Source organism: Nomascus leucogenys, chromosome 15 (genome assembly GCF_006542625.1).
Source record: "Nomascus leucogenys isolate Asia chromosome 15, Asia_NLE_v1, whole genome shotgun sequence".
In the NCBI taxonomy this organism is placed as follows: Eukaryota; Metazoa; Chordata; class Mammalia; order Primates; family Hylobatidae; genus Nomascus; species Nomascus leucogenys.
This window is the reverse complement of record NC_044395.1, coordinates 9343338-9486414: the sequence shown is the minus strand read 5'-3', so window position 1 is coordinate 9486414 and position 143077 is coordinate 9343338. Positions and strand designations below refer to the sequence as shown.

The following is a 143077-nucleotide window of genomic DNA, read 5'->3' as shown; positions in this document are numbered from 1 at the left end:
CTGTGGGGAGATGGGCCCGAAGGGACCCGTGGACTCAGAGGCAGCCCGTGGAGCCCCGTGGGAACTGAGGATGTTTACCTTCCCTGTACCTGGAGTGGGCTACCACAGCTTCCTGTTTGCCGAGACTTGGGTTTAGTGACTTAGAAATAAAAGTGCAGGGCTGTGCCTCAGCAGATGCTTATTAGCTTCGAATGACTTAGGAATTTAATGGCATTTGTATTTCCAGGTTTGAGAGGTTATTTGTCCATGGGATGCTCGTGTTAAAACAAAAATCTTCATTGCAAAGCTTAAGTAAAAACAAGTCTCGACCGAGGTAACGTTAGGACACCGGGTTCTGAGGTTCACTGTAGCTGCCATTCATTTGCTGTCAGTCTGGGCAAGTCATTTAACTTCTGAGACTGGGTTCTGTCACCTGTTAAATGAACCAGATGCATCTTCATCTGTCTAGCTCAGCTGTAGGATTCCCCCTGTGTCATTCAGTCTGTGTGTGTGTTCTCAAATTGTGGCAGGTTATTTTTCCCCATGCCTCAGCTATTTGTCAGACTGGGTAATTCACCAAATATTCCTGTAGGAAGGATGTTAGGATCTAAGTATAAAAGCGAAGTGATTTATCCTTCATAGGTCACTCTTAGGAGGTGTCCTGCCACTTGGTACATGCAGAAACCAGGTGTTAGCTGGCCAGGGATCAAATGACACAGCTGTTGTGGACTGAGACAGAATGTTTCAGGTTCCCTGTGAGAAATCCAGGCCAAGTAATGGGCTTCCTTAAACCTCCAAGCTGGCTCACTTTAGTGGGGTTGTGTTTATATAGAATTTTAAGTTTTTTTCATGCTGTTGTGCCCTATTAGATGCAAGAAACCTATGAAGAAGTTTAGTACCCTTAATTTATAGATGAGCAAGTGGCAGGTTAAGGGAGTGGATCTGTGAGTCTTTACAAACTAGTGTCATGCGTATCACTGAGCCTTTGCTAGTTATCTAGCTCAGTTGCCATCACCTCAACCCTGAGAACATGTCTGTATGGCTGTACCTACGCGACTGGAACCCTGAGGTGTTTGTTTTCAGGAGGAAACAGTGGGAGTATTAACAGAAGTTTCTTACCCTAGAGACTTCTATCCGAAGTGAGCCTATCTGTGTAGGATTTGACCTAAGGAGCAGAGGGTATATACAATGTTGGGCAAATTGCCTTCCTACTGCCATATCCCCTGTTCTTCCAGTTCTGAATGGCATTAGTCCAGTTGGGTCAATGAGGAGCAGTTTGGTGAAGTGGTTAAAGGTCGGGGAAAGTGTGCTTATATTTTGAAATTTAAGGTTTGTACAAGCTGCTTGTGAAATTCTGTCTTTGTATTATGGTCATACCTCTTAAACTGAGAATACTGCAACTTGATTTAGTGAGTGTTGAGAACTTTAGAATATCAGGTTCTTAAAAAATGCCTGAAAGTGGGTTTTCTATTCATCTTAGAAGTCACCATAGATTAAATGAGAGAATAGTATATTAAAAGTATTTATACACATGAACTCTCAAGTTCTTAATTTTTGAAACTAGATATCCCATTCACCTGAGAAATAAAATGGGAAAGCCTTACTGTTTTAAAGACTGTTTATACATACGAACTTTTTTGAGGCCTAGTTTAAAATCCACTATTTATTGCATATTTATTAAAATTATATCTATATATATTTAAAGTTAGAAAACAGAAAAGACCAGCCGGGCGTGGTGGCTCATGCCTGTAATCCTAGCACTTGGGGAGGCTGAGATGGATGGATCACCTGAGATCAGGAGTTTGAGATCAACCTGGCCAACATGGTGAAACCCCATCTCTACTAAAAATACACAAAATTAGCTGGGCGTGGTGGCGGGTGCCTGTAATCTCAGCTACTCTGGAGGCTGAGGCAAGAGAATCGCTTGAACCCGGGAGGTAGAGGTTGCAGTGAGCCGAGCCCAGTGTTGCACTCCAGCCTGGGCAACAAGAGCGAGACTCCATCTCAAAAAAATAAAATAAAATAAAAAAGACCTATTTGGAGGTTTTGGTATGCAGTTTCATGTCATACCTTAAACTTTACTGTGTGCCTGAGGGCTCTGTATGACTGAAGCATGTATTTAGTAATTTTTGTAAGAACTTTTATCTTGCTCTTGTATTTTCATTCAAGTATTTGAAGGTATCCAGCAAACATAAAAATTGCTTAAGAAGATATTGAAATGTAATTATCATCCATCTCCAAACCCTCAAAAGTGCTTAGAATGTGTAGGAGGGATAGTTAGGGGCATTGAGGCTCAGAGGAGGTTACTGGTCAAGAGCACATTGTAAAAATGTAAAATGTAAAAATGAGAGGGTGTAAAATGTAAAACCCCATGTAAAAATGAAAGGGTGTGAGTGGTTTCGAAAAAAATTAGGGATTTTAGGTTTCAGCTGTACAGAAATAGCTTCATTTGATTCACTCTATTAGTGCTAGAATCTACCGCTATCTTATTAGAGCTACAAGTATGTGAGGTCATCATGTGGAAATGTGCATGAAGTAACTTATCTTTAAAATAAATATTTGCCTCCATTATGTGCCATCTGTTTCCAGATCCTTCATGATGAGAGATTTGGGGACACGTCTCTCTCCTGTGTGTAGTTGATAGTTTGGTGGTGAAGAGATGGCTGACAGTGTCAAAACCTTTCTCCAGGACCTTGCCAGAGTGAGTACATCTTGTTTATAGGAATTCATCTCTTGGCCTTTTTTTTTTGGCTAAAGGAACTATCTAGGAAATCCTATAGGGTTTTTGGAACTTTTATCATATTTCTTGGGTTCTTTACATACAGGTTGTTATTCTAGACCACACTACTCAAGAGATAGGTATTGTTCTACATCTTGCAGACAGTCTTGCAGGTGCTTGGAAGACCTCTTCAGTGGATGTCTCCAGTATTGGGACCCTGGTCATCTTGGCTTCAGAGCTTTTTTTTTTTTTTTTAACTTTTTATTTTGGAATGTGTTTAGATTTACAGAAAAGTTATAAGATAGTACAGAGAGTTCCCGTATATCTTTCATCAGCTTCCCTTAATGTTAACATATAACCGTGGTACATTTGTCAACTAAGAAATGAACATTGGTTCAGTACTATCACCTAAACTAATTAATTCAGATTTAAATTAGAGAACCTATCTTTTTTTTTTTTCCCAATTTTTCATATATTTAAAAATTTTTCTTTTAAAAGTAGAGATGAGGTTTTGGCATGTTGCCCAGGCTGGTCTCAAACTCCTGGGCTCAAGTGATCCGCCCGCCTTGTCCTCCCAAAGTGCCGGGATTATAGGCGTGAGCCACTGCACCCAGCCAGAACCGTTTTTCTCCCCATTCTACAAGCTGTGCACGTGAGGGGGATACTCTAGGAAAATGCCCTATAAAGATTTGGTTAGGACCCAGTCATCCAAATTACCAACAGCACAAAAGTCTGCTACTTTTAATGTATGTCTGAAGCCTAATAATGTCCCATTTGTAACCCCCTCTTATATTTCCACTAGCATGAGAGAAGCCAATTCTTGGAGTGGGGAGGTTCTTTCTTTAGTGGAAGAGTTTAAAAGGTTGCCTTTATGGCCAGGGGAGGTGGCTCACACCTGTAATCTCAGCACTGTGGGAGACCAAGGAGGGAGGGTTGCTTGAGTCCAGGAGTATGAAGCAGCAGTGAGCTATGATGGTACCAGTGCACTCTAGCAGGGCAAGAAAGTAAAAAGGTTATTACTTTTGAGTAAAAGAGGGAGGATTGAAGGAGTATCTTACAAGGTCTAAAAATACTTTATGCATATGATCTACTTTTTTTTTTTTTTTTTTTGACAGAGTCTCACTGTGTCGCCCAGGCTGGAGTGCAGTGGTGCAATCTCGGCTCACTGCAACCTCCACTTCTTGGGTTCCAGCAATTCTCCTGCCTCAGCCTCCCAGGTAGCTGGGATTACAAGCACACACCACCACGCCTGGCTAATTTTTATATTTTTAGTAGAGATGGGGTTTCACCATGTTGGCCAGGCTGGTCTTGAACTCCTGACCTCAGGTGATCTGCCCACCTTAGCCTCCCAAAGTGCTAGGATTACAGGCATAAGCCACCGTGCTCAGCAGCATATGATCTACTTTTAACATCTTTACCTTGTTGTCTTGCCATTCATGTGCTATAAAATTTCAACCCTCCCAGCCTGGCCAACACAGCAAAACCCCCTCTCTACTAAAAATACAAAAAAAATTTAGCCAGGCATGGTGCACATGCCTGTAATTCCAGCTACTCAGGAGGCTGAGGCAGGAGAATCGTTTGAACCTGGGAGGTAGAGGTTGCAATGAACTGAGATCATGCCACCGCACTCCAGCCTGGGCGACAGAGCAAGACTCTGTTTAAAAAAAAAAATTCAACCCTGTGTTGGTTTTACAGTGTGCTATTTACATGTTTGTCTGCCCCACTGGACTGTAGATGTCTTAGAGGTGGGGATCCTATCATCCTAGCATGTACTAGGCCCTCAGCCATTTGAACTTAACTATCTTAGATAGTTGGAGTTTCCTGTGTTAAAAGCAAAATTAAGAGCAAAAATTATTCAGACAAAGATCAAAGGCACACCGTGCCAATTTATGCTCCTGTCAACAGATAATACATCAACTTGCCCATTTCTCTGTATCCCAGCTATTATTTCTAAAATTCGTTTTGTCTGATAACAGTAGGCGAGAATGCTATCCATTCTTAAATCCAGCTTGGCCATTGCTTCCAGAGTAACTTTTTCTGCCTTCTCATGAAGTTGAATGCCCCAGTGCTAACACTCTACTTGGGTCATACATCTGTTGTGGCACTTATTAAACTATGCTGCTTGCTTCTGTAGCACATGTACTAAAATTGGAACAATATAGAGATTACCATGGCTCCTGTGCATGACACACAAATTCATGAAATGTTTCATATTTAAAAACTTTCTTTAAAAAAACCTTTAATGTAATTTTTTGGTTTACTTGTATGCTTTTCCTACTAAGTTATAAGCTTCTTGAGCATTTCTATATGACAATATATAGCTTATTGAAGATACTGAGTACGTGGGTGGGAGATGGATGCATGAGTGAATTCTTAGGCTTTGGGAGGCTGAGGCAGGAGGATTGCTTGAGGCCAGGAGTATGAAACCAGCCTGATAAATATGGTGAGATCCCCATCGCTGCAGAAGAAAAATTTAAAAGCCAGGTGTGGTGGCGCACATCTGTATTCATAGCTCTTTGGGAGGCTGAGGCAGGAGGATCATTTGAACCCAGGAGTTGGAGGCTGCAGTGAGCTATGATTGAGTCACTGCACTGTAGCCTGGGTGACAGAGCAAGACCCTGTCTCAATAATAATAATAATAATAATAATAATAATAATAATGATATCCTTTTCTATAGGGAATCAAAGACTCCATCTGGGGTATTTGTACCATCTCAAAGCTTGATGCTCGAATCCAGCAAAAGAGAGAGGAGCAGCGTCGAAGAAGGGCAAGTAGTGTCTTGGCACAGAGAAGAGCCCAGAGTATAGAGCGGAAGCAAGAGAGGTAAGGAGTGCATGCCTGATATCAAAATGTCCAAGGGAGGGAAGACCCTACATAGTGACTTGATGTTTCATTTTATTTCTTTTGTGCTTTTTCCTATAAAAATGTTGCAAGTGATTTCTCCCCCACAACATTGACTTAAACTAGGGTCTAACAATAATCCTTGCTAAAAATGTCATGGTGTTAAATCAGAAAGCTGAATAGAGAATCACAAAATATTATTTGGTTTGATAGATACTTCTAGGGAAGCCTGTGTGGATTTACGTATTAATAGAAGAACCCCAGCCCCACACTTTCTCTTTTAATCTTTTCCAACATCAGACTTTAGAAAATAAATTACTTTTCTTTTAAAAGCTGGTTCCCCAGAAAAAAAAAAAAAAAACATATGTATATATTGTTTGTTTGTTTGTTTGTTTGTTTTTGTTTTTGAGACGGAGTCTTGCCCTGTCACCAAGCTGTCACCCGAGATTGCCATGGTGCAATCTCGGCTTACTGCAGCCTCTGCCTCCCAGGTCCAAGCAATTCTTCTGCCTCAGCGTCCCGGCTAGCTGGAAGTACAGTTGCGCACCACCACGCCTGGCTAATTTTTTGTATTCTTTAGAGGAGACAGGGTTTCGCCATGTTGGCCAGGCTGGTCTCGAACTCCTGACCTCAGTTGATCGCCTACCTCGGCCTCCCAAAGTGTTAGGATTACAGCCGTGAACCACTGCGCTTGACCATTTTTTTAGTCTTTTCTCATTGACTGACATTAGAACATTGGGAGAACATGAGGTACTGAAAAATAATATAGTACCCACAAAAGATAAGATATAAAACGAACTACTGAATGACAATTAGGAAATAACTTATGCTTTATAAACTAAATACATGTGATCTTTTCCAGTGAGCCACGTATTGTTAGTAGAATTTTCCAGTGTTGTGCTTGGAATGGTGGAGTGTTCTGGGTAAGTTCTTAAAATTCCAGGTGCCTTATAAGCATCTTCAGATTATTGCTGGGTTGATAGCTATGAACTGTTTTCTTGAAACACTGAGACAAATAGTTTTCATCTGCTGATGTACACTTAGGAATATAACTCAGGAGTCTGTGCATCTGCAGAGATTTTATTCCCACTCAGGAAAGCACACTTGTATGTAAGCAAACGTCACAGTTAGCCCTGAATATACACTTGAATTTTGTTTCTAAAATGACTCATTCACAAGTATTAGAGGTAGCAGTTTCTCTTGACACTGTCTAGACATTTTAAAATGCTAACGGCAACTATGGGGAATCAGGGGAAGGGCAGATATGGCTAGACAAGAACAGGGTTCTCCCTGCTTCTGCTTATAGTCATCAACAAGAATTAATTTGCATTGAAACCTATAGCAGAAAAGATTGCCTACCATTTACTGAGAATCCCAGTGCAGGCTTAACTGAAATTTGGGTACTTTGAAGAATGGATAAATATTTACTTTGATTTAGAATTTAGAGTAATTCATCACATCTTAATCTAAACAATTCACAGATGTTTTCAGATGTTAGCTTTAAATTTAATTAATATGTATTCCTGTGTACTTAGTACATGCCTATATTTTGGCCTGAATACTATTTGAAATGTTCCTGTATGCCCCCAAAAGTTTCATTGTTTTATAGGCAGTATCAAGTTTGTATCTCTCAATTGGAGTGTTGGGAAATAGAAATGGATCCAGTTTTGGTGCTTTTTCAGGCCTCCTGATTTATTTTATTTATTTATTTATTTATTTATTTATTTATTTGAGATGGAGTCTTGCTCTGTTGCTCAGGCTGGAGTGCAGTGGCGTGATCTTGGCTCACTGCAACCTCTGCCTCCTGGGTTCAAGTGATCCTCCTGCCTCAGCCTTCCCAGTAGCTGGGATTACAGGCGTACACCACCACACCCGACCAATTGTATTTTTAGTAGTGACGGGGTTTCACCATCTTGGCCAGGCTGGTCTCGAACTCCTGACCTCAAGTGATCTGCCTGCCTCGGCCTCCCAAAGTGAACCACCGCGCGTGAGCCACCGCGCCCAGTCTAGGCCTCCTTATTTATAAAAGGCACTTCCATCTATAAAATCATTACACTAAAAATTGAAGCTCTTGTTTTAAAGACTGGATTTTGATGTTTGCCTGTTGCTTCTTTTCTTTAGTTCAGTCTCCTCTTGTTTTATCGAGTATTTATTCCTGTGCTTCAGTCAGTAACAGCCCGAATTATCGGTAAGTGTATACCCTGCTCCTTGTCTGTTGGGGACGGAGTGGGAGATGATGTTTCAGTCTCCCTCAGTTTACTGAACATTTTCTGTGTACCAGGAGCTTTCGCTGTTTATTTTTTTTTGTTTTATTCTTTTTAAAAATTTAGTTATTCTCCTAGAGCCTTCAGATGAGAGCGTTAGCTGTTTTTTAACTCAGGCCTTTCAACAGCCCTTTAAGAATGGATACTGTTATTCTATCCATTTTATGAATGAGGAAATGGAAGTTACCAAGGTTAAACCATTAGTAAGAGGCAAAGCTGAGAATTAAACCCAGATGGTATCCTGCAAATAGTGTACTGGTAATCACTGTGGCATCTCGTTACCATCACGTAAGCAGGTTTGTGTCAAGCAGCACATATCTATGGTTTCTTTGAATTGGAATTGTGGCCAGAATGTGTGTCTATTATGAATTAGACTCTCTGAGATAGGTATAGTGATGTGCTGGCAAGAACTAGAAAGATCCAGGAGGAGACAGAGAATAGTCACGAGATGGGGGTTCCGCATTTGGTCTTCTGGATTTCCATTTCTGCATTTCTAGTGACTCGTTTCCTCTTTCTTAGGTGACCCATCACTACATGGAGATGTTTGGTCGTGGCTGGAATTCTTCCTCACGTCAATTTTCAGTGCTCTTTGGGTGCTCCCCTTGTTTGTGCTTAGCAAAGTGGTGAATGCCATTTGGTTTCAGGTAGGTCCAGGGCAGAATGGAATCTGGGTCCCGCAGCATGATTGGTTGACAGGTGACAAGTTTCAGCCTGTGAAGTTAGTGGGCATGTAGGGGGTCCTGTTTTTCAGCCTTAATGTTTCTTGGCCAGGTAGCCAGTAGCTGATCTTTGTGTTCTTATTAGAATGGAATTATTGTCTCAGCGTCTCATTGGCAGGTGTCTGGTGTCTTTTCTTTTTTTTTTTGAGACAGAGTCTTACTCTGTCACCCAGGCTAGAGTGCACTGCAACCTCTGCCTCCCGGGTTCAAGCAATTCTCCTGCCGCAGTCTTCCAAGTAGCTGGGACTACAAGCACGCGCCACCATGCTTGGCTAATTTTTTTTGTATTTTTATTAGTGACAGGGTTTCACCATGTTGGCCAGGCTGGTCTCAAACTTCTGACCTCCTGATCTGCCTGCCTTGGCCTCCCAAAGTGCTGGGATTATAGGCGTGAGCCACCGCATAAGGCAGCAATCCTCCTACCTTAGCCTCCTGAGTAGCTGGGACTATAGACACATGCCATCATGCCTTATTTTTAAATAAGCCTTTTCTTAACTGGCAGCTCTAGTGGCAGACCAGTGGCCTTAGCTTTGGGGATGTATATCAAGGCCATTTAATTCATGTTTTGGTACACTTTCTCTGTTACAGGATATAGCTGACCTGGCATTTGAGGTATCAGGGAGGAAGCCTCACCCATTCCCTAGTGTCAGCAAAATAATTGCTGACATGCTGTTCAACCTTTTGCTGCAGGCTCTTTTCCTCATTCAGGTGAGACTGACCTTCTGGGCATATGGGCAGCTTTATTAAAAAGAAAAACTGTTTCACTAGAGGGAGCTTCACAAAGACAGAGTATTATATTTATACAGAGTATTATATATATGCTGGTGGGAGGTAATGATTTTTAAATCTTTTTTTTCCACAGAAAGGAGAATTTTAAAATTACATTATAAAATTATAAGAAACATGAATTTACCTGCTTTTTTCTGCTACTGTGGTTATTCTCCAGTCCTGCCAGCTGGAAACTGTTTTTTTCTTTAAAGTTATGCCTAATTTTTTTTTTTTTTTTTTTAAAGAGACAGGGTCGGCTGGGCGTGGTAGTTCATGCCTGTGATCCCAGCACTTTGGGAGGCCGAGGTGGGCGGATCACCTAAGGTCAGGCATTTGAGACCAGCCTGGCCAACATGGTGAAACCCCGTCTCTACTAAAAATACAAAAATTAGCTGCGCGTGGTGGCAACATGCCTATAATCCCAGCTACTCGGGAGGCTGAGGCAGGAGAATCGCTTGAACCCAGGAGGCAGAGATTGTAGTGAGCCGAGATCACACCATTGCACTCCAGCCTGGGCGACAAGAGCAAAACTGTCTCAAAAAAAATAAATAAAAGACAGGGTCTTATTTTGTCACCTAGGCTGGAGTGCAGTGGCACAATCATACCTCACTGCAGCCTCAAACTCTGGGCTCAAGCAATCCTCCTGCCTTAGCCTCCTGAGTAGCTGGGACTACAGGCACATGCCATCATGCTCATTTTAAAAATTTTGTTGTAGTGACAGGGTCTCAGTATGTTGCCCAGTCTGGTCTTTAACTCCTGGCCTCAAGAGATCCTCCCACCTCATCCTCCCAAACTGTTGGGATTACAGGAATGAGTCACTGTGCCCACCCTGCACCCGGCCTTTTAGAAACTTGAGAAGCAACTAGGAAACTATCTCAGACAGTGATGATTGGAGAGTGGCAGGTGAATGGTGCTAGGTTTCTGAGGCTTTGGGATTAAGATTTTCCATATTTGTTCTTCAGGGAATGTTTGTGAGTCTCTTTCCCATCCATCTTGTCGGTCAGCTGGTTAGTCTCCTGCATATGTCCCTTCTCTACTCACTGTACTGCTTTGAATATCGTTGGTTCAATAAAGGTAAGTCCATCTAAAGAAATGCAGAAAATGGAGGCCCAGTTTGGAAATGCTACTGCTAAGCAGACTTCTTAAACTACTCATAGGCTCTTGGCAGACAATCCTTTGAGGGAAGCAGCCTCATTGGCAAGAGGGAGCTTACCTTCGGCTTAGTGGGTTTAACTCTCAACTTTGAGGCTGGGGGATGTGGTAGTATAGCATTATCTTTTTGGTGCTTAACGTGGTATATCTGACTGGGTTGTAAGATGGCATAAAGGAGCATGAGTTGCTCTAAATTAGAGAAATCAAATTGATATCAGCATCTGGATCCTTTTGGGGGTGTTTTAGAAAGACCTTCAGATATTTACCAGGGTGTGGGTGGTTGAAAGAGGTTAACTGATACTTACAGGATGGCATCCTTTTGATTTGCTATCTTGCTTAGTTCCAGACTAATCCTGATGAAGGATGCTGGTGCTGAAATTCTTAATTCACTTAGCCTGTCAGCTTTGAAATTATGATTATGGAATTCTAAGAAACTTTGCATGCTTTATATCAGATTTGTACACTTCTAATTTATATGCTGTAGCTCTGTTCTAAATCTGTACCTGGGCTGGGTGTGGTGGCCCACACCTGTAATCCCAACTCTTTGGGAGGCCGAGGTGGGTGGATTGCCTGAGGTCAGGAGTTCAAGACCAGCCTGGCCAATATGGTGAAACCCTGTCTCTACTAAAAATACAAAAATTAGCCGGGTGAGGTGGCAGGCGCCTGTAATCGCAGCTACTCCGGAGGCTGAGGTGGGAGAATCGCTTGAAACCGGGAGGTGGAGGTTGCAGTGAGCTGAGATTGCACCACTGCACTCCCGCCTGGGCATCAAAGCAAGACTCCATCTCAAATAATTAATAATAATAATAATAAAAAAATCTGTACCTAAAACTCATGGTTTGTCTACCATAGTTATTTAGTCACTTGACTAAAAGGAAATATAATATCTAATTGTATTGGCTTTCTTGTTTTAGGAATTGAAATGCACCAGCGGTTGTCTAACATAGAAAGGAATTGGCCTTACTACTTTGGGTTTGGTTTGCCCTTGGCTTTTCTCACAGCAATGCAGTCCTCATATATTATCAGGTAATTTGGCTAGAGGGATTTGAAGGAGACTAGTAAAAATAAAAATTCACGAAGTCAGTGCCTTTTGTTTGCTTGGTTCTGTTTCGCATTCTGCATTGTCATTTGTCCATCAGGAGACCTGCAGGCTATTTCTATATTTGTTAGGATGAAGATCTAGTCTGAATGTCCCTATATCCCATATACTTTTTCTATGTTGCCTCCTGGAGCAATTATTCTTTTTTTTTGAAACAGAGTCTCACTCTGTTGCCCAGGCTGGAGTGCAGTGGCGTAATCTCAGCTCACTGCAACCTCTGCCTCCTGGGTTTAACTGATTCTCCTGCCTCAGCCTCCCAAGCAGCTGGGATTACAGGTGCCCACCATCATGCCTGGCTAATTTTTGTGTTTTTAGTAGAGATGGGGTTTCACTATGTTGGCCAGGCTGGTCTTGAACTCCTGACCTCGAGTGATCCACCCACCTTGGCCTCCCAAAGTGCTCAGATTATAGATGTGAGCTACCACGCCCAGCCCTGCAGCAATGTTAAACATGCCCACTGCTTAGAAAAATCTTCTGTTCTTTTTGAAAGATGTGTTTGATGGGCTGGGCGCCACGGCTCATGCCTATAATCCCAGCACTTTGGGAGGCTGAGGTGGGCAGATCACCTGAGGTCAGGAGTTCGAGACCAGCCTGGCCAACATGGTGAAACCCCATCTCTACTGAAAATACAAAAATTAGCTGGGTGTGGTGGCACACACCTGTAATCCCAGCTACTTGGGAGGCTGAGGCAGGAGAATCGCTTGAACACAGGAGGCAGAGGTTGCAGTGAGTTGAGATCTTGCCACTGTACTCCAGCCTGGGCGACAAGAACGCGACTCTGTCTCAAAAAAAAAAAAAAAAGTTTGAAATATTGAGGTTTCATCAAGCCATAATGTTTACACTGGAAGCAAAAGAACTTGGAGCTTCTAATATCTTCTTCAAAGTCATGTCTGTTATAAAGGTAACTAATTATTATTATTATTTTTTTTTAAACAGTGGCTGCCTTTTCTCTATCCTCTTTCCTTTATTCATTATCAGCGCCAATGAAGCAAAGACCCCTGGCAAAGCGTAGTAAGTATTAGCCAGTGATGAAATGTTTGCTGTGTAAAGGATTGGGGCTGTAACACCACAGTTATGTCAGTGAGGCTTTAAAAAAAAAAAAAATTCTTACATTGTAGGAAAATCTTAATATAAGGTTTAATGAGAGAGAAACACTTCTGGGATATAACCCAAACTTTTCTCCATGCATATATGCACATGAGTATATATATATTTCCAAAACTGATCCCATTATACATATTCAAGTAGAGGGCTGTATGACCTGGCCACATGAGTTTATTGATAACAGTAGTAAAATACACTTTAAAATGAGTTTTTAGCAATAATAATAGCATTCTAAAAGTTTTATCACTTCAAAGAAAAGCTCAATCAATCTTTGATCAATTTTGGTTAAGTCAGTGTGGATACTTGTATTAGAGACTTAGGTCTGCTTTGGGTTTTTGTATGCTCTTGCTGTACAGCAGAGCTCACTGTTTATCTTAAGAGGAATATTTGACTTTCTTTTGAAACTCTTTTTCCTGCAACCACAGATAGCATATGATACCTTCAGAAATAGCTTGAAGTCTGTACCCCGAAGTCAGCCATAGAAAAGTACTTCTCAAAGTTAATCTAAAATATAACTATTTCCTGTAAGAGCCACAATACTTCAGCGCTGGTGACTGCATTATGTTCATGGCAGCAGCAGGGCCCAATGCATTCTTTTTTTTTGAGACGGAGTCTCGCTCTGTCACCCAAGCTGGAGTGCAGTGGCGTGATCTCGGCTCACTGCAACCTCCGCCTACCAGGTTCAAGCGATTCTCCGCCTCAGCCTCCTGGGTAGCTGGGATTGCAGGCGCATGCTACCATGCCCTGCTAATTTTTTTCTCAAGTGATCCACCTGCTTCAGCCTCCCAAAGTGCTGGGATTACAGGTATGAGGCACCACGCCCGGCTCCAATGTATTCTTTAGTTGCCTGTTCCATCCATGTATCTAATATCTGTATTTCCTTGATCAAGTTTCATTTGTCTTGTCTTTCCCTGTGTAGTTTTAAATTTAATGTCAAGTTGTCAAATAATGGAAATAATTCTGAGTAACTGGGGAGCTAACAAGTTGGGTTTCTTGCCTTTTAGTCTCTTCCAGTTGCGCCTCTTCTCTTTGGTGGTCTTCTTAAGCAACAGACTCTTCCACAAGACAGTCTACCTGCAGTCAGCCCTGAGCAGCTCCACTTCTGCAGAGAAGTTTCCTTCACCACATCCGTCACCTGCCAAACTCAAGGCTGCTGCAGGTCACTGAGTTGCCTGCCATCCAAAGGGGATGGGCGGGATTGGAAGAAGGCTGTGGCAGCTCTTTTCCCTGTTCACCTCCCCCTGCCAGGGAAGGCAGGACCCACTCTGCCAAGGGCCCTCTGCGTATTCCCTTCTCTCTGAGGAATTGAAATTTTTGTCTCTGGTGCACGTAAGGCAGAATGTTCCCTGACACCAGTGTGTGGATTTTTAACATCACCGTGAGTCTAAAAGGACCACAGGTTTTTCTGCAGCTATTTTCTAGCATTTGCCAGTCCCTGTGCCTGGAATGATTGGAATACTTTGTTTTTCTCCTTGTGCCATTTACCCTTCCACCTTTCCATCCTGCCTTCTATCACCCTTGGATGAATGGATTTTGTAATTCTAGCTGTTGTATTTTGTGGATTTGTTATTTTTGTTGTTTTTCTGTGAAACACATACATTGGATATGGGAGGTAAAGGAGTGTCCCAGTTGCTCCTGGTCACTCCCTTTATAGCCATTACTGTCTTGTTTCTTGTAACTCAGGTTAGGTTTTGGTCTCTCTTGCTCCACTGCAAAAAAAAAAAAAAAAAAAAAAAAAAAAAGGCCTGAAGAGATGAGATAGGAGGAAAGACCTCACAGCCAGATCTGCTGGGTTTTGAGGAGTGATTTTCTTTCTTCCCCTTGAAGGGGAAAAAGCTATTTTCACTGGTACATTTAAAGTCCCCCAACTATGGGGAGGTACCAATTCTGGACAAGTGCCACTGCAACAACACTAAACCTGAACTTTTCAACTCCGTTGGGGGTGGGAGGCGGCGGGCAGAAATTTACTGTTGGCCACTGCCAGGTCTGTTTCATATTTCAAAGGAATATTGGATGCTGCAAATAGGAACTGAAGGGGTTAATGTATTAAACCTGTGATTGGTTGTTTTCCTGTCATTTTGAGAGACGTGGGGGGCAGATGTCAAAATACTTGTACAATTTTAAAATGTCACAATTAAACGTGAGCTGGTTTCCCACAAAGTTGTCTGATGGTTGAATTTGCAAATCATGATCTCGAGAAACGTATTCATGGAATATAAGACTTTGTCTTGGATAATTTAGTTATAGTTTTGAGAAATTAGCCCTGAGAAAGCCTGGATTATATGACTTAATCACATTTATATTTGGTAGAAGACTCAGATTATCACCTGTTCTAAAGTCTATATGTATATTGCTACTGTGTATTCATGAAGGGAGAAAGACCCTCCTAGATAGTGGTGTACTGAGTAATAATCGAGGGAAGCCATTAAACATCTGGTTGAGACCTTTACTGTGTGCAAGACAAAATATGGAATTAAAAATTGTTGCTGGGGCCAGGCATGGTAACTGATGGCTGGGATTCCAGCACTTTGGCAGCGGCCAAGGCAGGAGGATCACTTGAGTCCAGGAGTTCGAGACCAATCTGGGCAACATAGTAAAACCCCGTCTCTATTAAATATAAAAGAGGTTAGGCTGGGCATGGTGGCTCATGCCTGTAATCCCAGCACTTTGGGAGGCTGAGGCGGGTGGATCACCTGAGGTTAGGAGTTCAAGACGAGCCTGGCCAGCACGGTGAAATCTCATCTCTACTAAAAATACAAAAAATTAGCCGGGCGTGGTGACACACACCTGTAATCCCAGCGGCTCAGAAGGCTGAGGCAGGAGAATCGCTTGAACCCAGGAGGCAGAGGTTGCAGTGAACTGAGATCATGCCATTGCACTCTAGCCTGGGCAAGAAGAGCAAAACTCCATTTCAAAAAAAAAAGGTCAAAAAAAAAATTGTTGCTGGGAGTTGTAAACCAAGTTTGAAGGTTTATGCAGTTGATGGAGGGTTTTTAAGTGGTGGGCATCTTTGAAGTGAACACTTTCCAGCTTGGGCAGAAAAAAATTGTAAAAGACATGGTTTAAAGTAAGGTTTACTTCCAACATTCTCCTATGACATCTCTGGTCATTTAACAATAGTATTGCAGACAACTACTTCCAGATTGCTATGGGTGTGGTTTGTAGAAGACTTCAGTATTATTTCATCAGCTTGTAAGTGATAAGTGATTGTCTTATTTAAGCTTAGTTCCTTAAAACTAAGTTTTAAAAGTAGGCTTAGTTATTTAAGCAGTCACATCTTTGCTACCTGAAATTTATATTTGTACCATTTAGAAGCATCTCATAAACTATTGGAATAAAAAAAAAAAAGGAACATCTCAGTTTGGTTTAAAAGGGTGAAGGAGGCTGGGCATGGTGGCTCACGCATGTAATCCCAGCACTTTGGGAGGCTCGAGGCGGGTGGATCATGAGGTCAGGAATCCAAGACCAGCCTGGCCAACATGGTGAAATCCTGTCTCTACTAAAAATACAAAAATTAGCTGGGCATGGTGGCGTATGCCTCTAGTCCCAGCTACTTGGGAGGCTGAGGCAGGAGAATCACTTCAACCTGGGAGGTGGAGGTTGCAGTAAGCCAAGACCGCACCACTGCACACCAGCCTGGGTGACAGAGTGAGACTCTGTTTTGGGGGGGAGAAAAGGGTGAGGGACGTTGAGTGGATGAAGGTATATGATTTTTATCCCCAGCACTGTGCCTGGCTGAAGAAAATGTGTAAAGGTTTAAATGACTGGAAGTGAGGAATCTCGAGTTTTATTAGCATAGTTGAGCAGCCAAGCCTTTTGTATAAAGGCTAGATTAGGCATATCTGTGATAAGAGAAATGTGACAATCTCAAATGAGTTATATACACAAAGCAGTGTAAATTTTTCTTGCCTTTCACGAGGGTATTGTCACTGAGAGCAGTGATTAGGAAATGGGTCAAAAAGAGACTAGACTATTTTTGCCAAGTTCAGAATACCTGTTTGAGGCAGACTAATAATTAGTAACCAAAAACAAGGGAGCTCACAAAACTAAAAGTGAAAATTTGGTTGAGTTTTAATCACAAAACCAGTAGGATCTGAGGAACTGTTCCCAGAAGCACTTTTCAAGGGATAGACATCACAGCTTGGGCAGGTATATGTAATAGAAAACACAACTCTTTTGATTCTATCTATAGAGCTGAGTTGTCTGTTATAGCAACTCTCAAAATTAGAAAGTAGATGCTTTAGATCTAAGTACATTAAGTCTGCTAGAAACTTAAATGACACATTCATGTACTGATGTGTTAACTGCTCTGCACTTAATAAAAGGATAGCATCTATGAGAGAAAAGGCAACTATAGTTGTCCATTCACTGTCCTCATTTTCCACCCACAAATATTACTTTATTTTCTGATTATAGCAGTAGTACGTTCATTCTGCTCCTTTATGTGTGTTTACCTCCATCATTGATATTGCTCTGGTGAAGGTTATCTGTTCATCAGTAGTGGGGTGGAATAGATAGTTTAGCAGTCATCTCACCTTTTATTAACATATTCTGGGCTGGGTGCAAGTGGTTCACGCCTGTAATCCCAGCACTTTGGGAGGCCGAGGCGGGTGGATCATGGGGTCAGGAGATCGAGGCCATCCTGGCTAACATGGTGAAACCCCGTCTCTACTAAAAATAAAAAAAATTAGCCGGGCAAGGTGGCATGTGCCTGTGGTCCCAGCTACTCAGGAGTCTGAGGCAGGAGAATTGCTTGAAACTGCGAGGCAGAGGTTGCAGTGAGCCGAGATCACACCACTGCACTCCAGCCTGGGCGACAGGGTGATCTCAAAATAAAAAAAACAAAACGATATTCTGCCTAAGTTGCATAACCTACAGCAGTTAAAAGGAAGCTGACTTTAGATCAGCGTAATTTACACCTTTGTAACAACGAGAGCCATACACCAGTACAAATTTTGGATGGACCTAAAATGAGTCTGCAGAACCACTGAAGGATCAAGTGAGGGAATTATGATTTAATCATGTAACAAGCATTTGAGCACCTTCTCTGTCAGGTACTAAGCAAGGGACTGGGGACTCAAGGTTGAACCAGAAAGATATGAATACTGCCTTCTAGGACCTGACGGTCCAGTGAGAGAGACTGACAAGCAAATGACTATGCAAAAATTTCAAGAATTACATGATCAGCTATTTTTCCATAGGTCTCAAAGCTGGATCAAACACTGGAATTCAGGGAATCTTTGAGTAAGATGAGCAATTAGGCCATATGTTCAGCCTGTCCTTGTACTCATTCTGATTTCAAATTTAGATATTCTGTAGTGCTTTGAGACCTAGAGAAAAAAAATAATGACCATTTAATCATTTAGGTAAGTTCCTCTAATCATTCCTCTTCACGAGGAATCAACATCGGAATCAGCTCAGCAGCTTTTCCAACACACAAATAACAACACCTGGCTCTGGAGGAAATTTAAGTAATTGTGGAAACAAAAGGTGATTTAAAAAATTATAATAACTATTTTCCCAGGGATTTCAGAAGCTACTGCATCCATAACGTAAGAACAGATTTGGCTGGGCGCGGTGGCTCACGCCTGTAATCCCAGCCCTTTGGGAGGCCGAGGTGGGCAGATCACGAGGTCAGGAGATCGAGACCATCCTGGCTAACATGGTGAAACCCCATCTCTACTAAAAATACAAATAATTAGCCGGGTGTGGTGGCGGGCACCTGTAGTCCCAGGTACTTGGGAGGCTGAGGCAGGAGAATGGCGTGAACCCGGGAGGTGGAGCTTGCAGTGAGCCGAGATTCTGCCACTGGACTCCAGCCTGGGCAACAGAGTGAGACTCCATCTCAAAAAAAAAAAAAAGAACAGATTATTGTAAAAGAACAGAATAGGAAAGCTCTTGGAAATTAAAGCAGTTATGGAAATTTTTAAAAATGAGATGGCTTATAAAAGTGACACTGGCCAGGTGTGGTGGCTCAAGCCTGTAGTCCCAGCACTTTGGGAGGCTGAGGTGGGCAGATCACAAGGTCAGGAGACCAAGACCATCCTGTCTAACACGGTGAAACCCTGTCTCTACAAAAAGTACAAAAAATTAGCTGGGCGTGGTGGCACAAGCCTGTAGTCCCAGCTACTCGGGAGGCTGAGGCAGAAGAGTCGCTTGAACCCAGGAGGCAGAGGTTGCAGTGAGCCGAGATCACACCACTGCACTCCAGCCTGGGCGACAGAGAGAGACTCCGTCCCCGCCCCCCACCAAATAAAAAGTGGCACTGGCCGGGTGTGGTGGCTCATGCCTGTAATCCCAGCACTTTGGGAGGCCGAGGTGGGTGGACTGCTTGAACTCAGGAGTTTGAGACCAGCCTGGGCAACATGGTGAAACCCTGTCTCTACAAAAAAATACAAAAATTAGCCATGGTGGCTCCCGCCTGTGTTTTCCGCTACTCGAGGGCTGAGGCAGGAGGATCCTTTGAGCCCAGGAGGTTGAGGCTGCAGTGAGCTGAGATTGTACCACTGCACTCCAGCCTGGGTGACAGAATGAGACCCTGTCTCAAGGAAAAAAAAAAAAAAGTGACACTGAAGAGGCTAAATTAGTGAACTGCAAGATAATATTGAGGAAATCTTCCAGAACATATAGCAAAAAGATCAAGAAAAAGTTAAGAATGGTAGAGGTATCCAAGAACCAGAAGATAAAACATTTGTCCAACAGCAACTTCAGAAAATGAGAATAGAAAAATGGAGATGAATAAAATCAAAGAACACTTCCTGAACTGATGATACAAATTGTAGTTTTCAGACTGAAACGGCCTGCCAAATGTAAAGCAGAAAAAAATGAAAGAAGACGAAACACATAGATGAAATCTCTAAGGAAAGACAATTTATCAGAGAGGGAAATAGATTACCCATAAAAGAATGTGACTCAGATTGGCATCGGGTTTCTTAAGGCACAGTGGCTCACAAGACAATATAGTCACAACGCCTTGAAAGTGTGCTTTTATGTGTCTGTGTGCATACGGGGTGGGGTGGGTAGGTCCCAATTTTGTTTCTAAAATTCTAAACCCAGCCATGCTATTAAGGACAAAATACAGATATTTTCTAACACGCAAAAGCAATGTTTGCTTCCATTCAGCTTTTCTAAAACACTTAAAAAAAATTCATCAAAAGTGAAAAATAAATCTCAGAAATAGCAAGATGGCTTATCAGATGATAATCTATGAAAAAAAAAAGAACTATGTCTTATTAAGGCAAAACACCCAACCAAATAACATGAAACAGTGGAATCCAGAAGTGCATTCAGGGGAAATCCCAGTAATAGAACTTTGCACACACTAGAAACGTGGTTTCTGGAGAGAACCGCTTCGAGAACACAGATACTATTACTCTGGTTGCTACAGATGAGATGAAGGCATGAGTTTCATTTGATCAATGATATACAAGAAAGGTAAACTGATACTTTAAGAAAAATCAAAAGCTCTACAAAAAAGTTCTAACTTCTACATCAAAACATTCCTTTTAAGCAACTGATGAAATAGTAAAAGCATTGCTTTCTGAAACAACCAATTCAAAACTTTTGGACTTATAAATCAGGAGGGAGGAGGATTAACTGATACACTATAATTCATGTATAAACTGTAGGTTTATTTTATTTTATTTTGAGACGAAGTTTCACTCTTGTTGCCTAGGCCGGAGTGCAATGGCACAATCTCGGCTCACCTAGACCTGCGCCTCCCAGGTTCAAGAGATTCGCCTGCCTCAGCCTCCCGAGTAGCTGGAATCACAGGAATGCGCCACCACACCCAGCTAATTTTGTATTTTGAGTAGAGACGGGGTTTCTCCATGTTGGTCAGGCTGGTCTTGAACTCCCGATCTCAGGTGATCTGCCAGCCTTGGCGCCCCAAAGTGCTGGGATTACAGGCATGAGCCACGGTGCCCGGCCTATTTATTATTTTATTTAGAGATAGAGTCTTTCTTGCTCTGTTGCCCAGGCTGGAGTGAAGTGGCATGATCACAGCTCATTGCCGCCTAACTTCTGGGCTCAAGCAATCCTCCTGCCTCAGCCTCCTCAGTAGTTGGGATTACAGGCCAGCACGACCATGTCCAGCTAATTTTTAAAAATTATTTTTGTAGACACTGCATCTCATCATGTTGCCCAGGCTGACCCCCGGCCTCAAGCCATCCTCTCGCCTCAACCTCCCAAAGTGCTCGGATTACAATCTTGAGCCACGAGGCCTGGACCTCAAGGTTTGTTTATAATAATTATAAAGATTTTCCTGAGTTTGTTTTCCTTTGATTTTATTCACAAATAAGCCTTTCCTCATGGACTGGTATCAAAGACTCATCCTAAAAATAGGATTAGATTTTCAAACTTTGTTCTTTTTTTTTTTTTGAGACAGAGTCTCGCTCTGTTGCCCAGGCTGGAGTGTGATGGCGCGATCTCAGCTCACTGCAACCTCCGCCTCCCGGGTTCAAGCGGTTCTCCTGCCTCAGCCTCCCGAGTAGCTGGGATTACAGGCGCACGCCACCAGGCCCGGCTGATTTTTGTATATTTAGTAGAGACAGGGTTTCGCCATGTTGGTCAGGCTGGTCTCGAAATCCTGACCTCGTGATCCGCCCGCCTCGGCCTCCCAAAATGCTGGGATTACAGGCGTGAGCCACCACACCCGGCCCCAAACTTTATTCTTTAATAGTACATTTTGACGTGAAAAGGTTTACTTAATTTCATCACTTGGAAGCTTAAATGTATTCTCTTTAAGAAACATGTTTAATACTTTTTTTTTTTTTTGGTGGCGGAGTCTTGCTCTGTTGTCCAGGCTGGAGTGCAATGGCACGATCTCAGCTCACTGCAACCTCTGCCTCCTGGGTTGAAGCAATTCTCCTGCCTCAGCCTCCTGAGTAGCTGAGATTACAGGAGCCCACCATCTCGCCTGGCCTTTGAAAAAAATTAATAAAAAATCTAACATCTTAATATTCTTTTACTTTTTTTGAGACGGAGTTTCGCTCTTGCTGCCCAGACTTAAGTGCAATGGCACGATCTTGGCTCACTGCAACCTCTGCCTCCTGGGTTCAAGCGATTCTCCTGCCTCAGCCTCCCAAGTAGCTGGGATTACAGGATCCTGACACCAAGCCCAGCTAATTTTTGTATTTTTAGTAGAGATGGGGTTTCACCGTGTTGGTGAGGCTGTTCTCGAACTCCTGACCTCAGGTGATCCACCCGTCTCAGCCTCCCAAAGTACTGGGATTACAGGCGTGAGCCACCACGACCGGCGTTAATATTCTTAGGGTAGTACTTAAAAAAAAAACAAAACAAAAAAACACAGTCTTTCTAATTTTAATGCCCACCCCCCATCCGCTTTTTTTTTTTTTTTTAAAGAGAAAAAACTTTTTTTTTTAGACGGAGTCTACCTCTGTCGCCAGGCTTTAGCGCAGTGGCGCGATCTCGGCTCACTGCAACCTCCGACTCCCTGGTTCAAGTGATTCTGTGTCAGCCTCCCGAGTAGCTGGGACTACAGGCGCGCGCCACCAAGCCCAGCTAATTTTTGTATTTTTAGTAGAGATGGGGTTTCACCATGTTGGCCAGGATGGTCTCCATCTCCTGACCTCGTGATCCGCCCGCCTTGGCCTCCCAAAGTGCTGGGATTACAGGCGTGAGCCACCGCGCCCCACCGAAACTCCTATTTTGAAGAAGCATTTACTTCAAGTTCTGTAATTCCTTCAGGCTCAGCTTCAGTTTCCTTTTGTTAAAGTAAAATTACATCGAACACTTACTATTAAAAACAAAACAAAACAAAAAGCAGATCTATTGAATCACAACGTCCTGGGGCGAGCCTGGTCATGTGAATTTTTAAAAAAATACATGTGATTCTGAAGCACTTATTTAAATAATGACCTTTCAATAAGTGGTGGGTTCCGTTCATGGGAGAATAGGAAGCTGCGTGAGTGGCAGAGGCAACAAGTTCGAAGAGCTGCGGGACGTTCCCACTCTCTCTGGTGTAGCCTTGGCTCACCGAGGCGCGCAGGGAGTGGAAGTGCCTGAGGATAAAGGTGTATATGTGCGAGTCTGAGATGATGGAATTGCTGCTGAAACTTCGTCCCCTTCTCTGCCCTCGGCAAACTTATTGGGGGTCGGGGAGCGCGTGGGGTGCGAGAGAAGAGAGGCAAGTTAGGATAGGGAGAGCGGCTCTCTGGCGGGTATCTTAACAAAGGGCTGAACTGACTAAGCATGGCCGGGCTGCCTCCCGGTCTCCCGAGGAAGCCCGCTTGCTGCTAGGGAGGGCTGTGCCTCCGCGGCGGTGGCTGTCTCAGCCGGCAGTAGAGACGCTTCCAGCTTAGCCCCGACAACCCCTTTAGGCCTAGGCACGCTCTTTCACAAAGCCAGGGGCTGTGAACTCTGTCAAGGTTCCCAGGTCCATCGCAGTCACCAGAGAACAGTAAAAGCTCGAGTCAACTATGAGGCACATCCTGCAAAAGAACTGTCTGGACCAGAGTAAGCGTTTGAGTTTTAATTGAGAATAAACAGGTAGAAAATGCTTCCCTCCTCTCCTTTCACCTTGTATTAGGTAACAATTTCTGCCTTAAAAAAGACGGAGACGAGCGGCTCCGCATTTCGAATTACTGGGACTTGGAGCAACAGCCTATTGCAGCGTAGTTTCCGCTTCTTGTCACATGACGGGAGCCAGCGAGCCACGCCTTTCCACCGCGACTCCCCGTGGGTCCGCAAACCGACACGTCACTCCTCGGCCCTCAACCAAACTGCTTGGGGCGCGTTCTTTCCGCGCTCTTGACTCCTACGCGCCGGCCTATGACAGCTCGGCGGGAGCATACAGACCCGCCTCTAGACTGCTAAGTGATAGCTGTAATGACCAATTAACAACTGGAATCGCAGCCCGGTTTGCGCCTCCGGATTTGACAAACAATTCCGGGATCCTATCGCTCTCCCGAAGCGTCCTATTGGCCTGGAGCCAGCCAACGGGGGAGCGGTCCGGGAGGCTGACCCGGCTGCTGCCAGGGTTGGGTGCGCCGCTGAACGGATGGCTGAGGGAGCCCCGCGGATCGTTTAGGAAAGCCGGCCAGGTGAGAAGGCCGTAGAACGTAACTTGAAAATCAGCGGCAGGTACAGTCCATGGCGTTGATGGGGCTGAACGAAGTGCAGGAGGCAAAACTCTAAATGGGGTTGGAGAGCAGAGCTTAGGGCCTTGCAGAGGAGAGGGCGTGGGGCGTGGTGTGGGGGCTTCCTGGATGGAAGGATGTGAAGGTCTGGGGAGGGAGGGTAAGGTGGGTCTTGAGGACAGAGCGTGGGAAAGACTGGGTCCTGGGACTAGTTATGGAGGGGAAGTCGCGTAGGATGCTGGGGTGATGAGTGTCCCGCGCTGAGGGGTATCAGAGATGGTCAGTTCTTTGAGAGTAGGAAGAAGAGGGAGGTGGGACCCGCTGGAGAGACCAGAAGGGAGAAGAGAGTAAAAGGTTGTGAGAGGGTGTGGAAACGTGTGTAGGAAAACGGGGCTGGGGAAATTGCAGTCTGGGAAACTAGAGGTAGGGTGGCAGGAGATGCCACAGTTTGCAGGGCACAGTTGAGGAGAGCAGATTGGTAAGTGTTTTAAGAAAGGTGTCTTTGCTCTTATTTGCTTGGCGGTGTGCGAAAGTGACCAAAGAGCACGAGATGAAATCTCCCTTACGGCCCTGCCCTAAATGACTAGCTCGTTTACTCAGTTTTCAGGTAGAGATCCTAGCAGTCTCATTTTGGTGTGTGGCTTATATCAACGCAGTGGTGTTAAGTTTGTTCCTATTTCAGGCATTCCAGAAAACAGCTGCAAACCCTGAGAGATACGGCTGGATTGTTGACCTCCTGGAGTAGTTAGGCCTTTATTTTTAGTTGCAAAATAAGGTTTCCCTTTGGGACTATACTTAAACACATTTCTAAAACTGCTCTTCTGGAGCAGTTAATTATGGAAAACATGCTTGACTTCTCAGTGTTGGGGCTAGCATTCTATATGCCTTCCACCTAGTCCAGTGTTGTTGCTGTTGTTGTTTTTCTCCTTTATTCCAATAATAGTGGGAGAAAAGATTCACGGAGGAGGACAGACAAAGGTCTGTTAAGAGATACACAAGTACAACTAGACAGGAATAATTTCTTGTGTTCTATAGGATAACTATTATTAGGAGTATAATTAACAAAAATACACAATTTATTGTATATTTTCAGATAGCTAGAAGAGTGGATTTTGAATATTCCTAAGACAAAAAAATAGGTCGGGCACAGTGGCTGATGCCTGTAATCCCAGCACTTTGGGAGGCCGAGGCAGGTGGATCACGAGGTCACGAGATCAAGACCAGCCTGACCAACATGGTGAAACCCCGTCTCTACTAAAAACAGAAAAATTAGCAGGGCGTGGTGGCACGCGCCTGTAATCCCAGCTACTCGGGAGGCTGAGGCAGGAGAATTGCTTGAACCTGGGAAGCGGAGGTTGCACTGAGCCGAGATCGTGCCACTTCACTCCAGCCTGGTGAAGGAGCGAGACTCCGTCTCAAAAAATAAATAAATAAATAAATAAATAAATAAATAAGGTGAAGAATCTACTAATTATCCTGACTTGATCATTACACATTATATACATGTACCAAAGTGTCACACTGTACTCCATAAATATGTACAATTATATGTCAGTCAATAAGAATAAAAGCAAAACGTCTTGAACGATGTTACATATCCTTTGTTATAGTCGTTATAACTTAGCCTTTGATCACCTTGTAATTTTAGAAAGTAGGGCCAGGCGTGGTAGCTCATGCCTGTAATCCCAGCACTTTGGGAGGCTGAGGTGGACAGATCATGAGGTCAAGAGATCCAGAACACCCTGGCCAACATGGTAAAACCCCGTCTCTACTAAAAATACAAAAATTAGCTGGATGTGGTGGCGCACACCTGTAGTCCCAGCTTCTCAGGAGGCTGAGGCAGGAGAATCGCTTGAACCCAGGAGGTGGAGGTTGCAGTGAGCCGAGATGCCACCACTGCACTCTAGCCTGGCGACAGAGTGAGACTGCGTCTCAAAAAAAAAAAAAAAAGAGAGTAGTACTGTCTTATACAAGAATAACTAACCTATGGTAGATTAATGCTATATTGCTATATAAATAATTCATATCTGTCATGTGATTTCCATTTTGAACTGCCTACAGATAGTGTCCCTCAACATTTTAATCTACTTTTTTTAATCCCCTGACTCTTCTGCTTCAGTAGGAAAAATTCGTTTTCTTTCCCTCTAGATGATCATCTGATGCCATCAGACTGTCTCTGTGTAATTTAATCAGTCTCTTAAATCAGCATTGTCAGTTACAGAGATGCCTTGAGAAAGATGATTGGAAGCGGGTATAGATCTGAGCAGTCGTTACAGTCTGATATATGGGATTGAGAGCACAGTGGATCTGTGTTTGTGTACCTCCTCCTGTTCGTGAGTGCATGATTGTACCTGCATTAGTTATCAGTTATGCTCTTAGTTGACCCGACAGCCCCATTGGGATTTGGAAAAGAAAAAAGTTTATAGCCATTCAGTTGAAGTTTAAATTTAGGGCTCGAAATTGTGTTGATTCAGTCGTGACTTCTATTTTTCCTCTTAATGCCTTTCACTTTTTTTTTTTTTTCCTTTTTAAAGAGAGGAGGTCTGGCTCCGTTGTCCAGGCTGGAGTGCAGTGGTGTGATCCTAGCTCACTGCAGCCTCCAACTCCTGCCTCAGCCTCCTGAATAGCTGGGACTGCAGGTGCAGACCACAAGCCTGCATAATTTTATACAATTTTTTTTGTGGAGATGGGGTTTTGCTGTATTGCTCAGATTGGTCTTGAACTCCTGGCTTCAAGCGATCCTCCCTCCTTAGCCTCCGAAATTGCTGGGGCTTGCACTTCTGGTCTCATTGTTCCTGCCTTCCCCCCCACCCCCCATACAGTCCTGCCTTTTCCTGAGTGCTCTCTTTCTCCATTTTATTATTTTTCAGTATTTCCAATCTTTCCTGTTTATTTTTTATCTCTTCCTTGTGCTATACTATTGCTAATTGTGCTTATGTACTTGTTAGCTGTGAAGGAGTGGGAAATAGAATTATGGATGGTTTATTCTGACCACTCCATTTTAGTCTTGACACATAGACCTGACTTATGCCTACTTCCTTGCAAGTTGATCATACTTTAGGCCAGGCTTGGATATTAGTCTTAGCCTTGACCCTCCCTGGTGTTTTTGCTAGCTCTTATGTCCTTTATGATTCCCTCTCGTCATAAAATATGAAAATTAAGTAAATTGAAGGTGTTCAATATCTTGTGGTCTTGACTTTTTCATTTTAGCTGATCGTCGTGTGTTGCCACCCATTCATGTCAAGATGACTAAATTTGGATTTTTGCGATTGTCCTATGAGAAGCAGGACACACTTCTGAAGCTTCTCATTCTGTCAATGGCTGCTGTATTATGTGAGTGTGCATGTGAACCTCTCTTTGGGGATAGAAAGAAGAAAGTCTAGAAAAAAATTGAAAATCGCTATCTTAAAATGCCTTGTTCTTTTTAGCAGATTGTTATGTTTTTCCATTCCTCATCAGTATGATTTTATGAAGGCAAAATAAAAGGAATATAAAAGTCAGGGCTATGGGCCATGCGTGGTGGCTCATGCCTGTAATCCCAGCACTTTGGGAGACTGGGGCGGGTGGATCACTTGAGGCTGGGAGTTTGAGACCAGCCTGGCCAACATGATGAAACCCTGTCTCTATTAAAAATACAAAAACTAGTTGAGTGTGGTGGTGGATGCCTGTATTCCCAGCTACTTGGGAGGCTGAGGCACGAGAATCGCTCAAGCCTGGGAGGCAGAGGTTGCAGTAAACCGAGATTGCACCACTGCACTCTAGCCTGGGCAACAGAGCAAGACTCTGTCTCAAAAAAAAAAAAAAAGAGGGCTATGATCATCTTTGAAATAATGGGAAGCATGCTGTGCCAATTCTATTTTCTCACAGGGCTGAAAGTGATATTGGGGACCCTTGGATAACTGATTTTTGTAAAAGACAATTATCTTCAATTTAGGTGCCTCCTATAGTATTTTCGAAAGTCTCTTGAGAGTTTACTCTGTATTTTAGATTTTCTGGCGCTTCATGAGTCCTAGGTATAGTTTTGCTTGCCATACCTATTACTTTGCTCCAAGGTTAAGTTTAGTTATGTGTGTATGGTGGGGGAGTCAGCATATATAAAAGATGACCATGTAAGTTGAGTTTGGTATTAGTAGGTGAATGTAATGTTATAGGCTTTTATAGTTAACTGTGACCTATGAAAGTGGAAAATGCAGATGCCATTGTCAGGGGAAAGTAAACTTCTCTTGTTTCCTTTATGTGGGGAGAGATGGATAAAGACTTTATTCAGGGATTATTTTATATTTTCTGTGACCTCTCTACTGGATAATACTGTCTTCATTATAATACTATATCTGCTGTTCTTTCATGGCACATTACCAATAAAATATTAACTCTCTGGTTTTTGCAGCCTTCTCCACTCGTCTCTTTGCTGTCCTGAGATTTGAAAGTGTTATCCATGAGTTTGATCCGTGAGTACCTTTGCTTGATCTGGTATTATTTCCTTTGGGAGGCATTCAGGTTCATGGGTTTCAGATTCAAATTTCAGTCAGCTCTCAGTGATAGAGATGTGCTTTCAGTACATTTAACGGAAAAAAAAAAACCTTAAAGGCTTCCAAAGGAGATAATTATCTCCTTTTAAGACCCATGTGTTGGAGTCCAGGCACAGTGGCTCACACCTGTAATCCCAGCACTTTGGGAGGCCGAGGTGGAGGGATCACTTGAGCTCAGGAGTTCGAGACCAGCCTGGGCAACATGGTGAAACCCCATCTCTCAAAAAAAAAAAAAAAAAAAGTGTGTGTGTTGGAATTGACCAAGTCTCTGAAACTCAAAAAATGTGAGAAGCATTGCTAGTATGTCTGCCTATCACTTAAGATCTGGCTAGGCTAAGAGAATTCTGGCTGCTCAGTTTGGTAAAAGTTTGCAGATTGAAGGAAAGGGTCCTGGTGTGTATTCCAGGCTCAGAAGAGAATCACAAATGATGAACTTGAGATTCATGACATTTTGCTGTTTGTTTGTTTAGCAATTTATGTGATAGAAATTGGGCTTCTTAGTTAAATTCTAGGGCGATGAAAAAAACTCGAAGTTATCAGTTTGATTAGGAATTTTGTTCAATAGATGAAAAAGATATAGTGGAAGTCCTTAGTGGTATTAATAACTAGCAGTTACTTTGTTCCAAGTGCTAATTTGCAGATTATCTCTAAATCCTTTCAGCAACCCTTTAAGACGTAGGTACTATTATTCCCTTCTTAGAAATGAGGCGACTCCACTGGGCACAGTGGCTCACGCCTGTAATCCCAGCACTGTGGGAGGCCAAGGCGGGCGGATCACAAGGTCAGGAGTTCGAGATCAGCCTGGCCAACACAGTAAAACCCCATCTCTACTAAAAATACAAAAATTAGCTGGACATGGTGGCATGTGCCTGTAATCCCAGCTACTCTAGAGACTGAGGCAGGAGAATCGCTTGAACCCAGGAGGTGGAGGTTGCAGTGAGCCAAGATCGTGCCACTGTACTCCAGGCTGGGCTACAGAGTAAGGCTCCATCTCAAAAAAAAAAAAAAAAAAAAAAACAAAAAAAAACAAAAGAAAAGAAATGAGGAGACTCAGGCTGGGAGTGGTTATCTAAGGTTGCTTATTCAGTACATGGAGAAACCATGATTTGAATGTTGGTTTGTCTGACTCCAGAGACTGCAGTCACTGTGTTATATTGCCTAAAGTTAAGGCTTATAACGAATTTGGAGGGGCAAAATCATAGGTTCTTGAAATATTATTGATATCTTAAAAATAGTATATTCAGTCTTGTGGAGTATTGATTGAAAATGCCTGCCTCTATTTGCAAATTTATAATTTTGTTTTTGTGTAGATATTTGAAAGCATTTTGGAAGCATTACAAATATTCTGTTTGGGGCCTCCCAAATTCAGTTTATATTTTTTCTCATGAATGAGGAAACATGTCCTTTCGTTTTTTCTTTTTTTGTTTGAGATTGGGTCTGACTCTGTCACCCAAGCTGAAGTGCAGTGGTGTGATTACGGCTTACTGCAGCCTTGACTTGTGGGGCCCAAGTGATCCTCCCACCTCAGTTTCCCAAGTAGCTGGGACCACAGGCATGTGCCACCATACCTAGCTAATTTTTAAAAAATTTTTTGTAGAGATGGAGTCTCACTATGTTGCCCAGGCTGGTCTCAAACTCCTGGGCTCAAGCAATCCTCCCTCCTCAGCCTCCCCAAGTACTGGAATTACAGGCATGGGCCTCCATGCCCAGCCTCCTTTTGTTTCTTGATCCCAATCTGTTAGGCTTCTTTCTCAGACCCTCTGAATGAACAAATATTGATGTTAGATAATCAGGGAATGCAAGAGCATCTGCTTTGTCGTCAAGAGCTGCTAGGGAACATAAGGGACTTGGCACTTCCTTTTGCAGAGGAGGAAACTGATTCCCAGAGTGGTGAACGCAGTCCAGACCTATTCCTACTAACTTATACTTCCTCTGTCACTCTGCCTCTCTTACTGGTAGGTAAAGGACACAATTCTGACACATACTGATGTCTGCAACCCTCATCTCTTCTGTTTCTGACAGTCACCAAAATAACATCAGTGACAAACAGAAAGAGAGATTTCTGCCATCTGTTGCTTCTGTTTACTTCAGCTTTCAAAACTTGACTGACCAAGGAGGAAATAGGGTTAGAGAGGTGGGCAGAGAGGACGGTTAGTCATGATTATCCATAGTAATTAAACTGTCTCTAGTTTGAGACTCTTTTTGTTTATTTTTGTCTGTCTTCCTTTTTTTTGGAAACAGGGTCTTGCTGTGTCACCCAGGCTGAAGTTCAGTGGCTCAATTATGGCTTATGCAGCCTCAACTTCCTGGGCTCAAGTGATCCTCCCACCTCAGCCTACCGAGTAGCTGGGACTACAGGCACGCGCCACCACGCCTGGCTAATTTTTGTATTTTTTGTAGATTGGGTCTTGTCATGTTATACAGGCTGGTCTCAGACTTCTGTGCTCAAGCGATCCATCCACCTCTGCCTCCCAAAGTGCTGGGATAACAGGCATGGACTACTACGCCGGCCTCTTACTTATTTTTATTTATTATTATTATTAATTTTTTTTGAGATGGAGTTTCGCTCTTGTTGCCCAGGCTGGAGTGCAATGGCACACTCTGAGCTCACCACAACCTCTGCCTCCTGGGTTCAAGTGATTCTCCTGCCTCAGCCTCCCAAGTAGCTAGGATTACAGGCATGTGCCACCACGCGTGTCTAATTTTGTATTTTTAGTAAAGACGGGGTTTCTCCATGTTGGTCAGGCTGGTCTCGAACTCCTGACCTCAGGTGATCCACCCGCGTTGGCCTCCCAAAATGCTGAGATTACAGGAGTGAGCCACCACGCCTGGCCTTATTATTATTATTATTTATTTTATTTTTTGAGACAGGGTCTTGCTCTGTCACCAGGCTGGAGTGCAGTGTCATGATCAGGGCTCACTGAAGCTTCAACCTCCCTGGGCACAGGTGATCCTCTTATTTCAGCCTCCTGAGTAGCTGGGACTACAGGCGTGTGCCACTAAGTCCTGCTGATTTTTGTATTTTTTTTTTTTTTTAGAAACAGGGTCTCGCTATGTTGCCCAGGCTGATCTTGAATGCCTGAGCTCAAGTGATCCACCTGCCTTGGCCTACTAAAGTACTGGGATTACAGGTGTTAGCTACCTCATCCAGCCTTCTTTCTTTTTAAATAAGAAACTTAAGGACTTATATATTTTGGGCCTAAAGAACTATCTTTCCATTTATAGCTCTTAAGCATTTTATATCAAATATTTTTCATGTGGTCTACATATCTGTGTATCTTTCTATATTTTTTTGAGAAAGGGTCTTGCTCTGTTGCCCAGTCTGGAGCACAGTGTTGCGATCATGGCTCACTGTAGCCTTGACCTCCTGGGCTCAAGCAGTCATCCCACTTCAACCTCCTGAGTAGCTGGGAGTATAGGTGTGTGCCACCATGCCTGGCTAATTTTTAAAAAATGTTTTGTAGAGACGGAGTCTCACTGTGTTGCCCAGGCTGGTCTTGAACTGGGCTTAAGTGATCCTCTCGCCTCAGTCGTCCAAAGTGCTGGGCTTACAGGCATGAGCTGTCATGCCTGGCTGGAATCTATATTTTTATGCTACTATGTAGGTGACATAAGAAGCATTTTAGATAACCACATGAGTAGACCTTGTTAAAAGTTTAAACACTGATTAAGAAAGTTGTGTTATGAAGTAGGTTAAAATTTTTTCATCCTGCATATAATGGTATACCAACATCTTTAAAGATTCTCATCAGTGGAAATTATTCACGTGTCTTTGTGTGCGGTATAGATTTTTAAAAATATGTTCCTGTCACTTGAAAGCCAGAATCTGGCCAGGCATGGTGGCTCATGCCTGTAATCCGAGCACTTTGGGAGGCCAGGGCAGGTGGATCACCTGAGGTCAGGAGTTTGAGACCAGCCTGGCCAATATGGTGAAACCCTGCCTCTACTGAAAATACAAAAATTAGCTGGGCGTTGTGGCGAGCGCCTGTAATCCCAGTTACTTTCAGAAGGCTGAGGCAGGAGAATGGCTTGAACTCCGTAGGCAGAGGTTGCAGTGAGCCAAGATCGTGCCATTGTGCTCCAGCCTGGGCAACAAGAGCGAAACTCCGTCTCAAAAAAAAAAAAAAAAAAGCCAAAATCTATTGGTGCCCACATCTCAGTGGCTTTGTCTTCATGGTGCTTGAATTCTCTGACCGGTCCTAATGCTTACCACATGTCAGCTTGATGAAGTATCCCATTTGATTGCTTTGTTACAATGTTAGGCTCCAGTTTCTTTTTTTTTTTTTTTTTTTGCACACAAAACAATAAACATTCTCCAAAAGTACATACAAACAAAAAGATGCATATCAAACATATTAGGAAGGCTGCACATGGGAAGACCGGGAATAGAAATGGGGGGTGGGAATTAAAATAAATGAGAGAGGGACTTTGCATGGATCAATGATAACAACTCAATCCTCTATTTGACAAAGAAGAAGGAGAAGGAAGAGGAAGAAAAAGAAAGTGGGATAAAGGATCAGAAAGGGAGGAAAATAGAAAAAATTAGAGTATGACTCCAGGGTAGACCTGCCTTGCCGTCGCTTGGTTGGTTGGTTGGTCAGTTGTAATTTTTCACATGTTTCGCCATGTTGGCCAGGCTGGTCCCGAACTCCCAGCCTCAAGTGATCAACCCGCCTCGGCCTCCCAGAGTACTGGGACTACAGGAGTGAGCCACCATGCCCAGCCCCCACATTGCTTCTGGCCTCTGTGGTAGACCTCCCAGACGGGGCGGCCGGGCAGAGGCGCTCCCCACATCCCAGACGGGGCAGCCAGGCAGAGGTGCTCCTCACTTCCCAGACAGGGCGGCCGGACAGAGGCGCTCCTCACATCCCAGACGGGGCGGCCGGCAGAGGCGCTCCTCACTTCCCAGACGGGCGGCCGCGCAGAGGCGCTCCTCACTTCCCAGACGGGGCGGCCGCGCAGAGGCGCTCCTCACTTCCCAGACGGGGCGGCCGCGCAGAGGCGCTCCTCACTTCTTCCCAGACGGGGCGGCCGGGCAGAGGCCTCCTCACTTCTACCCAGACGGGGCGGCCGGGCAGAGACGCTCCTCACTTCCCGGATGGGGTGGCGGCTGGGCAGAGATGCTCCTCACTTCCGGATGGGGTGGTGGCCGGGCAGAGGGCTCCTCGCTTCCCGGACGGGGCGGCCGGGCAGAGGCGCTCCTCACATCCCAGACGATGGGTGGCCGGGCAGAGGCGCTCGTCACATCTCAGACATGGGTGGCCGGGCAGAGGCGCTCCTCACTTCCCAGAAGGGGCGGTCGGGCAGAGGGCTCCTCACATCCCAGAGGGGCGGCCGGGCAGAGGCGCTCCTCACTTCCCAGACGGGGCGGCCGCGCAGAGGAGCTCCTCACTTCCCAGACGGGGCGGCCGGGCAGAGGCGCTCCTCACTTCCCAGACGGGGCGGCCGGGCAGAGGCGCTCCTCACTTCCCAGAAGGGGCGGCCGGGCAGAGGCGCTCCTCACATCCCAGAAGGGGCGGCCGGGCAGAGGCGCTCCTCACTTCCCAGACGGGGCGGCCGGGCAGAGGCGCTCCTCACTTCCCAGACGGGGCGGCCGCGCAGCGGCGCTCCTCACTTCCCAGACGGGGTGTAGGCTCCAGTTTCATTTCCTTTTTATTTATTTTTTTTTCTGAGGCGGAGTCTTGCTCTGTTGCCCAGGCTGGAGTGCGGTGGCGATCTCGGCTCACTGTAACCTCCGCCTCCCAGCTTCTAGCCATTCTCCTGCCTCAGCCTCCTGAGTAGCTGGGATTACAGGCACGTGCCACCATGCCCAGCTAATTTTTGTATTTTTAGTAGAGACGGGATTTCACCATGTTCGTCAGGCTGGTCTCGAACTCCTGACCTTGTGATCCACCTGCCTCGGCCTCCCAAAGTGCTGGGATTACAGGCGTGAGCCACTGCACCCGGCTCATTTCCTTATGAGAGAAGCAGTGCTTTAGTTGAGACAAGCATGGAGATAGAAGTAAACAGACTTATGGTAGAGTAAAATGATTTTCATGGCATAATATTTGATGCTAAACTGATTTTTCATTGAGTAATGCTGAATTTCTCAATGGTGTATCCTGAGGAGCAAAATTCACCACAAATTTACAACAAAGTTTATTTCTTGCTATAGGTACTTTAATTATCGGACTACCAGGTTCCTGGCTGAAGAGGGGTTTTATAAATTCCATAACTGGTTTGATGACCGAGCCTGGTACCCTTTGGGACGAATCATTGGAGGAACAATTTACCCAGGTAAGGAGACCAGATGTGTTTTTTAAAAAAAAAACAAAAAAACCACAAATATTTGTATGCTAGAGAACCAGTTTCTTTTCTTTTTTTTTTTTTGAGACGGAGTCTCACTCTGTCACCCAGGCTGGAGTGCAGTGATGCAATCTCGGCTCACTGCAAGCTCTGCCTCCCGGGTTCACGCCATTCTCCTGCCTCAGCCCCCTGAGTAGCTGGGACTACAGGCGCCCGCCACCCCGCCCGGCTAATTTTTTGTATTTTTAGTAGAGACGGGGTTTCACCGTGGTCTCGATCTCCTGACCTCGTAATCCGCCCGCCTTGGCCTCCCAAAGTGCTGGGATTACAGGCTTGAGCCACCGCGCAGTTTCTTTTATTTCTAATAGCTTTGTCTTGTGACACTTGTAATTTCATCCTGATTACAGGTTCCTAAAAGTGCATCTTATATAAACAGGAGTACATTTGTAGTAGAGTGGAGATGGGTGGTTTTTATACATTCTAGACTTCTGATTGAATCCTTAGGAGAGAAATTTATAGGCTTACTGCAGTTGCTGTGTTAGTATTTCTGGTGATTTGTTAAGACTTTAACATAGTCACTTTATTGTATCTGGGATTTTCCCTTTCTTTTTCCCTTAAGTTCTGGTAAGACAACCTAATGGAGTTTCTTCTTCCTGTTACAGGTTTAATGATCACCTCTGCTGCAATCTACCATGTACTCCATTTTTTCCACATCACCATCGACATTCGGAATGTCTGTGTGTTCCTGGCCCCTCTCTTCTCCTCCTTCACTACCATCGTCACGTACCACCTTACCAAAGAGCTCAAGGTGAAGGATTTGGGGTGACAGGAGGCTTGGGAATGAATGTTATTGAGCCTCTCTAATAAATGCTGGAGGGTGGGGGACAGAGCCTTAGAAAGGAAGGGAGCCAGAGGGTAAAGACAGCTTTTACTGGGCCAGATTAATTGGGTTCATTCCAACCCCTTTCTGGAATATGTGTTTTTTTTATCATTAGCAACTGTTTGTCCTTATGAGAGTACAGTTGAAAGTGAAATGTAAATTGCTACATGAAGAAAAAAAACCATTTAAATGCAAAATGTGAGGTTTGGATTTTGAAGTCCTCACAATATAAGGGAGAGGAAAAAAACACAACATGAAACATTCCAGGGGAGAACAAAAAAAAAAAAAAAAAAAAAGGAACATTCCAAAATGGTTAGTTTTTCCTACCAGGAATGTACTCAGCAATCATTTGTTGATTTAAAAAAATTTTTTTTTTATTTTAAAATTCTTAAACCATTTGGCTTCCGTAGTAGACTCCATAACGCTGACTCTCTTTTTCCAGGTTTCAGCATTGCTGACCTTGGCTTCCTAGATGCTATTCTTAGTTTGTGCTGTGGTGTTAGAGAGATACCTGAGAGGTGATAAACTAGTAGGGGGTTTGGGAAGCCTGAATTTAGTTTGGAAAACTTTTTCATCCTTCTCCTTGCTGCCCTTTCCCAAATTTGACTCTTTCAACAGACAAGTCTTTACTTTTTTGGAATGTGGCTTATATCTGTTCCTTTCTCCTGAGCTCAAAGGGTGCCTGGTGATATTTAAGCTTTATTGCCTAAGCTCCTGGCATCTTCAGTTTAGGTAGATTATCACTTAGCTTTCTTGGCTTTTTAACTGAAATCATAATTTTCTTCCTTTGATTGTCCTTGCATGGCTTTTAGAGGTGTGACTGGTGTTCCAATGATATACAGATATTGTTAGGGTTAGAGACTTATGAGCTTGGGGAGATTGGTAGCCAAACAGCCCATTCTGGGACAGCATTGATGTTTGACATCTCACTTGATTTGTCTGTCCTCAGCATATGTGTTTTCAGTGTCAGGTTTGGTGTCATCATGGGGAATTGGTCATGAAGTTTTTAGCTTTCTTGTGCTGTGAGCATTTCTAGCATTTCTAACATCTCACATCTACCTTCGATATTGTTGGACTGTTTTCTGGGCCCCTTATAAAGAGAATGGACTAGTGGATCCTCTATTCTTTCTCAGCATTGTATTGGTGTTAAAGTCTTACTACCTTTTTTTCTTACAGGATGCAGGGGCTGGGCTTCTTGCTGCTGCCATGATTGCTGTAGTTCCTGGATATATCTCCCGATCTGTGGCTGGCTCCTATGATAATGAAGGTAAGACTTTTAAAATGCTGAAGAAGATCTTCTCGCCTCATTATCCAACAGAGCTTCACAAAGTGCAGTCTATGGTTTAGCAATAATAAAAATGGTAACTGGGTGAGAAGATTAGAAATGGGCAGGAACGGATCTTGGACAAGCTCATGTTCTCTTCCCATCATCCTTTCCAGAAAGGTAGTTGGTAACTTTTCTTACAAGTCTTTGGTTCATCTCTGCAGTCATAAAATAGTTAACTGTTGTTTTAACATTATAATCATTTGCTTTATTTTCCTACATAAAGGGAATAGATGTCCTTAAAATTTTAATGACTTATTGACTTATTTTCAATTCAACATACATTTGTTTAATGTTATTGGGAAAACATAGTATTAAGTGTTAGATAATGAATAAGATTACTTTGTGCATAATTATAAGAAATTAAAGAGATAGATAATGAATAAGGTTATATTGACCCATCATCTATTAAGGAAGATTAAAATGGACATATAAATATAACTCCAGTGACAGGAGATAGTACTATGTGCCATGATAAAAATTTGAACAGAGTACTTCAGGAATGTAGTGAAAGGAGAGATTTGGGGCTGTGCTTGGTGGCTCACGCCCTGTTATCCAGTACTTTCGGAGGCTGAGGTGGGTGGATCATTTGAGCTCAGGAGTTTGAGACCAGCCTGGGCAACCCTGTCACTATAAGAAATACAAAAATTAGCTGGGCATGGTAGTATGCGCCTGTAGTCCCAACTACTCTGGAGACTGAAGTAGGAGGATCACTTGAGCCTGGGAGGTTGAGGCTGTAGTGAGCTGTGATTGCCACTGCACTTCAGCCTAGTAATAGAGCAAGACCCTGTTTTTTTTGTTGTTGTTGTTGTTTTTATTTTTATTTTTTTAAGAAAAAAAAAAAAAAAAAAGCAGATTCGGGAATCAAGGAAGGCTTTCTGGAAGTGGCTGAGGGTCAACTAGGTCCTGAAGTTGGGACTTCATTAGGGAGATATCAAGGAAAGGGGCAATTGGGGCATGAGTATTATATGTTAAGACATAGAGGCAGGATGATGAATGATAGTATAAGATGTCTTTAGAACTATACTAGCAGGATGTTCAGTGCTTGGAAAGAATGATAATAATGGCCAATATTTACTTAATGTTTATTATATGCTAGGTACTCTTCTAAGTGCTTTACAGGCATTAATTATATTTGTTTTCAGAACACTTTTATGAAGTAGATATTCTTCTTACATGAAACTGAAACAAAAGGAAGTAAATAATTTGCCTAAAATTACACTATTACTTGGTAGTAGATCCAGGCAGTCTGTTCCAGAACAGTATTCTTAATGACTATACTAGCCTGGCCTCTTGTTGAATTTTTGGTGTGTCCTTTCTGCAGGGATTGCCATCTTTTGCATGCTACTCACCTACTACATGTGGATCAAGGCAGTAAAGACTGGTTCCATCTGTTGGGCAGCTAAGTGTGCCCTTGCTTATTTCTACATGGTAACTTTTTCTACATGTTTTTAATTTTTAAAGTTCTCTCAATACTGTATTTCCTATGGGTACTTATTGTTTTACCAACTTTCTTTTCTGGTAGGTTCCCCTAAATTTTTTTCTTTTCCAGTATATTTTTTCTGTTCATACTTACATATACATGTAGACTTCCTTAATTGCTTCTACTTGCTCACATATCCCTAAATCCTCTGTATGATCTTACAGTAGATTGCATTTAGATTAATTCTGAGGCTTGAGTCCCTCTCGTTATGTGATCATGACACCAGCAACCACAAGGGAGCAGGGGATTGAGTTACAGTGATGGGTTTGAACTTGATTTTATATTTTCTTTTTTAAAATTTATTTTATTTTGTGTGACCTGTACATGTAAGGACTTGATTTTCCTGGTTAAAAAAAAAAATCAGTTATTTGAACTCTTTAAGCCATTTGGCATAAATAAAGTTGTAGTTACTATAAGTGTTCTTTAAAAAGTCACAGGTAATATCCTACAATATAGTGGTGGTGGTCTGAGGAGGCATACTCAAAGGAACTGTTTTTTTCTATTCCATCATAGGTCTCGTCATGGGGAGGTTATGTGTTCCTGATCAACTTGATTCCTCTCCACGTCCTGGTGCTGATGCTCACAGGCCGTTTCTCCCACCGGATCTACGTGGCCTACTGTACTGTTTACTGCCTGGGCACTATACTTTCTATGCAGATCTCCTTTGTGGGTTTCCAGGTGAGCCCTTGACTGAGTAGGGTTTTCAGCTGCTACTTTTTCTATGCAGCCCCAACTAGACTGATTTATCTTAGATTCTGTTAAGAATAGCACGACTTATTCACAGCCTTTATATTGAACTACTTGTGTTAATTGAAGCAACAGAATTACTGGTCATTAAAGTTTGCATCCGGGAGTGTGCTAATATTTGCTCCGTGGAGTTTGAATTCCACGGCTCTTACTTTGGCTTTAAGTTTGTGGGAAGGGGAGGGATATTTAGTTGAGTTGAGTTCAGATGAGTGATCAAAGTTAAAATTTCCAGTCCTTTTAATGCAGATGACCCCATGTAGTAGCAGAGAATCCTAATCTTAATGGCATCTAATTGTAAGTGCTTCAGGAAGTAAAGCACAAACCTTTAACCACATTGCTCCACAGGGTTAACAGACAACTGTTAAATCAAAGAATAATGTGGTGTGTTTGATTTCTCTTGTGAAATTATCATGAAAGTGCAAACCTTATCTAGAGGTCAACAAGTATTTCTTTACTGATCACCTACTGCAGATTGTCCCCAACTTATGAAGTGTGACTTAGGATTTTTTGACTCTAGAATGGTGTGAAAGTGATCTGCATTGAGTAGAAACCGTACTTCCAGTTCTGTTTTTCACTTTCAGTACAGTAGTCAATAAATTACATGAGATTCTCAGCACTTTATTATAAAATAGGCTTTGTGTTAGATGATTTTGCCCAACTGTAGGCTAATGTTAAATGTTCTGAGCATGTTTAAGGTAGTCTACGCTAAGCTGTGATGTTCCATAGGCTAGGTGTATTAAATGCATTTTCTACTTAAGATATTTTCAACTTAAAATGGGTTTATGGGGATGTAACCCAATCATAAGTTGAAAAGCATTTGTATATGCAGTTTGCTAATCACTTGAACATGTTAAAAGAATAAAAATATGGTCATAGTCCTTAAGGCAGTTTTGGTCTTCTTGCAGGGAAAGAAATACATGCAGTTGTCTATATCCGATAGGCTACAGTTCTGGAAGTGTGGTTCTTGAATCATCATCACCAGCAGCAGCAGCTAGGAACTTGTTAGAAATAAATGCAAATTCTAGAGCCCCAACACAGACCTACTGAATCAGAAACTCTGGAGGTGGGGCTCAGCAATCTGTGTTTTAACACTCCTACCCCCTTGGTGATTATGATGCCCACTAGCATTTGAGAACCACCAATCTAAGGCAAAGAATGATTAAGTGCTAGAAGAGAACTAATGTTATATGGAACATAGAGAGGAGTGATTGATTTCAGTTTGGCAGATTAGGAAGAGATGATATTTGAGTTGGACCTTGAATGATGAGAATTTTAGTGGATGGGAATTTGGGGACAATTACAGTCTAGGCTAAGGAAATAACCTGAGCAAAAGCCAGAGATGTGATAATGATAGTGTATCTTATGCTTTAGGGGGCTGCAAATATTCTGTAGAAAATATGGCTGGTGAATTAAACCCTTCCCTAGATTGGCCCTGATGCCTTTGGGGCCTCAGAACTCATTTGACCATTTGGTTTGAACTAGATAAGAATAATGCAGGCCTGCACTGGACTTACTCATTTTTTTTCCTTAGTGTTAACATATATATCCTTTTACCTACAGCCTGTCCTTTCATCAGAGCACATGGCAGCCTTTGGGGTCTTTGGTCTCTGCCAGATCCATGCCTTTGTGGATTACCTGCGCAGCAAGTTGAATCCACAACAATTTGAAGTTCTTTTCCGGAGCGTCATCTCTCTGGTAGGCTTTGTCCTTCTCACCGTGGGAGCTCTCCTCATGCTGACAGGTAGGGAAGGCTCACAGCTTTTTTTCTTTTTTTTTTTTTTAAGATGGAGTTTCGCTGTTGTTGCCCAGGCTGGAGTGCAGTGGTGCGATCTCAGCTCAGCCTTTCAAGCGATTCTCCTGCCTCAGCCTCCTGAGTAGCTGGGATTACAGGCACCCGCCACCATGCCCGCCACCACGCCCGGCCAATTTTGTATTTTTAGTAGAGACGGTTTCTCCATGTTTGTCAGGCTGGTCTCAAACTCCTGACCTCAGGTGATCCACCTGCCTCAGCCTCCCAAATTGCTGGGATTACAGGTGTGAGCACTGCACCCGGTCAGGCTCAGAGCTTTTACTATTAAATGCAGATGGGTACAGACATAGAATAAACTCCAAAAGACAGGGTATTTTCTGAACACAAAAGATTATTTTTTTATTTCTTTTTTCATAGGAAGCATGTACAATCCCACAATTTTACATTCAATCCACTTTTCAGCCCAGTGTTTGGATTCAGCATAGCAGAAAATGTCTTGTTGGAGCTGCTCTTAATCACACCTGCTGAAAGGACTATATGTTACCTTGTGAATCTTTCTCCTTTTTCTTTCCTTTTTTTCTTTCCTATTGGTTGGGTGGGAGAAGTCATTATATTGCTTACCATATCCTCCAAGGTGGCACTCATCTAATCCCATGAAAACTAAATCATGGCTGTTTAGTTGGTTGGAAAGCCAAATTTTCCTTCTTTTTCCCTACTTTGATTTCTCAGAGATTAATTTGATTTTGCTCAAGTCTACCTATTGACTAATTCAGAGCAGGACTCGAGGATATAGTTGATATAATCTCTACAGTTGGCCTTGGTTTGACCAAATTTGGCCTAAAACCCTTTCAGGTAGCATTTCTGCCTCTATTCTTCTCTCCAAGTTTATATACAGCCTGGCTTTATTCTGCTGGCAGTGCTGACAAAAGTACTCTCAGGTTTGAAAGAAAGGAAGGAGTGAAACTCTTAAGTATTGGTGGCAATTAAGCAAAAACCTAATCCTTCTCTGTCACTGAGAATCTTATTAAAATGGGAAGTTGTGATTAATTTGGATCAGATGTTTGTTTGAAGAGTGTGTATGGAATATTTATTGCCTCTTTGCTGCTAGGAAAAATATCTCCCTGGACGGGGCGTTTCTACTCACTGCTGGATCCTTCTTATGCTAAGAACAACATCCCCATCATTGCTTCTGTGTCTGAGCATCAGCCCACAACCTGGTCCTCATACTATTTTGACCTGCAGCTCCTCGTCTTCATGTTTCCAGGTATGTGGCCTTGTGTTCTGAAATGGCCTTGTTTGTAAGAATCACGATTTGATTCCAAATTTGCAAGCTACCCTCATTCGTGTTTTGTTTTTCTTTGCCCGTTTATGTTGTGTAATACAGAGGACGGCTAAGCAAATTTTCTCATGTATGAAGCTGAGCAGAAGTCAGAAGTTCAACAGTTGTAGATATTGGCAAGTTCAGCCTCACAGTTTTCTGTTCATTTGTCATTTGTGTTATAAGTTAAAACTTAACCATAATTTTTACTCAGGTTTTGTTTTGTTTTGTTTGAGTACTTCTATCGTACTCCTTCCCCTTTACCCTTGTTTTTCCTCTTGGCAGTACTGAAATCCCATAATGAGTACTGCTGATTGTAAAGCCTCATCAATCTCTTATCTTCTGGCCAATCCAGATGTGTTTTAGAATTTACCAGTGTTAGTGGTCTTTTTCTCTTAAAAAATAACTTCTACCTTTTTTTTTTTTTTTTTGGAGATAGAGTCTTTCTCTGTTGCCTAGGCTGGAGGGCAGTGGTACGATCTCAGCTTACTGCAGCCTCTGCCTCCTGGGCTCAAGCCATCCTTCCACCTCACCCTCCTGAGTAGCTGGGACTACAGGTGCACGCCACCATGCCCGGGTAATTTTTTTTTTATTTTTTTTTGTAGAGATGGGGTTTTGCCATGTTGCCCAGGCTGGTCTTGAACTCATGGGCTCAAGCAGTCTGCTCACCTTGGCCTCTCATAGTGCTGGGATTACAGGCGTGAGCCACTGTGCCTGGCCAACTTTTACTTTTTTCCTATTGTGAAAGTAATTTGTGTATTGTAAAAAAAATATAAATAAATAGAAAAAGATGCTGGGCACAATGGCTCATGCCTATAATCCTAGCCAGTTAGGAGGCTGAGGTGAGAAAATCACTTAAGGTCAGGAATTTGAGATCAACCTGGGCAACATAGTGAGACCCACATCTAAAAAAACAAGAACAGGCCTGGAGTTGTAGCTCACATCAGTAATCCCAGCACTTTGGGAGGATGAGATGGGAGGATTGCTTGAGGCGAGGAGTTCAAGACCAGCCTGGGCAATATAGCGAGACCCCTGTCTCTACTTAAAAGAAAAAAAAAAACCATGATGTGCGCACACACCCATACCCCCACACACACACATACACACATATAAAATAAATAAAATTAGCTGGGCATGGTAGTGTGCACCTTCAGTCCCAGCTACTTGGAAGGCTGAGGTGGAAGGATTATTTGAGCCCAGGAGTTTGAGACCAGCCTCGGTTATACAGCAAGACCCCCATCTCAAAAAAGGTAAATATTAAAGAGCTCTCACTACCCATCTCTAGCCACTGTTAACATTTTGATGTATATTTATCAAATAAGAATGAGATCATAATTTTTTTCCCTGATTTTTTTCACTTCATAAAGAATCAAATTTCTCTGTTACTTAGTATTATTTTATAGAAATATTTAAAATATATCATTTACTAGTTTTTTTAAGTACAGAGATGTATCAAGATGTGTAAGAAGGCAAGTAGTCCATAATCTCATGCAGCAATATTTTAATATATTCCATTTTATAAATATACTATAATTAGCTCCTTGTTTTTGGACATTTGGGTTGTTTCTGATTCTTTTGCTACTTTAAAGTGTGCTGTAGTAAACATCTTTGCATGTTTCTATGATTGTTTTTTTAGGATAAATTCCTGGAAGTGGAATTGCTGGGTTAAATGTGTGGAATCATCCAGTGATATAATGAAGATGCCTTTACCTTGTAGGTTTCAACCTACAGGACTCAGCTGTTTATTTCTCCTTCCCTCTTTTGTAGTTGGCCTCTATTACTGCTTTAGCAACCTGTCTGATGCCCGGATTTTTATCATCATGTATGGTGTGACCAGCATGTACTTTTCAGCTGTAATGGTGAGGATGCCCTCAGTCTGGTAGACTTTTTCACTCTAACTCTGAGGTGCTTTTTTATCTGCCTGGCAGAATTCAGAAAGTACTGATGATTGTGCACATGCTTCCCTCTGAGCATTTGAGGGAATGAGTTGTAAGTTGTTGATCCTTTCCAGGAACGTATGGGACACTCATACATTCTGGTTGTGGGGTCCAACTTTCTTGGATTCATAACTTTGTATTATAGAAGCATTTTTGCACTTTGTTGGATAATATGACCCTGAGTGTCTTAAAACGGGAGATGATATTTTTTTTCTTGAAGGCGTGGGAGTATTACCCAGTGCTAGATCGTTAAAAGAGAGGAGGGATTTGATTTTTTTTGTTGTTTTTTGAGACAGAGTTTCACTCTTGTTGCCCAGGCTGGAGAGCAGTGGCTTGGTCTCGGCTCACCTCAACCTCTGCCTCCTGGGTTCAAGCAGTTCTCCTGCCTCAGCCTCCCGAGTAGCTGGGATTACTGGCATGCACCACCACACCCAGCTAATTTTGTATTTTTAGTAGAGATGGGGTTTCTCCATGTTCGTCAGGCTGATCTTGAACTCCCAACCTCAGGTGATCCACCTGCCTCGGCCTCCCAAAGTGCTGAGATTACAGGCATGAGCCACTGAGAATACACACATTCTCTTATATACTTTAAATCATCTCTAGATTGTACTACTAATAACTAATACTAGGTAAATGGTTGATAATACTGTATTGTTTAGGGAATGATGACAAGAAAAAAGAGAGGAGAGATTTTATATATTGTATTAAAATAGTGTTTCTCATACTTTTTTGGTCTCAAACCACAGTTAGGAAATATACTTTATATCATTCTTCAAGACGCACATATATATGTACATGCATATAATTGAAACAAAGTTTAAGAAATATATACTTCTACTGTAACTGTTTCAAGTATTTTCTCTTTCACTTTTTATGGAAGTCATGTTTGATGAAAACCCCTAAATTGATGTCTTGATCTACTAGTAGGCTGAAATCTGTAAATTGTGGAACACTGATTAGACTGATCATGCTTCCTGTCTCTGTTAGGTGCGTCTAATGCTAGTGTTGGCACCTGTTATGTGCATTCTCTCTGGCATTGGAGTCTCCCAGGTGCTGTCCACATACATGAAGAATTTGGACATAAGTCGTCCAGACAAGAAGAGCAAGAAGCAACAGGATTCTACCTACCCTATTAAGAATGAAGTGAGAAGCAATGTTAAGAGTAGACTTGGGAAACTCTGTGTGTGTGTGTATGTGTGTATGTGGGCAGCAGGGGGTGGGAGGAGTAAAGTAGAGCACTGTCCTAGGTGGTCAGAATTAACTCATATAGCCTCTGACTTATTTTGATCAATCTCATCTATATGAATGTGTCTAAGAAGTTGTCCTGTGTTGTGTGAATTTAGTCTGGTTAACTACACAATTAATTCTTTTTCCTTGTTTAGGTGGCAAGTGGGATGATACTGGTCATGGCTTTCTTTCTCATCACCTACACCTTTCATTCAACCTGGGTGACCAGCGAGGCCTACTCTTCTCCGTCCATTGTACTATCTGCCCGTGGTGGGGATGGCAGTAGGATCATATTTGATGACTTCCGAGAAGCATATTATTGGCTTCGTCACAATACTCCAGAGGTGAAGATTTGGGAGGAGTGGGAATTGTGGGTTAGGGGCAAAGGGGGAGACATTTGATGTTACAGTGAATCATACAGCTTTTAGATGGGTGGAAAGCTTGGTGAAATTGGAACTTTGCAACTCTAGTCTTGAATAAGCCTTAAAGGTGAACCTCCATTCAATTCAGGGATCTTTTATAGTTACTCTTACTAGTAATTATCTAGACTTTGCATGGACACTTTTATTGATATGATGATTTTTAACATGAGGTAGAACATCCCAGTTATAAAAGAAGAAAAAAGTTATAGATAAATAATACATGTTCACTTTAGAAAAATCAGAAAATTGAATAAAGAAGAAAGATATAAATCTTGTGTAAAGTGATCACCTTATGATAACTGCTTTTAACAATTTATACCTTTTGAGAATCTGAAATGATTTCCTTTACAATAACTATTAGGAATATCATTTCTGAGACAATTTGTTAGGAATAAAAACTTTTAAGAGTCTCTTAATTCTTGTCCATCATATCCTGTGATTTGAGTTTCCACGGCATCTTTATAATAAGTGATTTTTGCAATTCTGTTAAAAGGTTATTTAAGAAAATTGTCTAATGACACTAGGCTATTGATGTGGCTACATTGCACAGTCTCCCACACCTCCCACCCCATTATGTTTGTATAAAGTGACCTGGGATGAAGTGTTGGGAATGTTGGTTTGTTATTTGTGCTGAGATTTTATTGTATATAAATGGAAGACCAGGTGCCAGGATTTATTTTCTGGTTTGACATGCATTACTTTGTGAAGAAATTGATTAGTTAGCCAGGTGTCACTTCTGTCAGACCAAAGATGCCTTCTCTGTTGCATTTGATTTTTAGAGACAGTGAGAAGCTTGTTATTTCCATTTCCCATTCTACTTTCAGGATGCGAAGGTCATGTCCTGGTGGGATTATGGCTATCAGATTACAGCTATGGCAAATCGAACAATTTTAGTGGACAATAACACATGGAATAATACCCATATTTCTCGAGTAGGGCAGGTAAGATAAAAGGGATCTTGGAGTGTTTGGTGTGCAAGGTATAGTGGGAAATGTGTCTGCATGAGGGGATCACATGACTTCGGATTTTGCTCTGAGAATTGCACATTTGTTTTTCCAGGCAATGGCGTCCACAGAGGAAAAAGCCTATGAGATCATGAGGGAGCTTGATGTCAGCTATGTGCTGGTCATTTTTGGAGGCCTCACTGGGTATTCCTCTGATGGTAATATACTTGATTCTGTTTCTAGCTGCAGGACATAGATTCTAAGAAAACTAGATGAATATCCTAGTTTTCTGTACTTTTACAAATATTTTACTAAGATATTTTTCTTTCATGGGAAGTTCCTAAGTATTTGCAACCTGAGGTTTGGGTATTTTGATTTTTTTCCTTTTGCAACAAGAGGACATAAATATAAACAATTCTTGTGTAGGTACAGCATGCTATATGATTGTCTAAGGCATAGAAGTAGTTCCACAACCAGTAATAAAACCAAGCTGAACATAAGGCTCGTGACAATGAACTTAAGAATTAGCATTTTTTTAGTAGTTTTGAGCCATATAATCATTGACCAGCTTAGAAATGTTTTATATGGCCTGACAGCATGTGAAAAAAGAGAACATTTTATATATATATAAAATATATATAAATAAAAGTATGTGTAAAGTGGAGGTTACCATGTGCCCTATGATTATTGGCACAAAGATTTTTAGAAGAAACATCCAAATATAGTTATCTGCCTTAAAAGTGAATGTAATGCCTGTTTATACTTTAAAAAGTTAAGTAGTTCACAGCCGGATGTGGTGGCTCACACCTGTAATCCCAGCACTTTGGGAGGCCGAGGCGGGCAGATCACTTGAGATCAGGAGTTCATGACCAGCCTGGGCAACATAGTGAAACCTTGTCTCTATAAAAATTAGCCAGGCGTGGTGGCACATGCCTGTAGTCTTAGCTACTCAGGAGGCTGAATCAGGAGAATCGCTTGAACTCAGGAGGGAGAGGTTGCAGTGGGCTGAGATTGCGCCATTGGACTCCAGTCTGGGCAGCAGAGTGAGGCTGTTTCAAAAAAAAAAGTTAAACAGTTCTGAAGGTTTATAATAAAAAGTGATAGTTCACTGCCCGAAAATCTAAGTCCCCTTAACATCAGTCCCCAGAAGCTATTATTCCTGCAGCTATTTCTTCTAGTACTTACGTGCATATTTCTAAATACTGTGTATACAGTTTCCCCTCCATATCCATGGGTTCTGCATCTGTGGGTTCAACCAACTACAAATGGAAAATATTTGTGAAAAAAAAAAATCATAATACAACAATAAAAATAATACAAATAAAAAATACAGTATAACAACTATTTACATGGCATCTACACTGTATTAGGTGTTATAGGTAATCTAGACATGATTTAAAGTATATGGACAGATGTGCATAGGTTATATACAAATACTATACCATTTTATATAAGGGACTTCAGCATTTGTGAATTTTTTTTTTTTTTTTTTTTTTTTGAGACGGAGTCTCGCTCTGTCGCCCAGGCTGGAGTGCAGTGGCGCAATCTCGGCTCACTGCAAGCTCCGCCTCCCGGGTTCACGCCATTCTCCTGCCTCAGCCTCTCCGAGTAGCTGGGACTACAGGCGCCCGCCACCACGCCCGGCTAATTTTTTGTATTTTTAGTAGAGACGAGGTTTCACTGTGGCCTCGATCTCCTGACCTCGTGATCCGCCTGCCTCGGCCTCCCAAAGTGCTGGGATTACAAGCGTGAGCCACCGCGCCCGGCGCATTTGTGAATTTTGATATTCTGGTGGGAGGGGATATGTAAGTTAGACTTTTTATTTTTTAAAGAAGATAATATGATAACCATTAAAAAACAATGCAGAGTCCGGGTGTGATGGCTCATGCCTGTAATCCCAGCACTTTGGGAAGACTCTTGAGGTCAGGAGTTTGAGACCAGCCTGCCCAACATGATAAAACCCCGTCTCTACTAAAAAAAACACAAAAATTAGCCACGTGTGGTGGCACATGCCTGTAATCTCAGCTACTTGGGAGTCTGAGGCCAGATAATCACTTGAACCCGGGTGGCAGAGGTTGCAGTGAGTTGAGATTGCGCCACTGCACTCCAGCCTGGGTGACAGAGCGAGACTCCATCTCAAAGAAAAAAGAAAAATGCAAAACACTGTTACTGTCTAGATCCATGAAAACATGTATGTGAAGATCATAAAAGAAGATAGTGTAGTTGTCCTTCTGTTTCCATGGAGGATTGTTTCCAGGACACCCCCACCCCACCCCTACCCCTCACCAGGATAACCAGAATTTGTGGATGCTCAGGTCCCTTATATAAAATGGTTTAGTATTTGTATATAATATACACACATTCTCTTATATACTTTAAATCATCTCTAGATTGTAATACTAATCCCTAATACTAGGTAAATGGTTGTTAATACTGTATTGTTTAGGTAACAATGACAAGAAAAATCTTCATTACAGATGCAGTCATCTATTTTTTTGTTTTGTGAATATTTTTGATTAGAGTTTGTTGAATTTATGGATGTCAAACCCACAGATATGGAAGGCCAACTGTTTTGATTAATTTGTTACACTGAATTTATTTTTCAAGGTCAAATTATTAATTGGGCTTTACTAATAGGAGTTCTGTAACATTTGAGAGGCATAATAAAAATAAGAAAAGTTGGGCCTGGCCCAGCTTCTTTTTTTGTAGACAACCATATCTTTTGAACAATGGGCTGTCCTTGATGCAGTTCCTATCATCATCATCATTATTGTTTTTGAGACAGTTTCACTTTGTCACCCAGGCTGGAGTTCAGTGGCACGATGTCTGCTCACTGCAGCCTCTGCTTCCCATGCTCAAGTGATCTTCCCACCTCAGCCTCCTGAGTAGCTGGGACTACAGCCACACACCACCATGCCCGGCCAATTTTTGTACCTTTTGTAGAGATTGGGTTTTGCCACATTGCCCAGGCTGGTCTTGAACTCCTGTGCTCAAGTGATCCGCCCATCTCAGCCTCCCAAAGTGCTAGGATTATAGGTGTGAGCCATCACACCCGGCCATTCCTATTATTTTCACTCTTCATAGAGCTTATGAGGTTTTTGCTTCAGACATACCTGCCACGCGGCTACAATACTATTGTTCTATGATAGCTGAGCTGATGTTCTGGGGGTTTATTTTTGTTCCTGTTTCTGGCGCTATGATCTAGGGAAGTCTCTGTGCCTCAGTTTTTCCATTTGTAATATGAAGATAAGAATGCAGACACTGAACAAGATAGTAATATTATTCATTGGATGTTTACCATGTGACAAACAACTTATTAAATGCTTTACCCGTTGTTACTCATAGTAACAGCCCTATTGTTGTAGATACTCTTATTTTTCTAATTTGACAGATGAGAAAACTGAAGCACAGAGAGGTTAAATAACTTGCCCAAGGTCACCCAGCTAGAATTGGCAGTGCTGGAATTCAAACTTAGGCAGTTTGGATCCAGAGTCTGTTCTTAACCACCGTGATATCCCCTCAAACTCTTTGCAGTAGTGCAATAGGAATCTTATCTTTTTTTATGCATTAGAAATATTTTTAATACTAACCATCCAGTGAAACATGTAGCAACTGATTTCCCTAAAGTCTGTGCAAGCAATACAGTAAATGATGAACCCTAAAAGAGATATCATGAGTTGATGGTAGTGTCAATATTTATTAAGCATGGGAGTGTGTTTGACACAGAAGTGTTGACTTCTCATATACATGCTTTGGAGGTCTATAATTATGCAACTGTTGGTCAAGAAGGAGAACACTCATGTCTTGTCTACCTTTTTGGTAAAGCTACTACTCTTTAGATCAGTCCTGCCCACTGTCTAATAGAAATAATGGAAACCACATTATCATTTTAAGCTTTATATTCGTCACATCAAACTAAGTATAAAGAAACAGGTGAAAGTAATTTTAATAATTTTATTTAACTGAATAGTCATATCAAAACATTATTTAATTTAACATGTAACCAGTATACCCCCTTTTGGAGTTTTTTTTTTTTACTAACTTTTCAAAATCTAATGTGTATTTCATACTTCTAGTGTGTATTTTATACTTACAGTACATCTTAATTTGGACTAGCCACATTTCAGCTGCTCAGCAGCTATATGTAGCTAATTGCTACTATATTTGATAGCCTAGCCCTAGCTAATCTATAGGACCAATTTCAGTTGTGGCTTAAGTCTGGACTAGTAGCGTAGGATTTCAGGAGTATAATAATTTCTCAGAAAAGTTGTATATTTTGACGAAAAATGCTTTGCCCGTATGTTGTCCTCACTATTTTTACAAATTAGAGTTAAATGATACCAATCCCCATTAAAAAAATGTTGAGGAATTTTCTTAGAAACACTAACCTGCTTTAACTCCAGCAACCTTTGTGATGCAGCAGTTCTTTTTTTTTTTTTCTCCTAGATATCAACAAGTTTCTTTGGATGGTCCGGATTGGAGGGAGCACAGATACAGGCAAACATATCAAGGAGAATGACTATTATACTCCAACTGGGGAGTTCCGTGTGGACCGTGAAGGTTCTCCAGTGCTGCTCAACTGCCTCATGTACAAGATGTGTTACTATCGCTTTGGACAGGTTTACACAGAAGCCAGTGAGTGATTCATAATAATATTAATAACAGTAGTAATAATAGTGATCACTAATGCACAGTGTTTTCCATATGCCAAGCACTAGTAAGTGCTTTGTGTCTGTTAACTCATTTAATCCTCACAGCAACCCAAAAGGCATATACTGATATTATTGTCATATTATCTTTATTTTTGTTGTTTGTATATTTATTTGAGACAGGGTTTTTGCTCTGACACCCAGGCTGGAGTGCAGTGGTGCAGTCATGGCTCACTGCAGCCTTGATTTCCTGGGCTGAAGGAGTCCTCCTGATTCAGCCTCTTGAGTAGCTGGGACTAAGGTGCACACCACAACGCCTGGCTGTTTTTAAACTTTTTGTAGAGATGAGGTCTCACTGTGTAGCCTGGGCTGGTCTGGAACTCCTGAGCTCAAGCAATCTTCTTGTCATGGCCTCCTGAAGTACTGGGATTACAGACATGAGCTACTGCACCTAGCTATTGTTATTTTTGTTTTCTTTTCTTTTTTTTGAGATGAAGTCTTGTTCTGTTACCCAGGCTGGAGTGCAGTGGCACGATCTTGGCTCACTGCAACCTCCACCTCCCAGGTTCAAGTGATTCTCCTGCCTCAGCCTCCCAAGTAGCTAGAATTACAGGTGCGCTCCACCATCCCCAGCTAATTTTTTTTTTTTTTTTGTATTTTTAGTAGAGACATTGTTTCACTGTGTTGGCCAGGCTGGTCTCGAACTCCTGACCTCAAGTAATCCACCCACCTTGGCCTCCCAAAGTGCTGGGATTACAGGCATGAGCCACTGCACCCGGCCTGTTATTTTATATATGAGGAAATTGAGGTACAAATAGGTTATTTAACTGCCTAGTGTCACATAATTAATGACAGAGTCAGGATTCGAACTGACAAAGACTGGCTCCAAATTCTGTGCTTTTGACCATTACTTTTTATTGTCCTTAAGGGTATTACAGTGAAGACAGGAACAAAGGGGTAAGAAAGTGACTTTTCGTATCTTCTGATGACTATATTGAGAGTTATTTGATTAGGTTAAGTCTCTCCTTCTGACTTCAATTTCTTGGTTCTGCACTAGGGAGAATTTCTGACATGAATGCAGGTCTTTGACTTCTGGTAGGCTTTTTTCTCTGATCCATGCAAGGGTTGCTAATGTATTAGAGGCTCTGAATGACAATCCTCAGGAATAGAGGGCCTTGGAAGTCGGCTCCCTATGTCTGTCTTATCAGAGATAAGACATTGACTGGCAAGCATCATCTTGCATAGAACTTAAGTTAGGGTAACACTTGATTTGCCCTTACTACCTGATGCCCTTTTTTGCAGGCTCTACTCTCACCAAATTGCAGGCTGAGGAATAATCATTCAATTAGTAGATGGTTTACTGAATCCATATACTGTCTCTAGGAAATTAGCACTGTAGAAAGAAGTGTGTTCTTTTTCATCCCTCTCTAGAGCGTCCTCCAGGCTTTGACCGTGTCCGAAATGCCGAGATTGGGAATAAAGACTTTGAGCTTGATGTCCTGGAGGAAGCATATACCACAGAACATTGGCTGGTCAGGATATACAAGGTAAGCAGATGCTATACATCTCAGGAAGCAACTTTTATTTTTGCAGATTGGTTTCAGTGCTTATAAAATGGGCCACATATTTCTCAAATAGGGAAATTTCTCATGACATCTGTGTTTGAAAAGTAGTTTGCAAACTCATTGAAAATTTTACTTTTTATTTTAGATTGTTCTTAGAGAGTAGATGATCCCAGTCTGCCATCATTTTGGCAGTTGTTGCAGTGATACTTTTCCATCTGGGGCTTGACTCAACCAGTTTCTGTGATTATCAGGCTCACGGGTGGGGAGAGTGTAGGAAATAGAGAAAAAGTTCACATGTTTATATTTAACTGCATTTTCTTCTCTCTCTGAAGAACTTAAGGTATATAGAGTCACATAGAACCACATAGGAGTATATCTCTCATATAAGAAAAGATTGAGAACCCTTGATCTACGTGGAGGGTAGATCAGTAATATTGCTCCTCACAGGGGTATTCCAAAAGGCTAAGCAGAGAGAATCTAGTCTCTAATCAGTGCTTGTGTATTCACAGCACTAAACCAGGCTGCAGAACCCAACATAATCCTGCCCACTCTGGGTGAATCCATTTTAGTAGAAAATTTCTCCAAAGTTGATCTGATTGTAAATATTAAACTGACATCTTTATGTTGCAGGTAAAGGACCTGGATAATCGAGGCTTGTCAAGGACATAAATGTCACGTCCAGCTCTGATATGCTTCGCACTGAGCACATCACATTTAGGACGTTGAAGACTTTTTTTTTTTTTTTTTTTTTTTATGCAGTTTGTAAGAACAAAACTGGATGGCATCAGAATTGTCTGGAAGTTTTGTCCTGGGCAGTATGGGCTGGGCCAAATGAAATGATTTTTATAATTCTAAACAGGTTACCAAATGAAATGTCATGGCTTTACTTTGGTCGATTAAAGGGGGGAATTTTTTAAAAAAATGTGCCTTATTTGTTTTGACTTATAACTGATTTGAGGAAGGCAAAAGCTATGTTAGGCTGCCAGAAGGACATAAGCAGACCTTGTCAATTCTCTTAGCTCCCTAAATTAGCCAAATAGAGACTTCTTTCTCAAATCAGGAAAACTATCAAAGACCAATTCAGATCCTACATTTACAGACAGTTTTGTCATACTCTTTGCATTGCAGCACCTAGTACAATTCCTTGCAAATAGCGTGGCTCAATAAATTTTTATTGAATGAATAAATGTGGGACTAGAAGAGTGCCTTTCTGGGCTGCTATGTCTCTGTTCTCAATGTCTCTTATCCTTAGACGCTCTTTGACTTTATAAATCGGCAGTTTTGAAGACTCAAGACAAACAGTGAAATTATTGGTTTATCAATGGAGAGGAAGAAACTCTTCCAGCATTACATATAGAGCTTGATGGTCAGTAGGTGTTTTTGAATCAGCTTAAATATAATCATACATATCGATTTGAAATGGAGCTTTTCAGTACTCTCACTTACTCATGACACAGGAATGACCCTTTACTCAAAACTCTTGTGGTTATTCAAAGGTGAGCTTCTTTTTCCCTTAGTCTTAGCCTATGTGTTGCTATTATATATTGCTAACAAGTTTAACTACCTAATTTTGAAGCTCTTTCCAAATAAGATACAAATTAAAAAGGGAAGCATTGCCAGTAACAGGTCCCTAGAGAGTAGTGCCAGCCTGCCTGCAAGAAAAGAGAGGAGAAACTTCTTGAAAAGTTTTAAGCCTGGGCAACATAAGGAGATTGTTTCTATGAAAAATAAAAATTAGCCAGGTGTGGTGTACACTGTAGTCCCAGCTACTTGGGAAGATGAGATTGGAGGATCACTTGGGCCTGGGAGGTTGAGGCTACAGTGAACTGTGATTGTGCCACTGTACTCCAGTCTGGGTGACAGTGAAATCCTGTCTAAAAAACAAAAAAAAATTTAACTGGAAAGCACAGTGGTCCTTGAGGACAATTTAATATCAGGACAAAGAGCCTACGAATATATCACTGATGTATATAAACCCTAAGTCATTAATAAAAGCTAACTGTTTAGTGTTATCCATTTAAGGGAACAGGAGGAATTGCATAACTTTTAGATTAGTCATAGTGGTGCTCCTAAGGGATATGCTGTTGTATATTTGTATAGCCAGGGCACTTAGCCTTCCAAACCAATTTATATACCATGTTCTTCAACTGTGGGTGAGATTTAGCCTCAAGATTTGATTTACTGTATGTAAGTACATTACTTGATTTATATAAAGAATCTTTAGTGGAAGAGGTTATTCTGAATTATTTATCAATATGATTAATACCAGTTAGAAATTATTAATGATCTTCCTTTATACTATAAATAGGATAACTTTTAACTTGTTGCTACAGTTGTTGCTCTGAGGATCTTAATTTTGTTACTTTCTAGGCTACATGAAGCTATCTTTCTAAAAAGTGTACTTTTCATTTTCACTGTTACTGTGCACTTAGCATAAAAAACTCAAATCTAGGCCAGGTGCAGTAGCTCATGCCTGTAATCCCAGCACTTTGGGAGGCTGAAGCATGCAGATCACTTCAGCACAGGAGTTCAAGACCAGCCTGGGCAACATGGCAAAATCCCATCTCTACAAAAAATACAAAAACTAGCTGGGCATGGTGGCACATGCCTGTAGTCCCAGCTACGTGGAAGGCTGAGGTGGGAAGATTCCTTGAGCCTGGGAGGCGGAGGTTGCAGTGAGCCAAGATCACGTGCACTCCAGCCTGGGAGACAGAGTGAGACATTGTCTTAAAAAAAAAACAACAAAACAAAAACTCAATTCTAAAAGGCAGTAATGCTGTTTTCTACTCCCTAGTGGCAATCACTTTAAACTCTGATTCTCACATTACTTACTTTCAATACCATAAATAATTGCTTTATTTTTCTATGTTTGGTATTTCAATTTTAGGCATCATGTGTAGAATCTGTGGTAAGGAAACTGTAGAGTTAGCTTTTTCACCATCCCATTACTTCTACAGACAGACATATTCGTGCTATGTATTACAGTTTTGTTTGTTTGTTTGTTTTTTGAGATGGAGTCTCGCTCCCTGTCGCCCAGACTGGAGTACAGTGGCATGATCTTGGCTCACTGCAGCCTCTGCCTCCCAGTTTCAAGCGATTCTCCTTCCTTAGCCTCCTGAGTAGCTGGGATTATAGGTGTGTGCCAGCACACCCAGGTCATTTTTGTATTTTTAGTAGAGATGGGGTTTTGCCATGTTGGCCAGGCTGGTCTAAAACTCCTGGCCTTAGGTGATCTGCCTGCCTTGGCCTCCCAAATGTTCTGGGATTACAGGTGTGAGCCATTGCACCCAGCCTATAGTTCTAATAGTTATTTTTCTATTATCATGATTCTATTTATTATTTGATTTAGTTAAAATTTAGGTTAGATCTGTATTTTGCCTTATGGCTATTCACAACTAGGCCATGTAGTTTATTTACTATTACTACTTTTCCTGCATAACTTTTTTTTTTTTTTTTTGAGACGGAGTTTCGCTCTTGTTGCTCAGGCTGGAATGCAATGGTGCAACCTTCGCTCACCACAACCTCCACCTCCTGGGTTCAAGCGATTCTCCTGCCCCAGCCTCCCGAGTAGCTGGGATTACAGGCATGTGCCACCACGCCCACCTAATTTTGTATTTTTAGTAGAGACAGGGTTTCTCCATGTTGCTCAGCCTGGTCTCGAACTCCCGACCTCAGGTGATCTGCCTGCCTCAGCCTCCCAAAGTGCTGGGATTACAGAAATGAGTCACTGCACCCAGCCCACCTGCATAACTTTTTTAAGGGAGTTTTTTCATTTCTTTTTTGTACTTATCACTAATTTGTCCCCCAATTCTTCATTTGTGTCAACTTTTAATATGTTCAGACACATGAGGCATTTTCTTACATAAAAGTCTTTATGTTCCGTTTGGACTGGTTTACTCAAGGTTTGCTGCACGCCTCTTGGGTTGATGTATCTTTTCATTGTCACATTGTGTGTTAATCTCCTGACTTCTTTCTTATCATCTTTAAGTGCCTTTCTGAGAAAATGTTTGTGAGAGATAAATTTCTTGAGAACTTTTCATGTCTCTTGTCATACTCCATTGATAGGTTGGCTGGGTACAGAATTCTAGATTGCGAATGATTTTTCCTTAGGACTAGGAAGGCATTGACCCATTGTTTTCTATCTTCCATATGTTGAGAAATGTAATGCTGTTCCAATTTTTTTTTTTTAATGTATCCATTCCTTCTCACCTTCAACCCAGACCTCTTAGGATCTTCTCTTTATAATGTTTTGAAATTTTCCCAATGTTGTATCTTGAGTGGGTCACCTATTGTGCTGAGCAGTTTGGAATTTTATGTATGGAAAGTCAAGTTCCTCAGTTCTGGAAAATATTCTTGCATTATATATGCAAGATATTAAGAGAGGAAAGAGGATAGAAATCCCAACCTTCTTTTTCTTTCTGAAAAATAGTTATTTGGATGGTGGACTTCCTGAATTTATCTCCTAATGGTCTTATATTTACTCTTCTATTTACTTTTCTTCCTTCTCAGAGATTTCCTCAACTTTATTTTCTAATCTATTTAAAATAGCTTCCTTTTTTTCTTCTATACTTTTAATGCCCAGAGGGGTTGGATTTTTGTTGTTGTTTGACTATTCCTTTGTTTTGATGTCTTTCATATTAAAGACTTTCTCAAATTCTTGCTAGTCTGTTCCTCTTTAAGAGTGGGACCCTAGGCTGGGCGCAGTGGATCATGCCTGTAATCCCAGCACTTTGGGAGGCCGAAGCAGGCAGATCACTTGAGGCCAGGAGTTCGAGACCGGCCTGGCAACGTGGCAAAATCCTGTCCCTACTAAAAATACAAAAATTAGCTGGGTATGGGGTACACACCTGTAATCCCAGCTACTGGGGAGGCTGAGGCATGAGAATTGCTTGAACCCAGGAGGCGGAGGTTGCAGTGAGCAGACATCATGCCACTGCACTCCAACCTGGGAGACAGAGCAAGACTCTGTCTAAAAAAAAAAACAAGAGTGGGACCCAAAAAAGCTGATTGAAAGGTCTGTTTGTAGGGGGTGTAGATGGGGATTAATAATGTGGGTTTCAATGTACTGTGATCTGGCTGGGCTGTTACATTGGGAAATCCATGATACTGATTTTTAGATTTTTATCTTTTGCATAGGTAAGATTTCCCTTGAGAAGGCTTGCATATTCTCTTACTCAAGGATCGAAGCCAGGCAGTCAGCTTTCTGGGAGTAGAGTAGGGAAAGAAGTTTTAACAGGCTCAACCTTCAGTGGATAAAACTTAAACTTAATCCCTCTGTTTTCAGTAAGGTGCCCAAGCTTTTAACTGTGCCTAATGGTCTCCAGTTCACATACTGTGCATTTACCCTCTTAAATCTTGTACCAGCTTTGGGAAGGGACAGTTCCTTGGTTACATAGAAAGGGAAGGGATACGGGGATCTATTTGTTTTTTTATGTAGCCTTTAAACCTACCCCTTTTAGCCCCATTTTTACCTCCACCTTCAGTTACCTCGTGTCACCAGTTCAACTTGAGCTTTTTGAGAGTTCTGTGATGTTAATTCTGCTTTCCATTGCTAGCTTTGGGATTCACCTTCATTACCTTTCATCTAAAGGCTGCTTTCCAAAATGTGCCTCATACTCTGTTCTTATGGGTTCTTTTAAATATTGGTATCCTTTACTATTAAAATATTTTAGTAAGCTTTCAGAAGAGAATAGAGGCTATTTCCATGTATTCTGTCTTTAACTGGTATTCTGCTGGAGTCTGTATATCTTATTTTTTTTCAGGCTAAAAAGACTCCATCAGACACAGGAAATTTGCAGGTCTTCTCTTCATATTCTGTGTTTTCAGCACACAGTGGGGAAACAAGAGAAAATGGGATAAATGATATAAAAACTTGCTTTTATTTTTATACCAGGCCCTGTGGCTCGCTTCTGTAATCCCAGCGACTTGGGATGCTGAGGTAGGAGGATCACTTGAGCTCAGGAGTTCCAGGCTGCAGTGAGCTAAGACTGCCCAATTGCACTCCAGCCTGGGTGACAGAGCAACATACCTTGTCTCCAAAAACAATAAACTGTAAAAAGATTACCTGAAGCCTAATCTGTGATGTCATGATTCAAAACTATACACATAAGCATTTTAAGAGTTTTTTCCTTGATTTTTGTTCCTGACTTTGCTTCTTTAAAAGAAATGTGTTTTTGTTGTTGGTTGATTGTTTTTGAGACGCAGTCTTGCTCTGTCACCCAGGCTGGAGTGCAGTGGCGCAATCTCTGCTCACTGCAGCCTCCGCCTCCTGGGTAGCTGGGATTACAGGCACTCGCCATCATGCCCTGCTAATTTTTGTATTTTTAGTAGAGATGGGGGTTTCACCATGTTGGCCAGGCTGGTCTTGAACTGCTGACCTCAGGTGATCCACCCGCCTCAGCTTCCCAAAGTGTTGGGATTACAGGCCTGAGCCACCAGTCCCCGGCCTTGAATAACATTTTATACTTGTTTCACTTTACTATTATCATAATAGCCAGTTATGCTTAGTGTTTGTATGCGGCCCAGTCTTAAGGACTAAGAAAATATATATGTATATATATAAAATATACGAATATAAAAATAAAAAATATATATATGTTCTTTTCCTACAGAATCATGCTGTTGCTCAGGCTGGAGTGCAGTAGTGCTCACTAACCTCTAATGCTGGACTCAAACGTTTATTCTGCCTAGGCCTCCCAAGTAGCTAGGGCTACAGGGACACACCACCAAGCCGAACTAATTCCTAAATTTTTTTATTTGTAGAGATGGGGGTCTCCCTATGTTCCCCAGGCTGGTCCTGAACTCCTGGCCTTAAGCCATTCTCCTGCCTCGCCTTCCCAAAGTGCTGGAATTACAGGCAGGAGCCACTGCGCCCGGCCAGTGCTGGAGAATGTAATGGAGATGATCCTGCCTATCCTTTTCCAGTCTAGTTTACCGTCGGAGAATACTTATTTCCATTTTTCCTATTTTGTTGAGTCTCTTCCCTCAGAATTTACTTTTCCGTTTAAATGACGTACGCAGCTTTTAAATTTGCACTGTAAAATTTATTTTGGCTCTCCCCGCCTGTTTTTTGCACATTAAAAATGAAAAAGTTTGTAGAACTAAGCTAAGCAGATGGTCTTCCTGCAAAAAGATTAGGCTGAAGTAAAGCATTGTTTTGGAGCTGGTTCACAGAAAAAAGGCAAAACTGGTTATCCTGACTTCAAGCTCCAAAATAAACTGCTTGCTTTCTCCGGGAAACTTCCCCCGCCACACACACTTGACTGCGTGGCCAGTCCTTTCGAAGCCTCTCGCTCCCAACACGGAGTTCCTCTCATTTCTTCAGTCGGCTCTCAGCAGCTGCTGCTGGTTTCTCGGCTCCAGCACCACGGGTACCGCACTCTGAAATTTACAAAGCACTTTACAGCACCGACTGTGATCCTCACAGTACTGTCCGGTGGCCTCACGCACGTGGCGGTGCAGCCTTTCAGGCCCAGAGCGGCCGGGAGCGAAGCCCGCAGACCTGCCTGGAAGCGCAGCGCGGTCGGTCGCGCGCCCCCGCGGCCTGGAGGCCTGGGCTTCGCCCAGCAGCGCTCGAGCACCGCTCAGTCGAGCCTCACACCGGATGCCACTTCATATTTGGGCCCAGAGCTCAATTCGCGCCGATGCGGTCGGCCGTCCTTAAATCACTTCAGCCAAGATCTCTCCCCGACTGCAAAGCAACCCTGAGCGGGAGCAGCAACCTCTCCGCGTCAGTCTTTTGGAGCCGCCGACATTCAGAGGGGCAGGACACGGGAATGCGCGCTGTCTTGCTTTACGGCGCGAGTGCGCGAGTTTGCGGCAGCGTGACGCCAGCAAGTTTTGGCGGGAAAAGCGCTGCATTTGGATTCCTGCAGCGGTGGGCAAAGCACAGTCCGGTGAGGAGGGGCGGCCGGTAGAGTAGGAAAGGCTTCTAAAGAAGGAGTTCAGGGTCTAGATTAGTGAGGGAGGGTACGGTGGGAGAAAGTTAGCATTAACTAGCGCAGGGGATTGGAGAGACTCCTGCGGAGGGGCGGTTTCGGAGGGTGGAGGGATGGTACCAGGAGGTTCCCGTTGTAGAGGGTGGGGGTGGGCAGGAGGGACTAACCCGCTGCTAGCTAAGAACCCCAAGGAAGGGTCCCAGCCCTTCCTTCCGCCTCTGGGGGCAGTTTGGCCCCGCCCCGGCCTTTGGGACAGGTGGGGCTGTGGATAGGGATGGGAATTGGAATTGAGCAATTGGGAGGAGGCGCTGCCGCAGGCGTCTTCTGCTCCGTTCCGCTCCCTGTATCCCCTTCCTCTCTTCCCCAGACCCCCACCTCTCCCTCCTCCTTCCCCAGTCGTTCACCGGAAAGCATTTATCTCCCACCTCTTCATCACAACAATTAATTTCCTCTGAGGCCTGAGGAGGGCAGAATTTCAACCTTCGGTGTGCGTGGGAGTGGCGATTGTGATTTACACGACAAAATGGCCAAGTTTAGAATAGTTGTTCGTGATTGAAAGACTTGGATAAATGTGGATGAGATATAAGGGGAAGGCAAGAGCTGTTATTTTTCGTGGGGAATCCTGGGGAGAGGCGGGGCGCAGTGGCTTCACAGGTGACCTTACACTCGCTCTCCATCTTTTCTGGATTCCTACCTTTTACAGCCGAAGTGCTCGGTGGAGTCATGGCAGTGCCCTTTGTGGAAGACTGGGACTTGGTGCAAACCCTGGGAGAAGGTGCCTATGGAGAGTGAGTTCTTTTAAGCTTGCCTCGTTTTCTTCTGAGTGCATATTCATTGTTTTGGAGTCTCATACTCTGGTGATTTAGAAAGTAAATGTTTGAGATTCAAGGGTTTTGGCAACTGAAGTTACACAGCCTTTTGCTAGGGTTAAAAATTTTTCCTTCCCTTTAAAAAAAAAAGTTTTCTTTGTAACGAGCTGGAAGGGACACGAAGTTGTTTCCGTGCCCACAAATTGCTTCTCAGGGTTTAAGCATCAAGGTTAATGAGCAAATGAGCAGACTCTGGAGATTGCCTGCCTGGTTTCAGATCCTTGCTCTATCACATACTGTCATTGTTTTGTGATCTTAGGCAAGCTTCTTAATGTCATTGTGTATCTCTCCTTCACTACCTTTTAGGATGGCAATAATAGTATCTACCCTATAGGAGCTTAGGACAGTCAGTTACACAAGCACATATAGTATTGGATTAATGCTCTTAAAAGTATATGAGTAGAATATGTATATATGTGATGTGGCTTAGAATTATCTCAATCTATTTTGTGAAGCGTTTATTAAATGACTTGTGTGACAGCATAATGACATCTTTGGAGGGTTAGCTATTGTATTTCACATTTTAGAAAGGAGTAGTGTGTGTTGAGAACATGGCAGAAACCACTTCCTTGGTTTCTCCTTTGTGGAAAAAGTAATAAAGGTAAAATAGTTTTGTATGAGTCATGTTTAATCTTTGGAAGTTTTAGAAGAAATGGAATTCTGTAATGTTAAAACTCTTTTCCTTTTTAGAGTTCAACTTGCGGTGAATAGAGTAACTGAAGAAGCAGTCGCAGTGAAGATTGTAGATATGAAGCGTGCCGTAGACTGTCCAGAAAATATTAAGAAAGAGATCTGTATCAATAAAATGCTAAATCATGAAAATGTAGTAAAATTCTATGGTCACAGGAGAGAAGGCAATATCCAATATTTATTTCTGGAGTACTGTAGTGGAGGAGAGCTTTTTGACAGAATAGGTATGGAAGAAATTTAAGATAATTATTTTAAACAAGTTTTTAAATTTGTTTTTTAAATCTTAGGCATGCTATTTGGTCGTTGTCCTTTCAAAATTGCTCATGCAACAGTGAAATTGGAATAAATTATCTTTAAAAAATTTTTCCACCTGGTGTTAATAACATAAAAGCATATATAGAGTCAATGAAAGAAAACTTCTTTCCCAAGTTATGTAAGTGATTTTGATTTAAGATTGGTGTCTTACAGAATTTAAGAGTGACAAACAAGTTTTATGCTACATCATAAATGCAATGTATCCTAAATGCAATGTATTGCCTACACAATTTTTTCTTTGTAGACATTCTAGTTACATGAAATCATTGTATACATTTACAGATCTAAAATAGCATGCTGTTTCCTCTTGGTTTACATGAAATAATTGAGAATTTTCTAGGATTGCTTTTTGTATATTAAGTAAATTATATGTTTGCTATTAATACTTAAACATTCTATGTAGAATCAAAGGATTGATATTTCAGAACACTGAGAAGTCCATAAAATCTTGATCTAAATTTATAATTTAAATTTATAATTTAAAGCTATTGTATTAGATAAGTTTATCAGTTAAAAACTGATAAACAGGTATTAGGATCTCCATTGTGACTCAGGGGAGAGTTGAGGGTAAAAGAAATGGAGTTAATGAGAGAGATCAAAATATAAAAAGATAAAAGAACTTTCATAATAAAACTGTGTTTGATGAAGGACCTCACAGGCATTCGTGGTTTTATACTGAGACTATATGAAGTTTAAATCTGAGCCAGGTGTGGTGGTACATGCCTGTAATCCTAGCTACTCAGGAGGCAGGAGGATTGCTTGAGCTCAAGAGTTCCAGGTTACAGTGAGTTATGATCTCACGCTAGGGTACTCCAGCCTGGGTGAAAGAACAAGACTCTATCTAAAAAAAAGTTAAATAATAAAAGAAGTATAATCTGTAAAATATTTAGTGAAATTGGCTTAGATTTGCCCAGACTTCCCCTTTGGCATTATATTTCAGGAATGAGAAAAATAATTAGCGTAGCACTTAGAAGTAAAGGGGGGAATTTGAAGGTTACTAAATAAATCAGGGTTAGTATAAGAGGAAGCAGAGGCTTTCAAGGCATGGCTTGCATTCTTGATTTGGATATTGGTTTTCTCTTTATAATTTTTCTGTGATGACTCCTTTTGCCATCTAACAGAGGTAAATGTGAGTTAAGCCCTGTATGTGTTAGTGGACTGCTGAATCGTTTGTTGGCATTTGCTTCTGTTTGCCTAAGCACATTTGTAAATGTCTAAGCTTCAAATTAAGAAGCTATGTGGTTGCTACCTGATTATATTTAGTCAATAAACTTACATTCATATTTGTTTTAGAGCCAGACATAGGCATGCCTGAACCAGATGCTCAGAGGTTCTTCCATCAACTCATGGCAGGGGTGGTAGGTATAGTTGTCTATTTCCCTTTTACTTAAAATTAGTATGAATACATTACATTACCAAATTCTAGTGTGTTTCTCTCTGTATCCCTCTTAGGTTTATCTGCATGGTATTGGAATAACTCACAGGGATATTAAACCAGAAAATCTTCTGTTGGATGAAAGGGGTAAGTTTAGCATTTTATCACTACCTAAAATGAAACAAAATAATTACCTAAATTATTTTAATTACCTAATTATTTTAATATAGCCATACAAGGCAAAATCAAGTCTTTTTGCATTACTGGAATTTCAAGACAAAATCTGAAAAATCAAGGAAATTTTGGAGACTTCGTATATTTGGAAATCACAAATCTCATTTGGCAATACAATTGCAGATGAGGTAGAGAAATCTGACCTAGGTGCAAGCCTAGCTCACTATATGTATAATAGTAATTTTTTTTTTTTTTGATACAGGGTCTCACTCTGTTATCCAGTCTGGGGTGTACTATATTATCACGGCTCATTGTAGCCTTGATCTCCTAGGCTCAAGCGATCCTACCATCTCAGCTTCCCGAGTAGCTAGGACTAACCACAGGCAGGTGCCACCATACCTGGCTAATTTTTAATTTTTTGTAGAGATGGAGTCTTCTTGTGTTGCTCAGGCTAGTCTTGAACTCCTAGACTCAAGCAGTTTACCGGCCTTAGCCTCCCAGAATGTTGGGATTATAGACATGAGCCACCATGCCTGGCCAAGAATAGTTTAAAATAATTCTTTAATGGATTAATAAAGTGAAGTTCCTGTGGAATACCCTGGACCTTAGTCTTGTCCTGTTCACTTTTTTTTTATGTATGACTTGGATAAATATGTAAGAAATTTAGTTATATTTTCTGAATGTCATCAAATTGAGAAGGATGGATAGTGAAAGCAGCTTTAGCTTACAGGGTCAGAATCAAAAAAGAAATGTCAGCTGTATGAGGCAGTAGTTTTTGTCTGGTTTAATGCTTTATTCTTAGTATTAGAATAGTGCTTAACAAATGGTGGGCTTTTTTTTTTTTTTTTTTTAAACCGAGTCTTGCTCTGTTGCCCAGGCTTGATCTTGATCTGTTGCCCAGTGACATGATCTCGGCTCACTGTAACCTCTACCTCCCTGGTGTAGGTGATTCCTGTGCCTTAGGCCCCTGAGTCGCTGGGATTACAAGCCTGAGCCACCACACCTGGCTAATTTTTATATTTTTAGTAGAGACGGGGTTTTGTCATGTTGGTCAGGCTGGTCTCGAGCTCCTGGCCTCGAGTGATCTGCCCTCCCTTGGCCTCCCAGAGTGCTGAGATTATAGGTGTGAGTCACCGCACCCAGCCTATACATGCTTTTTTCTTATGTGCATATGGATTTTACTTTTTACCCCTTTAAATTGAGCTTATATAACATAAAAATCTTTATTTTTATTTAAAACTTTAAAAATTCAGGCACACAAAAATTCTTATATATAATATTATAATGAAATGTAAATACATATATATCAACCCACCTGGTTTAAAAATACAACATTATTCGTATATAAGAATGCTCACAGTGGTGATGTTTTTAATATAGCAGACAACTAACCCAAATGTCTGTCAACAATAAATTTATGAAATGCATGACTTTTCAAGCCATGTCACAAGCAGTGACATGGATGAATTTCAGGTATATAATGATGTAGAGCAAGAAGAGACAGTTGCAAAAGAATTCATATGGTCTGATTCTGTTTATACAAAGTTCAAAAATATGTAAAACCTAGTATATTGTTCAAGGATGTAAACATGGAGAAAAAAACACGCAGAAAAGCAAGGGTATAATACAACCAAATTCAGAATGGTCTAAGAAAGTAGGGGAGGGAATGTATTTAAGGAAGTATTTACAGATTTCAAAGGAAATAGAACATTGTTTTTCTAAAGTGAGTGGGTGTTTATTACATTGTTATTCTTTATATCTTGTATTAATATACAAGATATAATGGAGTCTTTTAAAAAAAGAAATAAAATGTTACCAGTATTTAATGTCCTCCTGTTTATTTCATCACAAATATATTCTTCCTTTGTTTTTCTAAGAGCTAAACACATTCCTAAATTTAAATTTTATTATGTGCAGTTCTCTAACATAGCTGAGTATTATGTTACAGATGTAACAAAGTCCAAGGAATATTATAGTTATCCATTAGTATTTTAAGTGATTACTACTCATAAGTAATTTGGAACTCAGTCTCAGTGGTTTGTCCAATAGTGTCATATTTAACTATTGAAAAGATAATCAACTGGGTGCAGTAGCTCATGCCTGTAATCCCAGCATTTCAGGAGGCTGAGGCGGGAAGATTGAGTGATCCTAGGAGTTTGAGACCAGCCTGGACAACACAGACCCTGTCTTTATGAAAAATTAAAAGAAAAAATTAGCTAGACATGGTGGTGCACACCTGGAGTCCCAGCTACTTGGAAGGCTGAAGCAGGAGGATTGATCACTTCAGCCTAGGAGGTCAAGGCGGCAGTAAGCTGTGATCACATCATTACACTCTAGTCTGGGCAGCAGAGTGAGACACTTGCTCAAAAAAAAAAAAAAAAGGATAATCATAGTAGCTACCTCCTAAGTCAGATAGAGGTAAACATTTCGTTGGTTTACATATTGTGTGAATGTACTTGATTTTTAAAGAAATCAGTCCTCTATTTTGAGACATTTAAGTTGTTTCTAACTTAAAAAATACAATAGGACAGTGATGACTTTTATCAATTTGTGTAAAAGGCCAATGTAAAAATTGCGTCATGCTATAATATTTTTTATGCCATTAGCCTTTTTGTGCCACTTACGCACTATTTCATGTCAGTATTTATAGATATACCTTGTTGATTGTTTTCAAAACCTACCTCCACATTTTCCATTGTACAAATTTGGACATTTATTTACAAATAATATTGCTATGAATATTCTTATGTTTGTGAATTTGTGGGATTATTTCTATGGATATAGAAGTGGGAATTGCTATTTCAAAGAGTGAGTGTTTCACAGTTTAGTAAGTTTTGCCAAATTGCCCTCTGATAATAGAGGGCCTTTTCTAACGCTTAAGACTGGGTTAGATTCCTTTAGCTGTAAGATCCTGTAGTGCTCTATATTTTTATAACCTTCATAAAAGTTTTCTATCGTCAGTCTTCACTAATTTATCTGTTACCTGCATTGGATGGCATAGTGTCTGTCACTAAGTTACAGTAGATATTCACTAAATATAAGTTAAGTCCTTCCTGCAGTTTTTGTGTGTTGAAAATGGGAAGTTAGGGTGGAAGTTTGGTCTTCTGATTTTTTTTTTTTTTTTTTTTGTACAGAGTTTTTCCTCTTTTTCTCAGACTCCCTACTTTGAAGAAAAAAATTACTGTGGTTTGTTGAATTTTGGTGTGTCTTCACATATTTTCTTCTGCCAACTGGGTTTGTTTGCTGCTGAGAAAGTTGTGCCTAACATATTACTGATGTTTCCTTCCTGCCCTCCACCCTACTTGATGAGGGCCCTTGCTTTACTTTCAGCTCAGGTTTAGAGTGCTCTTTTCCAGAAGGGCAGCCCCTTCTGACTCCAGCCTCTTTCTTTAATCTGGTCCAGACTGTTCTGCGTGTTGATAATACTTCTTTTAAGTTAATAGAAGAGGTGAGGCCTTTTTCTACTTTTAGCATAGATGATTTATTTTATTTTTTTAAATTTCTTTTTGTCTATTTTGCTTATTTTAAGAGAAGTTCTACAAACCTTAAGAAACACCAGTGATTTTTTCTCAATAAAACTTAATTCCTGTAAGTATATCTATTTGCAAAACATTTTTATTCAGTGCCATCTTTTTTTCTTTTGGTTTAGATAACCTCAAAATCTCAGACTTTGGCTTGGCAACAGTATTTCGGTATAATAATCGTGAGCGTTTGTTGAACAAGATGTGTGGTACTTTACCATATGTTGCTCCAGAACTTCTGAAGAGAAGAGAATTTCATGCAGAACCAGTTGATGTTTGGTCCTGTGGAATAGTACTTACTGCAATGCTCGCTGGAGGTAAGAGCTATTTAATCATGGTAAAACTCCTATAAAAAGTCAGATTAGTTATACTGAAATAAATGAAATAAACCAAGGAATTCATGTTTATATAATAGTTTTTGTTTTCTTCTTTAAGAGACAGGGTCTCACTCTTGGCCAGATTGGAGTACAGTGAGCTATTATAGCTCACTGCAGCCTCAAACTTCTAGGCTCAAGCAATCCTCTGGCCTCACTCTTCCAAGTAGGTAGGACCAGTGGTGCCTGCTACAAGACATCTGGCTAAGTTTTAAAAATTTATTGTAGAGATGGGATCTTGCTGTGTTGTCCAGGCTGGTCTTAAACACCTGGTCTCAAGCAAGCCTTCTGTCTTGGCCTCCAAACTGTTAGGATTAAAGGCATGAGCCATGGTACCCAGCTTCTATAGTAGTATTTTAGATCAGTTTGGTAACTGCTGTAACAAAGTATCATAGACTGCATAGCTTATAAACAGCAAATTTATTTCTCACAGTTCTGGAGGCTGAAAGTGTGATATTAGGGGTGCCAACCTGGTCATGTTTCAGTGAGGGCCCTCTTCGTGATTTGCAGATGGCTGTCTTGCTGTGCTCTCTCATGGTGGACAGCCAAGAGAGCAGAAGCAAGCTCTACTGGTTGTTTTTTTTTTTTTTTTTTAAGACCAGAGTCTTGCTCTGTCACCCAGGCTGGAGTGCAGTGGTGCGATCTCAGCTCACTGCAACCTCTGCCTCCCAGGTTCTAGCAATTCTATCCCAGGCTCCCATGTAGCTGGGATTACAGGCATGTATCATCACACCCGGCTAATTTTTGTATTTTGAGTAGAGAGACAGGGTTTCACCATGTTGGCCAGACTGGTCTCAAACTCCTGACCTCAAGTGATCCCCCAACCTCAGCCTCCCAAAGTGCTGTTTTTTGGTTTTGTTTTTTTTTTTTAAATGACCAGATGTTGTGAGATATTGTGTCTGTTTTTTTGTTTTTTGTGTTTTTTTTTTGAGACAGGGTCTCACTCTTTTGCCCAGGCTGGAGTGCAGTGGCACAATTCAAGGCTCACTGCAGCCTTGAGCTCCCAGGCTCAAGCGATCCTCCTGCCTCAGTCCCTTCAGTATCTGGGACTACAGGCGTGCACCACCACGCCTGGCTAATTTTTTGTGGGTTTTTTTTTGTTTTTTTTTGTTTTGTTTTGTTTTGTTTTTTTCAGAGATGGTCTCTCCATGTTATCTAGGCTGGTCTTAAACTCCTGGGCTCAAGTAATCTGCCTACCTCGGCCTCCCAAAGTGCTGGGATTATATAAGTAGTGCCCTATAAAGACACAATATTGGCTGGGCACACAAGCCCTTATTAGACATTAGTAAGCTCTTAATAAGAGCACTAATACTATTTTTTGAGGGGTTCCATCACCAGGACCTAATTACATCTCAAAGGCCCCACCTCCGAATGCCATTGCATTATGAGTTAGGATTTCAACATGACTTTTGAGGGGGATACAAATATTTAGCACATTGCAAATAGTAACTTATTTATAATCCCAAAGATTTTTTAAGATGAGGCATGCATAGTTACTAAATATCACAACACTTAACTCTCCTGTGAATCATGTAAACATTTGTGAAAACAAGACTAGAGCAAGAAATGATTCATCTGGTTTTTTTTATTATTATTTTATTTTTTGAGACAAAGTCTTGCTCTGTCGCCCAGGCTGCAGTGCAGTGGTGTGATCTTGGCTCACTGCAGCCTTGACCTCTTTGGTTCAAGTGATCCTCTCCCTTTAGCCTCCTGAGGAGCCAGGACTATAGATGCACACCATCACACCCAGCTAATTTTATTTTTTTTTTGTAGAGATGGGGTCTCACTGTGTTGCCCAGGCTGGTCTTGAACCCTTGGGCTCAAGCAGTCCTTCTGCCTCAGCCTCCCAAAGTGCTATGATTACAGGCCTGAGCTGCCGTGCCTGTCCTGATTCATCTGTCTTTGAAGTGCCTCTAAAGTTTCCAAGTTGGGATTCTTAGTGTGAAAACCATATTGAATTAATTCAAAAGAAACTTTTCATGGATTTATATTATTATTTTTCCTTGAAATCTTTATAATAAGAACACTAAAAAAACTGGGACTTGCTTTGTTTTTAGAATTGCCATGGGACCAACCCAGTGACAGCTGTCAGGAATATTCTGACTGGAAAGAAAAAAAAACATACCTCAACCCTTGGAAAAAAATCGATTCTGCTCCTCTAGGTAACTGAATTATCTTGAGTGAAAGAGTACTGATTTCTAGGATATGAAGTCTTGTGCTATTTGAATTTTTTCTTACTTTTTTTTTATTTTAAACTTACAAATAATTCATGATCCTTGCAGACAAAATAGTAACTATAAGTAAAAATTAAGGAAAAAATAACTCTTTAGTCCCAGAACTCTTCAATAGATTTTTAAAAATATTTTGGGGAGTGTATATTCACAGCAACTTCAATCTGTGCTCTTAGGTGGCTTTTTACTTAAAAAAAAGTTTTCATATGTGCTATACTTTGTTGCAAATACACTCGTTTGTTGCTTAATTATAGGGATACACTCTAACAAATGTTTCATTAGGTGATTTCATCATTGTGTGAACATCATAGAGTATATTTACATAAATCTAGATAGTATAGCTTACTATAAATCTAGGCTATTTGGTATAGCCTATTGATCTTAGGCTCAGGCTGCAAACCTGTACAGCATGTTACTATACTGAGCACTGTAAGGAATTGTAACATAATGGTATTCGTGTATCTAAATATAGAAAAAGTATAGTAAAAATACAGTATTATAATCTAATGGGACTGTCTGTTATACATGTGGTCCGTTCTTGACTGAAACATCATTAATGTGGCCCATGAGTATGTAAAATGAATATATGTATATTATTTATATGTGTTTTTATACAAAATGAGATCACACTAATAATATTTTGTAACTGTTTTTGGTTTTAATGCACAGTGAACATTCTTCCATGACTATAATTGTAGGTCTACATCATTGTTTCAAAGGCTGTGATAATATTCTGCCATGTGCACATGCCTTACTATACTCTTAATCACTTTGTTGGAGATTTTTCTAAATTTTCACAGATACAAAAGAGATACAAGTATCTGTGTAACTTAATCGTGACACATACCCTTAAATTGTTCGTTAAAATCCCCAGAAGCAAAATTGCATGATCAAGGATGTAGTTTTTATTATTATGGCTTATTTTGTCAAATTGCTTCCCAAAATTTCGAACCATTTCATCACAGTCTCATCAATTTACATTAAGGAAAAAAACTAACAGGCCTTTAAATAATAGTTTTTCATTTTCATTTTAAATTTAATACTAATGAAGTTGTATACCCTTTATATAGGTATTAGTTTTGTGTCTATTTTGCTCATTTTTGTCAAGGATATTATTGTTTTTCTTACCACTTTGAAGTTTTTTTTTCCTTGATAACACATTGACCTTTGCACTTGTTACAAATACTTTTCACAATTTATCATTTGTTTTCGTTTTGTTTTGCTATATTGACATTCAAATCTATTATCTTGTCCTTTGTGGTCCCTGACTATAATGTCTTTGGAAAGGTCTTCTACCTCTACTATTTAAAAGTTCCCTATGTTTTCATTTAGTGTTTTAATGGCTTCATTTTTACCTTTAAATCTTCGGTCCATTAGGAAACAATTTTCACATAGGAAGATACATGAATTTTTTCTCAAGAAAATCAGGATACCGTAGGATGGTTAGTTAGATTACTGTCTCTTAAAAAGTTATTGGTAAGTAAATGTTCATTATAAAACTGTGTAAATAAGGAGGTCACGTGAGAACATGACATTGAAGTAATGAGATTTGGTACTGAAAATGGATAAGAGGGGTTTCTGTATCTTTTTGTTAATGTTGTCACATGAGGAGAAACATTTCCATCTAGCTCTTGTTCTCAGTTGCAAACAGTTGAGAATCAGATCAGGGAAGACTATTTCAAGATACAGACAGCAGAGAAAAACTGCATGAAATTAAAGCAGTAATTTAGTAGCTTTAATTCTTTCTCTTCCCCAGAAATAATATTTAGACATAAGTAGGCTAACAGAAAATGTGTTTCTTACCACAAGCCATAGGCTTCTCTAACATGACTCTTTCGTGAATGTTGTCTTAATGTTTGTTTTTAGCTCTGCTGCATAAAATCCTAGTTGAGAATCCATCAGCAAGAATTATCATTCCAGACATCAAAAAAGACAGATGGTACAACAAACCCCTCAAGAAAGGTAATATCGTTAAACTACAAGTTTGTTTGTTTTTCTGTGGAAGAAAAGGTAATTGCAAAGTCATTATCACAAGTCAACAACACATGATAGCTATGATCTCTGTCCTCATGGAGATTATAATGTCTAGTAGAAAAAAATATAAAAATAATTTTGTTTATTAAAAATTATAAAGGGGAAAGTCAGGGTACTATAGCTAAGTGTTTGACGAAGTCTAAGGGACAGGGAAGACTTTTCTTCTGGAAGAAATTACATTAAATCTAAGATTTGAAGATTAAAGTGAAGCTAGCCAGGCAAAGTAAGTGGCAGATTTGATTCTGAACAGGGGAAGCAATATTTGAAAAATCTTAGATTTTAGAAAGTCTGATGCTTTTGAGAAACTTGAAAGATCAGTATGGCACGAGCCATGTCTGTTGTGTTCATCATGGTATCATCAGTGCTTAGCACAGTATATGGTGCACCATAGGCACTCATTAAATATTTGTTGAGTGAATGAGTGAACAGCGAAGTGGGAGAGGAAGAGAGGTTTGAGATAAGGCCAGAGAGGTCGCTAGTGGCCAGTTCGTGGAAGAAGACCGTGTAAGCCATGTTAAGGATTTTGGGCTTTAACTTAAGACCACTGGGGAGACCTTTGAGAGATTTTAAGCAAGAATATGACATAGTCATATCTTTGGTTTAAAAATATCTGACTTTTTTTTTTCCATTGTTTTTTATGAATAGGGAAATATTCAGGGTGCTGTAGGTTTTTCTGCTAGTTGTCTAGATGTGGGAGGATGGTGGCTTGGAATAGGTTAGGGCAATGGTATTGGAGAAATAAGATTATTCCAAAGAAATTTAATAACTAGTATTGATAGGACTGTTAGGCTGTGAATGGGAGGAGAGAGGACAATGACTAGAGATGATGAATGAAAAACATTCAGAGAGTTATTAAAGAATAATTAATGTTTAACTCTGTCCTCATGGATAGAAAAGAGTTAATGTTTAAACATTCACTTTTCTTTAATACCTCTCTGCATGTTTCTTTCTCCTGGTTCTAACTTAAAGTCCAATTCTCTCCTGAGGACACTGCTTCCTCTGAAGCGGTAGGTGTTTTCTTTCCCATACCCTCATGTCCTTTGATCTGGACATGGTACAGGTGTCCTCCTTATTCTTCATTGTTACTTTCTCCCATCTTCCTGTATGTCTCTCCCCTCTAACTTTTGAACCCCAGATTAAAATTTGTGCCATACTATCACAGTCTCCAAAATGACTCTTGATGTTATTTTCGTCACGATTCTTGGTGATTTAAATATTTATTTGGATCATCCTCCTGATATCCTGACTTCACTGTTACTTCACCCTCTCTCCTGTAGTGGTCACTCTGCAGTGATCACCAGTATAATTTTTTCTGACTTCCTCCCTTAATATTCTAACTTAAACAGTCTTTTGTATCTGGACTTGCAATTTATTAATTCTATCTCTTCAGTCTCTTACCTGCTTCCTCTCTAGGTCCTTGATTTCAACTTTACCTATCTTAAATCTTTAGGTTAGTCATTATAAATGACTGCTTTGCGTTCATCATCTTCAACTTCCTTGTCTCCTTCTCTCTTCATCATACTTAGTGGGTAAAACCCAGTAAGTAGTTTCTGGGTTTGATCTAGTAGTTTTCTACATACTCCACACTTGTACCTGCACAACAGATTGCAGCAGGAGAAAAATACCCAAAAATGCTCTCTTTAAATTCAGGATTACTAATCTCAAGTGGGCCCTTAATGCTTCCTGGCATTTGGCCTTCATTTCCCCACATCTTTTTCTATCCTGTTCTCCTAAATCATGTTTTTATAATACTTTTCTCCTTTTTTTTTTTTTTTTTCGAGACGGTCTTACATTCACCTAGGCTGGAGTGCAGTGGCGCCATCTCGGCTCACTTCAACCTCTGCCTCTCAGGTTCAAGCGATTCTCGTGCCTTAGCCACCCGAGTAGCTGGGATTACAGGTGTGAACCACCACACCTGGCTAATTTTTATATTTTTAGTAGAGGTTTTGCCATGCTGGCCAGGCTGATCTCAAACTCCTAGCCTCAAGTGATCCCCCTGCCTCGGCCTCCCAAAGTTCTGGGTTTATAGGTGTGAGCCACTGTGCCTGGTCCCTTAACTTTTATTATCTTCCTCCCCATCCTCACTCTCAGTTGTTCTCTTTGCTTCCTGTGTCACTGGGAAATGAAAGCCACAAGAGAACTTATGCAAGCTCCCACCACCATCTACCCCACACTAACTGCCTCTGTGCTCATGTGTTCTCGTTCATCCTGTATTGCTGTGGATAGATTGCTCCGGATGTAAGCCAGGTCTTTCTCTTACCCAGTCAAGGACTTTGTCTAGCAATTTTTCTCTCTCTCCTACATTATTAATTTTTCCTTCTCTACCGGGTCTTTCTCATCAGCATACCTACATGCTTTTTCTCCCATTTTAAAATCAAATCATAATGGTAATAAAATTTCTCTTAACTCCACTTTTCCCTACCATTCCATCTTCTTCACAATTGAACATTCCTAAAATTGCTTCTCATTTCTGACACCTCAAAACTAGTTTTCAATTTCATCTATTTTGTTGTCAAAAGTCAGTGATTTTTGGAACATGTTGCCAAGTTCAGTGTAATAGTCCACTGTGGTCAACCGAGATCTGAAAAGATTAAATGGAAAGTACCAGAAGTAAACAATTCATGGATTTTATTTATTTATTTAATTTGAGACAGGATCTCGCTCTGTTGCCCACACTGGAGTGCAGTGGCGTGGTCTTGGCTTACTGAAACCTCTGCCTCCTGAGCTTAAATGATCCTCCTATCTCAGCTTCCCGAGTAGCTGGGACTACAGGTGTGAGCCACTATGCCCGGCTAATTTTTGTATTTTTGGTAGAGATGAGGTCTCGCCATGTTGCCTATGCTGTTCTACCAAAAATACAAAAATTAGCCAGGTGTGGTGGTTTACGCCTGTAATCCCAGCTGTTCTCAAACTCCTGGGTTTAAGCAATCCACCCACCCCAGCCTCCCAAAGTACTGGGATTATAGGCATGAGCCACGATGCCCTGCCATAGGTTTTAAATTGTGTGCTATTCTGAGTAGCATGATAAAATCTTGTGTTGTCCTCCTTCATCTCACTTGGGATGTGACTCATTCCTTTTTCCAGTGTATTCACGTTCCATGTGCTACCTGCTTGTAACTCACTTAGTAGCTGTTTTGGTTATTAGATTGAAAGAACGTATATAGGGTTTGGTACTATTTGTATTTTCAGGCATCCAATTGAACATATCCCTCCATGGATAAGGGGGGTACTGCTGTAGTCAGTTCTCAGACCTCTTGTTTTATCTCATCAGTATTTTATACAGTTGATCGTGCCCTCCTCCTTTAAACACTTTCTTCATTTGGCTTCCAGGCATTACACTCTTCTGATTTTCGTCCTTCTCACTAGTCGCTCTTTTCAGTCTCTTTTGGTGTTTTTTTTTTTCATCTTCTCAGCCTCCTACTATTGGAGTTCTCCAGGGCTGAATCTATGGATCTCCTTCGTTTTCTTCTCCACACTCACTCCATTAGTGATATTACTTGGTTTCATGGCTCTAAATAAAACTATATGTTGATAGTCACATTTATATCAACCTAGACCTTTCCTCTGAATTCCAAACTTACATGTCTTAACTGCCTTCTGAAATTTCACTTGAATATTAAGAGGCATCTCAAACTTGATGAATTCCAAACTGAGTTACTGATCTTTTCCTTTCAAACCCATTCCTTTTCAGTCTTTCCCATGTTGGTTAATGGCAACTGCATTATTCTTATTATGCATATCAGAAACTTTGGAATCATCCTTCATTTTTCTCATTCTCTTTTACTTCACATCCAGTCCACCAGGTAATTCTGTTAACCTCTATCTTTAAAAAAATCTTAGAATCTGATTACCTTTTTTTACCTCTACTGCTACCCTATCATTCCAAACTATCATGATATCTTTCCAAAATGTTCTGATTTAAAAGTAAATTAGAATATATCACTGTTCTACCCAAATCCTTCAAAGCTTTAGTTCTCACCCATAGTGTAAGCTAAAATCAGTTCATGACCTGTGAGTTCTTACACAATTTTGTCCCTTACATTACCTCTCAAACCTCAATTCTGCTTTGCTCCCCCTTGGTCATATTGTTGGTCTTCTCATTGTTCCCCAAGTGCTCTAGGCACACTTCTACCTCACTGGTTTTGTAATGACTGTTCCTATGCCTGAAAATGCTTTTTCCCATGGGACTTATTTGCATGTCTTATTCTCTCACTTTCTTTGGATATTGACTTCAATGTCATCTTTCCAATAAGCCTTGCCTGGCCATGTTATTTAAAACGGTATCCTCTTCCCTCTAACACATTTCTTAAATTTTTAAAATTTTTACTATCTTATGGACATATGCAATCCAACACATTTCTTCATTTTATTTTCCTCCATTGTACTTACCACCATTTAGCTTATTGATTTTTTTTTTTTTTTTTTTTTTTTTTTTTTGAGACGGAGTCTTGCTCTGTCACCCAGGCTGGAGTGCAGTGGCGCAGTCTCGGCTCACTGCAAGCTCCGCCTCCCGGGTTCACGCCATTCTCCTGCCTCAGCCTCTCCGAGTAGCTGGGACTACAGGCGGCCGCCACCACGCCCGGCTGATTTTTTGTATTTTTAGTAGAGACGGGGTTTCACCGTGGTCTCGATCTCTTGACCTCGTGATCCGCCCGCCTCGGCCTCCCAAAGTGCTGGGATTACAAGCGTGAGCCACCGCGCCCGGCCTGCTTATTGATTTTTAACTGTATTTGAATTTATTTTATGTTATTTTGTCTCTCCTCAGTAGAATGTAGGATTTAAGAGGTCAAGAGTTTTTTTTCTATTTTGCTCACTGCTGAATACCTAATACCTAGAATAATGCCTGGCACAGAGTAGACCTAATAAAATATTTGAATGAATGGATTAATAAATAAAAAGCAGGTTTAAAAAAAAACTTAAGCATGTTTAAAAAAAAAAAAAACTTAAGCATGTTTAAGTGGTTTGGGTACAGATCCTGTAGAGAGGAAGAGGCTGACAGTCTAAGAGAAAGGAAATAAATAACAGAGATCAAGATCCCTAAGGAGGTAGAAGGGTATGGGCTCCAGAGCATGAGTAGAGAGATGAACATTCGATAGGAGAATGGAAGGGATGAAAGGATGTATAATAATACAAATAATTTAGCTTTGGTAGGGATAAGTTGATGTAGTTTCTGTCTAATGGCTTTATTTTCTCTCTGAAATGGGAGGTGGTAGTATAGGTACTGGATGGTAGTCTTGGGAATTACAGAAAAGTGTAGTTTTGAAATGATCCTTGTGGAGAAAAGGAAAGGAAACTAGAGAAACAAATATTATCTAGCAGTATTGAGGTGTGGCTAGGGATTGTAACCATAAATTTACAGTGGCGTCATTTTCCATATAATATTCTTCTTTATAAAGCTTTTCCAAGGAATCAAAGAATATTGGCTATAGCAGATTCATAATGTTTATTGCTATTATCATAAATTATTTTTTATTTTAAAAAGTTCTAGTCCTTTAGCCAGGTCTGTCATCTTCATAGAACATTGTTCTGTTACCCATAAAAGATGCCATTAAGATTGTGGCCTGGGCCGGGCGCGGTGGCTCACGCCTGTAATCCCAGCACTTTGGGAGGCCGAGGCAGGCGGATCACGAGGTCAGGAGATCAACACCATCCTGGCTAACACGGTGAAACCCCGTCTCTCCTAAAAATACAAAAAAAAAAAAAATTAGCTGGGCGTGTTGGCGGGCACCTGTAGTCCCAGCTACTAGGGAGGCTGAGGCAGGAGAATGGCGTGAACCCGGGAGACGGAGCTTGTAGTGAGCCAAGATTGCACCACTGCACTCCAGCCTGGGTGAGAGAGCGAGAATCTGTCTCAAAAAAAGAAAAAAATAATATTGTGGTCCACACTTTGAACATGTCTACAGATCATACTTAGGTATTATAAAATACCTAATTTGACAAATGAGTCTTAGTAATTTTATAACTTGGCCATATTTTTTATAAAATCATATAGGAAGACTTTGTTTTATATCTTACAAAAATTTTGTGTTAAATAAATAGATTTAGACATAGTTTTACTTCTTCAAGTTGCCAGTTGGGTTAATTTAAAAACATACTTGCATAGAAGACTTGAAAACATTTGTATTTGTTTTCTTTTTTAGGGGCAAAAAGGCCCCGAGTCACTTCAGGTGGTGTGTCAGAGTCTCCCAGTGGATTCTCTAAGCACATTCAATCAAATTTGGACTTCTCTCCAGTAAACAGTGCTTCTAGGTAAGACTGATAAAGATTGAGTAGTTTTTGATTGTAGTATTCCCCATGAAGAATAATACATGTATGTGTTTTTTCATAATAATCGACATTAACATAATACTGTAAGCGTGAGAACTTTTGTGTGATATAAGAAAGGCCTGATAGATTTTATTTTATTAAATGTATGTTTCTTTCTGTCTTAATGCCTCAGTGAAGAAAATGTGAAGTACTCCAGTTCTCAGCCAGAACCCCGCACAGGTCTTTCCTTATGGGATACCAGCCCCTCATACATTGATAAATTGGTACAAGGGATCAGCTTTTCCCAGCCCACATGTCCTGATCATATGCTTCTGAATAGTCAGTTACTTGGCACCCCAGGATCCTCACAGGTGAGGGAATTTAATTTTTTAAAAGTAATGGCAGCTCTGTATTTTTTTATTGTCTTAAAGTCCTTTTTTAATGTGTAAATCTTAGATATATAACTTTTAAATCACATGTATTTTTTTTTGGTCAAGGAAGAAAGAGAGGAGGGAGGCCTTCATGCAATATAATTTTAAGTCAGACTAAATAGCTATGATATTACTGTCTTTAGTCATAATGGATTTATTCAGTTGTCTTCTGTTTGACATGTAGAACCCCTGGCAGCGGTTGGTCAAAAGAATGACACGATTCTTTACCAAATTGGATGCAGACAAATCTTATCAGTGCCTGAAAGAGACTTGTGAGAAGTTGGGCTATCAATGGAAGAAGAGTTGTATGAATCAGGTGTGTTCATTGATTTTCATTATACCTTTTCCTGAAGAAGACTTTAAATATTTGAGTAAAAGCTATTATTAGTATATTGTTTAAATATAGGCTGTGGCTCACACCTGTAATCCCAGCTTTTTGGGAGGCCGGGGTGGGCGGATCACCTGAGGTCAGGAGTTCGAGACCAGCCTGGCCAACATGGTGAAACCCTGTCTCTACTAAAAGTACAAAAATTAGCGTCCTGGTGGTGCATGGCTGTAATCCCAGCTTCTCAGGAGGCTGAGGCAGGAGAATTGCTTGAACCTGGAAGACGGAAGTTGCAGTGAGCTGAGATCCTGCCAGTGCACTCCTGCGTGGCCAACAGAGTGAGACTGTCTCAAAAAAAACCAAACAAACATAAAAATACAAAGTAATTAGTTAGTTTGAAAAAGAAACTATTTAAGTAAAATGTTCTTTACCTTAAGAAATAATACATATTTTTTTCTTTTAAGTTTTGTTTATTATTATTTTTTAATTTTTAGCCACTGTGCCTGGCCTAAGAAATAATATTTCTTAAAAGACCTTTTTATTGTTATTAAAAATAGTAGGGAGCTGGAATCATTATCTTCTTAAAAACTATGTATACTTAAACTGTAGACCATAACAGTTTACTGCCTGCTATGAAAGACGAATACATTAGCAATCCCACACTTTCTCCCATCTCCCTTGATTGCACCCGTCAATTTTTATTGTTTATATTATTAGAGCATAGTTATAACATTGGTATTCTAAACTGCCTTTAAGGCTTTTCAAAAAATTGTTAATGTCAATGAAAGACAAATAGGGGAGCTGTTTTATACTGAAGGAGACTAAAGAGGCCTGATAACTAAGTGCAATGCATGATCTTTCACTAGATCATGTATTTGAATCAAAACTATAACAGACATTATTGGAACAATTGGGGAAATCTGAATATGGACTGTATATTAATTAGGTAATGTTTTTGTATCAGCGTCAGATTTCTTGGGTGTGATAATACCGTGGTTTGTAGGAGAATGCCCTTGTTCAAAGGAGAAACGTGTCAAAGCAAAGTTGAAGTGAAGTGATATCTTCATTCAGCTTAAAATTAAAAAAAAAAAGGGCAAACAACTACATAAAGGCAAATAAACACACATATATCTGGTACATAAGGCCAATGAAGAGTATATGGTTATTTATTATACTCGTCTTTCAGTTTTTCTGTAGATTTGAGTTTTCAAAATTAAAAGTTAGGGGGAACTGTTACTGTGTAGAAATCTGAGGTCAGCCTGATAGTCTTCTCACTCACATAGGTGATTCACTTTCTTTCAGGTAGACCCAGAGATAAAATTTGCATAACCATTTTAAAATGTAAAATGCAGTGCTTTTTAGTATATTCACAAGGTTGTGCAACCATTGCCCCTAATTCCAGAACGTTGCATCACCACAGGGGAAAAAAAACAAACAAAAAACCTCTGTACCACCTAGAGTCACTCTTTATTCCTTTCTTGCTCCATTCCCAGGCAACCTTGAATCTACTTTCTGTCTTTAGGGATTGCCTTTTTGGACATTTTATATAAATGGAATCATATAACATGTAGTCCTTTGGGTCTGTTTGCTTTCATTTAGCATAATGTTTTCAAGGTTCATAGCATTTATCAGTACTTTATTCCTTTTTATGGCTGAATAATATTCCATTGTGTGTATGTGTTACATTTTGTTTATCCATTCATCCATTGATGGACATTTGGGTTGTTTCTACTTTTTGGTCATTATGAATAATACTGCTATGAACAATCTTGTACCAGTTTTTGTGTGACCATATGTTTTCAATTTCTTAGATATATATGGAGGAGTAGAATTGTTGGAGCATATGGTAACTCTTCATTTAACTTTTTGAGAAACTGTGAAATGATTTTTCCAAAGCACCTGTACCATTTTACATTCCCATCAGTAATGTGAGAGGGTTCCAATTTCTCTACATCCTTGCCAACACTTAACTGCCTCCCCTTTTTACTGTAGCCATCCTAGTGTGTATGAAGTGTTATCTCATTTTGCTTTTGATTTTCATTTCTCTAAAGACTAATGATCTTGAGCATATTCTTATATGCTTATTGGCCATTTCTTTATAACAATATCCGGATATTTGTCCATACTTTAACTGGATTGTTTTTATTGTTGAGTTGTTAGAGTTCTTTGTACATTCTGGACACTAGAACCTTCTCAGTTACCTGATTTGCAAATATTTTATCCCATTCTGTGGGAGAAAATTCCCCCATTCTTTTGTTTTCTTGTCAGTGTCGTTTGATGTACACAAGTTTTAGATTTTGATGAATTCCAGTGGATCTATAATTTCTCTTTTGTTGCCTATGCTTTTAGTGTCAAATTTAAGAAACTGTTGCCTAATATAAGATTGTAAAGATTTATATTTTATTTTTTCTTTTAGGAGTCCCAGCCTCCTAAGTAGCTGGGACTACAGTCTTAAAGTTTAGCTCTTATATTTAGGTCTTTGTCCATTTTGAGTTAATATTTGTATATAGTATGAGGTAGGGTGCAAATTCAAATGTTTGTATGTGAATATTCAGTTTTTCCAGCACCATTTGTTGAAGATATCTTTTCCTATTAGATGGTCTTGGCACCTTTGTTGAAAATAAATAGGTCATAGATGTATAGGTTTATTTCTGGACTCTCAATTCTTTTTTTTTTTTCCTTTTATTTTTCTTCCCCCGTGGACTCAATTCTTTATTTCATGGATCTGTATGTCTATGCTATGCCATTACCACACTATTTTGATTACTGTAGCTTTATAGTGAATTTTGACATTAGAAAGTATGAGTTGTCCAAGTTTGTTCTTTTTTTCAAGGTATTTTGGTTATTTGTGGCCCCTTGTTTTTCTGTCTTTTAGGATTATCTTATTTCTGCAAGAAAAAAATTCGGAATTTTAAAAGAGATTACATTGGGGAGTATTTCCATTTTAGTACATATTGAGTATTCCTTATTCAGGTGCTTGGGACCAAAAGTTTTGTGGATTTTACATTTGTTTGGATTTTGGAATATTTGCATATGCATATTGAGATAACTTACAGATGGGACTCAAGTTGAAACATGAGTAATTTTATTTATGCTTCATATATACCTGATACAGATAGCCTGAAGGTAATTTTATACAATATTTTAAATAATTTTGTGCATGAAACAAAGTTTGTACATTGAACTATCAGAAAGCAAACCTATCAGGTATGAAATTTTCAATTTGTCGCACGATATCAGCACCTGAAGAGTTTTGGAGTTTGGAACATTTTGGATTTCAGATTTTAGATTAAGGATGCTAAACCTCTAATAGTAACTCTTCCAATCCAATAACATGGGGCCTTTTTTTTTCCATTTTTTTAGGGTCTTTAATTTCTTTCAAGAATATTTTGTAGTTTTCAGTGTTCAAGTCTTGCACTTCCTAGGTTAAATGTAATCCTGTTTATTCTTTTTTTTTATCCTGATGCTGATGTACATGGAATTAAAAAAAATTTTTTTTCAAATTGTTCATTGCTAGTATATATGCAAATGAATTTTGTGTATTGATCTTGTATCCTGAAAATTTGCTGAATTCATTAACTCCAGTAGTTTTTTTGACAAATTCTTTAGGCTTTTTAATATATTAAGATTACATTATTTGGCAAGGCGTGGTGGCTCATGCCTGTAATCCCAGCACTTTGGGAGGCCAATGTGGGTGGATCATGAGGTCAAGCGTTCAAGACCTGCCTGGCCCACCTAGTGAAACCCCGTCTCTACTAAAAATACAAAAAATTAGCTGGGCGTGGTGGCGGGTTCCGGTAATCCCAGGTACTCAGGAGGCTGAGGCTGGAGAATCGCTTGAACCTGGGAGGCGGAGGTTGCAGTGAGCCGAGATCGCGCCACTGCACTCCAGCCTGGGCGACAGAGCGAGACTCCATCCCCCCCAAAAAAAAAAAAAAAATTACATTGTTTATCAATAGAGATACAGGAAATTGTTTTACTTTTTTTTTTTTTTTAAACCCAGGTGCCTTTTAATTCTTTTTGTTTAGTTGTCCTGGCTAGGACTTCCAACATTATGTTGAACGGAAATAGAGTCTTTGTCTTGTTCTTGATCTTAGGGGAGTTTCGAGTCTTTCAGCATTAAGTATGATCTTAGCTGTGGGGTTTTTGTTTTTATGATGAAAGAGTATTGGATTTTGTCCAATGTTTTCTCCGTCTGTTGAGATAATCATGTGGGATTCTTTTTCCCATTATTAATATAGTGTATTAATACCTTGATCTCCTGTGCCCAAGTGATCCTCTCATCTCAGCCTCCTAAGTAGCTGGGACTACAGGTGTACACTATCATACCCAGCTAACTTTTTAAAAGTGTCTTTGTAGAGATGCAGTCTCTGTGTGTTTACCAGGCTGGCCTTGACTTTCTGGGCTCAAGTGATCCTCCTAAGTAGTAGGTACTACAGGTGTGCACCACCATGTCCAGCTAAATTGACAGTTTTCATCAGTCTGTTTATTTTGTCTAATGTTAGTATATCCACATCAGCTCACCAGCTATCTTGTGTATTTTCCTTTTTTTAGTTGGAGTCTCACTATGTTGCCTAGGCTAGAGTGTAGTGGCTACTTACAGGCACGATCATAGTGCAGTGCAGCCTCAAATTCCTGGGCTCAAGTGACCCTCCTGCCTTGGCCTCCCAAGTAGGTGGGACTGCAGGCTTACGCCACCATACCCAGCTACCAGCTCTCTTTTGGTTATTGTTTCCATGGTCTATTTTTTTTTCCTTTTCCTTTTAACCTATTTGTGTCTTTGAATCTAAAGTGCCTTAGCCAGGTGTCATGGCTCACACCTGTAATTCCAGCATTTTAGGAGGCTGAGGTGGGCAGATCACTTGAGGCCAGGAGTTTGAGACCAGCCTGGCCAACATGGTGAAACCCCATCTCTACTAAAAATATTTTAAAAATTAGTTGGGCATTGTGGTGTGCACCTGTAATGCCAGCTACTGGGGAGGCTTTAGGTGGGAGGATAGCCTGAGCCATGGGAGATCAAGGCTGCAGTGAGTCGTGATCTGATTGCGTGACTGCTCTCCAGCCTGGGTGACAGAGCAAGACTGTCTCAAAAAAAAAAAAAAAAAAAATCGCTTCTTAGCCTTTTGGCTAAGATCAAGTGTAGTATCTATTCCTATCAGTTTGAAGTGCCTTAATTTCTCTTCCACTTTTTGGACAGGTAGTTTTGCTGGATATAGAATTCTTATTAGCTTTTGTCTTTGAGTACTTTGATTATGCCACTGCTGCCTTCTAGCCTTTGTGGTTTCTGGTGAGAAATCAGCTGTTAATCTTACTGAGGATCTCTTTTATGTGAGACGTTGCTGCTCTCTTGCTTTTATGTTTCTCTGTTGACCACAGTTTGACTATGATGTATCTTGGTGTGGATTTCTTTGTTCATTCTATTTGGAGTTCATTGAGCTTCTTGGATATATAAATTAATGTTTTTAATCACACTTGGGAAGCTTTTGGCCGCTATTTCTTCAGATTTTTTTTTTTTTGTATCTAACTCTCCTCTCCCTCTTGGACTCATTATGTTTATTGTTGGTATACTTGATGTACCACAGTTCTTAGACTGTTCATTGTTCTTTATTCTTCTTTCTTTATGTTTCTCAGGGACAGTTTTGGTTGCTGTTTTTCCTTTATATGGGCCATACTTTGTTTCCTTATATGCTTTGTAATTTTTTGTTGAAAACTGGACATATTGTGGCAATATGTGGCAACTCTAGAAGTCAGATTTTCCCCTCTTGCCAGTGTTTGTTACTGCTTGATGTAGTTGTTTGTTTTTTTAGTGTTTTTTTTGTTTTGTTTTTTGTTTTTGATATGGAGTTTTGCTCTTGTTGCCCAGGCTGGAGTGCAGTGGTGTGATCTTGGCTCACTGCAACCTCCACCTCCTGGGTTCAAGTGAGTCTCCTGCCTCAGCCTTCCAAGTAGCTGGGATTACAGGCACCTGCCACCGTGCCCGGCTAACTTTTTGTATTTTTATTAGAGATGGGGTTTCATCATGTTGGCCAGGCTGGTCTCGAACTCCTGACCTCAGGTGGATTCATCCGCCTCAGCCTGCAAAGTACTGGGATTACAGGTGTGAGCTACCATGCCCTGCCCTAGTGATTTTTCTGATATAATTTTTTAAAGTTGGTATTGTTTGTCATGCATGGCTGTACAGTTTCTGTCCCATTAGTTTAGTGGTCAGCTAATGATTGGACAGAGATTTCCTTAAATTCTTTGTACCAAAAACAAAAAATCTGCAGAGTAGTTCTGTATTTGTGTTGGGGCACACCTGCAATACTCAACCAAGAAGTTTACAACGTTGCTTCAGCCTTCACTATCTGCTTGTGCAAAATACAAAGTTAGGGCACATGTAGAGCTTAGGGGCCTTCTCAGCTCTTTCCTAACCATATGTACTGCCCTGGTCATGGGCAGTAGGTTCCCAGGTATATGTTGGACCTTTTCAGAGTCCTACTCCCCAGAAACATCTCACTCCCTAACCTCTTCTAAACTTCTTGGGTAGTCTGTTTGCACCAGTTGCTTTCATTGCTTCAGGCAACAGAGACTAAAGCATTTTCCTGTAAGTGTTTTCAACAAACGCTACTCAGGAGCAGCTTTAGCACAAGGTGAGTTAGAGTTACAAAGGTGAAATAAAGACAAGCCTCTTTTTTTTTTTTTTTTGAGATGGAGTCTCGCACTGTTGCCCAGTCTGGAGTGCAATGGTGCAATCTCAGCCCACTGCAACCTCCACATCCCGGGTTCAAGCGATTCTCCTGCCTCAGCCTCCCAAGTAGCTGGGATTACAGGCACCTGTCACCACACCCTACTAATTTTTGTATTTTTAGTAGAGACAGGGTTTCACCATGTTGGTCAGGCTGGTCTTGAACTCCTGACCTCAGGTGATCCACCCACCTCGGCCTCCCCAAGTATTGGGATTACAGGCATGAGCCACTGTGCCTGGCCAGGACAAGCCTTTTGATCAGGTCATTTTAGAGAGTCAGATCGGCTTAAGATAGTTTGTAAATGAGGTTTATTCTGCTCCCACCTGGACCTATACCTTAAATATGGACTGTTATTTTCAAGGCTGCTACTTGAGTGAGGAGCAGGGGATGACAACAGGGTAAGTTACAATGCCAGAAAGCTCACTGTTCTTACTGCGTTTCACTTGTTTTGAATAAGTTGCTGCAAGCTTTTAGTTAGTTTACAATATTCTGAAAAAGTTGATTCTGACAGGTTTTGGCAGGTTTTTAAAATTGCTTTTGTGGAGTAATGGACTTCTGGAGTTCTTTTCTCTGCCATTTTCAGGACATCACTCCTTGATTCACTCTGTCTCTCATTTCTTGAAGTATTTTCTTTGTCTTTGAAGTTTAAGAGCTTAATTCAGATGTGTTGAGTTGAATATCTTGTATTAATTTTCCCAGAACATAGTGGGTTATTTCAGTGCTGCACAGTCGTGGTATAGTTGTGTGTTTTCATAGTTTCTTGAAGTAAGAATTATTACAAATACTTTTGTAATTTGGGCTGTGTTTTTCAGGCACATCTGCTGATCTTGCTCGGGCTTAACTCATCCAGCTGTATTCATCTGATGTCTTTACTGTGGCTGGTGGTCTAAAACATCCTTACTCCCATGTCTGGAGTCTTGGCACTGGCTGTTAGCTGAGCCTTTCTTTCCACATCATTCAGCTAGGCTAAGCATCTTTACATGCCATAGGAACATTCTAAAAGACTGAAAGTGGAAGTTGAAGGCCTCTCAAGACCTTTGCCATCTTCTAATTGCCGCTCTAGCTTTTCAGCCACAAGTCAGGCCTTTTTCTTTCTTATGTTTTAATAATCTTGTTTTTCCTCCCATTATGTTTTCATCTTTGATTGTTTCTTCTTTCAGTGGTATTTTGGTAAAATACAGTAAGTTTTGTTGCTATGAGTTCATATACACTCAATCCCTAGGAGCTGCACCCCTGTTGATAGATTGGGTTAGGGACACACATACCCATTAGGAGAAGAGAGACTCTGGAATGAGTGAGATTATCAGCATACTTAATATTACTCCTGTTATGGAGGTAGCCAGCAAATTTTTTTAATTTTATTTTTTAATTGATACAATAATTGTAATGTATTCATGGGGTATGTAGTGATGTTTTGATTCATATAATGTATAGTGATCAGATCAGGATAATTAGCATATTCATAATCTCAAACATTGGTCGTTTCTTTGTGATGGGAATGTTCAGTATCCTTCTAGCTATTTGAAACTCTGTTATTGTTAAGTATAGTCATCCTACAGTGGTCTAGAACTTACTCCTATCTAGCTGTAATTTTGTATTCTTTCACGAATCTCTATCTTTCCCTTCTCTCTCCCCTTCCTAGACTCTAGTGTCCTCTGTTCTGCCTTCTGCTTCCATGAAATTAACTGTTTTTTTGTTTCCACATATGAGTGAGAATATGCGATGTTTAATTTTCTGTTCCTGGCTTATTTCACTTTACATGTCGTCCTCCAGTTCCACCCATGTTGCTGCAAATGACAGGATTTCATTCCTTTATATGGCTGAGTAGTATTTCATTGTGTATATATATCATATTATCCTCATCTGTTTGCTTGGCTTTTTGTTTTTTTGAGACAGGGTCTCGCTCTGTCGCCCATGCTAGAGTGCAGTGACACAATCATAGCTCACTGCAGCTTCAACCTCCTGGGCTCAAGTGACTCTTCTGCCTCAGCCCCCTGAGTAGCTGGGCCTGTAGGCATGCACCACCATGCCCGCTAATTTTTTGGGAATTTTAGTAGAGATGAGGTATCGATATGTTGCCCAGCCTGGTCTCAAGCGATCTTTCTGCTTTGGCCTCCCAAAGTGCTGGGTTACAGTCGTGAGCCACAGTGCCTGGCCTACTCTCATCTGTTGTTGGATACCTAGGTTGATTCCGTATCTTGGCTATTGTGAATAATGCTGTAGGGATGCAAATGTCTCTTCCGTATAATTTCCTTTCCTTTGGATAACATCTCAGTAGTGGGATTGCTGGAACATATAGGTAGTTTTATTTGTAGTTTTTTGAGAAACTTCCATTCTGTTCTTCATAGTGGGTTTACTAGTTTATTATCTACCCACCCATGTGGCTTAACCTTATTTTTGTTGCCTTAGGTTACTGTATCAACAACTGATAGGAGAAACAATAAACTCATTTTCAAAGTGAATTTGTTAGAAATGGATGATAAAATATTGGTTGACTTCCGGCTTTCTAAGGTATTTTTATGTTTTATTGTATTCTTTCTATGGAAATATTTCTGTGTGCATTTTTTTAATGGCATTATGTTTGTATATATGTAGCATTTGTAAATAGGTTACTTGCTTTTTTCATTTAATATTATGAGCATGTGTTTTTGTTATCTATTTACCGAATATTGTTTTTTTCAAATGACATTTTCCTTATTATAAAAGATTTTGCCAGGCATGGTCGCTCATGCCTGTAATCCCAGCACTTTGGGAGTCCGAGACGGGTGGATCTCGAGGTCAGGAGTTTGAGACCAGCCTGGCCAACATAGTGAAACCCCATCTTTACTAAAAATACAAAAAATCGGCCAGGCGTGGTGGCAGGTGCCTTAATCCCAGCTACTTGGGAGGCTGAGGCAGGAGAATCATTTGAACCTGGGAGGCAGAGGTTGCAGTGAGCCGAGATGGCACCACTGCACTCCAGCCTGGGTGACAATACGAGAGACTCAGTCTCAAAAAAAAAAAAAAGTTTCAGGCCGGGCGCGGTGGCTCACGCTTGTAATCCCAGCACTTTGGGAGGCCGAGGCGGGCGGATCACGAGGTCAGGAGCTCGAGACCACGGTGAAACCCTGTCTCTACGAAAAATACAAAAAATTAGCCGGGCGTGGTGGCGGGCGCCTGTAGTCCCAGCTACTCGGAGAGGCTGAGGCAGGAGAATGGCGTGAACCCGAGAGGCGGAGCTTGCAGTGAGCCGAGATTGCGCCACTGCACTCCAGCCTGGGCGACAGAGCGAGACTCCGTCTCAAAAAAAAAAAAAAAAAAAAAAAAAAAAAAAAGTTTCTGCTTTTGTGAAAAATGTAGATAAGCAAAAAATGAGAAAATAAAAATAATTCTAAATTTTCAGTGATCACATTAATATTTTGAAGCATTTTAATATTTTTCTTAATTTATGTCTTTTAATAAAAATTATGATTTGTTACAAATATTTCATTATAATTTAATGAACCTTTACCTGTTATAATAATTCTGTGATTGCTATTTTATGCATAGATTTTTTTGTTCATATTTCTGATGATTTCTTTAGAAATCATTGATTCTAAGATGATAGTATTACAGCCCTTGATACATAAAACCAAAATAACATATTTCTCTATTTTCTGAGAGATTGTATGTGGCTCTAAAGAGGGTTGGAGGGGTAGCTGCTGTGTTGGAGCATTTACTGCAGTACTCTTTGTATTAGAGATTTGCTGCAATACTGTTTTTCAGATGCTTGCTACAGAATTAAATTAAGATCGTAGTATAATGAAATTCTCATAACTAAATCTATTGATTTTGGTCAATAGTGTTATGACAACAAGACTTCAGTTTAGTTGTATAGCTTATCATTAGTTTCCAAACCCTCACTGCCTATGGAATGTAATGACTTAGGTCCAGATATACCAACACCTGAAACAGATAGGATGCCATGTTTATCTGCTCTCTGAGCTCAGTGCAGTAGGAACAGTGATGGGCATGAAACCACATCAGAATTATTTGTGTAACAATTTTCTCTGCCAGGATATTTGGTCTTCATAAACAGACCTAAAAGAAAATTGCAGCTAGACATATCTAAGGATGTTTGTCTGTTGTTACCACTAAAAAGAGATTGATTTTAGGGCAGAATTTTTTGTTTTGACATTATTTTTTAATATTATTTCTAATATAGGGTGATGGATTGGAGTTCAAGAGACACTTCCTGAAGATTAAAGGGAAGCTGATTGATATTGTGAGCAGCCAGAAGGTTTGGCTTCCTGCCACATGATCGGACCATTGGCTCTGGGGAATCCTGGTGAATATAGTGCTGCTATGTTGACATTATTCTTCCTAGAGAAGATTATCCTGTTCTGCAAACTGCAAACAGTAGTTCCTGAAGTGTTCACTTCCCTGTTTATCCAAACATCTTCCAATTTATTTTGTTTGTTCTGCATACAAATAATACCTATATCTTAATTGTAAGCAAAACTTTGGGGAAAGGATGAATAGAATTCATTTGATTATTTCTTCATGTGTGTTTAGTATCTGAATTTGAAACTCATCTGGTGGAAACCAAGTTTCAGGGGACATGAGTTTTCCAGCTTTTATACACACGTATCTGATTTTTATCAAAACATTTTGTTTAATCCAAAAAGTATATATTTCTTCCATGTTGATTTAATTATAAGATGAACCAATAAAGACATAATTCTTGTGATTTTGGACAGTAGATTTATCAGTCTGTAAAGCGAAGCCAGCTTCAAAACATATCCCCAAGATTTGTACTTATATTTTCAAAAGGGCCTGGCCAGTTATATAAACCTGTTTTTGAATTATAATGATTAATTAAAATTGCAAGTAGGTGTTTTTTCCAGTGTAGTTAGTAAAATACTTGTATTTTACAGTATTGCATAAACTCTAGTGCTTAACTAACTTTAAAAATTACTGTTGAACATCTTAAATATTTTTCTATATTTTCTACTTTCATAGCCATATTTTAACCTTTTGAACTTACTGGTGACCAAGCTTTTAGGTGATAAAGAATAAAAGGGAAGGGAATAGTAAGGAAGCTATAAGAAAAATAGATCTGATTCTTTGTTCCTTTACCTATTAGACTTACAAAAACTTTGTTTTTCTAATAAAATTTATATTAACTTTGGGGCATATTAGGTTGAGGCCTTGGCTCCTGCATGTAGTCCCAGCTACTTAGGAGGCTGCGAGAGGAGGATTGCATGAACCTAGAAGTTTGAGGCTGTAGTGAGCTGTGATTGCACCAGTGCACTCCAGCTTGGATGACAGAGTGAGACCCTGCCTCTAATAAAAATTTTTAAAATTGTAAAACATTATAAAATTAATCAGTTATTTTAATCTGAAGCCAAGAACATGTAGAATGTTATGATTAGAGTTTATCACATATTAATGTATACTGGCAAATTGTGTTACTGGAGTATACCCATATGAGGAATAAATTTGAACCTGTTTTATTTATTTGAACCTATTTAGGGTATGCCTAAGAATTGAGTCAGTATAAATTCTCAAATATGGGAGAAATTTTGTTCTTGAGAATTATCTGAGTCATTAGTATCTTTCAAAAACAGCTCTCACTGACTTGAACCTCTTCTGTGAGCTCTAGCCTTTTACCTACTTTACATTTCCACTTGAATGTCTAGTAGGCATCTCATGACCAAAAACAGCTTTTGATTCCTGTTCTCCAACCTGTTCCTCTCCTAGTTTTCTCCATCTCAGAAATGTCACTTCCTCTGCAAAGTGTTTCCCTGACTTACCTAAAATAATAACCTCCTCTGTTTGCTGTGGGAATTTGTATAGAATGGTGGGAAAATTTCAAGTTTCATATTTGGATTAGCTCTGACATTTATTTATCTGAACACTGGTAATTGCCTCAGTAAAGACACTGATAATAAATACCTTTTAGAGTTATTTTAATCTTTAATGCTTTAATGTGCAGGAAGAGTATAGTGTCCTGTTTTGCACAGAAAGGCATTCTGTAAATAATAAGTTGCCTTAATTTTCCTGTAATGTTCATTATATTGTTGTGGGAAGGTATTTACTCCTATTATTAAAAATAAAAATGTGTAAAATTTACTACCTGAAGATAACAGTTCAAATTTTGATGGAAAAATCAACCTATGCTTGTGTGTGTGTGTGTGTGTGTGTGTGTGTGTGTATGTGTGTGTGTGTAATGTGTACAGTGTGTGTGGTTGTCGAGATAAGCATAATTACATAAAAATACATAAAATATGTACAGTTCAATGTGCAGTTGTAAAGTTAACATTCACTTAACCACAACTCAATTGTAGAAAGATCATTTACAGACCCTTAAGAACTTCCTATATACAGTCTCCCAGTCACAACCCACTTCCTTCCCCCAGAAATAATCACAAAATAGACTTTGGCGATAATCCTTTCCTTGGTGTGTTTTAGAGTGTTCTCAACTATTTATGCAAATAATATCATTTAGTTTATGTATTTTTAATTAATATGGTTTTTATTAATGAACTTTATATAAATTTTGCTGTATTTTTCATGTGTTGATTTTTCTTTATAGCCATGCTTTTGTGCATATTGAATTCATTAATTTTAATTTTTATATAGGATGGTATTTATGAACATCCCACTATTCTGCTGCTAATTGATATTTGGGTTGTGTACAGTTTGATGCTATTATAAAATTCTTCTAAGAACATTCTTGTACACATTCATTTGTTTTGCTAGGTCCTAGAATCTAAGGTATATATCCAGAAGAGGAATAGCTGGGTATTAGGACAGAATAATGACAAACTATTTTCTAAAGTGATTGTACCAATTAGTGTTTCCATAGGAGAAAAGTGTACAGTTACTGGAAAAACAGTTTGGAATGATCTAAAGTATAAGAATGTTCATAGCAACAGAATGTGTTTCTAGTATTCCAAATTTTCACCTACAGTTGGTGTGGCCAGTATAAGTTGTTGTTTTTGTTTTTGTTATTTTTTTTTCCTTTGAGACAGGGCCTCACTTTGCTGCCTAGGCTGGAGAGCAGTGGTACAAACACAACTCACTGCAGCCTTACCCTCCCAGGCTCAAGCAATCCTCCTGTTTCAGCCTCCCAAGTAGGTGTTAATTTGCTTGTTCCTAAGTTTAAATGAGGTTGAGCATTTTATGACATGCCTGTTCTAGTCTTTTCCTTATTGTTCTAATTGCCTTTTCTTTTTCTTAATAATTTCAGTTCTTCATATGTTCAGCATACTAGTCCTTTGTCAATTTACATGTGTTGAATATATATACCCTCCCATTCTGTGGCTTATTGTTCCATCCTTCATGGACATTTGTAATTTTAATGTCCTAGTTAGACCTTTTCTCTGTCTAGTGTTTTATATTTTGTATTAAAGGAGTCATTCACTACTCCAAGATCATGAAGATTTTCTTGTATGTAATCATGCAATCTTAAAAGCTTTATGGCTTTTGCTTTTTTTTTTTTTTTTTTTAAGAGTCTTCTTGTGTCTCCAAAGCTGGAGGGCAGTGGCACAATCACAGCTCACTGCAGCCTCAGCCTCCCTGGCCCAAGTGATCCTTCCACCTCAGCCTTCTGAGCTGGGACTATAGCCATGTACCACCATGCCCAGCAAATTTTTTATTTTTTGAAGAGATCAGATTTCACTGTGTTGCCAAGGCTGGTTTCGAATGCCTGGGCTCAAGTGATCATCCTGCCTTGGCCTCCCAGAGTGCTGGGATTACAGGTGTGAGCCACCATGCCTGCCTGGCCTGTTTTTTGGCTGATTTAGGTCTATAATTCATCTGAAATTGGCTTTTGTGTAGAATGTGAGGTAGAGATTAGGTTTCATTTTTTTCCTTCATATGGCTATCCAGTTTAGCACTGGTTATTGAAAAGATCATTATTTTTTCACTAGTCTTCATTGATATCCAATCAAGTGTTCAAATGTTTTAATTATTTTTTATACTTTGTATTGAATCAGATCCAAATAAAGTTTAAACTTTGTAGCCATGCTTTTGTGCATATTGAATTCATTAATTTTAATTTTTATATAGGATGGTATTTATGAACATCCCACTAACTATTCTGCTGCTAATTGATATTTGGGTTGTGTACAGTTTGATGCTATTATAAAATTCTTCTAAGAACATTCTTGTACATGTTCATTTGTTTTGCTAGGTCCTAGAATCTAAGGTATATATCCAGAAGAGGAATAGCTGGGTATTAGGATAGAATAATGACAAACTATTTTCTAAAGTGATTGTACCAATTAGTGTTTCCATAAGAGAAAAGTGTACAGTTACTGGAAAAACAGTTTGGAATGATCTAAAGTATAAGAATGTTCATAGCAACAGAATGTGTTTCTAGTATTCCAAATTTTCACCTACAGTTGGTGTGGTCAGTATAAGTTGTTGTTTTTGTTTTTGTTATGGTTTTTTTTTCCTTTGAGACAGGGCCTCACTTTGCTGCCCAGGCTGGAGAGCAGTGGTACAAACACAACTCACTGCTTTTTGTCTGTAAGTTCCCTCTTTATTCCCTTTTTTTTCTCTTGCAGTTTATTGGTTGAAGAATCCAGCTGGTTTACTCTATGATTTTCTTAAGTCTAGATTTGTGGGTTTGATTGCTATGATAGTTTCAGATCTTTCTTCTATTTTCTGCGTATCCTATAAATACATTTGAGATACTAGTCCTGTGTCAATTATATGTTGCATATAGGCATTTTATAAATTTCGTAAGTACCATTTTTCTTCATGCCACAAATTTTTATGTGTACTATTTTTGTTATCCAGCTCAAATTTTTTTTCTAATATTGTTATGACTTTTTTCTATATTTTTACATTGTAGTTCTCAGATCTTTATATGATTTATTTTTTGATCCATAAATTATTTAGAATTATGTTTCTGAATTTCCAGGCCTTTGGGAATTGTTTTTATTGAGATGTTCACATACCTTAAAATTCACTTTTTAAAGTGTTGTACCCCCTTTAAAGTGCACTTCTGTGGTTTTTACTATGTTCATAAAGGTATGCAACCATCACCACTCTCAAATTCTAAAACAATTTCATCACTTCAGAAAGAACCTCCCTACTCACTAGCAGTCACTCCCCACTTTTTCTTCCTCCAGTCTCTGGAAAATACTAACCTACTTTTTGTCTCTATGGATTTGCTTATTCCAGACATTTCATCTAAATAGAATTGTATAACACATGTGTGGCTTCTTTCACTTAATGGTTTCAAGATTCTCCATGTTGTAGCATGTATCAGGACTCCTTATGGCTGAATAATTTTCGTGTGTGTATTGTACATTCTGTTCATTATGTGGACATTTGAGTTCTTTTTACTTCTTGGTTATTATGAATAAGGCTGCTGTGCACATTCTTTTACAGCTTGGTGTGTGTCCACACATTTCCAGTTTTCTTGGGTATGTACCTAGGAGTAGAATTGCTTGATAGTGATAGTTTTTACAATTGTTGGGTACAGGCTTCTATATATCTCCATGTAATCAACTGAGTTAATCATATTCGGATATTGTATATCCTTACTGCTTATTCAGTGAATTACTAGAGAAGCATGTTAAAATTTACTATGATTTGGATTTGTGTATTTTTACTTGTGGTTCTCATTTTTTTTTTAAGAGACAGGGTCTCACTATATTGCCTAGGCTACACTCAAGCTCCTAGGCTCAAGCGATCTTCCTGCCTCAGTCTCCCAACTAGCTGGGACTACAGGTATACGCCACCATGCCTGGCTAGGTTCTGTTAATTTTGCTTTATACATTTTGGGACTATTTCCTTAGGTTATATACTGATACATACTTGTCATATCTTCTTAGTGAATTAAACCATTTATTTATTTAGAAGTAACTTCTTTATAGATATAATAATACTTTTGCCTTAAATATTCTTTATCTGATATTAATCTAGCCCCACTTGCTTTCTTTTGGCTAATATTTATATGATTTCCATGAAGGATTTATTAACAAAAAAAAGAAAAAGTTTGCATGGCATAACTTTTTTGAGACAGAGTTTCACTCTTGTTTCCCAGGCTGGAGTGCAATGGCGCCATCTCGGCTCACTGCAACCTCCGCCTCCTGGGATCAAGCGATTCTCCTGCCTCAGCCCCCCCCCCCGAGTAGCTGGGATTACAGGCATGCGCCACTATGCCTGGCTAATTTTTGTATTTTTAGTAGAGACAGGGTTTCTCCATGTTGGTCAGGCTGGTCTCGAACTCCTGACCTCAGGTGATCTGCCCACCTCGACCTCCCCAAGTGCTGGGATTACAGGCATGAGCCACCGCACCTGGCCTGGCATAACTTTTTATCTTTTTATTTTTACCTTTCTAAATCGTGTAAAATGTCCCTCTTTTAATTATTTTTAAAATCCAATCTGACAGTGTTTGTTTTTCAATAGACCATTTATTCCATTTGCTTTCACCGTAATTACTGATATATTTGGATTTATTTCTATCATCTTACTTTGGTTCCAGTGGATTTGCATTCTTTTCTACCATTTTTTTGCCTTAAAAAGTTTTTTGTCTTGCTTCGTAATTTATTTTTGAGACAGGGTCTCACTCTGTCACCCAGGCTAGAGTGCAGTGGTGCCATCTCAGCTCACTGCCACCTCTGCCTCCTGGGTGCAAGTGATTCTTGTGCCTCAGCCTCCCCAGTAGCTGGGATTATAGGCGTGTGCCATCATGTCTGGCTAATTTTTGTATTTTTAGTAGAGACAGGGTTTCACCATGTTTTCCAGGCTGGTCTCAAACTCTTGGCCTCAAGTTATCTGCCCACCTTGGCCTCCTAAAGTATTGAGATTACAGGCGTGGGCTACCACGCCCAACCTTGCTTAGTATTTTTAAAAAATCATTTTATTTATCCTCCTCTCCTACTTTGGAATCTATATGCTTTTTTTTTTGAGGGTTACTCTAGCTTATTACAATACGCATACTTGTTATAGTCTGAAGTCAGTCTCTTGTCCTCTGACAATCAAAGATCTTTACACTTTTATAATTTATATACAATTGTTGTCTATTTTGATAATATATATGTGTTTTTCTATGTAAATATGTGTATATACATATCTTTGAAGAGATAGTAGATTTGCATGTAGTTGTAAGAGTTAATACTGAGACATCCTGTGCACCTTTTACTCAGTTTTCCCCACTGATATCCAATAAAATAATATAACCAGGATATTGGCATTGATAAGGTCAAGATAGAGCATTTCCATCACCACCAGAATTCCTCATGATACCCTTTTATAGCAACATTCACTTTCCTACCACTTCCTGGCAACTACTAATCTTTTCTCTGTTCCTGTAATTTTGTCATTATAAGAATGGTATCTTAGCCTGTTTAGGCTTCTAGAACAAATACACTGTAAACTGTGTGGCTTATAAACAACAAACATCTATTTCTAACAATTCTGGAGTCTGGGAAGTCCAAGGTGCCAGCAGATTCAGTGTCTGGTGAGGGCCTCTTCCCCATAGATGTCACCTTTTTACTGTGTCCCCACATAGTGGAAGGGGCAAAGCAGCTCTCTAGGGCCTCTTTTTTAAGGGCACCAATTCCATTCAGGAAGGTCCTGCCCCATAACCTAATCACTTCCCAAAGTCCCCACTTCCCAATACTATCACATTGGGAACTAGGTTTCAGTATATTAATTTGTCTGGAGGGGAATATGAGCATTCAGACCACAGCAGTTACATAAATAAAATCATATAGTATTGTACCTTTTGGAACTGGAACTGGCTTTTTTCAGTCAACATAATTCTCTGGAGATCATCCAGGTTGTTAGCCTGTATCAAGTTCATTCCTTTTTATTGCTGTGTGGTACCCATGGTATTGTTTAACCATTCACCTGCTGAAGGACATCTTTGTTGTATCTACTTTTTTGCTATTGTGACTAAAGCTGCTATAAATATCTACAGGCTTTTGTGTGAATATAGTCTTTTTTTCTCTGGGATAAATGTACTGGAGTGGCACTACTGAATTATATGGTAGTCATATGTTTAGTTTTTGAAAAAACTGCCACTCATTTCCAGAATGGCTGTACTGTTTTATATTCTCACCACCAATATATGAGTAATGCAGTTTCTTCACATCCTCACCAATGTTGTCACTATTTTTTATTTTAGGCATATTTTAGCCATTCTGATAGGTATGTAGTAATATCTCATTGTGAGTTGAATTTGCATTTCCCTAGTGGGTAATGATGTTGAACATCTTTTCATGTACTCATTTGTCATCTATGTATCTTTGATGAAATATCTCTTCATGTCTTTTGTTCGTGTTCCAATTAGATTTGTATACATTGAGTTTTTAAAGTTACTTATGTAGTCTAGATACTAGTCCTTTGTCAAATATGTCATTTGTAAATATAGTCTCCCATTCTGTTGCTTATCTTTTCATCCTGTTAACAGGGTGCTTTATAGGGCAGAAGTTTTTAATTTCAATGAAATCCAATTTACCAATTTTTTCTTATATGGATCATGTTTCTGTTAGCTATCCTAGAATAAGCCTAGATTCTGAAGATTTTTTCCAGTGTTTTTTCTTAAATTTTTAGTTAAAGACTGAAGCATTTCAAATTAATTTTCATATAGGTGTGAACCTTAGATTGAATTTCATTTTTTTGCCTCTAAATCTTAAGTCGTTTCACCATTTGTTGAAAAGGCTATCTTTCCTCCACTGAATTGCTTTTTAAAATTTAATATTAGAGAGCAGTTTTTATTTTTATTTTTTTATTTTTATATATTTATTTTTCTTTATAAGTTCCTTGTAGATTCTGGATATCAGACCTTTGTTGGATACGTGGTTTGCAAATATTTTCTTCCTTTCCATAGATTGTCTCTTTACTCTGTTGATAGTTTCTTTTGCCGTGCAGAAGCTCTTTAGTTTAATTAGGTATCATTTGTCAATTTTTGTTTTTGTTGCAATTGCTTTTGATGTCTTCATGATAAAATCTTTTCCAGGGCCTATGTCAAAATGGTATTTCCTGGGTTATCTTCCAGGGTTTTTATAGTTTTAGTTTTATGTTTAAGTCTTTAATCCATCTTGACTTGATTTTTGTTTGTGGTACAGGAAAGGAGTCCACCTTCAGTCTTCTGCATATGGGTAGTCAGTTATCACAGCATCATTTATTGAGTCCTTTTTCCATTGCTTGTTTGAATCCACTTTCCATTTGGGTCCTTTTCCCCTTGCTTGTTTTTGTCAACTTGGTCAAAGATCAGATGGTTGTAGGTGTGCAGCATTACTTCTGTGCTCTCTATCCTGTTCCACAAGTCTATGTGTCTGCTTTTGTACTTAGTGCTATGCTGTTTTGGTTACTGCAGCCTTGCAGTATAGTTTGAAGTGAGGTAGTATGATACCTCCAGGATAATAGCCATTTTAACAGGAGAGATATCTCAATGTGGTATTGATATGCATTTCCCTGCTGATTAGTCATGTTGAACTATTTTTTGTTTGTTTGTTTTTTTGTTTGGAGACACAGTCTCACTCTGTTGCCCAGGCTAGAGTGCAATGGTGCGATCTTGGCTCACTGCAACTTCCACCTCCTGGGTTCAAGCAGTTCTCCTACCTCAGCCTCCCAGGTAGCTGGGATTACAGTCACCCGCCACTATGCCTGGCTAATTTTTTGTATTTTTGGTAAAGACAGGGTTTTACCATGTTGGCCAGGCTGGTCTCGAACTCCTGACCTCAAGTGATCCACCCATCTCAGCCTCCCCAAGTGCAGGGATTACAGGTGTGAGCCACCATGCCTGGCCAAACATTTTTTCATATACCTATTGGCCATTTGTATGTCTTTTGAGAAATGTCTGTTCAGTTCTTTTGCCCATTTTAAAATCAGATTTGTTTTGTTTTATTTGCTATTGAGCTGCCTGAGTTTCATATGAATTCTGGTTATTAATCCCTTGTCAGATGGATACTTTGCAAATATTTTCTCCCATTCTGTAGGTTGTCTCTTCATTCCGATTTTTTTTTTTTTTTTTGCTGTGCAGAAATGTTTTAGCTTGATGTAATACTATGTCTGTTTTTGCTTTTGTTTCCTGTACGTGTGATGTCTTCCACAGAAAAACCTTTGCCCAGACCTGTGTCCTCTTAGTGTTTTCCAGATGTTTTCTTCTAGTAGTTTTATAGTTGCAGGTCCTACATTTACATCTTTTTTTTTTTTTTTATTGAGACGGAGTCTTGCTCTGTTGCCCAGGCTGGAGGAGTGCAGTGGCGCGATCTCGGCTCACTGCAAGCTCCACCTCCCGGGTTCACGCCATTCTCCTGCCTCAGCCTCCTGAGTAGCTGGGACTACAGGCGCCCGCCACCATGCCTGGCTAATTTTTTGTATTTTTAGTAGAGACGGGGTTTCACCATGTTAGCCAGGATGGTCTTGATCTCCTGACCTCATGATCCACCTGCCTCGGCCTCCCAAAGTGCTGGGATTACAGGCATGAGCCACCACACCCGGCACACATTTAGATCTTTTAATCCACTTTCAGTTGATTTTTTTGTGTGTATATGGTGAAAGATACGGATCTAGTTTCATTCTTTTGCTTATGGATATCCAGTTTTTCTAGAATCATTTATTGAAGAGACTGTCCCCAGTGTAGGTTCTTGGCATCTTTGTTGAAAATGAGTTGGCTATAAAAATGTGGATTTATCTCTGGGTTCTCTATTCTGTTTCATTGGTCTACATGTGTATCTGTATTCTAGTATTGGTCTGTTTTGGTTACTATAGCTTTGTAGTATAATTTGAAGTCAGGTGGTACGATGTCTCCAGCTTTGTTTTTTTTTTTTTTTGGTTTCTGTCCTTGCTTCTATTGATGTTGATATGTCATGTTTATTGATTTGCATATGTTGAACTATCTTTACACCCCTGGGATGAATTCTACCTGATCATGGGAAAGATCTTTTTAATGTGTTTTTTGGATTCTGTTTTATAGTATTTTGTTGACGATTTTTGCATCTATATTTATCAGGGATATTGGTCTGTAATTTTCTTTTTATGTTACATCTTTGCCTGATTTTGATATTATGGTAATGCTGGCCTGCTAAAATCAGTTTGATAGTATTCCTTCCTCTTCACTTTTTTGAGTAGTTTGAGTAGAATTGATATTAGTTGTTCTTTAAATGTTTGATAGACTTCAGCAGTGAATCCATTAGGTCCTGAGATTTTCTTTGATGGAAGACTTTTTATTACTGCTTTGATCTTGCTACTCATTATTGATATGTTCAGGTTTTCTATTTCTTCATGGTTCAATCTTGATAGGTTGTTTGTATCCAGGAATTTATCCATGTCTTCTAGCTTTTCCAATTTTTTGGCATATAGTTGTTCATGATAGTCTCTAATGATCTTTTGTGTTTCTGTGGTACCAGTTGTCATTTTTCCTTTTTCATCTCTGATTTTATTTATTTGGGTCTTCACTCCCACCACCCCCCCCTTTTTTTTTTTGTAGTCTAGGTAAAGATTTCTTGAATCTTGTTGATCTTTTCCAAAAAACAACTTTTTGTTTCATTTATCTTATTGCACTTTTGTCTAAATTTATTTCTACATTGATCTTTATTTCTTTGCTTAACTTTGGATTTGATTTTTTTAAAAAAATTTAGTTCTTTGTTTTAGTTCATTGAGGTGCATTTTTAGGTTGTTTATTTTTTTTCTATTTTTTTATGTAAGCATTTATTGCTACAAATTTCCTTTTTAGCACTACTTTTGCTGGATCCCATAGATTTTGATGTATATTGTGTTTCCATTTTCATTTAAGAAATTTTTAATTTTACTTCTAATTTTTTTTTCTTTTTACTTATTGGTCTTTCAGAAGCACATTGTTTAATTTTCATGTATTTGTACAACTTCCAAAGTTCCTCTTATTATTGATTTCTAGTTTTATTCCAGTGTGGTTGGGCAATATATTTGATATGATTTTGACCTTTTTGAATTTGTTGAGACTTGTTTTGTGGCCTCTCATATGGTCTGACTTGAAAAGTGTTCCATATGTGATGACAAGAACATGTATTCTGCAGTAGTTGGATGAAATGTTCTATAAATTTCTGTTAGATCTGTTTGGTCTAAAGTGTAGTTTACCTCTGATGTTTCTTTGATCATCTGGATGATCTGTTCACTGCCAAAGAGGGTTGTTGAAGACCCCTAATGTTACTGTATTGCAGTCGGTCTCTTCCTTGAGATCTAGTAATATTTGCTTTATTTATTTAGGTGCTATGGTGCTGGGTACATGTGTATTTACTATTTTTATTTCTCTCGCTACATTGACCTCTTTAACAATCTATAAGGATGTTATTTCCTTTTACAGTTTTGGCTTAAAGTCTATTTGATATAAATACAGGTACTCCTGGTCTTTTTTGCTTTGTTTACTTGGAATATATTTTTCCAACCCTTCACTTTCAGTTTATATGTATCTTCGTAAAGTGAGTTTCTTGTGGGCAGGATATAGTTGAATCTTGATTTCTTTTTTCAATCCATTCAGCCAACTTTTGTTGTTGTTGTTGTTTTGTTTTTGTTTTTGTTTTTTTTTTTTTAAGAAAAATTTACCTTTGTTATAGATTAAAGGGTACACATGCTGGTTTATTACATGGGATAATTTCATGATGCTGAGGCTTGGGGTCCCAGTGATTCTGTCACCAAGGCAGTAAGCATAGTACCCAACAGATGGTTCTTCAGTCCATTTCCCCCGCTCTCTCTCCCTGCTATTGATCCCCACTATTGTTCTCATCTTTACATTCACGTATACTCCATATTTAGCTTCCACTTATAAATGAGAACATGTTGTATTTGGTTTTCTCTTCTTGCATTAGGTCACTTAGGATAAAGGCCTCCTGCTCCTTCCATGTTGCTGCAAAGGTCATTATTTCATTCTTTTTCATGGCTAAATATTATTCCTTGTAAATGATTCCTCTCCATTGTAAATGAACTTGTGCTCTTGAATTGGTTCTCAGCTGGAACACCGTTGGCTTATAAAAATGCTAGTGATCATTGTACATTGATTTTGTCAATTCCAGGAGCCTTGTGTCAGATTCTTTAGTGTTTTTTATGTATGGACTCATATTGTCAGTAAAGAGAGATAGTTTGACTTATTTTCCTATTTGAATTTCTTTCATTTCTTTTTCTTGCCTCATTGCTCTGGCTAGGACTTCCAGTACTAAGTTTTTTGTTTCTGAGACAAAGTCTTGCTCTGTCACCCAGGCTGGAGGGCAGTGGCACGATCTCAGTTCACTGCAACCTCTGCCTCCTGGGTTTAAGAAATTCTTGTGTCTCAGCCTCCCAAGTAGCTGGAATTACAGATGCGTGCCACCCCGCCTGGCTGATTTTTGTATTTTTGGTAGAGATGGGGTTTCACCATGTTGGCAAGCTGGTCTCAATCTCCTGACCTCAAGTGATCCACCCACATCAGCCTCCCAAAAAGTGCTGGGATTACAGGCATGAGCCACCACACCCGGCTGATTTTTAAAAGAGTTTCCAGTAAGTTTTAGTTACTATCTTCATTGTAAGGATTAGTCCAAATAATGTATCCCATCATTAAGTCTCAGTTGCTAGTATTTTTCCTCTAATTGATTATGTAGTTCCTTAGAATAAAGGCCTTCTCACAGACAACCTGGTTTTGTTAACAGAAATGAGGGTATTTAACGTTGATATAACACTATTGTCTAGTTCAAGGTCCGCATTCAAATTTTATCAGTTCTAATAATGTCTTTTATAAAAAAATGTTTTTCCCCTTGCCTGTGTTCAGACCGAGATCATGCATGGTTTTCATGTCCCCTTAGTCTCCTTTCATTTGGAATAGTTCCTTGATGTTTATATTTCTTGACCTTGATACTTTAGAAAAATACAAACCAGCTATTTTGTATAATTTCCCTAAATTTTGTTTTATCTCATGTTCTCACATTATTGGGTTCAAATTATGCATTTTCACAAGACCACTGTAGTGATGATGTATACTCAATTATTTATGTTGGGATTTTTGCCATTTTTTTTGTTGTTTAACATTTTTCTTTGACCCAGCTAATTGTTGGGTTTTTTAAAATTTCATTTTAATTTCTCTTTTTTAATTAATTATTTATTTATTTTTGAGACAAGGTCTGTTGTCTCAAAAACAGACCTTGTCTGTTGTCCAGGGTATAGTGCAGTAGCACAATCATAGCTCACTGCAGCCTCAAATCCCTGGGCTCAAGGAATTCTCCTGCCTTAGTCTCTGGGTAGCTGGGACTATAGGCGCACGTCACCATGCCTGGATAATTTTTTTAAAAATAGTTTTTAGAGAGGGGGTCTTGCTATGTTGCCCAGGCTGGTCTTGAACTTCAGGGCTTAAGCAATCCTCCCATGTCAGCCTCCCAAAGTTCTGAGATTACAGGTATAAGCCACCGTCCCCAGCCTTCATTTTATTTATTAGCTTTTTAACTGTACCTTTCTGTATTTTTTTAAATTCTTTTTTCCAAGGATTATCATATCACAGTTTAAAGTTAATATTGTACTACTTCACTTAAAAATAAGAACCTTTCAGAAGTATAGGTCCACTTATCTCCTCATCCTTTGTGCTATTATTATTGTCACATATATCTACTTACATTAAAAAAAAAGTCTGCTTTAAGCAGGCATGGCTTTTAAAATTCAGAAAAATAGTATGTATGTCTTAAATTTGCCCACATCTTTACTATATCTGGGACTGTTCATTTCTCCCTGTAGGTCACGGTTTCCACGTGGTATTGTTTCTCTTTAGCCTGAAGTTCTTTTAGCTTGTGTACATCTGCTGGTTGTGAATTCTCTTAGCTTTGGTTTATATGAAAATGTGTTACTGTCGCTTTCCAAGGGTTATTATCTTGGAGATAACATTCTGCTGACAGTATTTTCCCTTCATTACTTTGAAGTATCTCCTCTTGTTTTCTGCTTTCCATTGTTTCTGATGAGAAATCAGTCAACATTTGTATCAGTGTTCCACTATATGTAATGTATCTTTTCTTTAGACCAGTTTTGAATTTTTCTCTTTGTCTTTGAATTTCAGTAATTTGCTTATTATGTTCCTAGGTATATTTCTTTCTTTTCTTTTTTTTTTCTTTTTTCCTTTTTTTTTTTGAGATGAAGTCTTGCTCTGTCACCCAGGCTGGAGTGCAGTGGTGTGATCTCGGCTCACTGCAACCTCCACCTCCCGGGTTTAAGCAATTCTCCTGCCTCAGCCTCCCAAGTAGCTGGGATTACAGGCGCCCACCACCACACTTGGCTAATTTTGTATTTTTTTAGTAGAGACGGGATTTCACCATGTTGGCCACGCTAGTCTTGAACTGCTGACCTCGTGATCCGCCTGCCTCAGCCTCCCAAAGTGCTGGGATTACAGGCATGAGCCACTGTGCCCGGCCATGCCTAGGCATATTTCTTTGTATTTATCCTGCCTTGGGTTTATTGAGCTTCCTAGATTTATAAGTTTATGTTTTTCACCCAATTTGGCAAAATTTAGTTATTATTTATTTAAATGCCTTTTTCTGTCTCATCTCTTTCCTATTCTCAACTGCAATATCTTACATATTATTTGTTATGTTCCACAGTTCATTGAAGCTTTATTTTAATTAATTCTTTTCCTGTGTTCTTCCGATTTGATAATTACTATTGATCTGTCTTCAGATTTGGTGACTAAACATGGTCTCCAATATGCTATTAAACCATGTAGGGATTTTTCTCAATTACTGCACTTCTTAGTACAATAAATACAATAATTTCCATTGGTTCATTTTTATAGTTTCAGTATCTGTGTAAGATTCGTTGTCTGTTTATTCATATGGCACTATTTTCCTTTACATTCTTAAATATATCTGTAATAGCTGTTTATTGCCTTTGTTCACTTTATTCCAATATCTGTGATTATTTGGGGGTCAAGGTCTATAGACTGCTTTTTTTTCTTGGCTATGGGTCACAATTCCCTGCTTTTTCTATGTGTAATAATTTTTTATTACATAGTAGACATAGTAAATGAGGAATTGTAGAGATTCTGGACTCTCTCTGTTCCTCTGAAGAGTATTGACTTTTGTTCTATTAGGTCTGTCTCCTTCAAAGTGGACAGAAGCTAAAATCTCTGCCCTGTTTTTTCAGCTTTCAGATGTTGTTTTTGAGCCTCCTGGAGTCAGTGACCAGACAAGAATTTGGTCAGAGGTTATCCTCAAATTTAGGGGCTTCTCTGTGGCTGTCTTCTTTTCAGGAGTACCCCCTAATTTTGCAGCTGCTCTGCTAGTCCCAACCTATGTTCTCTGAAACCTCAAACCAATGAGCCTGTGGCTTTTTGCCAGCCTGTGATGCATGGATTGAGAAGTACCCTCAAGCATAAGCTCACAAATCTCTCTTTTTAGTGGTAACTTCTCTTCAGTTCCTTTGGAGGAGCTTTCAAATCTTTTTTTTATGTTTCGTCCAGAACATATAATTGTTATCTGTGAGAGGGTTACTTCAAATTATTCCACTATAAATGGAAGCCAGAATTTTCCTACCTTAAATTTTTTTTTAAGATGAGTCTCACTGTGTTGCCCAGGCTGTCTTTGAACTCCTGGGCTCAAGTGATTATCCCACCTCAGCCTCCCAAGTAGGTAGGCCTATAGACATGAGCCATTATACCCAGCTAATTTTTTAACTTTTTGTAGAGATGGGGTCTTGCTGTGTTGCCCAAGCTGGTCTCAAATGATTTTCCTGCCTCAGCCTCCCAAAGCACTGGGATTACAGGTGTGAGCCATCATGCCTGGCTCCTTAAATTTTTTTTTTTTTTAATACTTTAAGTTTTAGGATACATGTGCACAATGTGCAGGTTTGTTACATATGTATACATGTGCATGTTGGTGTACTGCACCCATTGACTCATCATTTAGCATTAGGTATATCTCCTAATGCTGTCCCTCCCCTCTCCCCCCACCCCACAACAGTCCCCGGAGTGTGATGTTTCCCTTCCTGTGTCCATGTGTTCTCGTTGTTCAATTCCCACCTATGAGTGAGAACATGAGGTCTTTGGTTTTTTGTCCTTGCGAGTTTGCTGAGAATGATGATTTCCAGTTTCATCCATGTCCCTACAAAGGACATGAACTCATCATTTTTTATGGCTGCATAGTATTCCATGGTGTATATGTGCCACATTTTCTTAATCCAGTCTATCGTTGTTGGACATTTGGGTTGGTTCCAAGTCTTTGCTATTGTGAATAGTGGCGCAATAAACATACGTGTGCACGTGTCTTTATAGCAGCATGATTTATAGTCCTTTGGTATATACCCAGTAATGGGATGGCTGGGTCAAATGGTATTTCTAGTTCTAGATCCCTGAGGAATCACCACACTGACTTCCACAATGGTTGAACTATTTTACAGTCCCACCCACAGTGTAAAAATGTTCCTATTTCTCCACATCCTCTCCAGCACCTGTTGTTTCCTGACTTTTTAATGATGGCCATTCTAACTGGTGTGAGATGGTATCTCATTGTGGTTTTGATTTGCATTTCTCTGATGGCCAATGATGATGAGCATTTTTTCATGTGTTTTTTGGCTGCATAAATGTCTTCTTTTGAGAAGTGTCTGTTCATAATCCTTCACCCACTTTTTGATGGGGTTGTTTGTGTTTTTCTTGTAAATTTGTTTGAGTTCATTGTAGATTCTGGATATTAGCCCTTTGTCAGATGAATAGGTTGCAAAAATTTTCTCCCATTCTGTAGGTTGCCTGTTCACTCTGATGGTAGTTTCTTTGGCTGTGTAGAAGCTCTTTAGTTTAATCAGATCCCTTTTATCAATTTTGGCTTTTGTTGCCATTGCTTTTGGTGTTTTAGACATGAAGTCCTTGCCCATGCCTATGTCCTGAATGGTATTGCCTAGGTTTTCTTCTAGGGTTTTTATGGTTTTAGGTCTAACATGTAAGTCTTTAATCCATCTTGAATTAATTTTTGCATAAAGTGTAAGGAAGGGATCCAGTTTCAGCTTTCTACATATGGCTAGCCAGTTTTCCCAGCACCATTTATTAAATAGGGAATCCTTTCCCCATTGCTGTTTTGGTACCAGTACCATGCTGTTTTGGTTATAGTGTAGCCTTGTAGTATAGTTTGAAGTCAGGTAGCATGATGCCTCCAGCTTTGTTCTTTTGGCTTAGGACTGACTTGGCGATGCTGGCTCCTTAAATTTTAACAACATATTTGAACTTACATTTTTCCCTCAACACATATACCTGATAGACTATTATTTATCTTCTCCCTTCAAAAAAAAAAAGGTAATTAGTGTTGACAATGTTGGCAGGCTTTCATTTCCCTTCTGGCCAAGCTGAAAATTCATTTAGGATTTTAGTTCCTGGTTTGGGGATTTTATTTTCTGTACTATTTTATCTAGGGATATGAGTATAAGTTCAAAATAATTTTCATTCAGAAGTTTGAAGATGTTCCGTTTTCTTCCAGCTTACCATTATTGCCAGTGAAGAGCTTGTTGACAGTATATTTTGGGGAAGGGGTCATGATGTGTATGTATGTTGAAATTTTAAATTTTATATACGGTAAAATTGACTTTGCTTCTTGTTTTACTGTTCTAAGGGTTCTTAAAACCATTCTGGCTACTTTCATTGTGGTGGAAACAGCTCAGATTTAGATCTTGCAGATTTGGTTGTGGAATCTGCCTATAGCTCCCTCTAGCTCTGTAGCCTTGGTAAATTTGGAAAAACATGGAGTATGAATGAAGAAAACATCTTTGTGTCACATTTCCTTATTTGCAAAAAAATATGATGCCATCTTTTCTGTCTACCCCTCTGGGCTCTTTCCTGAGGATCAGATGAGACCATGTATGTGAAAACACCTTGAAGAATGTAACACTTATATGAGAGACTTTTTAGTATTTCCATTTGCCCTCCTATCCTGAATAGATGATTCAGTAACATTGTGTGTGAAAAAAATGATTTAAGCATTATGAACTGCTGCAATATATAGCAAATAAGGAATCATTATACTATTATCATTATGTATGTTAGTAGTGGACTACTGAAGATTGGAAACCCTCAAGAGCCAAAGAGTTGAGTTTCTGTATGCCATAATAAATGGAAGAGTATGTAGGGATGGAAAAGTGGGGGTGTCAGAAGTACCTACAACATTTACAGCCTGTAAAAGATTAATACCTACTTTGCATTCCTCTTTGTTGTCTCTGCCCTTGGAGACTCGTTTACTTTCATAAATATAGAATGCTTACAAAATGCACCCACTTTAGTGTCGGCATGGAAGGAAGCTCATGTTGACCCTGCAACTAGATTAATGGGGAAAAAAAAGTCTGTCTTGAGCCGTGTGCTTTAACCGTGTGAAATTTATTGGAAAAAAAAATCAGGAATATTGAGAGATAGAGTTGGAGCAGGGAAGACAGGACAGAGAAGAATGGATAAAAGCATGAATAGAAGAAGAAAGATAGGATGTTTGAGCATCCTAATGCTCAGGCAGAGGGAGATGTGGTCAGTTCTTGACTGGGGAAGGAGCTAAATATAAAATGAGCCAAATAGAGTGACAGAGGCTTTTTACTGCCTGAGTCAAAACAAGCAAGGGCCCAGGCTTCTAGATCTTATTGCAGAAAGATTGATTTCGACAGCATATAATTTGCATCCTGGTTCCATGGGAGAAGAGGTTCATAGATGGGCACATGTTCTCACACCCTTGAACCATGAATTGGAGTTTTCCACCTGGAAGGAGCAGAGACAGACAGACTGGTGAGCAGAAAGCTTCGTCCTCCAACCTTAGCCTTTACCTGTAATGCTCAGTGTCTCCATGCAGGATGGTCAAGACCTCCACTTGTACATTATCCCTTCTCTCTCTTCTATTTGCTTCTTCTGGGACCTTCCCCCCATCAGTTGCCCACTCCTTTCTTATATTGTCAGCCTGTTTCTATGGACTCCTTTTTTGGTTTACAAGGATGCTCAAGTTACCCCAAATTTAAAATACTTTCTCTTAATTGTGCTACTCCCCTAGCACTATCCTTGCTTTCCTTACAGCCTTCCCAGAGTCTGCCTAGCCTCCTCACCTTGGTCCCTCACAGTCAGTCATGACCCTACTATGCTGAAACCTCTCTCAAAGGTCATAGAGATCTACTCATCAAATTCTGCATCCTTTTCTCAGGACTTTTTTAACCTCTTTGCTTGCACATCATACTGTGGACTACACCCTCTTTCTTTCTTTTTTTTTTTTTTGAGACAGTCTTGCTCTGTCACCTAGGCTGGAGTGCAGTGGTGCAACCTCAGCTCACTGCAGCCTCCACCTCCCGGGTTCAAGCGATTGTCCTCCCTCAGCCTCTTGAGTAGCTGAGATTACAGGCGCACCACCACACCCAGCTAATTTTTGTAATTTTATTAGAGACGGGGTTTCACCATGTTGGTCAGGCTGGTCTCGATCTCCTGACCTTGTGATCTGCCCGCCTTGGCCTCCCAAAGCGCTGGGATTACAGGCATGAGCCACTGCACCTGGCCTGAAACTACACCCTTTCTTGATACTCTCTGCTTCTGACAAGGTCTTCTCCACTGCTCATCTACTCCTCTGGATCCAATTATTTCTGCTTTCCCAAGTTGAACTGTCACATTACCAACTAACTGATGATCACCTCCATGCCAATATGCTAAGGGCATCTAAAACTTACTATGCCCAAAATGAAACTCATTACCTTCCTCCCCAAACCTGCTTGTTTTTGTGAGTTTCCTTTATATACTTCCTGTGCCGCTCTTTCAAAACCTCTGTCATCTCTGATTCTTCCCTTTGCTTTTTCCATCCAATTTGTTGTGAAGGTCTGTCAGTTCTACTTGTAACCTAGGTTGTTTCTGTCGCTCGGTTTCCATTTATCAAACATTTGGCTGCGCACAGTGGCTCATGCCTGTAATCTCAGCACTTTGGGAGGCCGAGGTGGGTGGATCACTTGAGGCCAGGAGTTCAAGACCAGCCTGGCCAAAATGGTGAAACACCATCTCTGCTAAAAATACAGAAATTAGCCAGGCATGGTGGCAGGCGCTTGTGATCCCAGCTACTCAGGAGGATGAGGCAGGAGAATTGCTTGAGCCTGGGGGGCAGAGGTTGCAGTGAGCCGAGATTGCGCCACTGCACTCCAGCCTGGGTGACAGCAAGACTCCATCTCAAAAGAAAAAATTAACTGACCTAGTAAGGAACTATGCTAGACTCTGGAGAATGCAAAGATTAATAACATCATTTGATGTCAAGAGCTGAGAGAGATAAAAATAGCCAGTTATTACATGAAATGGAAAAACTATGTTATATGCTATGCTGGCAAATAAATGATTAATTTTGGTATTTTGATTAAGGGGGGCATAGTATCAAGGAAATTCTTAGGAAGGAAGTGAGATTGAACTAAGCTATGAAGAATTGGTAGCATTTTGATTAGAAAGGAAAGAGGATAATTTCAGGCTGAAGCATAACTGGAGAAAAAAACATGAAAACATGAAACTGTTCAGGAAATGGTGACTTGCGTAGCTGGAGTAAGTGTGGAGTGTAAACGGATGCAGAATGAGTGAAAAGACATGGGAGATATGTTAATAAGTCTTTCCATCAGTCACTCCTATTACCTTTTACTGAAATATTACAATAGCCCTTTAACAGGTTCTCTTGTGTCCACTGTAACTTGCTTCTAAGGTAATCTTCCTGAAGAAGCGCTGTGACCAACCTGGATGGGCTACTGGCTCTGCCTTTTCCTAGTAACAGGTCTTTAGGCAAGCTATTTCTCTTTTCTAAATTTGTTCCCTTTCTGTTAACAGAAAAAATTCCTACTCTGTGAGGATTAAATGATAAAGAGTATTTTAAAATGTATATCATACTGTCTGGAGCAATAAATAAAGGAGAACTATTAAATTCAAACTCTTTTTAACTGACACTGAAGCTCTTGTATCAGCTGGCTCCAGTCAACCTTTCCAAGTTTATCTTCTATGTCTCTGTTCACCATCCTCAAAAAATTCTTTGCTCTTTTTCCTATTTACATCCTGCACTTTTCTGACTTTTGCTTTCATTCCCTGTCTCTGGAATACCCATCAACCATTGCTGTATGACTAAATCAGTATCTCTTTAATCTTGACAGCACATTGGAATTGTCTAGGAGCCTTTAAAAAAATACTGATGCCTGGATTCTATCCCCAGAGATTCTGGTTTAATTGCTTTGGTGCAGCCTGAATATTAGGATTTTTTAAAGCTGCTCAGGTAATTGTAATGTGCAAACAAGATTGAGAACTACTGGCCCAAATCATAAATGTTCCCTCAAAGCCTTTTCTGAATACCACCTTCTCCCCATACGCACCTCTAATCTTTCCTTTCCCTGAACTCTCTGCACTTTATATGTACCTTTCTTAAGACACAATTTTCTCCCTTGTGATATTCTTATTTCTTACATTAGAACATAATAATCTCTTTGTACAGTTTATATTTGAGTCATCTTTCTGTAGGGGTTCATGGTATGTGTCATTAATGTTTTCCGAGTGGTGGTGGATGAATGCCTGCATGTAGAAATAGGAAAATGACATTTCTAGTGAGGAAGAAGAAAAACTACAAGAGGAGTCAGGCAGTGTGGTTCCTGGGATGGAAATAACCAGTATCCCTTATTTAGGGATGAGGAACTGAGAGTAAGGGTAAAGAGGTATGGGGATATACTCAGACAGGTCTGGTAACCTGTGAACACAGACTTGTAGACAGTTATTAGTTTATCCATTCAATATTTACTAAATGCCTACCATATGCTTGACATTGTGCTAGGTCCCAGGAATATATAGCTATAGCTTACAGTCAATGTCTCAATTTCTCATGGGACAATCGACACATTGCTTTAATAGGAAGACACAGCTAGTCTCCCTGCCTTCTCTTAGGCCTAATGGGAAGGGCATGTATCTCTTCATCGGTACCTGGTGATAGAATAAAGAATTCTATTCTTTATTTTCTTTCTTTTTTTTAATCTTTTTTTAGATGGAGTTTCACTCTTGTCTCCCATGCTGGAGTACAATGGCACAATCTCAGCTCACTGCAACCTCCGCCTCCTGGGTTCAAGTGATTCTCCTGCCTCAGCCTCCCAAGTAGCTGGGATTACAGGTGCCCACCACCACACCTGGCTAGTTTTTGTATTTTTAGTAGAGATGGGGTTTTACCATGTTGGCCAGGCTGATTTGGAACTCCTGACCTCAAGTGATCCACCTGCCTTGGCCTCCCAAAGTGCTGGGATTACAGGTGTGAGCCACCTCGCCCGGCAAGGGATTCTGTTCTTAGTCCTTGAAAAAATAAAGTTCTGAATCTTCAAGTTCCTTGATTCTTTCTTGGGCCCCTCTCACTCCAACTGCCCCCTACCAGAAGTAAGTTGATGTGTTCTCAGGCAGAAATTGCCTCATGAAGTCCCCATATACCTTCAAAGATCTTCTTTAACATGCACTGCTGGGAATTCTGAGTGATGCAGGTTCCCTCTCCACGAAGACATTTTCCTTGATCATTCATATAAGCACATGTGTAGCAATTTAATATTGTGCCTGAAAATTTAAGATAAGCCTTCAATAAGGTAAATTTGAAAATGGAGAAGGACACAGACTCTTCACAGGATTTGCAATGTGACATTTCCTTGTGGACCAGATGTGTAGCCTTGATTCACATCTGGGAGGGGTAATGAGCAATAGGTAGCATGGATACTACACATTTATTTCTTAGTTCTTTTTGGGGATCTGAGGGCCCTGTGTCTGATAGACCTGTGCCAGAGGAAATTCTTCATTCTTCTTCATCTCTGACCTTCATTGCTGATGAATCCCAAATTTCTCTCTCTAATATTTTTACTCCAGTCCATATCCGCATTGACTTCCTGGGCATTTATCATTAGATACCCTTCTGTCATGTGACACCATAGGAGCAAAATGTATGTGTGATTTTCATCTCCCTTTTCTACTCCCCATCATACTCTCACCCACAAGGCACAAACACTTGGAGTCATATTTGACCGATTAATAAGCTATGCTAGAATGCTCTAACATTGCAAACCCTGTAAAGAGTCTGTGTCCTTCTCCATTTTCAAATTTACCTTATTGAAGGTCACTAACGGCACTATCTTTGAAATACTTCCATGTTGCCTCTTTTACTATCTCTACTGCTAATCCCCCAGTTTGGGAAGCCTAAAGAAGTGGAAAGATTATGGGCTTTGCACAGTCCTAAGTTTGAATCCAAAGTTTGCCACTTTCTAGCCATGTGACATTGGACATATTACATTCGTCTCACTTCTTTCATCTGAAAATTTAGAATAATGATATTTATACAATAGAGTGAAATGTGAACTATGTCTGGTAATAACTTGAGGCATCAAACTTTGGGTCTTGTTTTCTTTCCCAGAACAAACCCTTTTAATTAAGAGCCATAGACTAGCAGTTGTCCTAGGAACTCATTTCTGGATCTAAAAGAAAATAGCTTTACATTCCATGTTCAAACAAAAGGAACCACCAGCTGTACACATCTCTTTACAGAATTCGTAAGGTTATAGCATTCTAACATGGTTTAAGAGGCAGGGTTAGCATAAAGCTAATGAAGGTTAGTCTTCAGAACTCTGCACTTTAATGACCCCCTTCTAGGGAAGTCGGAAGGGCTGTGTATTCATAATTTCTTATGGAGAGTGAAGTTGGAAGGATACTGGCATTTTGTATTTGTTTTATTTTTCTTATAGAGGGCCCTCCATATTGTTTAGCTTTCAGGCTCCCACATGCCTCTTGGTATGATTGTGAAGAGAACTAGAGAGTCTTTGAGAGAGCTGTTTGTGAAGTGTTAACAATTCTTTCTTCTGCACTCCTTCCCTAAAGTTGGTTTTCTTGACGTGTTCCCCATTTCCCACCTGAAGTCAATGACTGGCACCCATCCAAACATGGCTCACCTGTAGATGTGCTTGAAATTGGTGCACCTGAAGCCTGTTCCCCTGAAGGCTCTTCACTCAAAGCACGCTCACCCAAAGACTGTTCACCTGAAGCGTGCTCACCTGAAGGCTGTTCACCGGAGGCATGTTCACCTGGAGGCTGTTCATCTGAAGGCTGTTCGCCTGACTCATGCTCACTCAAAGGCTGTTCTCTGGAGAGGTTCTCACCTGAAGGCTGTTCTCCTGAAGGCTGCTCACCTACAGTATGCTCACCTTCAGCATGTTCAGTCGCAGCGGGCTCACCTGAAGCATGCTCACTCTCAGCATGTTCTCCAGAAGTGTGCTCGGCCACAGTGTGCTCCCTTGAACCATGCTCACTGGAACCATGCTGACTTAAAGTGTTCAGGCCTGAAGAAGTCTCATGTAAAGCCTCAGCATCAGAAGGGTTTTCAAGTGAAAAGAACTCACCTGGAAGTTGCTGAACTGAAGTTTGATGATCTATGGAGCCAGAAAGCTCATCAGGCTGACTTGATGTTCCTGGGATGGAGAAGGAACAGAAGAGAGATGGTGAAGCTGAGAGAGAGAATGGGATAAAGACTATCTTCCTGTGGAGTTAGGCTAATGTTATGAGACTCCTAGGTTTCCTATGGGCCTAGATTGGGCACCTGAAGCCTGCAGATGTTGGGAAAAATCAACTAAGTATCCCAAAAGGCCATGGAGGACAGAAGTGTTTAGTGAAACAAACAGAGGCCACCTCTGGGATTGAAGGGAAGAATCCTAAGTTCCCCAATATTAAGAACTACGTAGGAGAATCCACTCATCCATGTACAAAAAGCACCTGAAGGAAAATGAATGTGCCTCCCTGACAAAGTCAGCATCAGGAAGTCAATGTACCATCACTGATAGAATCAGAAGTTCACCACCAACCCTCCCTCCCATTCCTCTATGGGTGAAAGACAAGAAGAGTAGAGATAGAAGAGGGAGAGAGAAAGCAAGTAGTTTTCAATACCTGAGTATTTGTAATCTAAATTAAGGGTGGAAGAGTTAACCTTTGGACAAGGATGACAAGTATGAGCCACCTGTATTTGGTAATGTCAAGTTATCAGAAGGGATTAAGCCACCTGTATTTGGTAATGTCAAGTATTTTCTCACAGTCAATCCCCAATCCATGTGGGTTGGGGATTCAGAGAGCAAAGTTGCTATAAGCTATTAAGATTAAAAAAAAAAAAGTCTAGGCATATTTCATATATATATATAGACACACATATATGAATTGTATTATTGTGACATAACATTTACATTCACTTCATGGAGTTGTCCTGAGTACTTAATAAGATAAATTGTGAAGTGCACCATTGCCTAGTACTCAATTTTATTTTTCTTTTCTTCCCACCTTACACTGGGAATTACAAAACTCTTACATGGTTTTTTTTTCTGGCAAGTCTCTTCTACCTTTAATCCATCTCTTTTTTTGTTTGTTTCAAAGATAGAGTCTCACTCTGTTGCCCAGGCTGGAGTACAGTGGCACAATCTTGGCTCACTGCAACCTCCGCCTCCCGGGTTCAAGTGATTCTCCTGCCTCAGCCTCCTGAGTAGCTGGGATTACAGGTGCGTGCCACCATACCCGGCTAATTTTTGTATTTTTAGTAGAGACGGGGTCTCGCCATGTTGGCCAGGCTGGTCTCGAACTCCTGACCTCAAGTGATCCGCCCGCCTCAGCCTCCCAAAATGCTGGGATTACAGGCATGAGCCACTGTGTCTGGCCAATCCATCTCATTGACTGTCAGCCAAATATTCCTTGAGTATATTTTAAGTGAACAGAAGCACAAAACAGATAATTTGATTATTACTCTTTGATTAAACTGAGCCACCTAGAGGAGGAGAAGTAGGCTACAACAACCAAGTTATTTTATTCTAGCCAAAAGCTGAGAGGAATTATTGGATCTTTGAGGCTGAGGTAGTCTAAAACCCCAGAGTACTCAAACCCCAGAGTTGAACTCAAAGAATCTTACGATAGATATATTTTCTTGGCACAGTGCAGTACTTACAATCAATGACTTTCTAAATGACTAGGGTGAGAATATGTTGATAAAGGAAAGGTAAGATTTAGTAAAGCTTTTAGGAGGTTTTTATTTTTTAAACTTATTACATAAATACTATCTACTTGACTGGTTTTTCAATAATTAACGCAAGTTTTGATAAAGAGATGTTTCTGATATAGAAAGAAGGCATGAAAAAGCATGCTAATTTCTTGATCTTATAGTTTATGACTCGTGTCACCATGTGACTGGCACATACCATCACCTGGTGGCTGTGTATCTACGTTTTTGAGTCAACTTTTGAAGGTCTAACAAAGCAAAAAGCAAAACCTCTGACAGTCAACATTATAGAAAATACATTGTTATTTCATTAAAAGCTCAGAGCTCATGGCCTCTTTCTGCTGTAGGAGGCAGGAGGGAACACAGCACACCATGAATGGGGGATCCCGAAAGAAGAGATGATACAGAAAACCTGATTTGATATAACACAGCCATGAAGAAGAGGCTTATGAAGTCTCTGGCCTATAGCTCTGTCGTGTTCTGAGATTGTTTTCTGAACACATCACATCTTCCCTTCTCCCGACTTTCCTTGGCACATTAACCACACAAGGATCCCTCACATGTAATTGGTGGGACAAAGCTTCATTGGGCTTCTACAGAACCTCTATGCCTACTTTTTCATCTCATGCAGCATCAGCCACTCATGTTGAGTGGCTAAAATAAGTAGAAACAAGACTGTGCCAAGCCAGTGGGACCTTCTGACTAAAGCTGTGACTAGAGAAATCAACTGGTTCAGGAGCTCTCCGAGTTGGACTTGTTCTGCTGCTCTTGATTCTGACTCAGATTGGTTTGCGTGACTGAGAGACTGGTCTTCCTTCTTCAAGGCCTGAAATGTCTTAAGGGAGACCCCTTTTGTATTTACCTGAAGCCTAGATCAAACACTCACCTCTGGCAGATCCAAGCAAATAAAGACTCATTAGTAAGAGAAACATGTTAATCTGGATTTAGGAAAAGAGGGGACCCCAGTGTGGGCCACAGCTTCTTCACAGAGCTATGAAGCAAACTGCGAGCAAAAGCTCCCAGTGCTGAAGCAGAGCTGGGAATTCTAGAACCTCAGAAGTAACCCATGTTTCTTCACAATGGGTTGGGCTCTGAGGTTCTTGTGTAGCCTGTTCAGGCAAGTTGGCCCTTAGCAACCCATTGCTTATTTCACTAGCGAAGACCAATGAGTATTTTCTGTGTGCAGGGTGGTGTGTTGGGGCTATCTGCCCTAACTTTAAAAAAAAAAAAAGAAAGAAAAAAGTATTACCAAAAAGCACATATTTTTTGTAATACAGTTTAAAAGATACCTACTCTCTTTTAAAAGTGTTTTTGACAATGAGGTGTGATTGTTGATTATTTTCTGTTTGGCTTTCTAAATCAGCCTTTCTTGGCTCTGATCTGTACCCTGGAAGGCTGACCTCTGTTGACTTTATCACCTGAATGCTAGCTGGATTTGGCTTCAGATTGGGTTTATACAGGATTGGAGGAGAGGAGAGAGAGAGAGGAAGAGGGAAGGAAGGAATTGGGAGAAAGAGAGACTGGAATATTTGTTCTTCCTATTCCCTTCCTGCCACAGTTGACACTGGCTGAGTCTACATGACAGAGCTCCTGTTGGGTGTCCTCTCTTCCATGGCTCCAGCTCTCATCCATGCTATGGCAATATGTTTCTCTCCCCCTGCCCTCTTAGGCCTAGGGATGATAATGGTTTCCTGCTGTTACTAAAATCTGGATGCCCAAACCTTCCTCTTTTTTTTTTTTTTCCTTAACCTTGCCCACTTCTGTAAACAGTCTTTTCATACAGACCTTTATCAACCATGGTTTTAGCAGGAAACAGGTGGCAAACTCAAATGCGTAACTGAGGAGAGTTTACACAGATATGAGCAGAGTAAAGAGATCAAGAGACAGTAGAAAGCTGCGTTTTGAGCTGCAACTTCTACCAAGGGGGTGGCCAAGCTGAGAAGATGGTTGCAGTGAGGCATCCACCTGATACAAAGCTAGAAATTATGGGGGATTGAGTGGCAAAGATCTGGTAGCTTCCATTTCTCGCTGCTTCTCTGCTCAGCTCTCTTGAACAACTTTGTTTTATATACCACTGAATGCTAAATCTAGAATAGATGTACTTATTGTTACATTTTGAAAGGAAGGTGAGGGTTAAATAGAGAGTGGCGGCTCTACATCAAATTCAGGCTTTCTGTCTAGCATAAGACCTACAGAGGAGGGGGACTAGCTTAATGCCAGTGCCCACTGCTTCTTACAGGCTGGGGTACTTGTAGGTATGAGCAGGACAGGTCTGGGCAGTATGGCTTGCTGCCTGGGAAGATGTTCCCATAATGAGGCATTTTGGGCCTTGTTCCTGCAGAATGTGATGCTGATGTTCCTTGGACTTTTTCCCAGCAGAATGTGATAAAGTCAGACAGGCAGTTGGACAGGCTGTTTCTAAGGGCCCAAACCCCTGTGGAATGCTTCACTTTAGCCAAGGTCTGCAAAATGGCGGGGGGGGCGGAGGGGGGGTTACAAAATCGTGCAGTTTGGACTAACACTTTATCACTGTTATAATTGTTTCATGTTTGTACTTCCCATTGGACTCTAAGCTTGAACGCAGAGACCCTGTCTTGATTACTGTTGTAGTCCTAGTACCTAGCAGCATGCCTGCTAAGCTTTTCCTGAAGGGAGGAATGAATGAATTACCTTTTGGGGCCTCTCTCTGCCTCATAGAGGAGAATTTATAGAGGATCATGTAAGAGAATCTATAGAAGAGAATCTGGATTAAGGTTCTGGGTCAGTTGAAGATAGCAAGATCACCAGGGATCAAGTTACTTGACTTGAGTTAGAGGATAAAACTAGGATTTCTGAGCCTCAGGGCAGGTTCCTTTAAAGTAGAGAAAGGTATGAAAGGGCATGCTATCAATAATTCTTTTCCTCCAGGATGAGTTTGGAAGAACAGCTATGAGCCTTGGTTCTGACTTTTGTTGACAGAAGCAGTGGAAATTAGTAGAAGGGAAGAGGTGCTATCTATTCCACCCTAACTTAGAACATACAGTGGGCTCTGGAGCGCTGATGCTTTCAGCTGAAAGCAATTGTTTTTAAAAATTCCCTATGTAAATTTGCTTCAAAATAACCTAAGTGAGGGGTTGTAGCAATGAACGGGGAAAGAAGACAAGACTGGACGCAGTGGCTCGTGCCTGTAATCCTAGCACTTTGGGAGGCTGAAGCGGGCGGATCACCTGAGGTCAGGAGTTCAAGACCAGCCTGGCTAACATGGTGAAACCCCATCTCTACTAAAAATACAAAAAAAATTAGTCGGGCATGGTGGCGGGCACCTGTAATTCCAGCTACTTGGGAGGTGAAGGCAGGAGAATCGCTTGAACCTGAGAGGTGGAGGTTTCAGTGACCTCAGACTGTGCCATTGCATTCCAGCCTGGGCAACAAGAAAGAAACTCTGTCTCAAAAAAAAAAAAAAAAAAAGAAGATAAAATAAGATTGGTCCTGTGTGCATGATTGTTGAAGCTGTGTGATGGGTACATGGGGGTACTCTCTACTTTTGTATATGTTTGAAACTTTCTATACTGAAAATCTTCAGGGTGGAGGGCAGAAATACCTATTTGGAAAGCCTAGATAATCAATGCCTTATTTAAATAGCTTCAGGGGGTGATGGAGAAGTCTTTTTAATGTGTGTGTGCATTAAGACCTAGATGGGAGCTTAATTGCTCCCTATTATACAAGTGTCCTACACCCAGGGCTGATTGTGGTTGGGGAGGGGGGGTGTGGGTGTTGGGTGGAGTGGATGGGAGATTGGGGGAGGATGGCTGAGCTTCTCAATAAGCAGCAGTCCATGCATGTGTGCTGTTACTTAACCACCTGAAACTCGGAGAAATCTGGACAAGCTTCAGAGAGGAGCTCCCATTCCATTAGCCTCTTGCAGAAATCCCTTCCTGACCTCCGCAGGCCCAGACCACTGGTCCATTCTGCATGAAATATCCCTTCCTGGAGGTTGGTGAAGCCCACATGGGCACCAGGAGGCCTCTCAAGTTTGTGCTGACTTGGAGCCAGAGCAACCAGAGAAGGAGGAAGAGAACAGAAAGAGCAACAGTTGTGTCTCGTGTGCATCCCTCCATGTGTTTCAGTGCTGTCCCCACTGATGTGGCTGCACTGGCACGGTGCCACCAAGGAAGGGCCACCATGCAGACTTGAATTGGAACCTGCTCTGAATGTTTCTGGCTATGTGACCTTGGAAAGAGAATCACCCTCTCTGAGCCTCCGTGGCCTCATTTGTACAATTGAGATAATACCATTTCCATGTTTCAGACTTCTGAGGATGAAATGAGACCATGTAGGTGAACATACTCAGCACAGTGCCTGGCACGAGGCAGGCATTCACAGAGTAGCTACTGAGTATGATTTTCCTTCCCTTGAGGGTTTCCGTTTTGCTGATATTATAATAACTGTTTAATTTACTCCTTTTTCACATGGCACTTTAGAGTTTACCCTGTATATCAATGATACTGCCAAGCATATATTATCTCTATTTTATAGAGGAGATTCTGAGAAACTACATAGGATGTAATCCATTTATCTTGACATCCCATCGTGCTCAGGAGTGCATGATTCTCCATGACTGGTAATAATGTGTGTTGAACACATTCCAGGGCCACAGCTCCAGGGAGAATGACCAGGGCGGTGGCTGGGAGGGAGGAGGAGTCTATGAACTCTGAGAACCTCTCTTCACAGGCCTGAGGCCAGCTCCTCACTGTGAGCCTCCTCCCACCGCTCCCCACCCTAACCTGAGCACACACCTGGCCCTCACAACCTCAGAGCTCAGGGCACAGGAGCAAGTGCCGTCTTCCCAGAGCATGCGGAGGCCTCCACTGCTAAACCCTGTTGCGGCAGCAACTTCTGCCAGAGACAGTGCTGTGCAAAAAGAGATAACTTAATTTCTTCACTTCAGCTTAACATTTTATCCCCTTTTAACAAGCAAAGAAAGGATTAGAGAGATTCAATATCCTCTCCAGGACCATACAGTGAATAAGTGGTAGATCTGAGATTCAAATACACAGACAGCTGACTTCAGAGCCTAAGGGATATTCTTGTTTAGATTTCTTTTTCAATTATGCCTTGTGGTCTCCTAGGGACAGAAGAACATTGTAAAAGGAAGAAAAGGGAATACCTATTTACAGATAATGTTCATAGTAAGGCAGAATAGGATTCAGCATTATAAGGGAGGTTAAAATGGAAACAGGAAATATTGGAGGCAAAGGTAGGAGAAAAGAGTATCAAATATTTTGTGTAAAATTGTCATGGGGGTGGGACTACAGCAGTGGCTCTCCCCTGGGAGTGAATTCCCCTCCAGGGCACATTTGGCAATGTCTGGAGAGATCATCAGTTGCACAAGTTGGGGATGAGCTGCCGTTGGAGTGCAATCCTGGAGGACTGGGTATGAGGTGAGGCTCATTTGGGGAGACTCTTGAATGCCACACCGAGGAGTTGCTGTTTCATCAGGTGGACCAGGAAAGCATTTTGAGCAGGAGAGTAAAATGATTGTAACTGTACTCTAGGAGGCCATACCCAGGCAAGCATGAGCTCTGCATTGCAGCTGAGAGAGTGAAGAAGTGGTGACTACATCCAAGAACACAAAGGCCAAAAAATGGACAAGGCCGAATTCCATGGAAGAAGCTGCAGAGACATCAGGAGGAGCCAGAAGTGACATCCTGAAAGGTTTCACTGCCAGTGCCTGTGCCACAGGATTGCCCTGAGAGACAGAAGCATGCAGAGGCAGAAGGGACACATCAGGACGCTGCACACCACCAAGTTCAGCTCTCTGCATATGTGGAAGCTGCACTGCCACCCACCCCACCCTCCGCATCTGGCAAATACGTGGAGACAAACATTGCTAGGGAAAAATGTAGTGGGGGTTTTTGCTTGCTCCTCAATGCTTTCCAAGACAGCAGCTTCACCAAGTCATTGTGGACTCAATGTGTGATCAAATAAATTCTGATTCCTCCCATGGAAACCCAGTCAGGGACACCATGATAAGGGTCCTGCCAGTGGCCAGGTCTGTGCACTAGCTGTGCCGAAGTGGCATGCTTGCGAGTGCACCTCAGGGAGTCACTGTCAGCTACCAGTGTCCTGACTCAGCCAGAGGCAGATGCAGAGGCTGCCTGTGCTGCAGCCACAGGTTGCAGTTCTTCACTCTGATCCTTATATCTACTAAAAATCCGAGCACAAAGAAACTTAACTAGGAAAAACTTATCAAGGAACATATTCGTCAAGTAGGGAAGAGTGCAAGAAGAGGAAGAACTGTCTGCTTGGAGCCAGCAGCCTGGACTTAGGGGTGCCCTAGCTCTTCCTAAAAGGAAACTTCCTCAACTTGGTTTCAGAGGCCAAAGTTTTCCAACACCAGATGGTGATGCTCCTAAGGAGACTGGAAAATGAGGTCTAGGCAGGACTGGAGACAGTACTTGTGGGACCCAGTGCAAAGCAAAAACGAGGTGCCTTTGTTGGAAAGCGATGAAGAATTTCCAGTGGTTGATAGCAGAGCATGAAATCAGGGGTGCCTGCTCAGGAAGCCAGCCCTGGGTCTAGGAGACCTGTATAATAGGGAGCAGTTAAGCTACTATCTAGGCCCTAATGTGCACACATATTAAAGAGAAGACTTCTCCACCTCCCCAAAGCCATTTTAAATAAGGCATTGATCATCTAGGCTGTTAAATAGGGATTTTTTTCTGCCCTCCACCCTCAAATTTTTCAATATCAGAAGTTTCAAACATACAAAAGTACAGAGTACCCCCATGTACCCATCACACAGCTTCAACTACGTGATTGTCTCCAACAGTCATGCAGACGTGACCAATCTCATTTTATCTCCTTTCCCCTCTCATTGCTGCAAACTCCCCCTTAGGTTATTTTGAAGCACATTTTCCTAGCGGATTTTTAATAACCATTTTTTTTTCAGCTGAAAGCATCAGGAACCTTGCTCCACACTTTTATTTCCCACAACTTTATCTTAATGATAGTCTATCACATAAACACAAGAGAGGTGGGACCAGAGGGTTTAGAAACAATGTTTCACAGAGTAGAGGACAGGGATACTTTTGCACTGTTGCTTCTGTGGGTCTCAGGATAAAATTCCCTCCAGCTGTTCTGACATATTCACTTCAGCTTACTCTGCGGGAAGATTCAGAGAGGTTGTGAGTCACATCTAACTGTTCAAAGTCAGTGAGTCTACATAAGGATCCTGAGCAGTAAAGTTCTCAGTCTTTTGCAGAAACTCCAAATACAGATCTCCAAGATCGGGGCTTCTCCAGCTAAGCTCTCACTGCCTTCCATCCCTGCCAATTGCACAGCAAGCACACAGCCAGTGAGACACTCCTGCACGGTGCCTTTGAGACAATGCATTCTCCATTGTCATGGTTCATGAACCCAGAAAGGGAACAAACAGCCTATTCAAAGGTGGGGAAATTTCTTGTTTGGCTGTCTGTATAGGTTTGTTTCTCTGTGATAAATTAAGTCAGGCATAGGACGAGTAATGTCTCTAGGAATTGTGTGAATAAAGGGGTAAAGCAGCTTCTACTTTTCCTTGCCCAGATTCACATAATTGTGACTCTACCAGTGGTCTGTGGACCTGGCCTGTGCCAGCTTGTGAGAGCCACCTGTGACAGTTTCAGGACTCTGATGAGCTGGTGACTGAGCATAGCAATTATTAAAAGTTAAATTACAGAAACTGACAAATAAACTGTATTAGAAACAAAGATAATCCCTAAATCCTCATCAGTTCTTCATAATTTTGCGGCATTTTACTATTGTCTTGCTCTGAGGGCTATTTAGTGCTAGTGTAACCATGTGCTCTAAATACTAAATATGCTCTAAATACTAGAGAATGCTGTGCTCCTGCATGGTGATCCCATCAGTGATGTCAGCGTGGCAGCTCGAAGCTGCCATTTAGACCTCAAGAGTCTGCAAATGCTATAAACCAGGACTCTCCCCATCCCCCTGCTCCCCAGAAGCCAGCTGCTGAACATTTACCAGTGCACAACTGGGCTAAACCCATGCACTTGTAACCTGGAATAAGTGGATGACCAACTTGTCTTCAGGACACTGAAACCTGTCAAACCTCTTCAGTGTAGGAACTCAGATCTAACAGATATCTGGTAAGTGTGTTTAAAATGAATTGCCGGTGGAGCCAAGATGGCCGAATAGGAACAGCCCCGGTCTACAGCTCCCAGCCTGAGCGACACAGAAGACGGGTGATTTCTGCATTTCTGTTTGAGGTACCGGGTTCATCTCACTAGGGAGTGCCAAACAGTGGGTTCAGGACAGTCGGTGCAGTGCACCATGCGCGAGCCGAAGCAGGGCGAGGCATTGCCTCACTCGGGAAGCACAAGGGGTCAGGGAGTTCCCTTTCCTAGTCAAAGAAAGGGGTAACAGACGGCACCTGGAAAATCGGGTCAGTCCCACCCTAATACTGTGCTTTTCCAACAGGCTTGGAAAACGGCACAACAGGAGATTGTGTCCCACACCTGGCTAGGAGGGTCCTATGCCCACGGAGTCTCCCTGATTGCTAGCACAGCAGTCTGAGATCAAACTGCAAGGTGGCAGCGAGGCTGGGGGAGGGGCACCCGCCATTGCCCAGGCTTGCTTAGGTAAACAAAGCAGCCAGGAAGCTCGAACTGGATGGAGCCCATCACAGCTTAAGGAGGCCTGCCTGCCTCTGTAGGCTCCACATCTGGGGGCAGGGCACAGACAAACAAAAATTCAGCAGGAACCTCTGCAGACTTAAATGTCCCTGTCTGACTGACAGCTTTGAAGAGAGTAGTGGTTCTCCCAGCATGCAGCTGGAGATCTGAGAATGGACAGACTGCCTTCTAAAGTGGGTCCCTGACCCCCGAGCAGCCTAACTGGGAGGCATCCCCTAGTAGGGACAGACTGACACCTCACTCGGCCAGGTACTCCTCTGAGACAAAACTTCCAGAGGAACTATCAGACAGCTGAATTTGTGGTCTCACGAAAATCCGCTATTCTGCAGCCACCACTGCTGACACCCAACAAAACAGGGTCTGGAGTGGACCTCTAGCAAACTCCAACAGACCTGCAGCTGAGAGTCCTGTCTGGCAGAAGGAAAACTAACAAACAGAAAGGACATCCACACCAAAAACCCATCTGTACATCACCATCATCAAAGACCAAAAGTAGATAAAACCACAAAGATGAGGAAAAAACAGAGTGGAAAAACTGGAAACTAAAAAGCAGAGCACCTCTCCTCCTCCAAAGGAACGCAGTTCCTCACCAGCAATGGAACAAAGCTGGACAGAGAATGACTTTGACGAGTTGAGAGAAGAAGGCTTCAGACGATCAAACTACTCCAAGCTATGGGAGGAAATTCAAAACAATAGCAAAGAAGTTAAAAACTTTGAAAAAAAATTAGATGAATGGATAATCAATGGAGAGAAGGGCTTAAAGGAGCTGATGGAGCTGAAAGCCAAGTATCGAGAACTACGCGAAGATTGCAGAAGCCTCGGTAGCCGACGCGATTAACTGGAAGAAAGGGTATCAGTGATGGAAGATGAAATGAATGAAATGAAGCAAGAAGGGAAGTTTAGAGAAAAAAGAATAAAAAGAAACGAACAAAGCCTCCAAGAAATTTGGGACTATGTGAAAAGACCAAACCTACGTCTGATTGGTGTACCTGAAAATGACAGGGAGAATGGAACCAAGCTGGAAAACACTCTGCAAGATATTATCCAGGAGAACTTCCCCAATCTAGCAAGGCAGGCCAACATTCAGATTCAGGAAATACAGAGAATGCCACAAAGATACTCCTCGAGAAGAGCAACTCCAAGACACATAATTGTCAGATTCACCAAAGTTGAAATGAAGGAAAAAATGTTAAGGGCAGCCAGAAAGAAAGGTCGGGTTACCCACAAAGGGAAGCCCATCAGACTAACAGCTGATCTCTCGGCAGAAACTCTACAAGCCAGAAGACAGTGGGGGCCAATATTCAACATTCTTAAAGAAAAGAATTTTCAACCCGGAATTTCATATCCAGCTAAACTAAGCTTCATAAGTGAAGGAGAAATAAAATACTTTACAGACAAGCAAATGCTAAGTGATTTTGTCACCAGCAGGCCTGCCCTAAAAGAGCTCCTGAAGGAAGCACTAAACATGGAAAGGAAAAACCGGTACCAACCACTGCAAAAACATGCCAAATTGTAAAGACCATCGAGGCTAGGAAGAAACTGTATCAACTAATGAGCAAAATAACCAACTAACATCATAATGACAGAATCAAATTCACACATAATATTAACTTTAAATATAAATGGGCTAAATGCTCCAATTAAAAGACACAGACTGGCAAACTGGATAAGGAGTCAAGACCCATCAGTGTGCTGTATTCAGGAAACCCTTCTCACGTGCAGAGACACACAGAGACTCAAAATAAAGGGATGGAGGAAGATCTATCAAGCAAATGGAAAACAAAAAAAGCTAGGGTTGCAATCCTAGTCTCTGATAAAATGGACTTTAAACCAACAAAGATCAAAAGAGACAAAGAAGACTATTACATAATGGTAAAGGGATCAATTCAACAAGAAGAACTAACTGTCCTAAATATATATGCACCCAGATTCATAAAGCAAATCCTCAGTGACCTAACAAAGGGACTTAAACTCCCACACAATAATAATGGGAGATTTTAACACCCCACTGTCAACATTAGACAGATCAACAAGACAGAAAGTTAACAAGGATATCCAGGAATTCAACTCAGCTCTGCACAAAGTGGACCTAATAGACAGCTACAGAACTCTCCACCCCAAATCAACAGAATATACATTTTTTTCAGCACCACACCACACCTATTCCAAAATTGACCACATAGTTGGAAGTAAAGCTCTCCTCAGCAAATGTAAAAGAACGGAAATTATAACAAACTGTCTCTCAGACCACAGTGCAATCAAACTAGAACTCAGGATTAAGAAACTCACTCAAAACCGCTCAACTACATGGAAACTGAACAACCTGCTCCTGAATGACTATTGGGTACATAATGAAATGAAGGCAGAAATAAAGATGTTCTTTGAAACCAACGAGAACAAAGACACAACATACCAGAATCTCTGGGACACGTTCAAAGCAGTGTGTAGAGGGAAATTTATAGCACTAAATGCCCACAAGAGAAAGCAGGAAAGATCCAATTTCTACCGATTGGAATAGTTTTAGAAGGAATGGTACCAGTTCCTCCTTGTACCTCTGGTAGAATTCGGCTGTGAATCCATCAGGTCCTGGACTCTTTTTGGTTGGTAAGCTATTGATTATTGCCACAATTTCAGAGCCAGTTATTGGTCTATTCAGAGATTCAACTTCTTCCTGGTTTAGTCTTGGGAGGGTGTATGTGTTGAGGAATTTATCCATTTCTTCTAGATCTTCTAGTTTATTTGTGTAGAGGTGTTTGTAGTATTCTCTGATGGTAGATTCACAATTAAAAGAACTAGAAAAGCAAGAGCAAACACATTCAAAAGCTAGCAGAAGGCTAGAAATAACTAAAATCAGAGCAGAACTGAAGGAAATAGACACACAAAAAACCCTTCAAAAAATTAATGAATCCAGGAGCTGGTTTTTTGATAAGATCAACAAGATTGATAGACCGCCAGCAAGACTAATAAAGAAGAAAAGAGAGAAGAATCAAATAGATGCAATAAAAAATGAAAAGGGGATATCACCACCGATCCCACAGAAATACAATCTACCATCAGAGAATACTACAAACACCTCTACACAAATAAACTAGAAGATCTAGAAGAAATGGATAAATTCCTCCACACATACACCCTCCCAAGACTAAACCAGGAAGAAGTTGAATCTCTGAATAGACCAATAACAGGCTCTGAAATTGTGGCAATAATCAATAGCTTACCAACCAAAAAGAGTCCAGGACCTGATGGATTCACAGCTGAATTCTACCACAGGTACAAGGAGGAACTGGTACCATTCCTTCTAAAACTATTCCAATTGATAGAAAAAGAGGGAATCCTCCCTAACACATTTTATGAGGCCAGCATCATCCTCATACCAAAGCCTGGCAGAGACATAACCAAAAAAGAGAATTTCAGACCAATATCCTTGATGAACATTGATGCAAAAATCCTCAATAAAATACTGGCAAACCGAATCCAGCAGCACATCAAAAAGCTTATCCACCATGATCAAGTGGGCTTCATCCCTGGGATGCAAGGCTGGTTCAACATACACAAATCAATAAATGTAATCCAGCATATAAACAGAACCAAAGACAAAAACCACATGATTATCTCAATAGATGCAGAAAAGGCCTTTGACAAAATTCAACAACCCTTCATGCTAAAAACTCTCAATAAATTAGGTATTGATGGGACGTATCTCAAAATAATAAGAGCTATCTATGACAAACCCACAGCCAATATCATACTGAATGGGCAAAAACTGGAAGCATTCCCTTTGAAAACTGGCACAAGACAAGGATGCCCTCTCTCACCACTCCTATTCAATATAGTGCTGGAAGTTCTGGCCAGGGCAATCAGGCAGGAGAAGGAAATAAAGGGTATTCAATTAGGAAAAGAGGAAGTCAGATTGTCCCTGTTTGCAGATGACATGATTGTATATCTAGAAAACCTCATCATCTCAGCCCAAAATCTCCTTAAGCTGATTAGCAACTTCAGCAAAGTCTCAGGATACAAAATCAATGTACAAAAATCACAAGCATTCTTGTACACCAATCACAGACACACAGAGAGCCAAATCATGAGTGAACTCCCATTCACAATTGCTTCAAAGAGAATAAAATACCTAGGAATCCAATTTACAAGGGATGTGAAGGACCTCTTCAAGGAGAACTACAAACCACTGCTCAATGAAATAAAAGAGGATACAAACAAATGGAAGAACATTCCATGCTCATGGGTTGGAAGAATCAATATCGTGAAAATGGCCATACTGCCCAAGGTAATTTATAGATTCAATGCCATCCCCATCAAGCTACCAATGACTTTCTTCACAGAATTGGAAAAAACTACTTTAAAGTTCATATGGAACCAAAAAAGAGCTCACATCCCCAAGTCAATCCTAAGCAAAAAGAACAAAGCTGGAGGCATCACGCTACCTGACTTCAAACTATACTACAAGGCTACAGTAACCAAAACAGCATGGTACTGGTACCACAACAGAGACATAGATCAATGGAACAGAACAGAGCCCTCAGAAATAATGCCGCATATCTACAACTATCTGATCTTTGACAAACCTGACAAAAACAAGCAATGGGGAAAGGATTCCCTATTTAATAAATGGTGCTGGGGAAACTGGCTAGCCATCTGTAGAAAGCTGAAACTGGATCCCTTCCTTACACCTTATACAAAAATTAATTCAAGATGGATTAAAGACTTACATGTTTGACCTAAAACCATAAAAACTCTAGAAGAAAACCTAGGCAATACCATTCAGGACATAGGCATGGGCTAGGACTTCATGTCTAAAACACCAAAAGCAATGGCAACAAAAGCCAAAATTGACAAATGGGATCTGATTAAACTAAAGAGTTTCTGCACAGCAAAAGAAACTACCATCAGAGTGAACAGGCAACCTACAGAATGGGAGAAAATTTTTGCAACCTACTCATCTGACAAAGGGCTAATATCCAGAATCTACAATGAACTAAAACAAATTTACAAGAAAAACACAAACAAACCCATCAAAAAGTGGGCAAAGGACATGAACAGACACTTCTCAAAAGAAGACATTTATGCAGCCAAAAAACACATGAAAAAATGCTCATCATCATTGGCCATCAGAGAAATGCAAATCAAAACCACAATGAGATACCATCTCACACTAGTTAGAATGGCCATCATTAAAAAGTCAGGAAACAACAGGTGCTGGAGAGGATGTGGAGAAATAGGAACACTTTTACACTGTTGGTGGGACTGTAAACTAGTTCAACCATTGTGGAAGTCAGTGTGGAGATTCCTCAGGGATCTAGAACTAGAAATGCCACTTGACCCAGCCATCCCATTACTGGGTATATACCCAAAGGACTATAAATCATGCTGCTATAAAGACACATGCACACGTATGTTTATTGCGGCACTATTCACAATAGCAAAGACTTGGAACCAACCCAAATGTCCAACAACGATAGACTGGATTAAGAAATTGTGGCACATATACACCACGGAATACTATGCAGCCATAAAAAATGGTGAGTTCATGTCCTTTGTAGGGACATGGATGAAACTGGAAAACATCATTCTCAGTAAACTATGGCAAGGACAAAAAACCAAACACCGCATGTTCTCACTCATACGTGGGAATTGAACAATGAGAACTCATGGACACAGGAAGTGGAACATCACACTCCAGGGACTGTTGTGCGGTGGGGGGAGAGGGGAGGGACAGCATTAGGAGATATACCTAATGCTAAATGACGAGTTAATGGGTGCAGCAAAACAACATGGCACATGGATACATATGTAACAAACCAGCACATTGTGCACATGTACCCTAAAACCTAAAGTATAATAATAAAAAAATAAATAAATAAAATGAATTGCCATGTATTCTGTGGGGACAGAGTGATAAGAAATGATCATTTGCACTGATGGTTGGGCCCAGTGTATGCATTGGTTCTCCTCACTGGTTACTGATTATGGATAGCAGTAACTTGATTTTTTTTTTTTGAGACAGAGTCTCGCTCTGTCACCCTGGCTGGAGTGCAGTGGCGCAATCTCAGCTCACTGCAAGCACCGCCTCCTGGGTTCACACCATTCTCCTGCCTCAGCCTCCCGAATAGCTGGGACTACAGGCGCCCGCCACCACAGTCGGCTAATCTTTTTGTATTTTTAGTAGAGACGGGGTTTCACCGTGTTAGCCAGGATGGTCTCGATCTCCTGACCTCATGATCCACCCACCTCGGCCTCTCAAAGTGCTGGGATCACAGGCGTGAGCCACGGCACCCGGCCCTTTTTTTTTTTCTTTAAGACAGAGTCTCACTTGGTTGCCCAGGCTGGAGTGCAGTGGTGCCATCTTGGCTCCCTGCAACCTCCGCCTCTGGGATTCAAGCAATTTTTGTGCCTCAACCACCCAAGTAGCTGGGATTAGGTGTGCGCCACCACACCCAGCTAATTTTTGTATTTTTAGTAGGGACGGGGTTTCGCCATGATGGCCAGGCTGGTCTAGAACTTCTGACCTCAAGAGATCAGCTGGACTTGGCCTCCCAAAGTGCTGGGATTACAGGCGTCAGCCACTGTGCCTGGCCAGACATCAGTAACTTTCATATGAGCCTCAGCATCACCTGGAAGCCCTGGAGTTTTGCCACCTTGTGCCAATTCTTGCCCTGGAAGGATTCCTGACACAGGAAGCCCAGGACAGTCCTTTCTTGGGGTATATCCACAGTCATGCCTCCTCTGAGTCCTTGGGACACAGAAGAAGCCAGGCTACCTTCTTGTAACTGAAGGTAGGGATGAGAAGTAGCCAACACAAGCTAAACATCTCATCAAGTTATCACAGTACGTAACTGTTGTTTCTACATCACGTAAGAGAGAAGAGGGTTGCAGAGAAGTTTTAGAGAGTGACACAGGTCCTGCTGGGAGGATCCCCAAGTTATTTGTTCCTTGTCCTAAGTAACGGGGGAAAATGTGAGGTGGACATTTCTGGGGCACCATCAAGGTATCCTGGTGGTGGGGTGGGTTGGGGGGTATGTGTACAGGAGTTGCTGCTGGGGCTGTAGGCCATATGGTGAGGATCTGGGGAGACACTGTCTGCAGGATCAGAGCTGAATGAGGAGCTCATTGCTTAACGAATCTCTGGCAGTCTCTGGGCTGACTCCGCATCCAACTGGGAAGAACTAAATTAAATTATAGCTTTCTCATTGCCCACCTCACCACTTTCTTAATCTTTAAAAAGCAATGCAGATCATTTTTTGGTAAACATATAAAATCTTTTTCACACTAAGGAGGTCCCTTTTAAACCATCTTTAAGTGTACCTGAGATGGGGCTTGACTGCTTTCTGATATCTCCATGTGGTGAGATGATTTTGTCAAGCTGTACTTCAGCAGTGTCTACTAAGGAAGCAATTAGGTTTATTTTCTATTGTCCAGCATATTATATTAGATATCATAATACATTTCATTAAGATGATGCATGCTTCCTCATCCTAAGATGCTGATGTTGTCTGCCCCAACTCCAACTCCTGCACCATGCACAATGTTGAGCCCTCCAGCCTAAAAGGAGTCTTGTCTGTCTTTTCCACTGCAGGAAGGACTGTGAACAGGAGCTAGGGACCATCCCTGGCCTTGGGGAGCTTCGACAACTGAGCACTCTGGAAGGAGGAACAGGGAGAAGGCCCAGGGAGGGGAGAGAAAAGAATCCCCTAGGGCTGGGCTAAACAGCAAGGCCCACCCCCTCCCTGTGCAGAGCATTCTAGGATTAGCGCTAAAAGGGAGTCTCAGGATAACCACTTAGTAAGAAACGCACTCTTAGGAAAGTATAGAAACTTGTTTCTGCTGACACATGTCCATTCTTGTCACAATGTGGGGCTGGTGCTTGGGACCTTCTGTGTCTAAGGGAGCCCAAGGTGGCATCTCTCACAGCAGGGTTCTTTTCCTCTGGTCGTTGGACACCAATTTGGAGGCTCTTGGGACCCATCAACACATGGGTTCAACTGGCAGAGTGACAGTCAAGTCTGCAGACCTGGGTTTGAATCTGCCGTTTATCCTCTGTCACCTTAGCCAGACTGTGCTCTCACCAATAAAATGGAGACATGGATCACCATCACATGGGCTGTGGTGACAATCAAATGGAATAATACTGTTCAAGGGTTTTGCACTATGCCTGTCAGACAGCAAGCCCTCAATCAACGTCATGCTGTTTTTGGGTGGGCTGGGGAATAATTCTACCCTTGGAGAGTAAGTCCCCCATTTCTGTGATTTACAGCTCTTATGCTGGGTGAGAAGGTGCAGAAGGGGAGAGGGATGTTAATTGGTGAAGTCCCCTGTTTGAGTGAGAGTGGACCCAGGTTCTGGGGTTTCCCTGGGACCACAGAAGAGCCTGAAGCCAAAACTGCAACACTTTTTCTCCAGATCAGTGTTGTTAAATTCCATTCATCAAGTGCATAAGGCAATCAGAATCTCTACCTAGTCTGGACTGCAGCCTGCCTAGAAGACAAACCATAATCTGCTATTTTGGGTTTACTGCTTTCTGTAACAACAGTCTAGGTATACGTCCATCTCCATGAAATAGGAATAGACAGGCCTGGGTTCCAACTCTGCTTCCCCTGCCTACTTGACAAATTATTGATCTCTTCGACTGTCAGTTATCTGTGAATTTCTTATGATTATAGTGAATATTCACTTATTTCTTCATTCCACACACAGTGAATTCTTCCTATATCCCAGGCACTATTTTAGGTATTGGAGATTCCGCAGAAAACCCTAAGAAAACCCAAACAAAACAAACAAACCAAGCACAAGACAAAACAAAAATCTTGCCTTCACAGGGTCGTATTATAAAAGGAAGAGACAGATAATAAGCAAGTTAGTAACTGAAATGCACTTTGGAGAAAATTAAACCAGGGAGAAAAGATAAGGAATGCTGGAGAAGAAATGAAGAACTGTGATTTTTCAATTAAACATTCTGGAGAAGTGGCATTTGAGTGAGAAAAGAAGGGGAGGTGCAAGTTACAAGGAACTCTGGGGGAAGGACAGTTGCTTGCAAGGCATGTAAAGCACTTGGCACATTGCCTGACCCACAAAAGTTCTCATAGAAAAAGTGATGAGGCAGGTGCGGCACTCCTGCCTGTAATCCCAGCACTTTAGGAGGCCTAGGCAGGCGGATGGCTTAAGCTTAGGAGTTTAAGACAAGCCTGGGCAACATGGCAAAATCCTATCTCTACAAAAAATACAAACATTAGCTGGACGTGGTGGTGTGCACCTGTAGTCCCAGCACTCAGGAGGTGGAGGTGGGAGGATCACTTGAGCCCAGGAGGTTGAAGGTTCAATGGACAACTGCTCTCCAGCCTAGGGGACAGAGTGAGATCCTGTCTCAAAAAAAAAAAAAAAAAAAAAAATTGATGAGTGGATCAAAGTAAGAGGAGATTGCCCAGGAATAAGTCTTATCTGTTAAATAGGCACTTGGCTTTACAGCTGTAGACAACTTGATTAGAAGATGGACGGAGAGATTATTACATTGTGTTAACAAGCTAGGTAGTTGTCTGGGAATCTGAGAAAACAAATTTAACAAATGTTAAATAGAGCTACTCACTAAAATGAATTAACTTTCAGTATTTTTTTCAGCACATTTTTATCTGTGGGAGTTGTGAACAAGGGCCTTTGTGACTAAGAGAGGAGCTGTTTGCATAGCTGGGTTGGTGGGAAGAACAGAAAGAGAAACATGAAATAAATGATCTGACTCATTTTTGCCATAGGAAGGTAGGCCTATCTCTCTGGGGGTGTAATGCCATTTTCTGCCATGGTGTCATTCAAAGGGTTATGAGGGTCCCACACTTGTCTGACCTGGGCTCTCTTTGGGGATATTGAAGGAGATAGGAAGTAACCAAATAATCAATTCAATTGCTGGCTCCCTCCAAAATTAAAAATAAGACATAGAAGAGTCTATTGCAGTTATTGGTAGCAGTTTACCCTCTTCTTGACCTTTAAGAGAAGAATGGGAATCTCCAGGCCTGGAGCCAAATTCGTCCCTTGGCTTTGTTGAGATGTTACTGCTTTGGTCATAGATTCTGCCTCCTATAGGTCAGATTAGCCCTCCCTAAAGACAGAAATCATTCTGATGAGCTGTGAACGGTAGCTTTCCATTTACTAGCCCTTTCTCAAAGTCTATAAGAGGTGTCCATGTTGAGGCCGAATGAAACTCTCACAGTTTGTCTCCATGCCTTTCGAATATTTACTGCCAGACATCATTTGAGGGTTGGACACACAGAGCAGTAGGAGACATTCGTTGCTTTCAGTTAGGCTGCAGTCTAGTTGGGAAGTCTGACAAAACAATCTCATGACAATGTGTCATGTGTAGGGAGAAAGGTAGGAACTGGGCACTATGGGAGCCTAGACCGTGGCACCCAAGCCAGTCTAGGGCTTTTGGAAGGTTTGTATGAGATGATAGTTGAGCAAAATATATGGGGATTCTTTACAGCCAACTGTGGGTAAGAGTGGAGGATGAGACATTCTAGAAAGAAGGTCCTTTAAGACCAAAGAGCCAGAGCTGGGCAGTGTATGTGGGCAGCCACACGTGGTTCAGAATTCCTGGACGGTAAAGTGAAAATCATGAATGAGTGGGAGGGGAGGCTGGAAAGGAGGTGGGAACAGGCTATGAGAACTTTGTGTGCCAAGTACACAAAGAATTGTATTAGTAGATGCAGAGAGGAGAGAGCAGATTTACAAAATGTTTAATAGGTTTAGTCTTGGAGATTGGTTGGATATGGGAATGGCAGATTGAATGCCTACGTTTCTGGCTTGGAGGTAACTGGAGGCATTTAGGCTAAGAAAAATTTAGTGAGGAAAAAACACTTTGCATGGGACGATGATGAATTCTGTTTTGGACATGATGGATCTGGTGAGCCAGAAGAAAATCTGGGTGGCGATGTTAGCAGGAAGTTGGATAGAGAGGTCTGAGGTTCCAGAAAGACACCAGGACGATGGATGAAAGATTTGTGGCCATCAGTCCACACAGTAGATGGTTCCATGCATTCAAAGAGCATTTGACAGCTACTGTTACGAGTTAATGGGAGTTTTGTTTATTTTTTTATTTTTTATTTTTGTGAACTGTGTGAGAAGAGCTGTGAATTGAGGAAGAAACACCAGAGAACATCAGTGTTGATGGAGTGGGTGGAGGAGACTGAGACAGAGAGTGAGAGATAGAAGGAGCAGCATCAGATTATTCCAAGAAGCAGAGTAGGGTCAAGAGAACCCCTGGAATGGATTTGAGCGATGTGAGAGAAATGTGAGAGGAAAGAGGGTAGGATGGTGGTGGTCGTGGGTGTGCTGACCTAGGCTGGGTCCTTGTTATTAAAAACAAACCTGGCCGGGTGCAGTGGCTCATGCCTGTAATCCCAGCACTTTGGGAGGCCAGGAGGCAGATCACAAGGTCAAGAGTTCGAGACCATCCTGGCCAACGTGGTAAAACCCCGTCTCTACTAAAAATACAAGAATTAGCCGAGCGTGGTAGCACATGCCTGTAATCCCAGCTACTCAGGAGGCTGAGGCAGGAGAATTGCTTGAACCCAGGAGGCGGAGCAGTGAGCCAAGATTGCGCCACTGCACTCCAGCCTGGCGACAGAGCAAGATGCCGATTCAAAAACAACAATAACAACAACAACAAAAAACCACCCCAAGAATCAAACACCACAAGCTCAAGGAGCAGCCATTCACAGACCCAAACCCAGGCCAATCTGAGTCAAGCTGGAGATGACCCTACATAGCAGAGAAGACAGGGGCCAGGTATGACAGAGACAGGAGCAACAAGTGGCCTCTGTTTTGTTTTAAAATCATTTTCTTAACACAAAGAGAAAAATAAAATACACTCATAAACATGTCACCCAAACACAACCACTATTAATATAAAAGCCTTTGTACTTTTTGCAAATGTGGGCATTGTGTGTATGGGTGTAAACGTGTATATGTGTTTTATATACAAATGTATTCCATGAAAAGGGGCTATCCTGCAGCATGTGATTTGGAAAGATGACTCTTTCCTATGTGGCCAGGGGCCCAAGCACAGGTGGGTTGCAGGCCTTGGCTTCTGAAGCTCTGGGACTTCAGGCGACAGAGCCATTCCAGCTCCTGAACTCCAGCAATTCCTCTGTCATGAACTAAATTGTGCCACCCTCAAATTCACATGTCGAAGCCCTAACCCCTAATCTGATTGTATTTGGAGGTGGGGCTTTAGGGGATATAATTAAGGCTAAATGAGGTCATCATGGTAGGTCCCTGATTCGACAGAGCCTGTGTCCTTTTAAGAAGAGGAAGGCCAGGCGCGGTGGCTCACACCTAAAATCCCAGCACTTTGGGAGTCCAAGGCAGTTGGATCATCTGAGGTCAGGAGTTTGAGACCAGCCTGACTAACATGGCGAAACCCTGTTTCTACTAAAAATACAAAAATTAGCCAGGTATAGTGGTGCGCACCTGTAATCCCAGCTACTTGGGAGGCTGAGACAGGAGAATCGCTTGACCCTGGGAGGTGGAGGTCGCAGTGAGCCAAGATCACGCCACTGCACTCCAGCCTGGGTGACAGAGCAAGACTCTGTCTCAAATAAATAAATAAATAAACAAACAAACAAACAAACACATACATAAATACATAAATAAAATAAAAAGAAGAAGAGGAAGAGACATGAGAGCTGTCTCTTTTTTCACGTGTGCACAGAGGAAAGGCCATGTGAGGACGAAGTGAGAAGGTGCCATCTACAAGCCAGGAAGGAGAGGCCTCACCAGAAACAACCCTGTCCTGTCCGGCAATTTGATCTTGAACTTCCAACCTCTGGAATTGTGAGAAAATAAATGTCTGCTGTTGAAACCACTCAGTCTGGCATTTTGTTATGGCAGCTGAGCAGACTCATACAACTCCTCCAGCCCCCTTCTCTATGATTCCCCTAGAGGAAGTGGCTGGGTGGGGAAGGAACCTACACTCCTGCTCCAGCAGTGGGCACTGGCCCCAGCCTGCAGGGCGGAGCTGCTTTTGGCACCAGCAGCATGTCCCCTTCTGGCAGGACCTGAGATTCTGCATGCAGATGGCTTTGCAGGCTCCATAGCCCAGCTTCCTGGCACCCTAACCTTATACTGACATTGGAAGAAGCAGAGACCAATATGCCACAGGGAAGTTTTTCTCTCATTGTCCTCAAGAAGTTAGATTCTGTTTCCTCACCTCTTCCAGAAACAGACAGATGTAATCGAAGGGGAAAGGTAACTCACTCCAGAGGGGATTTCTGCAAAGGAGATCCATGGAGCAACTCAATCTCTCCCCAGAATCATCCAATCATGCCTTAGTTTGCTGGGGCTGCCATAACAAAATATGATAAAGTGGGCAGCTAACACAATGGACATTTATTTTCTCACAGTCCTGGAGGCTGGAAGTCCCAGATCAAGGTACAGGCCTGGTTTCTTGGTGAGGGTTCGCTTCCTGGCTTGCAGAAAGCTGCCTTCTCACTGTGCCCTCACATGGGAGACAGAGAGAGAAAGAGAGAGAGAGAATGGCAGTGAGCTCTGGTGTTTGTAAGGGCACCAATTCTATCATGAGGGCCCCACCCTCATGACCTTATCATCTCCCAAAGGCTCCTCTTCCAAGTGCCATCACATTGGGGATTAGGGCTTCAACATATGAATTTTGGGGGGATACAGCTTAGTCCACAGCAGACAGCAACCCCAGAGGAGGGAAGTGGGAGAAAAGATATGTAAAAAGCTGGTGAGGAAGGGTTCTCCTAGAGTACCGCTGTTCTTGTCCAAGATAGGACAGGAGAGACTTGTGTGCCGATGTCAGCTGGAAAACTGAATCAATGAATGGAAGGCTGAGTCTAGGCTCTTGTTGGTTTCTCCTTCTAGGGACAATTTCTGACTCATCAACTTCCCATGATCTGCTCCTGTTCCCTCCTTGTATTAGGCTGTTCTTGTGTTGCTATGAAGAAATACCTGAGGCTGGGTAATTTAAAAAGAGGTTTAATTGGCTCATGGTTCTGCAGGCCGTTCAAGCGTGGCACAGGCATCTGCTCCCCTTCTGGGGAGGCCTTAGGGAGCTTTTACTCATGGCAGAAGAGAAGGGGGGAGCAGGCATCTCACATGGCGAGAGCGGGAGCAAGAGAGAGCAAGCGGGGAGGTACCACACATTTTTACACAACCACATCTTGAGCGGACTCACTCATCACCAGGGGGATGACACTAAGCCAATCATGAGGGATCCCACCCCATGATCCAAACACCTCCCCAGGCCCCGCTTTCAACACTGGAAATTACATTTCAATGTGAGATTTGGAGGGGACAAACATCCAAACCATATCACTCCCCAATTACCCACATATCCAACCATACCTCACTCACCACTTGGAGAGTCTTGGCTATAGCAGAGCAAGGCTGGAAACGGACAAGCCTTTCCCATGTTGCCCAAAGCGGAGGGGGACGTCGTGATAGGGGGTGAGGAGTGTGGCTGTGTGGGGAGGGAGCTGGGCCAAAGCCTTGCAGGCTCAGATCAGGGGTCCTGGCAGCTGAGGACAACCCCACCCTGCCCGAAGCCCTCCTCGAGAGCATATCATCCACTTGGCTGATCTGAGCCCGCTTTCACTGGTGCCATTTCCACAGGTATAATTTGTGAGTTAATGAAGAACTCCTGGTCTGGGCCATCTGTTGGCCCTTCTGTTGGCTGCAGCTTCCATTTCTATCTTGTCCTTTGGCTCTAGGCTGAGGTAGAGCCTGCTTCAAGTAGAACTCATGGGAGATAAGAGCATGGCATGGGATGGGGCAGTTTGGGGCAAGGTCTGCCCACAGGCTGAGGCAAGGCAGGGTTTTACTGTCTGTGCTGTGAGGGGAAAGAGAAGTGTTGCCTTGCAGAGGTGTATTCGTTTATGTCAGGGAGGGTGGGGCTGTGAAGAGAATGGGAGGACTCAGAAGGAGAAGCTGAGAGAGGATCATTATATTCAGTTTTCATCTTCTCCCCAGTCCCAATTTTACCCGGGACTTGTCACAGTGGGGCCACAAAGTTAACACTGATAAGATAAGTCAGAACATGGCTAACACATATTGAGCACTTAAAAGGTATCAGCTTATTTAATCCTGGCAAAACCCTAGCAGGCAGGTTGTATGATTGTCCTCATTTGCCACATGGGGCAGTGGATGTTTCCAGAGAAGGTAAGTAACTTGGCCAGCATCACCAGCCATAAGTGTCCGACTCAGGATTCAAGCCCAGATCCAACTAGTTACAGAGCCTGCACTATTATCAACCGTGCTCCACTCTAGCCCCACCTGAACTACAGGTCTGATAGGGATTGAAGGGACCTGGGAGCTTAGGGGATTCTCAAGGAGAGACTGCAAGTCCCTAGTCAGGCAGGGAAGCTGGGTTGGGAGGCTCCTTGTGGTGGGAGAGGAGTTGGCTCTCATGACCTCGAGGGCTCCTGCCAGCTCTCAGAGGCTTAGAGTCCATTATCTTCTCTACATTTGCAACCATCAAGGCTCCCTCTGGTCTAGCTCATGGATTCTTGAGCAGCCTGGAAGCCCCGTGGTTTAGCATCAGGCAGTCCCCCTAGACCACCTAAACATGTCTCCTCCCACAAATGAGGCAGAGGCTTGGGCAGTGGTGCTCAGGGGCTCTGGAGTGTGGGCAGGGGTGTTCCTCCACCTGAGACCCTCAGGAACTGGGGGCACATTCTGGGGGTGGAGGTGATGATGACCTACCTGGGACATGTGGGAAGGAATGAGTATGAACTGAGGGGAACTGTGAGGACAGCATGTAAAAGACTTTGTGAAAGGTGTGTAGGGGAGGCAAGAGGGAGTAGAGATAGACGATTTGCCTTTTTACACATAGAATAAACTGGAATAGAAAAAAATGAAGTAATAAAAAAATCTTAGCTCTTGCTTTGAGGATTGAGTCGGGATACTATATCAGGCCTTTTTAAGGCATTTTACATCAAACACTCCCAACTATTTCATTGCATTCTCATAGTAAATGAAATTACTGATGCCTCAGGAAGGCTAAATAGCTTCTAAGGACATGTATAATAGCAGAGAGAAAGGGGGAATTTGGGAGGCAAAGCTCTCCTCAGAAGAGATTAGGATTGGGGTCAACATTTGAAAATGTCTTCAATGAAGGAGCAAAGTCCCAGAAACATCAGAATACTCCTTAAGGGCTGCAGACCTTACATCATCGCTTTGCTCTTTTCCTTGAAAGGCTGAAGCTGGCACCTCCAGCCAAGAGAATGAGACATCATGGCAACAAAAAGGAGAATGGGTTTCAACAGGGAGGCAGTGGTCAACCAGGATAAATGCTACTGAGGGGTCCAGACATGTAGACAGAGAAGCCACCATTGGCTTCAGTAACATGGAGTCACTGGTGAGCTTGGCTAGAGAAGTTTCAGTGGAGCAGAGGGGTGGCAGCTTAATTGGAGTAGGCTGGGCACAGGCGAGAAGGAGAGGATGGTGAGGGCTGGTAGAGAATAGAGAACCTTTTCAGTAAGTTCAATTGTGTGTAAAGGTGGAAAGAGAAATGGAGTAGCTGTAGCAGAGTGAGGATCAGCCTAGGTTTCTTCCACCTCCACCATCACCTCCATACAATTGAATCTTACTGCCATTGGCAGGGAGCTTGCTGAGAAGCTCTGCAAGGAGATACAGAAAAGATGTAAGAGGAAGTAGAAGAATCCGGACTGCCCCTGTTTGGATAAGGCACAAAGACCCCCTGAGAGACAGAAATCCAGAAGGTTCCACATGGGCAGATAGGCCTGAGGCCAAGTGAATGGACAGATGGTGAGGGTAGGGGAAGTAGACCCAGAAGACTGGAGCATTTCAGCACAAGCCTTGATGAGCAAGGACTCCAGTCCTTGGGCTCTGAGAACTGGGGCGAGTCCCTTACTAGGCAGCATGGCTACCTTGCATCTGATGGCAACTTCAAAGGGACCAGCAAAGATAATGGGGGCACCCTTGGTCCACTGGCCAAAGGGCCTGGTTTGGTATCCAGAATTCCTAGGCCTGGGAGGTGGAGAAAGACCCATAGGCCAGTGTCTAAAATGAAGTGTCTGTCAATGGCCTGGGAGTAATTCCAGTTGGAGCCCTCCCATCCCACCCTATTACAGCCTTTCTAAGGCTCGGTCCAAAGTTCCAACCACCTCCTTCCTCCCCTATATTCCTGCTATTCTCAGAAGAGATGGACAAATTCCTGCTGTTATTGCTGCTGCTGCTGCTGCTGCTGGGAGTCTTCCTTGCTTTTTTTGTGTTTTGTTTGTTTGTTTGTTTTTCCTTTCTAGTGGGTGAGACCCCCGGCTGGGCAGGGGCAGAGCTGAAGGGCCAGGGGTAGATGGAGGCTGAGGATCAGGTCCAGGAATGTGATCAGCAGTGAAGGCAGTCACAGGGACTTATGTGCTAACTGGGCCCTGGCCCTGACCCTCTGGCCACTGGCCTCCACAAGATGGGCAGTGGTTAGGA

The 143077-nt window shown here is 41.1% G+C and overlaps 4 protein-coding genes and 2 pseudogenes across 14 annotated transcripts in view; 5 read left to right on the top strand and 1 right to left on the bottom strand.

Annotated features, from left to right (window-relative positions):
• Window positions 1–14806, top strand: part of EI24 (EI24 autophagy associated transmembrane protein) — a 15287-nt gene extending 481 nt beyond the window's left edge. The window contains exons 2-11 of one of the 2 annotated variants that reach the window (XM_004090528.3): window positions 2569–2680; window positions 5377–5522; window positions 6403–6463; window positions 7662–7728; window positions 8324–8448; window positions 9112–9231; window positions 10254–10365; window positions 11358–11469; window positions 12479–12553; window positions 13651–14806. In XM_004090528.3, the coding sequence (XP_004090576.1) occupies window positions 2639–2680; window positions 5377–5522; window positions 6403–6463; window positions 7662–7728; window positions 8324–8448; window positions 9112–9231; window positions 10254–10365; window positions 11358–11469; window positions 12479–12553; window positions 13651–13813 (1023 nt within the window). In that variant the 5' untranslated portion in view covers window positions 2569–2638 and the 3' untranslated portion in view covers window positions 13814–14806. The remainder of the gene's footprint in view (window positions 1–2568; window positions 2681–5376; window positions 5523–6402; window positions 6464–7661; window positions 7729–8323; window positions 8449–9111; window positions 9232–10253; window positions 10366–11357; window positions 11470–12478; window positions 12554–13650) is intronic. The other variant, XM_003253349.4, reaches the window with a different exon arrangement.
• On the top strand, window positions 4821–4916 carry LOC115830519 (annotated as a pseudogene).
• Window positions 14807–23585: 8779 nt separating the features above from the next.
• On the top strand, window positions 23586–54026 carry STT3A (STT3 oligosaccharyltransferase complex catalytic subunit A). 3 transcript variants are annotated; one of them, XM_003253351.4, is made up of 18 exons: window positions 23586–23709; window positions 26956–27078; window positions 28133–28193; window positions 34429–34550; window positions 35222–35367; window positions 36616–36706; window positions 38088–38194; window positions 38760–38924; window positions 40554–40734; window positions 41852–42007; window positions 43829–43920; window positions 44986–45141; window positions 45381–45569; window positions 46472–46588; window positions 46707–46809; window positions 51038–51226; window positions 52672–52787; window positions 53436–54026. In XM_003253351.4, the coding sequence occupies exons 2-18, from the start codon at window positions 26991–26993 to the stop codon at window positions 53472–53474; spliced, it is 2118 nt and encodes a 705-aa protein (XP_003253399.1). In that variant the 5' UTR covers window positions 23586–23709; window positions 26956–26990; the 3' UTR covers window positions 53475–54026. The 3 variants fall into 3 exon arrangements, with proteins under 3 accessions (XP_003253399.1, XP_030684783.1, XP_030684784.1); XM_030828923.1 differs by having other exon boundaries at window positions 23660–23749; XM_030828924.1 differs by lacking the exons at window positions 23586–23709; window positions 26956–27078 and adding an exon at window positions 30234–30323.
• A 5655-nt stretch (window positions 54027–59681) lies between these two features.
• CHEK1 (checkpoint kinase 1) lies at window positions 59682–113272 on the top strand. Of its 8 annotated transcripts, XM_003253354.4 has the most exons (14): window positions 59826–60700; window positions 61446–61530; window positions 62302–62525; window positions 63910–63974; window positions 64069–64138; window positions 67815–68003; window positions 70118–70222; window positions 72158–72253; window positions 78466–78574; window positions 78765–78942; window positions 79187–79318; window positions 88462–88563; window positions 90236–90358; window positions 112944–113271. In XM_003253354.4, the coding sequence occupies exons 2-13, from the start codon at window positions 61466–61468 to the stop codon at window positions 90329–90331; spliced, it is 1431 nt and encodes a 476-aa protein (XP_003253402.2). In that variant the 5' UTR covers window positions 59826–60700; window positions 61446–61465; the 3' UTR covers window positions 90332–90358; window positions 112944–113271. The 8 variants fall into 8 exon arrangements, with proteins under 8 accessions (XP_030684778.1, XP_012351347.2, XP_003253402.2 ...); XM_030828918.1 differs by lacking the exon at window positions 62302–62525 and having other exon boundaries at window positions 59682–60700; window positions 112944–113272; XM_003253353.4 differs by lacking the exon at window positions 112944–113271 and having other exon boundaries at window positions 90236–92154.
• LOC115830584 lies at window positions 84435–84560 on the top strand (annotated as a pseudogene).
• Window positions 109297–117980, bottom strand: ACRV1 (acrosomal vesicle protein 1). Its single transcript, XM_012495898.2, has 4 exons — window positions 117835–117980; window positions 114871–115386; window positions 113375–113494; window positions 109297–109681 (listed from the first exon to the last, which is right to left on the bottom strand). The coding sequence occupies exons 1-4, from the start codon at window positions 117878–117880 to the stop codon at window positions 109557–109559; spliced, it is 807 nt and encodes a 268-aa protein (XP_012351352.1). The 5' UTR covers window positions 117881–117980; the 3' UTR covers window positions 109297–109556.
• Between the last annotated feature and the right edge of the window lie 25097 nt (window positions 117981–143077).

What these genes read in the sequence shown, in the direction of transcription:
- STT3A (XM_003253351.4), top strand. Translation starts at nt 26,991, where the DNA reads ATGACTAAATTTGGATTTTTGCGATTGTCCTATGAGAAGCAGGACACA. An exon ending in ATATTTCTCGAGTAGGGCAG is followed by an intron (nt 46,589 to 46,706) that starts GTAAGATAAAAG and finishes TTGTTTTTCCAG; the next exon opens with GCAATGGCGTCCACAGAGGA. An exon ending in CACTGGGTATTCCTCTGATG is followed by an intron (nt 46,810 to 51,037) that starts GTAATATACTTG and finishes TTTTTCTCCTAG; the next exon opens with ATATCAACAAGTTTCTTTGG.
- CHEK1 (XM_030828918.1), top strand. Translation starts at nt 60,449, where the DNA reads ATGCGGTCGGCCGTCCTTAAATCACTTCAGCCAAGATCTCTCCCCGAC. An exon ending in GGTGGGCAAAGCACAGTCCG is followed by an intron (nt 60,701 to 61,445) that starts GTGAGGAGGGGC and finishes TACCTTTTACAG; the next exon opens with CCGAAGTGCTCGGTGGAGTC. An exon ending in AGAAGAGTTGTATGAATCAG is followed by an intron (nt 79,319 to 88,461) that starts GTGTGTTCATTG and finishes TTGTTGCCTTAG; the next exon opens with GTTACTGTATCAACAACTGA.
- ACRV1 (XM_012495898.2), bottom strand. Translation starts at nt 117,880, where the DNA reads ATGTTTCTCTTACTAATGAGTCTTTATTTGCTTGGATCTGCCAGAG. An exon ending in AATTTCAAGCACATCTACAG is followed by an intron (nt 113,495 to 114,870) that starts GTGAGCCATGTT and finishes TTAAATTTTCAG; the next exon opens with GCACAATATTAAATTGCTAC. An exon ending in GTTAAAGAAGATCTTTGAAG is followed by an intron (nt 109,682 to 113,374) that starts GTATATGGGGAC and finishes TGCTCCTTCCAG; the next exon opens with GTGGAAAACTCCAATTCATG.